At 48.6% G+C, this 144179-nt stretch overlaps 1 protein-coding gene and 1 long non-coding RNA gene across 2 annotated transcripts; one reads left to right on the forward strand and one right to left on the reverse strand.

Moving 5' to 3' along the window:
- Positions 1-10137: 10137 nt before the first annotated feature.
- Positions 10138-98177, reverse strand: NOS1 (nitric oxide synthase 1). Its single transcript, XM_038373629.2, has 29 exons — positions 97760-98177; positions 71384-72627; positions 61263-61392; positions 52032-52169; positions 50946-51091; positions 50141-50303; positions 48814-48905; positions 47109-47250; positions 46213-46352; positions 45489-45663; positions 43938-44039; positions 42620-42814; positions 41296-41381; positions 36789-36933; positions 36200-36304; positions 35476-35534; positions 30604-30720; positions 28157-28331; positions 26709-26847; positions 25442-25520; positions 24191-24384; positions 23342-23511; positions 22209-22419; positions 21088-21175; positions 20489-20610; positions 19544-19692; positions 18607-18801; positions 16942-17060; positions 10138-16159 (listed from the first exon to the last, which is right to left on the reverse strand). Exons 2-29 carry the CDS (start codon positions 72112-72114, stop codon positions 16144-16146), a joined length of 4323 nt encoding a protein of 1440 aa, XP_038229557.1. The 5' UTR covers positions 72115-72627; positions 97760-98177; the 3' UTR covers positions 10138-16143.
- LOC122456758 lies at positions 12992-38278 on the forward strand. The gene is made up of 3 exons (XR_006275795.1): positions 12992-13107; positions 27201-27210; positions 38236-38278. It is a non-coding gene; the product is annotated as an uncharacterized LOC122456758 (long non-coding RNA).
- Positions 98178-144179: the final 46002 nt, after the last annotated feature.

Consider the following 144179-nt stretch of genomic DNA (forward strand, 5'->3'; position numbering starts at 1 on the left):
TCTCGATTTGAATTTGAGTTCCCGACGTGAGCCCGGGTTCTGGATCTGAATTTGAGTTCCCAACGTGAGTCCAGGTTCTGGATCTGAATTTGAGTTCCCAACATGAGCCCGGGTTCTCGATCTGAATTTGAGTTCCCGACGTGAGCCCAGGTTCTCGATCTGAATTCCAGGTCTTGATCTGAGCCCGGGTTCTCGATCTGAGCTGAGTTTCCTCTTTCAATATGTTCTGCTAGCAGAAAGGTTGCCAGACCTCCAGTTTTCGATTGGAACGCCAGGTCAAAAAGTGACCCTGGCGGCTCCCATCAGAACTGCCAACCGGGCCGTTAAAAGTCCGGTCAGCGGCACAACGGGGGCCTGGGGCTAAGGCAGGCTCCCTGCCTGCTCTAGCTCCACATGGTTCCCAGAAGTGGCCGCCAGGTTCTTGTGGCCCCATGGCGCATGGACAGCCAGGGAGGCTCTGCGGCACTGCCCCTGCCCTGAGTGCAGGTTCCGCAGTTCCCATTGGCCAGGAACCACGACCGATGGGAACTGTGGGGGTGGCGTCTCTGGGCACAGGAGCAGTGCATGGAGCCTCTCTGGCTGCCCATGCGCCTAGGGGCTGAAGGGACCTGGCGGCTGCATCCTGGGAGCTGCAGTAAGCGCCTCTGGGAGCCCGCACTCCCCCAACCCCCTGCCCCAGCCCGGAGTCCCTTCTCGCACCCAAACTCCCTCCCTGATCCTGCACGCTGCTCCTCCCCAACACCCTGCCCCAGCCCTGAGCCCCCTCCTGTATCCCAAATCCCTCATCCCCATACCCAGCTGGTGGTGTGGGTCTTGTTTAAGGATCCTAGACACCATTTAACCCTTCCTCTTTTCAAGGTATAACAAAAGAGCTAATTTAGACTCAATTTAGCTGCAGAGCTGAGATCACTGATACCTTGGTCTAAATATTAGACCTACTTTGGGACAGTGTCTCTCTTGCAAGAGACTGCCCCGTGTGTGCACCAGCAGGAGGCTCCCCCACTAACAGCTGAAATCACTAGAGCTGTGTTGTGGGGGGCCCGGAAGACATCTGGGCGGCTGGTGGAGAGGCATGGCCAGTAGCGAGGCTGGCAGAGAGGCATGGCGAGTGGCCAGAAGGGTACCTGATGGAGAAGTGTGGCGGGCGGCCAGCAGGGAGGCTGGCAGAGGGGGCCAGAGCAGAGCCCCACAGAGAGGCAAGGCTATGGGCTGTTGGGGCGACGAGCGAGTGCTCGAGCAGCGGAGCGCGTAAGGGGCCTCCTTACCCGCCCCCTTCCACACAGGGTGGGAAGTGAACTCTGCAGATGAACCTCTAAACTCTGGGGCTGCGCTGGCCAAGGACAGCAACTGTGAGTGGGGTGCAGAGAAGGGACAGGCACGTTAAAGGGACTTTTGGGTTGCTGGACTTAAGACCCTGAGGGGAAAAGGACACTGCCCAACTTACTTGGGAGTGGGTCTTTTGCTTCTGGCTTGTGTTTATGAACTCTAGTTGTGGTGTTTTCCCAAATTAATGCTGAATTACTTCCCTCCTTTTATTAAAAGTTTTTGCTACACTCAGACTGTGCTAGCGAGAGGGGCTCTTAGAGGCGCCCAGGGGGTGGTGTGTAATTGTCCCAGGACACTGAGTGGGGGCTCAAGCTGGTTTTGTGTTGTACTGATGAAGAGGAACCCCTAGATACTGAACCCGGCCCTTGTTGCTGCTGGCTCCATCTGGCAGAAGGGTTACACATCAAAGGGCGGTCACCGTCAAACCCCTTTCTTTGTCCTCGTTTGACTCCTTCCCAGCCCAGTAATACCTGAGCCCTGGAATCCCAGTAAACCACCCTGGGAGGGGAATATTTGGAATGGCTGAATCTAGTTACTTTGGCCAGGCAACTCACACAAGTTACTAGAGCGTAGGTCCTGGTTCTCATGGGAGACTTCAATCACCCAGATATCTGCTGGGAGAGCAATACAGCGGTACACAGACAATCCAAGATGTTTTTGGAAAGTGTAGGGGACAATTTCTTGGTGCAAGTGCTGGAGGAACCAACTAGGAGCAGAGCTCTTCTTGACCTGCTGCTCATAACTGAGAAGAATTAGTAGGGAAAGCAGAAGTGGATGGGAACCTGAGAGGCAGTGACCATGAGATGGTCGAGTTCAGGATCCTGACACAGGGAAGAAAGGAGAGCAGCAGAATATGGACCTGGACTTCAGAAAAGCAGACTTTGACTCCATCAGGGAACTGATGGGCAGGATCCCCTGGGAGATTAACATGAGGGGGAAAGGAGTACAGGAGAGCTGGCTGTATTTTAAAGAATCCTTATTGGGGTTACAGGGACAAACCATCCTGATGTGTAGAAAGAATAGCAAATATGGCAAGCGACCAGCTTGGCTAAACAGTGAAATCCTTGCTGATCTTAAACACAAAAAAGAAGCTGACAAGACATGGAAGATTGGACAAATGACCAGGGAAGACTATAAAAATATTGCTCGGGCATGCAGGAGTGAAATCAGGAGGGCCAAATCACACCTGGAGTTGCAGCTAGCAAGAGATGTTAAGAGAAACAAGAAGGGTTACTTCAGGTATGTTAGCAACAAGAAGAAAGTCAAGGAAAGTGTGGGCCCCTGACTGAATGAGGGAGGCAACCTAGTGACAGGTTTCAAAGTAGCAGCCGTGTTACGCTGTATTCGCAAAAAGAAAAGGAGTACTCGTGGCACCTTAGAGACTAACAAATTTATTTGAGCATAAGCTTTCATGAGCTACAGCTCACGAAATGCATCCGATGAAGTGAGCTGTAGCTCATGAAAGCTTATGCTCAAATAAATTTGTTAGTCTCTAAGGTGCCACAAGTACTCCTTTTCTTTTTGCAAACCTAGTGACAGAGGATGTGGAAAAAGCTAATGTACTCGATGCTTTTTTGCCTCTGTCTTCACAAACAAGGTCAGCTCCCAGACTACTTCACTGGGCAGCACAGCATGGGGAGGAGGTGACCAGCCCTCTGTGGAGAAAGAAGTGGTTCGGGACTATTTAGAAAAGCTGAACGAGCACAAGTCCATGGGGCCGGATGCGCTGCATCCGAGAGTGCTAAAGGAGTTGGCGGATGTGATTGCAGAGCCATTGGCCATTATCTTTGAAAACTCATGGCGATCAGGGGAAGTCCCGGACGACTGGAAAAAGGCTACTGTAGTGCCCATGTTTAAAAAAGGGAAGAAGGAGGATCCTGGGAACTACAGGCCAGTCAGCCTCACCTCAGTCCCTGGAAAAATCACAGAGCAGGTCCTCAAGGAATCAATTCTGAAGCACTTAGAGGAGAGGAAAGTGATCAGGAACAGTCAGCATGGATTCACCAAGGGCAAGTCATGCTTGACTAATCTAATTGTCTTCTAAGAGGAGATAACTGGCTCTGTGGATGAGGGGAAAGCAGTGGACATGTTGTTCCTTGACTTTAGCAAAGTTTTTGACACGGTCTCCCACAGTATTCTTGCCAGCAAGTTAAAGAAATATGGGCTGGATGAATGGATTATAAGGTGGATAGAAAGTTGGCTAGATTGTCGGGCTCAACGGGTAGTGATCAATGGTTCCATGTCTAGTTGGCAACCAGTATCAAGTGGAGTGCCCCAAGGGTCGGTCCTCGGGCCAGTTTTGTTCAATATCTTCATAAATGATCTGAAGGATGGTGTGGATTGCACCGTCAGCAAGTTTGCAGATGACACTAAACTGGGAGGAGAGGTAGATACGCTGGAGGGTAGGGATAGGATCCAGAGGGCCCTAGACAAATTAGAGGATTGGGTCAAAAGAAAGCTGATGAGGTTCAACAAGGACAAGTGTAGAGTCCTGCACTTAGGACGGAAGAATCCCATGCACTGCTACAGACTAGGGACCGAATGGCTCGGCAGCAGTTCTGCAGAAAAGGACCTGGGGGTTACAGTGGACGAGAAGCTGGATATGAGTCAACAGTGTGCCGTTGTTGCCAAGAAGGCCAATGGCATTTTGGGATGTATAAGTAGGGGCATTGCCAGCAGATCGAGGGATGTGATCGTCCCCCTCTATTCGACATTGGTGAGGCCTCATCTGCAGTACTGCGTCCAGTTTTGGGCCCCACACTACAAGAAGGATGTGGAAAAATTGGAAAGAGTCCAGCGGAGGGCAACAAAAATGATTAGGGGACTGGAACACATGACTTATGAGGAGAGGCTGAGGGAACTGGGATTGTTTAGTCTGCGGAAGAGAAGAATGAGGGGGGATTTGATAGCTGCTTTCAACTTCCTGAAAGGGGGGTTCCAAAGAGGATGGATCTAGACTGTTCTCAGTGGTAGCAGATGACAGAACAAGGAGTAATGGTCTCAAGTTGCAGTGGGGGAGGTTTAGGTTGGATATTAGGAAAAACTTTTTCACTAGGAGGGTGGTGAAACACTGGAATGCGTTACCTAGGGAGGTGGTGGAATCTCCTTCCTTAGAAGTTTTTAAGGTCAGGCTTGACAAAGCCCTAGCTGGGATGATTTAGTTGGGGACTGGTCCTGCTTTGAGCAGGGGGTTGGACTAGATGACCTCCTGAGGTCCCTTCCAACCCTGATATTCTATGATTCTATGGCCCAGGGATCTCTCAGTGCCTCTGCCCTACAGCCCTGGCACCTGATTCCCATTAACATGCAACTGCTAAAAAGCTTTGTTTTTTTCTTGGGCTGTATGATCTCCAACTCGACACTGAATACAGCCTGTGAATCCACTGCCTGGGCCCTGTCTCAGGCCTGTTTTTCTGGGTTGGCCAATTGTACGAAAAAGTGGCCCAGCTTTTGGAAGACCCAGCATTTCTCTTACTGCTGTTCTACCTTTCTCAGGGTGAGCTGGAGCTGCTTCAGGTTGTGGCTTCACAGGCTGATCCCTGAACCTGTAACCGGACCTGCCCTTATGATCCTGTTGTCTCCCCACCTCCATTCCTTCTTTCCAGGGTTTTATGGACAAATCCCACTCTGCCAAATGAGCAGCCGCTTGGAGGAATGCACCTTTCAAGAGGAGCCCTCAAGAGCTGCTCTAGGAACTGTCCATTCCCCACTTCCTCCCCATGGTGTCATACACTACTGTATCCCTAGCTTTCCATGGCCCCCTTTCTGCACCTAACTCACTCATCCGCCATGAGCTTCCGTGGACATTTGGTACCTTCATAACAGCCCGTCTCTCAGCTGCCTAGGCATTTTGCCCCAGTCCTGGCTCTGTCAGGAGGAAGCCTCTAGCATTTCTCCCTGAAAGGAGCCGGGAGAGATGAAGGGCCCACAATTCCACCCCCCCCTTCGGATTGGCCACAGTTTCTCAAGTTCCCAGGACCCACTGTCTGCCCCTCCTTGCTAAGGGTGTTGAGGGGGGCCATTTGACAGCGAGGCTGCAGCTGCACCCATCCCCTCATTGCTGCCCCACCTTGAGTTTTTAACTTGTTCTTTATCACCATTCTGCTCTTGCTCGGTTTCCCCTCTCAGGAGTTGATGCTGCTGCGCTCACTGCTCCTTCTCTGACGGGGCTACTTTCCTCTCCTGGGTGCCATTCTTCAGCCTTCTTCTCAGCTCTGTAGCCTGACCAGTCTCTGCCTCAGATGATAATGCGCCAACTCTAAGGGGCTAGCAGCTGATAGTGGCAGGATTCCTGGGTTCTCTTCCCAGCTTTACCAGTGATGCACTGGGCTAAATTCCCCACCCTCTGAGTCCCACTTTGTAAATAATGAGAGAGAAAACACAACTCACTTCAGTGTCTTCCAAACAGATTTTATCTGACCAATTCAGAGCCAATGATCTTCTCCTTTTCTCAGTCCTCAAGAAACTAAAGTGTTGTGACTCCAACTGGAACAGGAGGTGCCAAGGTACCACAAGTGCCTGAGGTCTCAGGGATGGCAGAGAATTGATTAAGTAGGATCAGCCCAGATGATCCTAACAGACGATCCCTGGTCCCTGCTTCAGAGGAATGTGAAAGAACCCCCAGGGTCTCTGCCAATCTGCCTTTGGGCAAAATTCTTTCCCAACCCCCAAACCTGGTGATCAGTGTGACCCTCAACATGGGCCAAACCTCTAGGAATAGAGCATTCGCTGTACTGTCTCAGAGCACTGGTCCTTTTCATCCAGTGCTCTGTGTGGCCCAGACCTGATGGTTCAGAGGAAGGTGAAAAAACACCTATAATGCAGCTGATCAGTTGTGCATCTGGGAGGCAAAATTTCTTCCTGTCCTCTGCAGTTGGCCGGCTGAAGCCCTGAAGCATAAGGCTGTTTATACAAATTATCTTAGTATTCAGGGCTGCAATTGAGCTCATTACCATTGGAGCAAGACAATGCTCCTCCTAGCTCCTGATCTGAGAGAACAGACTCAGTGACCTGCCCCGCTGGGGTCCCATGGGCTTTGTGGATGGGCTCCTGTCCCTCTCGCTATTGCTGTCATTCACACTCACGCTGTCTCTCTCTCTCTCTCTCTCTCTCATGTGTAGGTTGGAGATTCTCATGCACTGTGAGGTCTGTGAATTTTCACCATTATATCACAAATGTTACACTGCTCCAGGACTTTGTTAGCGTGCCCCCCACCCCGACACTTCAGCCAGCCTCCAGTGGCGGGTGTGAGAGGGAAAGCAATGGAAAGGGAGAGCCACCCCCTTGTGACACCCAGTGATGGTCATTGCCAGTTTGACAACACTTTTCAACTGCTCTTAGCCAATGAGGCTGCTGCGTTTCAACAGCTTTCTCCTCCTAAGAGGAGCTATTTGGGACTAGTCACCTACCCAGCTCCCATCAGAACCGAGCCCTTCTCCTTCTCATTTACCCCAAGGCCAAAATTTTCAAAATAGATTGCTTAAAGTTGAACAACTAAGTCCATATGTAGGCACCTGAACGAGTGGCTTGGTTCCAAGAGTTGCTGACGTCTCATTGACTTCAGTGGGAGTTGTGTGTGCTCATCCACTCTGGAATCAGGCCAAAGTTACTTAAGTGCTTAAATATGAATGAGTGTCATAACAGGGCAGTTTGTCAAGCCACAGCGCAAAGGGCCGGGTAGGCACACATAGGTCACTTTTTTACTTCTTACAGTTTGGCCCCTTGATCTTTTCCTCGTTTCAGTCTTTTTAACGTTAGTGCCCTTAGTTACTCCCCACCTTGTATTTCTTTCCTGATGCCCCATTTCAATCAAGAGAGACATGCTTTTTCCCAGACCAAAATCCTGGATCTCAAGCCCCTGGAATTTAGCAGAGGTTTTGAATCCAAACCTGGATCTGAATTTACTCACCAGCTCCCATCAGTATAATGAGCTGAAAGAAAGTCACAAGGCCAAACATCCCTTGCCCTTTGGGTATTTCAAATCCAAATCAGAAATTTGCTGGATAGCCCCCATCTCTGGTATCGACTCATCGTGCATGCGATAGATCAAGGAGCTTAGGAAGTCTCTCTCTTGCTCTCTCTTTCACCCACACACACCTAGGATTTCTGAAGAATGGATTCCACTGTCCACTATCCCCTTCTTAGCGCCTTCAGAAGACTCACTGCACATACCCACTAGGAGGTGATGTGCTTTGCTGCTAGGCCCCGTCCCCTGTGCTATTGGCATCTCTGGGTCCATTAGCAATGGACCTGAGACCAAACCTTGTATCCCAACACCCCAATCTTTGGGGAAAGGGTAGAAATCCAGCCTGGGATCAGAGTTCTGTGCCCCAGGCCCATCTCCAATAGTGACCGGTCCCAATGACTGGGAAAACCCTGGTGGAGCTGGGGAAGCAGTGTCTCTTGTGGGGTAACAGTGCTGACTGGCCTTCGGGTTATTGGCCAGACTGTCCAAGCCCCTGCCTGGGACTGAAGGGCAGGGTCTGGTCCAGACAGAACATCCTGGAGAGATTTGGTTATGGGAATTGTGACACCCCATTAATGAGCCCCGCCCTCTCTGAATTGTTGACCATTGAGATCTCTGCATCAGAGCCCACAACCAGTGCCAATCCCCCTTGGGGCTAGTTCTGCCCTTTTTATCCTAGTTCTTCAGGTTTCTTTGAAGCTTCCTCATGATTAGAAGGCAGCCCTTTGTGGTGTGAGACTCTCACTAGCAAACACACTGCCCTGGGGATATGGGCACTGGATCTGGATTGTGCTGGCCTGAAAGGCTCCATGGGTAACTTAATTGTTTTGGAGATCAAGTCCTGAGTTGCAGAATTGGATCTGGATTCTGATCTTGAACTGAATGTCCCCGAAGTACAGGCATGTCAGGAACCGGGCTTTGTCGTGTGTGTGTGTTTAAAAGCAGTTGTATCTAAGTAAAGGCAATATATATCAGCAGATAGTACAGTAGGCATGGGCAACATTACACCTACACAGTGATTCTATCCATCTCACCTGCCCCCAGCCACCATTCTTCATGCCAGACAAGCATTCCAGTTCTCTTTGGCATTCACTGCACGACGATAGTTGCAGCTCCAACAATGGATGGTGTCGAATAGACACAGTAGGCATCTAACCCTGTTCAGCTTAGATGTTTTTTTCAGTGTAAGTACCCCCCAGAGGTCTCACACTGCAAACAGGGTTATGATGTAATGCTCAGAAACCAAGCAGCCCTGCAAGAAAGCGAGCATCTGTCACAGAGAAATACAAGAGATCTCACAGTGTTCTTTTTTAAAGCACCAGCATTTTCTACTATTGTTAGTCAATGGAGGGACAATGGGATGTGGTGAGGTAGACAGAGCATTTTCAGTGTCAAGAGAAAAAGAAAAAACAACTAACAAGACAGTCCACTAGATTTAGTCCACTTTTTTATTTTGACTGTAATGCAAACAGGCATAGGTATTTTATTCCATAAAATCAAAAGATTGGAACTATACAGAGAGGTGCATGCTTTAGAACAGTGTGGATACCTCGCAAATAGAGCAGGAGTCAGTCCATGAGAGAGGTGTTGGAGTACATTGTATGAATGGCAGAGATTTTAGCAGCATTGAGAGCTCAGAGGTAGGGGAAACCTTGTTTCTGACTGCTTAAAGCACTGGTATGATCAAATACAACACCTGCCCACCCTCACTCCCACTCCCACCCCCCACCCTCCTTCCTCAGAAAGAAACCTACATTTGAACCACATTTAATGCTACAAAATGTACCAATCTGTCCACCCACCTCAGGAAACACAAAGTGAGAGTCAAGCTGATGCTCCAGTCTTAACTCATGGCGTCGTTTAAAAAATAAACGGAAGGCACAATGATACGAGGGGACGGCGGAAGGGTCACTAAGTTGAGAGAATTTGGAAAAGATGGAGTTCCAGCTAACACGGGAAAACCCAGAACAGTTAGAGGATTCAGGAAACCTCTAGAATGTAGAGGTTTCGCCAAACCTTTGTCACATTTCAGAAATGTCTCCATTTCACTTTTGCGCCTTTGCTCTTTATGAGACAAGTCATTTAAAAACCTGAGATTTTCAAATCTGCCTAAGGGAATTGGATACCCAGTTCCTTTTAAAATTAATTGGAACAGAGCACCCAAAATCCTTTGGGAGCTAGGAGAATTTCAGCCTGTGTTTCTAAGTAGATGGGAGCCAGTGCCATACAACCAGTCCTGTTTGAAAGACACTCTTGCCCTGCTTCTGGGGAACCACATACAGCCCAGAACTCAGACTTTGCCAGAAGCAAGGAGAACTCAATCTTCACCATTCTTTAGTTTTTTTCAAAATATAAGAAACCAGGATTTCTGAGGGGCTACCCAAACGGGCCAAAGCTATTTCTTCAGGTCAGGAGTTGACCCAAACTTGGCATTTGTCTATTTTACAGCACTGTAATCAGAATTGATGTTTGCCCTGCATTTTTTGGCTCTCAAACCATCACTTCAAGGCTTCACATCAGCAAACCTCATTTAAGGAAGGGTCTGAAATGCATTCCTATGTCCGAGGCATTAGAATGAGTTTTGTTAATACACAATTCTATACCCCACACAGACATGAATGGCTACTTTGGAGTCATGCAGGCTTGTTAGTTAAAGGTGGATTTAGATACAGTTTTTTAAAAGTTGTATTTTTCCTGAAGCTGGTAGATGTTTTTTCAAATTTTGATTTTTTTCAAGGATTTTTTTGGACAAAAGATTGAATTTTAACTAACCCTCTCCCCCCAACTCTTGAAGACATTTTTACAATCTCCCTCTCCTGCCCTGCTATATGTTTTTTGACTGGATAAAGTGCTGGTCAAAACTCAGTCTAATTTTAAAATGTCAATGAAAAATTTCAACAAAAATGTCCCCATTTTTTGGTTTTGCATTGTTCAACCAGCTGCAGTTGTTTTTGAAATGAAGTGACTGGATTCTGCTATGAACTCAGCACTCTTTAGCAGAGTCGAACACAGCCTTGGATGGGTGCAATCAGCTCACCCTGGAATCGATGACACATGCAAAATGTCTGGAACCTCATTAGTAAAGCTAAAGCTGCTTGTTGGTTGGCACTTGTGGAAACACAAACTTTTACATTTTTTGAACACACAACTTAAAAAAACCCTAATTCTTTCAAACACAGGGTAAACTCCAGAGCAGATGGGGCAGGGGTTGCTGCATTTATTGTCTGTTTTGCTACATTTTCAAGTAGAACTAGTTGAAAATTTTCTGTCAGAGCTGTTTTTTTGGTTGGAGAATTGATTTTTGACTAAACTTTGTGTGGGGGGAGAGGAAGGGGGAGGCTCAAACTGCCCACTTTCCATGGAAATTTTAGATTTTTCGTCAAAAAAACAATGCCTCAAACCCCAAAGATTTCAGTTTTCAGTATTTGAATTTCCGCCCACCCACTTCCTGGATCCCAACAGGACCCAACAAAATCCACATTTTCCATGAAAACCCAGTCCCACCCCCACATATAGACCATTTTCCAACTAACTCTATTCAGTGGTGATTCAGAGCAAGCTGCTGTAAAGAACTAGCCTGTGGGATCCCTTAAACCAGCGGGGGAGCCATACACAGCTGGTTTTACTGCCTCTGAGTCATGCCCACATAATCTGGCCCACACTTTGGGACACGAATGAGAAAGAAAGGTACTTTCCTGTGTGATTAGCATCTCGCTGTGAGCAGCTCTCACCAGCAGAGAGTCTATAAACGACTGTGTTTGAAATTAGCTTTGCAGCTTCTCGTCATTGGCCCTTATAGGCAACAGTACCCGCACGGGGCATTTTAGAGTCCAGGCCGTGTCCTGTTGTAATACTGTCTCAGCAGGGAGAAGAGAAGCATGTGCTGTGATGTGTAAATAGGTCACATGCCATCATCATAGCTTTAGCAAAACTCAGAAACCCCTGACCCCACTAGAGCCCATTTCAGTCCTGGAACGAAACGCTTTCAATCCACGATCTCATTAGCTTTTTCCATCACCCCGGAAGTTTTAGTAAATAAAGGTAGTTATATGAGAGAAGCCAGAGCTGAAATCCCACAGCCTGGGATAGATTTGGAACAAGATTACAAGGGAATAATGCATTGCGGGTGAGTGCGGCTTGGTGCATGCAAAGCTATAATTACTGTCCAGTTCTGGGCCCTACACTACAGAAGGATGTGGAAAATTGGAGAGTCCAGCAGAGGGCAACAAAAATGATTAGGGGGCTGGAGCACATGACTTATGAGGAGAGGCTGAGAGAACTTGGATTGTTTAGTCTGCGGAAGAGAAGAATGAGGGGGGATTTGATAGCTGCTTTCAACTCCCTGAAAGGGGGTTCCAAAGAGGATGGATCTAGACCGTTCTCAGTGGTGGCAGATGACAGAACAAGGAGTAATGGTCTCAAGTTGCAGTTGGGGAGGTTTAGGTTGGATATTAAGAAACACTATGTCACTAGGAGGGTGGTGAAGCACTAGAATGGGTTACCTAGGGACGGGGTGGAATCTCCTTCCTTAGAGATTTATAAGGTCAGGCTTGACAAAGCCCTGGCTGGGATGATTTAGTTGGGGATTGGTCCTGCTTTGAGCAGGAGGTTGGACTAGATGACCTCCTGAGGTCCTGTCAGACCCTGATATTCTATGACTGTAACTGCTATTGCCCTCAGGCCCAATGCTGCAGCATGATGATTGCCCCGTCTCCCACTGAAGCCAATGGAAGTTGGGGGTCCTTAGTACCTCACGAGATTCTGCCATCTCAATGCAGGTGATAAACAGTGCTGATTGGGGATGGGCTTTCATAAGCACTCAGCGTGGCCTTAACTGTGCTCGCATTGATGCCCGTGCTGAAACTCCCCGCAGAAACAAAATGAGGGCCATGCTGAGCACCACCCATCTCTATCTGTTCTGAGAAGGACCATGATCCTCTAGGGAACTATGTGAGTAATTAAGAAATTATAATAACAATTCCAAACCCAGCAACAGATCTCACTCTAGCAATAGCCACACCTGTGTAGCCTGACGGTAGTAGCACCATTAGTGTAGACCATAAAGTTTTCCCTTTCAGAATATCAGCAGCCCCTGAAGAAGATCCTCCACTGGGGTAAATCAGAGCAACTTCATTGGTGCTAGAGAGATTTGCAGCAGCTTAGCATCTGGCCTGATGTATTTGGCTTAGCTCACGGACGCCACAGCAAGGACACCACCTCTGCAACTAAATAGGCACCTGGGGAAATTCCAGCCTTTAGCGAGGGGAGAGGCTGAATCTGGATGCCATGCCTCCTCCATTGCTGTGCTTTTTAGTGCGGCTCATGGGTATTTTGGACAGGAGGAAGAGGAGACACAACCTATCCTGCCAAAGCCAGCCTCTTAGTCAGATACAGACAGGGAGCATCCGTACCTGCAAAGCTAATTCCAGAGCGGGGCTGTCACAGGAGCACAGGACTGAATGGGAAAATGAACAGCAGCAATGAACATGAAGTACACAGGCGGAAAGAGGAAGGGGTAAAGTACATTTCTTTGGGCATTCCTTTGCTTCCAGGTGGCATTGATATTTCCAGGAAAGATGGGCCTGGAGCAAAGTTTGGATCCAAATTCAAACTCTCCCCACAGTTTGTGTGGGGTGGTTAAAGGGAGAAGCAGGGTTTTGCTCTGGCACCTTACAGGAAGGTCAGCCGTAGAGTTCTGAGCTGGATCCGGATCCAAACTTCCCCAGTGTTGGGATGGTGTGTGTATGGGGAAGGGTGGAGTAAGGGATCTCTCATCTCTTCCCCCGCCCCCAGGGACTGGATCCCTACACAGATTTGTGAGACACAATCTCTAGCAAAGGCATCCTTCTGCCCTTGATGCGCTCCTCATTCTCTCCTCCCATCAGCTTCCAGGGTACCAGGACATGCAGCTGGAAGGGTCGCTGCCTGCCTGAGCTCTCGGCCCCACTAAAGAGCTCCCTGCAACTGGCTAGAGCTCTAGCCCCGGTTACACAACAGCGACCAGACTTTGTAATCAGCACATGGAACTGATGGCTCCAGATGTGGTTTATGCCTGCATACCACCTGGTTAGTAATCGCGGCAGCTAACCGCACCTGCCCCCTCCCAGGGACCTAAGCTGGTGCACCTTGGGGGTTTGCAGTATAGACAGGAGCCTCTATTTTCCCTAGTCGGGCTGGTCTCTTTCACCCCCTCACTCTGTGCAGTGGGACAGCCCAGAATCCATTTCTCCATGAGCAGCGCTGTGTACATGGCCCCTGGGCCCGGTAGTCCTTGCAGATGCACTGCGGGATAGCTGTTCAGAACGCACTGCGGGGCAAACACTGTGAGACAGCAGGGCGGGTGCAAACATACAGTCCTTGCTGCAAACTGAACCATGTCACTTGTAACCACGCTACAGTGGTGATTTTGTAACCGAACAGGGGCTTAGCCAGGGATCTTTATTCATCCTCATAGGGCAACACATTGGGCCACCCTCACAGAACAGCGTGCATGCAAATTACCACAAGGTGGCAGCATTTGTGCATGTCCCTATTTAAGGTCCTGCAGGCTCGCTGAGCAATACACTCCGAAGAGATGGATTGGGGCAGCAAAAAGCCTGGAGCTGAGCTTTCCCGAAGCTCTGGGACCTCTGGGCCCAGGGTTTTGGGTCAGATCCATCTGTGGTAGTCAGGGCGGGTAAAGACCAGGGACGTTGCTGTGGCAGTAGGCAGCACACGCGAGCGCCTACCAACCTTGGAGGTTCTAGGCAGCAAAACCAAAGCAACCCTGTGGTCACCGTATAGCGTGAGACCAGTGAACGTGAGCTGAAGGCAAGCAACCCAGCTGCCAAGTCGCACTTAGGCCGAGGGAGACTTCAGACCTGGCTGGACTCACTTTGTTAGAAGCTTGGCTCTGGGGGAGTCAGTGGCAGATCCTGGTCTCTGAAAACAACCCCTCGGTGACAGCGGTTGTGGGGACCTTCTCCCTTTGCCATGCCCAAGTCCTGACCCCTTGGTGGTAACTCCCTATGCTGGCGGCAGGAGGGGGTCCAGTGCCTACCCGAAGGCACCAGTTTGCTATTGCTGCCTGCAGTCTAGCCCCAGTAGATGGCTATGTACAGCGCAGGTGGGGGAAGGGACTGACGGCTCCCAACACCCCCAAAGAACCTGGCAACTAGAGAAAGCCCCTCCGCCTAAGAGAGAGAGCGAGCGTACGAGCGAGCAAGAGCAAGCGCATGCCAGCATGGAGGGGGGGGGCGCAAAGTTTCTACCTGGAAAAGGGGAGTGACCTCGGGGCTGCCAGGATGGTAGCCATCCCTGTTAGAGTCTCTCGCAGGGCTGGATTTGTGCAGTGGATCTGAGCGGTCAGCACCTCAGAGCCTGGTGTTAGACAGCACCGGTGCCTCTTTCTTGGGCTTGCTCCCCCTCTCTCCTGAGAGCTCCCGGCCCAGAGGCCTTGTGCAGTTTGAATGGTGGCACCGAGTGTGCAGCAGGCAGAGTGGGCATGGAGAGGATTTGGGTTTTTTTGCAGCATGGAGGCACCTGTTGCAGCCAGCCTGGCACCACGAGAGCGTTGCAGCTCCTTGGGGGGCCGCCCCTGAGAAAGGACATCTCACAAGATTGCGCTAGGACAGACTTGCCATGCTTTGAGTATTCAAGGTAATTGTTACTCATTGAAGGGGGCGTTACATGGGGTCAGAAATGGCCGTAGCAGACCCCATAGAGTGGCTACTTACTGGCTTACTATCAACCTTTTTATAAGCAGGTGCTGCTTGGACCTGGGCAGAGATGGCTTCAGAGCTACTCCGCCTCCCAGCCTTGTCACCTTACATATTCTGGCCTTGCTGGAGACGACTCGTGCCCACTGCCAGCGCCCTGTTAATCCAGGGAAGTGACAGGACGCAACCCCCCCCCGCTTCACAAATCTTTCCTCCAGGGATCTCAGCTAACCTGTAGCCCTCTCATGCCGGCTGGCCACATTTACCCTTAACTCCCATCGGAGGCTGGAAAGGTTTGGATGCAGAGTGGGCAGTACACCCTGTGCTTCCCCGTGACCAGAGAGCATCCACGGGCTGCCCTGTTGCAGAAACACCTGTCTGCACATGCTGTGCTTGCACATTGCCAGTGAAGACTTTTGCAGCAGCAGGATCAGCACAGGGCACACAGGCACGAGAGGACTAGGCAAGGGGGGGCGGGGCGTGGGACTGACAATACAAACAGCACAGAGCTCACTTAGGTGAATTGTTACCCATGAACACAGATGAACTCCACCCCTCAAAAAAAACAAAGCTCTGGGGCCTCCATCACCAGCAAGAAAGGGGGTGATACTTCCTTTCCATCCACATGGGCCAGGCCGGGAGAGGCCAAAGCAAAGCGAGGAAGATGCAGCGATTCAGCCAAGTTCCACGTTGAGGTGGGGAAAGGGGTCTCTCCAGTCCTCACTGCCTGATCCGGAACAGCCAGCTCCCCCCCCTCCAGCCCCATCCCCCCAGACACCAACGAATGCAGATGATCACGAAGGTGGTGATTTCATGCAGCCGCGAAACACCCTCGTTGGACCGAGAGAAGAAGAAACGTAGTTTCGTAAGAGCCACTGTGGATTATAAAGCCATCGCACTTCAGCGGGGGACTCCGAGGAGGGAAATAAGGAGTGAAAAGAAACCGCCACAGGACGACAGAGAGAGAAAGGAAAGGGAAACCATCATCATCGGGACACAACGACAGGACGAGAGACAGAGCACTTTCCGTGGGCAGGCCCTGCAGAAAAGGAGCCGCCGTGTCCGTGTAAATACAAAACCCAGCACCCTCCAGCTGGAGGGGGGCGGCTGCCGCTGCAACTGGTTTGGCATCCCGTCTGGGGCAAGGGGTTCTGGTTATGAGCAGAAAACCCTGCAAGGGAAAGAGGAGAATGGACTAGCTACCAATACTCCCTTCCACGCTTAGCCCAGCAGTCCCCCTTACTGGCATGGGACAGTTAGCCTTTAAACGCCATCAGCACATCTGGCCACCAGCCAGCTGAGATTCAGCATGGAGCCAGTAAAGCCACCTTGGATCCCAGTGGGTATTCTGCCATTTGGTTTCAGTGTGAACGGGATTGGGTCTTCAGTTAGCTCCCCTGGCTGGGGAACTGGCCGTCTGGCTCCCTGGGTAGCCGGCAAGCTTGCCCCCCTACCAGGTGCGCAGCCCAGGCATTGGAGAGCTGAGGCTCCCAGGGAGCCTGACAGCTGGCTGGTCTGGTTTCGATTGACAAAATTGACACATTCCCACAGAACAAGTCAATTCCGTCCAATTGGCACATTCCCACTGAACTTTATTCCATCGGGAAATTTTCAACCAGCTCCAGCTGTGCCTGCCCACTCACGCTCTCTAGCTTGTCTGTTGTGCCAGGGGCTTGTGGAATGGCCAAGGCTGTGTGCGCGGATACAATGGGTCAGATTCACCTGGGTAGTTCCTTCTGGAATGGATTTAGCCCACTGAGTTGATCGTTCTCTCAAAGAAACCGTACTGCAGCTTTGTCTGATTCTACTTTTCAGATCAGAGGCCTGTTCCTGTCTCTGCTATTACTGGCTTCATACATGCAAATAAATAAAAGGATCCTTCCAAGTTTTATTCCACAACCCACGCGCGTCTAAGAAACAATAGCGCAGGTTAAAATAAGCACATCAACTCACTCATCCGTGTCCTTTTTGCTTTCCTCAATGAACGCAATTGACTCAGATCTAAGGCGGTTAGTCACTTCATACGTACGCAAGGTGACTCCAAAAATATCCTCGTGGTATCGGTTGTCATCCTGAAACCAAGGACAGCAGAGGCATGGCACCGGGAGAAGAGTGTAGTCACAATTTCTTATGGTATTTCTGTAGCACCTAGAGATGCTAGCTGAGGTGGGACCCCATTGTGGTAGGTGCTGTGCAAACACAGTTTGGGACAGTCCCTGCCCCGAAGACCTTACATGCTAAATAGGCAAGAAAGGATAAGCCTACAAGGGGAAACTGAGGCACAGAGTGGGGAAAGTGGCTTCTCCAAGATCACCCAGTAGATCGGGGCAGAGCCATGATAGAATCCAGGTCTCCTGGCACTCTGTCCAGCGTCCACTACACTGCGCTGCCTCTCTAAATGGCTACTTGTCCACATGCCTTAAGATAGAGAAAGAGAGAGAAAGTCCAGGGGAACTGGAGCTTGCACTACAGCCTAACAGGAACATTGGCATAGTGAACAGACTGCAATGCATGTGTACCAGTGCCATGCACTGAATGGAATCAGAACCGCCTAACTGTATATCATAGGCCCTATATTGCTAACAACTAGAAAAAGCTTTCCTGTTAGCTCAAGTGGGATAGGCCTGTACTTATGCAGCAGTAGGATCTGCAAGGCCATATTGTACAATACGTGACAACCATGAAGGTGCTAGGTGGCCATAGATTTGTTATATTTGCTTATTACAGCGAGGATGCTATAACCAATTTTTAGATAGGTAAATAACATGCATGGTGGGTAAAGGAAAAGGAGTACGTGTGGCACCTTAGAGACTAACAAATTTATTTGAGCATAAGCTTTCATGAGCTACAGTTCACTTCACGAAAGCTTATGCTCAAATAAATTTGTTAGTCTCTAAGGTGCCTCAAGTCCTCCTTTTCTTTTTGTGAATACAGACTAGCACAGCTGCTACTCTGAAACCTGTCATTAAGGTGGGTAAAGGCTATTAGCTGGCTGAATATTGCCTACTGTTCCAGATACATCTCCTGGGTAGAGCCAGCATTGCAAACGGACCCAGAACTGCAGCTTGTACTGGCATTTCACTGGCACTGGAGCTGCACCAGTGCTAGGCCAGCAGTGGGTGAAGTGCTAGTGTGGACAAGGCTAACGGGGTTAATCTGCGGAAGCAGAGCTCCCCAAGAAGCTGTCCCCCTATGGACAAGAATTCTTGCAGGAACCAGGTCTTTGCGCAGACTTGCTCCCTCAGACACACTCCCTGTGCTGGACCTAGGCTGGCCGGTAACAGCAAGAACCATTCTGCCAATTTACAGATTTGAGGCAAGTCCCAGGCCCCTGTGGCTGCTGCAGGGGCCTGGTCCTCTAGTAGCTCACCCATCACCCAGCTCCTTTGGCAAGTGAGGGACCTGGGAGGGTCGGTAGGACAGGACTGAGCTACCTGGGCAGAGAGCCTGGGCCCACGAGGTCGGGTCAGGAGGCTGGAAGGGATGGTGCCTACTGACCACTCCCAGAGCTCGTGGCCACAATTATCCCTTCATCTGTGACCGTTCAAGAGGAAGCCCCGACACCCTTGGCCCAAGCTTTCGTGGAGCCCTGCGGCAGGCTGGGGAGGGGCTACTCACCCTCAGCTTGCTAATGAAAGCACCGGCCTGCTCCACGGACAGCTGCCCCTGCTGCTTCACGATGCGCTGAATGGCCTTGAAGACATCCCCGGCCATGGTGACATCCCCGCACACGTAGATGTGGCCTCCCTGCTCCTTCAGCGCTTTGTACACCGACTGAGCCAGCTGCTCCTGCAGCACGTCCTGCACGTATTTCTGGGGGAGACAGGAATGGACGTTGCACAGCGCCCACAGCTCCCAAAGGGCCCAGCCCAGCTTTACATGTCACTTCACCCCTCCACCCATCGGCGCAGGGCAGCCACCTCTGGGGTGGAACACGGCAGCCATTTAACAACGCATGGCAATGCTGCACAGCTGTTTGGGAAGGGAACTGGAGACAATCAGGGCCTGCATGTTGGAAGGTGCTAAGCGCCAGAAACTCCAGCTGAAGTCAGTGGAACTCCCCAGCTGTACAGCACCCCTGAGAAGCAGGCTCCTGGTGTGACTGTACCTGCAGGAGGAAGCAGAGACACAGCGGGACTCAGCCAAGGCCCTGTACTCGGTCAGTACTCGGCTAGGGGAAGGCGCCAGAGGACTGTTAATGTCCACAAGTGGCTTTCGGTCTCGTGGACATTAACAAGATGGAGAGGGCTGGTTAGCGAGTTTGAGGGCTATCATGCTGACATTGTCTTTGCTGCTTCCTTTAAGCAGGGAACACCCTGGGGATTCTTAAATGGGAGCTTCATTGGCCCACATAGCTGTGAAAAGCTCGAGCCAAGATCACGTCTTCAAAACTAGTGCAGGCAAATCCCTCCAGGTGCGTGCATGAGAGGTCTGACATTTCTCCTAAGTGGCTGGGAGAATCCACAGCCCTCGGGATGCCGGAGCTCCGCTCACCATCTGCGTTAGACTGGTCACGGCAACTCAGGGCTGGATGTAGGTGGCATAGCAGGGTTACCTTTGGTTTGTCTGGTTCCCGGGAGTAGGCTGTGTAGAGCTCTTTGAAGATGCCTTTGTTTTTGGCTAGGAGGGTCTCCTCTTTGTAAATGTGGTCGATTTTGGACTGTCGGCACCCAAAGACCAAAATCATCGGACAGGGCTTCAGTGCTGGAGCAGAGACAGGTGGAATGGCCGTGAGTCAGGAAACCATCCCCTGCACCCCGGGTCCCAAGCCTGGGTTCGCGCACACCCTCCTGCGCGGAGTGGACACATGCTGTGCTTGGATTCCCTCTTCGCCGACTGCCAGCCATTCTGTGCACTCTGAGGGAGGCTATTTTGGATACGTAGCTCTGTTCCCTGGGACAGTGGATGGCAGAGGGGGAAGGGTAGAGGAGATACTTGGAGAGATTGTGTAACCCCTCAGAGCCGTGCGCATGGATCCAGGGTCCCAAGTAACTAGCGCTGGGTGAAATAGGTCAGGGTTTTTTGGTGGGAAATTAAGAAAATATATATATCTTTTTTTTGTTTTTGCAATAAAAAATGTTTAACTCATTTTTTAATTTTTCATTGAAAAACCAGGAAAAATGGAATGAAGTGTAATCTAAAGAATTCATGAAATTTTTCATTTAAAAAAAAAAAAAGGCCATTGGAAAAATGTCAATCTAGCTCTATGATAGGTCATGTCACGGTCAGCAAAACACAGCCACGGCTACACATACGCACACACCACAGCAGCCATCTGCCACTCAGCTGGACGCCTCTAGCACCGAACACACAAGTGCCCACCCCTGGAGCTAACAGAGCAAGTCTATTAGCTGCAAGTAATAGGCTCTGGTCCTCAGTAGGACCAGCCGCTGGAGGGCGACATGATCACATGCCCTCAGCAGGGGTATTACCCTTGGCTTTGCTGTGGAGGCACTCGCTCGCCCCCTTACTTACCAGAGGCTCAAGCCCTCAGACCCACCTTTGTGCTCGATCTCAAAGAGCCGCTGCTGCCAAAAGCTCCGGAACGGGGCGATTCCCGTACCTGGGCCAATCAGGATGCAGGGAACCTGGGGATCTTGTGGCATGTGGAACCCAGGAGCTCTGGACAGACAAGTTATAAAGTTAGTGATGCCCCTAATGGGACAAAGCCCAGGCTGGGTCATTGAAATCCTTGCGGGGGTAGAAACGTAGCTCAGACATGCAAGCGCAGACGTTTGAGTGCGGAAGGTGGTGGCAAAAAGTGGCGTTCGAAGCAGAGCGCATGGTAACAGTCCCCACCGCACTCTCTTCTGTGACCCCGGCTGTTCAGGGGCGTCGGGTACCATACCCCGCCCCATGGTCTGTACGGTGCTGTTGCAGACTGCTCTACGGAACAGGGCCTCAGCCCCTCCCCCGTTCAGGGTGAGGGGGCAGTTCATTTGTAGAAATCCCCGTTAGTGCTGTGAATGCACATGGCAGGCTACAGACAGGGATTCAGGGGCTCTCTGCTGTGAATAGCCGACAGATCAGTCAGTCTTGGAATGGTCTAAATCCTCCCTGGCTCTCAGGGACTCCACATGCAGTGAACATGCCACTCACCCTCTTACAAAACAGGGCACAACTTCATCAGCCTGTATCCGGTTGAACCAAGAAGAACAGACCCCATGGTGTATCGGTCCTTCCCCATCTAGGAGAGGAAAGGAGGAGAGGGTTTGTACCTGTCCCAGTACTGCTGAATGGATTGCTGCAGAATGCCCTGACCATTTACCTCTCTGCACCCAGCAAAATGCTCTGCCCAAACCTCCCCCAGTCCTCACTGCAACGTCAGCCAACCTGTGACTCAGGGTCAGAATGGCCAGGCACTGGGTGGTCCCTGGGACCAATTCGGCTTTTCAGGGCGAGCTGGACCACTGCAGCACTCAGCATGGGCTGGCTTCTCCCAGGCAAACATCAGGGAGGTGCTGTTGGCTGGAGCATGGCAGTTTGTGACTTTGATGTGGCCCTAAGATATTCCCTCTGCTGAGGGCCAAATGGGACCTTTCAGAGCTGTCTCCAGCTGGGTGAGTGCTTGCAAAGAAACCTTGGCCACAGGCTCCTGCTGGAGGTTTATAAACCAGGTACCCCCTCCCCAGCTAGGGTTCCTCCCATATGCCTTGAGAAGATGGCAATAGGCTTCTGTGCCACACTGATATTCTCCTGCCAACGCAAGCAGGCTGGGGTGCTGCGTGGAAGATGAACGTTCAGCATTTCTATAAGCTGCCCAGAGGTGGGAAGCAGGAGAGACACATGCCTGCGTGCGGGGCCTGGCTGATCCACCGTGGGGCCGATCTGGAGTCTCTTCTCCCCACCACCCACTGCTGTGAGGCAGCCAAGACGAGCGCATGCAGCCTTTGTGCTGCGTAGTACAGAGCGGCCTGGAAGAGCTGGAAAGCCGCCGGTTTCTGCTGCTGCCTCTGGCTGCCACAGCCCCCAAGCCCTACCCCGAAAGAGCCCCGCATGAACAGGCAGCAAGGTTTTAACGAGGGATTCCCCCATCCCCAAAACACTCACACGTGCCCCCATGCGTTAATGGCCATCACTCACAATGCAAGTAGAGATGAGGGCCCCATCTCAACACTGTCCGGGGCCTGCATGTCCACCTAGCTCAGCGCTATGGGACGGCTCTAGCCGGGCGCCACCATGCAAACCATGAGCCCCTTGCAGTGTTGCTGGCACGGTACCTCTAGTCCGGTAGGAGAGCACGGCCACGGTGAGGTGCACCTCGTCCGGGGACATGTCAGGGGAGGAGCTGATGGAGTAATAGCGAGGCTGCAGCACGGGCAGCTGGGTGAGCAGCAGGGTGGAGGGCATCTGCACGGACGGGAACTCCTCCAGCACCTCCACCACGGTGGGGTTCTTGGACCATTTCCACTCCTCGTATTCCTGCAAGCCCTGAAGCACGGGAGGGAAAGGATGGGTGAGCTCCTGTTCTAAGCCAGACACATTGCACCACGCGGGCCCCACGGCAGGATGGAGCAGACGAAAGAGAGCTCTGGCTGGGGATGCCAGGACGTGTGGCTGTGACTGCCTCTCACAGGGCTCTAGGACACCCAGGGCTTTAGCTCTGATTGCCACCCATCCTAGGGTCTGCTCCTCAGGGCTCAAACATTCCTGATGGAGCCTTCTGTGGATTCCAAGCTTCTCCCATTATAAGTTGCACGTGCTGCACAATCACAAGGGATCCCAGGTTGAGAGACTCTCCTACACAGACACAGCAGAAGTGGTGCCAGACACCCATTCTGATTTCAGAGGAAGGAGGGTCTAGAGATCAGGACAGCGAGTCAGGAGCCGTACACTCAATCCCCAGCTCTGCCACAGACTCCCTGTGTGATCTTGGGCATGTCACTTAATTTGAGAGCTCTCCTTCATAAGACAAGGAGCTGCGAGGTTAAATTCACTGAGCATAAAGCACGCTGAGGGGGCTACAGCAGTGCAAAGACACTAACCCATTAAACTGTGTCAGTAGCCCTGGGTAAGGAGCCAGTGGGGGGGGGACCATGTTGATCAGGGTGAAAGGATGCATCTTGGGGACATGTAATTTCCACAGGTTGCATTTCGGTATGAACTGCTTCTGGATCTGAGAAGGCAAGTCACTGACAGCAGTTTACATAGAAAAAGCTGCTTTTCTCAGCCAGATTCATCCTAAGACATTCAGGAGGCAGATAGAGAGGTGGAGTGTTCACCAGGAGGGAGCCCTCTCTCTCTCTCGGGGAGGGGGCTTTCTCTGGTTATCACTGTCTAAAGTTAAGCAGAAGCATGGGCAGTAAACTTCCCTACATTAGGAAGAGGCTGCCAACCAGACGTATGGATTTACCTTGCTAAGGGCCTGCAGACGTTTCTTTTCCTTGTCGCTTGTGGCCAGTAAGGCAAACTGCTGCAGCAGCAGTGGGGTGGGAGGCGTGGTGATGTCCAGGTAGCACTTAAATGCCTGGAAGATGGTGCAAGGTGGGATGCGGTTCTCATCCGTCCAGTTACTGATCACACCTGACAGGAGAGAAGCCAGTACAATGCTGTGATCAGCTGAGCCTGCCAGCCCACCTTGGGCAAGCCAATGAAGGCTCAGACTCCAATGGGAGACAATGAATGAGGAAGGGCTAGAAAGAAGAGTCTGGCATGATCTTCTGGGGCTCGCTGTGACCTTACCTTGTACAATTGGCCACACTAACGATACAAGACTGGGAGAACCAGATGCTGTATCACTTTGGGGAGAGAGCATTTGCCATCTGCTTAGCGAAGGGCAATGGGAGCATCAGGCCCATAGGATGTCCAGTATGAAAGAGCTCAGTGCGCCCAGCCAAACACCACCCTTTAACTCTACTTTCCATGGACCAGTTGTTCAGGTCTTGCATCCTGAAGAGGTTTCAGCTGGCCAGAGGGAACAGAAAACCCTCCCCTACAGCCCTGCTCTTCCATGACATGACTGCTCTGAGCATCCCACAGCCCCAGAGTGCAGCTCAGCTGTGGATCTGGGCACCCTCTCTCATGACGGGGAAGCTAAAACCAGCGCGACAAACCCTACAGTCCTTATGGGAATACACCAGGGAATGTGGTTCAATCCCCCAACCCCGCTAGGATCCACATGGCACCCAGAGACTCTGCAAGGGCAGGGGGAAAATGGGGTCCAGCCAGCCCCAGTCAGGGTATCTGTGTTGGCCCTGGTTACCTAAAGCTGTGCTCCTCTCCTCCAAGAGCTCCACCTTCACCAGCTGGTTGGCTGGGGGTGCATCCTCGAGTCTTTCCATCAGGGCACTGACCAAGTCCTCGTGGTTGCCTGGAAACACTCCCAGGTGGTCTCCAGGCTGGTAGCGCAGCTCCTGCTGCCCGTTGGTGTGAAGTCGCAGGAAAATTGTTGACCGACTGTGGGGGGAAGGGGGCGGGGCGTGAAAAACAAAAACAAACCCAGCACTGTGATGAGCCCCCTGGACAGCTGTAAACCTGGAGCTAATGGGGCCCAGCTCTGGGAGCTGTTTCGTTAGGTGTGATTTTCTAAGGAGCAGGAAGGAGGGCACGGGAGCAGCCCAGAGTCTGCCCAGATGATCGTACGTTTGAACTAATGAAAAAAGGAAACAAGAACAGGATCTTAGGAAAGAATCTGCCCTCCATTCAGACTAGCCACCCGCCCCATTCTCCTGTGGTGGCGTTCTCCACTGCTAGCCATTCTTCTGCACCCAGCTTGGAAAGCTGAACCCGCTGGCCCAATATTGTCCTTTGTGGAACTTCCGCATCACCTGGCATGCCACGAATGCAGCACCTTGGGTGCAGGCACTGCCCCTTTCTCGGCACGAGCACGGTTGGCGTCAGCAAGAATGTCTCAAGGAAACCAGTTAGCCCCCGACCGGCTGCAGCGCTAGCAGCAGAAGCCCATGTACTGTTTTGGTGCATCAGGTCAAAAGTGGGGGCCAGAGGCGTCAATGAGGAGAAACTCCACTGAAGTGCCTGTGGCCCTACTGTTGTAAAGCACGTGGAAGTGAGGCCAAGTCTCCACTATACACTGACTTCGGTAAACTATGTCCCTTGGGGATGTGGTGCACAGGCAGTCGTACCAAACTAACCGCTGGTGTGGACAGCGCTAAGTCGATGGCTTCTCTCACCCATATAGCAAAGGTGAAGCATAGTCAGGTGCATTACTGCTGGAGATACTTTGGGGTGGTCTGCACAGACAGGAGCATGCCCGAGATATCCGTAGAGGAGTCACTGCATTAGATGCTAGGGAACATTCACCACCAAGTTAGAACTAAGGTTTGTAACGCAGGGCACACTTTAGGCCTGGCCTGGTTGATTGATAGCGGAGATGCTTGGAATTAAGAAGTTGGAGAGTGCGGAGGGTGCGCGTGTGTGTGTGATGTGCATGCACAAGGGCAGACTGTGTGTGCGTCATGTGTGTATGGGTGAGATGTATGGCTGTCAATCCTACCTGGATTTTGGGCTCTGCAGATTCTGGCGCATGAGAAGCCGGGCGGCATAGACTCGCTTTTTGTGAATACTGTACAGACCTGCGGATGAGAAGAGTCAATCAGATGAAAGCGGCAGAGACTGGCGAGCGCAGGCTGCCTGCATCCCTGCCCCCAGGGTCTGGCTGGGCACCACCACGTTCAGCACTTCAGAACCTGGTCTGGCATGCATCAGCTGAGTGATACCAGGGCTGCCCTGGCTTGGGGCCTCCTGCTCCACCCCACGGGAGACCCACAGTGAGTGCCTTTGCTGGTAAGCCTCAGGGAGCCTTCGGGGCCATGTGAAAGGAGCACACGATTGCACCAGCTCCCTGCTCTCAGCAGGTGGGTAACCAGTGGGATAAAAAAAACAGAAAACCACCCCACCAGCCGCAGGCACATATAGACACCCTTCATTCCTCTCACCACCCATACCATCTGGTTGGCAAGTGGGTGTCTGAATTCAGGAGGAGCTGAGGCAGCGCTCCGTATACCAGCTGCAGGAGCCACGCTATCGTGCTGTGTTTTAGGGGGTTGGCCCCACCCTGGGTGGGAGAGTTTTAAAGAGGTGGCTTAGCGCACTGCAGGATTTCCACTTCTTCCACTTGCTTTCAGCAGTGAGTGTGTCTGCTCTGCGAGAGGAGGCAGCAGCAGGCAGTCCGGATTCAGCGCCACCCTAGCATACCACGGCCCTGGCACAGGTCCTCCGCCAGCTCAGGAGACTGGCAGCTGCCTGTCTCCAGTCCCTTCCTCCAGCCGAGCGTGGGCTTCTGACCCCGACTGCAGCTGGAGCAGGTGGTGAAGAGGGAAAACCAGACAGAACTTCAATGGAATTCTCCTCCCAGGCCACAATGCGCCATTCGGGGGGGGACAGGAGGGGCTTGAAGTTGAATGAGGGGGTGGGGACAAGGGGGACTTTTCTATCCAGCGATAAGGTTGGACGTCAGGTGAAGGATATGGGAAGAAAGGAGAGCAGGAGAAAGGAACCGGAGGGAGGGAGGTGATAAGGCAGGAGGGAGAGAATGGAGGGAGCATGGAAAGAGCAGAGGCAGGACACATCTGAGAGACGGTGAGATATGGAGAAGAGAGAGTCGAATACCCAGAGAGAGGCATGAGAGGGTCTCAGCAGAGCTCTGTCCAAGGCGACCTGCAGCCTTCCCCCAGGCAAGCCCACCACTGGCCCCCGAGGATTGTCATCTGCCCCAGCGTCTGCCTCTTGCTCAAAGCCCCCCGGTGACCAAGTGGCCGTACCTTGTGTAAGCTCGGGGGCCTCAGCCATGTAGGTCAGGCGGAACTTGCTCCTCTTCCAGCTCCGGTCGTTGCTGATGAGGGAGTTGTTGGCCTTCTCAATGTTCACGTCGTCTCCCACACAGAACACATCGCACGCTGCCTGCAGCACACACCTGGCTGTCAGGGGACCCCCCAGCTTAGCCAGGCCTTCAGCCCAGCCTGGCTCCTACGAGGTGCCACCGCCTGCTCTCAGCCAACATCCCTTCCATAAGCATGTGGGTGGGAGGGGGAGTGGGACGGCGCTGACTAGGGTGAAGTGCAATGCAGGGAGGCTGTGCGAGCTGCCCCCGACACATCTCGGGGGTATGTTCTGCCAGTGGAGGATGGGCACATCTGTTAGCGTCAGTGTCACCACCCCACCCCGCCACTCACACACACGGGAATATTTCCTAGAACTCGCCCTCCTCAGTTGCACATGGGCTTAAACCAGAAGCCCAGTTCTGATCGCCCCAGAGTTTGGGGTGTTCGGAATCTGAAATGGCCCCTTCTTTTCATAATGGGCCAGACTGGAGCCTTGGTTCCCACCACCTCCAGAGTTTGAAGATGTCCAGATTCCACACCCAGGTTCTTTCACCAGCTTTTGTGATTTGACCACGAGTCTCATGGTATCTGAGATTTCTCTTTAATACCCCAGCTCCTGGAGTCAGGTCATTACAAGAGACGATCAACTTTCCTTAAAAATTAAAGGAATAAATGTCTAGTCCTCATGGCATGGAGGAAAGCTTAAAGTCATGACCACTAGTGGCTCAGGACCAGAAGGCCGGAAAATGGAACTCAGCGCTGACTATTGTTAACTTGGTCTCCAATTTGTTTTTGCCTGACTTGATTTTTGAACATGTGGGGCTGGCAATGCTGGATTCACACCCCCATTTGGCCAAGGGCTCCCCTCCTTATACATTGGCTGAACCAAAACCCCGGGGTCCAAACACCCAGCATACTGGGCGGCTCACAGTCCAGACCCAAAGCTAGAGCCCACCTCCCAGAATGCACTTAGATACCTCCTCCAAACCCTCAAAGACAACCCAGCCCGGCGAGAAGGCTCCGCATTATCCTCAGCTCTGCTCTAGGTCTCTAGCATAGCTCCTAACTGCCCCCTGTGCCACCTGAACCAGCTTGGTCCCCTCGCCCTGTCCAGCCCCCCGGGAATTGCAGTGCACAGGCAGGAGGCCTGAGGAGCCCAGTCTCTGAATCTTTGCTTCACTGCAGGACCCTCACAAGAGCAGGGGTGGCTAAAGATGTGAACTCCAAACTGCTTGCATTGTGCCAGGGTGCTGGGGACCTCGGGGGCGAGCTCAGGCCCAACTAACTGAAAGCAAATTTGACCAATGGCAGCTTCCCAGGCTCTTTCTCCCCACCCCCTTCGGAATCCGCCCCCGCTCCCCTTCCCAAAGACCAAGGAAGCAGACTACCTTGAAGACCTTTTTGGCCCACGTCCTGAAAGACTCTTCCTGGCCACAGAGCTCATCCCCCTCCCCCATGCGGAGGATGCGCTCCCCTCCCAGCTCCTCCAGCAGGGTGTCGACGGCACGGGCAAAGGCACAGAAGTGGGGGTAGGCACGTGATCCTAGGCCGAACACCGAGAACCTGCAAGCAGGTGGAAAGCTGCAGCTACCCGAGGATGACAGCAGACAAGAGGCAGAGCGGGCAGCGTCTCCCTGCAGAGGCAGGGCTCGCACCCACATGGCATTGCCCAGCCTGGGGGCCCAGCAGCGCCAGCAGAAAGAGAGGGGCACGGAAACCCCTCTGCAGCCCTCGGGGCCCCCCAAAACCAAGGCATCAGGCCTCAGCCTTCCTCTGTCTGCAACCAAGGGAGGAAACCTTACAGAGGCAACCATGCCTCACCAGTTCTGGGAGGAAACAGCCACGGGGGCATCAACCACCACAGGCATCGCCACCCCATGCCAGGGCAGCAGGGCCACAGCTGGCTTTGCCTGGCAGGGACTGGTGGGGTCTGGCTAGCAAAGTGCCAGGCAGAAGAGGCTGGAGCCAGGGCTGACACCCCTATGGGATGTAGATGAGCCAAGCACAGAGAGTCGCAGCTTGTTAATCTAGCGGGTCTGGGGTGATGCCTTGTGACTAGTCTCCTAGGGACCCAGGAGGTCAGGATGCACTGACCAAGTTAGTGAGGAGAAGGGGGTGAATATAACAGAGACATCGAGTCAGGCTAGCTCAGGGAGCTGGGGGTTATTTACCCGTTGCACAGCTGCTTAGAGGAGATCTTTGCTACAGGGTGTTGTGGCGCTGGCAGACCAGGTGCCAGCTCATACCCAGGTCCCCGTACCTCCACTGAACACTGACAAACACAGAGCTGGAGCCGGCCTGGCTTACCTGTGTGGTAGTGTTGCTAAAGCAGGTGTCAGAATGTGTTTAGATGGTATGGAATGTGTGTGAGTTGCTGCCTGCATTAGTCTCACTTGTAACAGCTGTAGCCCCTGCTCTAAGGTAATATTTGAGCGATCTGCAGGGTGAGCCTCTGTAACTCTGCAAATCCCCAGACAGGAGAGAGACATGAACTAGTGTGAAGTGCTGATCTCCAACAGAAGGCGTGACGTCCTGGCCAGCAAGACAGGCCCATCAACGCCAGACTACTGCAGAACACTGAAGAGGACGAAATACTCTGCTGATTGTTCTCCTCCCCTGTTTTATGAAGAGGAGTCATGACAGTGAATTCCTCCCATCAGCTGGGTTTGCAGCTCAAAGCGCAAGGGGGAAAGGGAATAAAAAGCCCCAACAAGGAGGAACTGTCTCTTTATGCTGCTTGGGCTCTGGGGGGCAAGGATTACTAGGCGTAACTAAAAGATCCCCAGTGGATCAGCCTTAGAGGACATATAGAGCTTGCTTCTTATAGAAGCTTCTATTACTTTTTGAAAGTTAAGCTTGTAACGTGTGTGTGTGTTTACCTGCTTTAACCTTGTACATAACTCTCGTTTCCTTTTCCTATATAATAAATCTTTAGATCGTTTATTATAGGGTTGGCTTCATGCATTGTCTTTGGTGTGAGATCTAAGGTGCAATTGACCTGGGGTAAGTGACTGGTCCTTTGGGACTGGGCGTAACCTGAATAGCGCTGCGATGGTTGGTGAAAGAGCCTATCTGTCACAGAGGCAGGCTTAGCTGGGTGGCAAGACCGAGGATTCAGAGTACCTGCGATTCCATGGCTAGGCTGTTCTAGAGCTTGAGGAGTTCACACTTGATGGTTGGCTGGTGAAATCCAAGTACAGAACTCACAACTAGTTTGGGGCTTGGGCTCTGGTTCACAACAGACTGCCCAGAGGTTTGTGCTCACCACTTCTGAGGTACTGCAGGACAGCTTGACAGATGTCATGGGGTTGCTGGCCCCTGTAATGGGACCCCGGTCCAGGCTACCCCAACCAGCTAATTTAAGGGGAAGGAACCCATCTAGGTAGTTAACTGAACAACGAGCCCCTGAGCCAGATAAAAGCCATCTGGGCTCAATTCCAGGGAGGGGCTCCCAGAGTGAGGAGCTCCCAGAGCCCACAGCTCTGAAGAGGAGAACGGCAGCCTCAGTGGCTCTGTGACCCCTGAGCCCAAGGGAGAGTCTTTATTTCAAGTTTATTTGGGGATTTAATAAAGCAGAACCCAGCAGGGGAACTGCATGTTACACCCTCTGGACTCTCTGGAATTCTTAAGGGGCCCCGAGAGAAGGGAAACTAAGGCAGGGAGTGCCTCCAGTGCCACATTAGGCCAAAAGAGAGCGCTACAGGGCAGGCATGCCCTACAACATGGGTACTGGGTCCTTTGCAACAGCTGCAGTGTCCCTTCTTTCTCCTTGCCTGCTGGAGACAGGCTGAGCCCTCAAGAAGCTAGCAGCTCCCTCCCTCTCCATCCTGCTCACCTGACATTAGCCAGAGGCCCTGTGCTCTCAAAGTTGTCCCTGGCTTCGGGCTCGTCACTTGAAGACTTCCGTGCGTCCGAGTACGAGGAGACGCTGTTAAAACGGACCTTGTAGCTCCTGCAAACAGCAAGGACAACAAGCGTTATGGCAACCGCGGCATCTTTACACCTACTACTGGGCCACCGTGCCAGCAGTAGGATGGGCAGGCGAGTGCTGGGAACTGGGGCACAGCTTGGGCAGCTCTCACCAGTCAGGGCCTGAGTTCAGGACTCTGCTGTTTGCCTGCCCCAGGGGAGGCTGTTAGTGATGCCAACAGCAGAGCAGGGAGCTGCCCTCCCTTCCCTGCAGTGGGTGCAATCCACCCTCAGTGTACGTTACATGCCTCCCGATGCACAGAGGAAGTGAGTCTGTTACAAGCCCCAGCTGGGCAGCCTGGCTCAAGCTGCAGAGAGACACACATTCTGGAGGTCCCTAGTTCATGGCATCTGCTGCAGTGGGGGAAGCAGAAACATTGACCTTAGCACATAAACAAGTGCTCTTTAGCTCCTGATCTGAAGATCACTGTCCCTGGGTTCTGGTGGCTTCCCCCAAAGGGACAGTGGTCAAGCTGGGAGTGTCCTGTACTGAGAAACTCCAGCCACTCTTACCAGAGAGGTCCATACTAACAGCAAGAGCGTTCCCAGAGCTCATTGTGGGACATGGAGGACTGAGACTGTGTGTCATATAGCCAGGCTCCAGGACTTTCAGGCCCTTAAAGATAGTAGCCAACAGCTCAAATTGTTCTTGGCAGTGACTGCAGCAGCCAGTGCCGAGCTCAGACACTTGAGTTGTATATTGTTGCCCACCTCACAGCTCAACTACAACCTCCTGCCAGGACACCCCGTAATATGGTATATCGCAAGCGTCCAGCGTGGAGGCGACACACATGAACAACACAGTGGAATCCTTTTCACGGAGACACCTCTGGGGGTGGCCTATTGTCCTGTTTCATCAGCTGTCCAGTTTAGGGGAAGAGGCCATTAAAAACCATAATGGGTTTTCAGATTGCGAGTCCTGTAGGGATCTGTCACATCACATGTCCGCATAGCAGGTAGGCCACTTTGGGGCTGCAACACCACCACAATCAGTGTGCAAATAACTAACATTACTGTTCTGCACAAGTGTGTTATCCACTGCACTTGAACACCATTTCTCAACTTCTGAAGGAGAAGACCAGAGCCAAGACTTTCCTTCCTCTTTAACATCTGATTAAAACACACTTACCACTGGCCAGATACTACTTCTGTCCTGACTAAGTAGCAGACACTACCATTCACAATTCTCATTATGTTAATTCAAGAGACTTCATAGGGAATGGATGTCTCAATTAAGTGGAATATGCTGTACTTCACCCCTGAAATAATAACCACCACCAATAAACGTTTAACACTTTGCCATTCTGCAGCAACCTGGATCTCAAAGCTCTTTACAAATGTTTAACTAACTCTGGCAGATGTCAAGTGACTTGCCCAAGTCTCATCTTGCTTCAGTAGCAGAGCCAGTAACAGATGCCAGAAAACTGACTTTCAGTCCTCTGCTCTAACCCCAAACCATACTTCCTTAAAGGAAGGACACAACCTTAGCTTGACCACAGCACTCATGTGCCTTAGAGGTGTTTTTGCACAACACTGCAATAAACTGAGGCCAGGTCCCTCTAACATCCCCAGGCTTTTCAGCCCACCTAAAGCGATTTTATGGGGAGTTTCTCTATATTCGGGGTCTCCCTTGAAGACCCAGCATTTGGACCTATGTGAGAATCTCAGCATTTTAAAGAAAGTTACTAGCCCGTGTAGTTGCAGAGAAGAGCTAAAAATGTGATCCTTCAAGGCTTAAAGGCAAATAAAAAGAAAACAACAGTTGTCATTTTTGAATAGTCTCAAATGTTTAGGGTTGGCAATAGAGATATAGAGCTGCCTGGAAGAGAAAGCTGAGAAACATTGCCACCTAGTGGTAATTTGATTTAACTACTACTGTATGGTCAAAAAGAAAGGAATACTTGTGGCACCTTAGAGACTAACAAATTTATTAGAGCATAAGCTTTCGTGAGCTACAGCTCACTTCATCGGATGCATTCATGAGCTGTAGCTCACAAAAGCTTATGCTCTAATAAATTTGTTAGTCTCTAAGGTGCCACAAGTACTCCTTTTCTTTTTGCGAATACAGACTAATACGGCTGCTACTCTGAAACCTGTATGGTCAAAGCATAGCTACACATCTTGATTATCACTATGAAAGGTTTTTTTTTTTTCCTCTCCTGCTGGTAATAGCTCACCTTACCTGATCACTCTTGTTACAGTGTGCAGGGTAACACCCATTGTTTCATGTTCTCTGTGTAGATAAAATCATCCTACTGTATTTTCCACTGCATGCATCTGATGAAGTGGGCTGTAGCCCACGAAAGCTTATGCTCAAATAAATGTGTTAGTCTCTAAGGTGCCACAAGTACTCTTTTTCTTTTTGCGGATACAGACTAACACGGCTGCTACTCTGGAAGCTACACATTTGTGGTTCCTGGATCACCAGTAGTTCATGGGGCACTTGCTGTTGGTCCACAGACACTTGGCTGGTTGTAGGGTGCTGGCTCCTCTTCGTTTGCAGCAGCTAGTTTTCATTAAAAGAAGCTAAAATACATGCCATAGTTTCTTGTCCTTTTCCATGTAAACCATTATTGGGGTTGCCTCAGGGATAATATTCCTTTAATCGATAGCAGGGGAGAGGGCCGAGAGACAGCAAATGGGAGGGGAGAGGGCCAGGAGACTCTGTGAAGATGCGATCTAGGCTATGAAAAGCGGTCCATGCAAAGGCCAGCAGTGAGCCGAGTTTGGGCTCCATTTCTGCGTTAGTGGTGTTTATCTGTATGGCATGGTTGCAGGGTGAGCTGGCCCTTTAAAAGGTTGGCCCACCTTCCCTGGCAAAGAGAATGAGAGTGCAGGGGTCACATGTGACTAAGAACCAGGCCTGCTGTGAGATACAAGGGTGGCCGGTGACTAGTCAGGAGAAAGACTCCAAGGACAGCAGACCTGGGAGATCAAGCAGGAAGAGGCCCTGTGCAGGGATGATAGGGCAGTTTGGGTTATTGCTTGGAGTCCTATGGCTGGGGACCTGTAACAGAGGGTTGCCCCCCAAGCTGCCAACCTGCAAGTGGCTGCAGCCATTGGCAGTTAACAAGGGGAAGAAGGGACTGGTAGGAGCCCAAGAGGGCTGGAGCTGAGCCCAGTAAAGGGCTAAAGACTCGTGAAAAGGACAGAGGGGCCCTTAGAGGTCCAGCTTTGCCCCAGCAAGAGAGAACTCTGGCTAAGCCCGAGGACTGAGTGACCTCAGGGCTGCAGTGCCTTGAAGGCTCCTTCATAAGAGCACTGCAGCAGCCTATGGAGGCTGAGGATGAATGCGCCGAGGGAGGAAACTGAGGCAGCAGACAAGCCTGACACCAGACCAGGTAACTCCCTGCTTTAGGTGCTGTTAAAGAAAGACAACTGCCAAATCTGGATCCAGATTCTGAACACCTGGAGAAGCTGGATCCCAGGTTTGGCTCAGGCCCATCTTTAGTTCACAGTCTCTGCGTTCAGTCTTGCAGCAACAGGAGTCTGCCCTGTGGCAGTGAGGACCCAAGATCTGAGCACCTCACGGTTCCTAAAGTCTCTCTCCTCCACACCGAGGCGGAGAGTGGGTACGGCTACACAGCAGAAAAACCTCGCAGCAGCGAGTCTCAGAGCCCGGCTCAGCCCACTTGTATTGTGGGGCTCAAACTAGTGGTGCAGATGTTGGGGCTCTGCATGGAGCCTGGCTCTGGGACCCTTTCGCCTCCATGGGTTTCAGAGCCCAGGCTCCATGCAGAGCCAAACATCTACACTGCTATTTTGGGCCTTGCTGCATGAGCCCAACTCATCTGAAGTAGGCTCTAGGACTTGCTGCCGTGTCCTGTTCCGTTTGCCATGGAGACGTACCCTAAGTGACTTGCTCAAGGCCACACAGGATGTCTGTGGAAGAGCAACGGATTGAATATGCGTCTTTTGAGCCCCAGGCCAGCACCCTCCCCAATGGACCATCCTTCCTCTTGCTCCAGTGCGCTTGGTTCTCCCTACAAGTGCTCTCCTGCCAGGCCAGAGCCATGCGATTCTGCAGGTGTGACCGGCTTCACCCCCGTGGCAAACAAACCAAAAGGAATGGTATCCGTCAACGAAAGTGTAACACCCCTCTCCCGGCCCCATCTCTTACCAAGCCAGGAACTTCTGCTGGGCTGGACCCAGTGTCTTGTTGGAGGGAAGAAAGGGGATAACATGCATGGGGATTTCATGCCAGGGAAGGTATATAGACTCATTCCCCTCGAGCCAGGCCTGCACTGCAACTCTCCAAACACTGGAATTCTGGATCAGCTTTACATACAAGCAACTGCCCAGGGTCCTGTTCTTCTGGGAGGGCCACCGGGCAGCTCTTGACCTGGTTCTCCCCCTCATCTAGCAAAGCACAGGACATACCAGACCCAGCTCCACACCCTCTCAGAAGGCTGCATTCCCCTCCTTCAGCAGAGCCCACCTGACCTGATCTCTTGCTTGGGTTCCTACAGACCCAGAGGCCAGTTTTGGATGGCAGTGGAGTGGAGTGAAATTGCCAAGGTTTGTTTCACCTGTGACCTCAGCCTGGTCCAGAGGGGAAAGGCCAATGCTAGGACCGGCTGCCTGAGTGCACGCGAGTCCGTCCCCAGGCCATAAACGTGCAGCCTCCGTTGGGATAGAGGCCAGCTAACCCAAGGGATGGATGTGGTGCCTGGTTCCCAGGGACGGGCCAGCTCTGCTGTGGTGGGAGTGGGGCCGGGCTCTTGTCTGAGTCTCTTACTTCCTCTCTTCCAGGTGAGAGTTGGGATTCCTCATTTCCATCATCGCACAGCCGAATTTCTAGAGAGAGAAAGAAACACAGTGGGGCCGTCACTTCCACAGACTGTCGTACAGGACACTAAATGTAAGTGTGGGTCTGGGTGGCTGCGCTATCCTGCTTCAGAGGCCCCCACCTGCTTTCACCAGTGGGACCCGGCCATGGGTCATCTGCCCTGTGCACTGGGACTGAACTCATCTATTGCTCTGTAGATGGGGCCAGGACCAGAGCCTTGAGGGTTCATACAGCACCAAGCACATCCGCAGGTTAATAATAATTTGCCCTTGTATGGTGCAGTACATCAAAGGGTCTCTACGCATTGAGGGCCTGATTCAACCCACTGAATCTGACTTTGATGGAATCTAGGGCCTGATCCAACCCCTTTCACTGACTTTGATGGGATCTAGAGCGGGCTTTTAATTAAACAAACCTCACAGCGTCCCTGAGGGCAAGACAGATGTTCTCCCATTCTACAGATGGGAAAACTAAGGCAAACTTTAGGACTCACAGCAAGTGGGGGGCAGGTTTGGGAAAGAACCCAGGTCCCGTGATGCCCAGCTATGTACTTTGACCACTGTACTATGTTTCCTGCTCTCTGTAATGAATGGGCCTACAAGTGGGTGCCACTCCCCCTGCCCCACGATTACTGCCACATGCGGTACTGGGATAGTTCTTAATTCTTTCCTACCTCCCCATTCTCTGGTGGGTCTCCGTTGCCAAAGGTGCTAGTGACCACCAGGACGAGGGTTTCGTGTTCCAGGTGGACGATGTCATACTCATCCATGGACATCACCTGAGACAGACAGAGATGCTGGTAATGGCCCCTTGTACAGGGAGACTCACTGCCATTCAGTTGGCTGGGCTTTACAGCTAGGGCCAAAGTCTCTGTGCAGTTCTACTATCGGTCCAAGGATCTGGCAGAGAACTTGGCGCTGAGATCCAATCTATAAAGCTAAGGGAGGAGGCCCAGAGACTTAAGGGAGAGACGAAATTCTGCTCTTCTTGGGGACTTCCATGGGGCTAAATGGGTAACAGAGGGCAAAACTGGGCCCACAAGGCCTCTCCAAATGTGTTCAAATTAAAGGCATCTTCGTTGGCATCCGGGCCTTGGTCCCTTAACCAGTCCCAAGGCCCAATCCTGCAAGGTGCTGTAGGCCTGCAATTCCTAGGGAAGTCCCTGAGAGTTGAGGGAGCCCAGCAACTCGTTGCATTGGGCCTGGTGTATGTAAGCCACATAGTCCCATCCACTGTTCTATGGCAGAGATCTGGTATACTACCTTGGCATCGAAAGCATGCTTGAAGATTTCACATAAGGTTTTTGCATAGACCTGGGACTTTCCCGTTTCCGTGGCATAGAGGATGGTCGCTTTGACCCTCTTGGCCATTGCCTGCCCCATCAGCTTGGCAGAGAACTTCACGGCTCTGGGAAGCAAGTAGAAGCCTTGATAAGATACTTGGACATGAGAAGCCCAGTCCGCAATTCCCCCCCATCTCCCTCTGTCTCTCTTTCTCTCCTGGATTTCAAGCATGGCTGTGTGATCACGGGGGAGTTATTAGTTCACAACCATGGGGTGAGAGTTCTAGAGTCTGGGGAAAAGTAAGAGGAATTGTTTTAAACAGCCACTGCGCCCCACTCAGCCATGATTTACAGCCATGAGAGGCAGCTGGAAACCCCTACCTGGGTGGAGAGCACTGTTCCCTCTAAGCTGTGCGCGTGTGCAAACGCACAGATCCTAAACCCCATGCACACAGCAAAACACCGCGTGCACAAAAATTTGCATAGAAGCACAACAATTTGCACAGAAGAAATTTTTTGCGTACACGGCCTGTCAAAACTTAGAGGGAACATGTGTGGAGAGGCAGCCTTCGATGCTCTGCACAGCTGTAAGTAACTGCACAGAGCTCAAGGCAGTGGGAACCAGTCCCCTGCTGCCTATGGAAACACACCAGCATACTGCTGGCTTTAAGGGAAGCCTGCCAGCTTGCGCTCTCATGTTGTCGGATCTCAGACCTCCAGAAAATGTTTTGTCTCTTGCACTCATACACGCCCAGACAGCATCTGGGAAATGGCTTGTTTCTTTGTTTCCAATAACAGGGAAGTCAACAAGGCTTTTGAGTTTGTTAGAATGAGAAAAAACACACACTTCCTTCCCTGTGCACAGGGCCCAGGACTTACACCTGGCCCGGGCTGCTCTGGGAAAAGTGTTGATTATTAACTAAACTGAACCTGCACCTCTCCCCAATTAGCTAGGGCGTTTGTTCACTTAAAACCCTGCATTTTGATCACCATCATGTCCCAGTGGGTACAGCACCTACGGGCATAACTTGACTTGTGGGAACAGTCCCATGGGGATCACCCCCAGGAGCCAACTTACTTCCCTTTAAATGGTTGCAGGACAGGGGCTCTAACCACCTGCCTGTCGTCTCTTGCAGCAGGAATCTATTTCCTTGAGCAGCTGCACCCATTAGTTTGTCTATATAAAAACTCTTTTTGCCCCAGAATTTTCCACCATTGCTACCATTGATTCATCTCCACCAGCTCGAGCACTAGTGTGGACAGGGGACCACTCGTGTTTCAGGCCCTGTGTCCTCTAACCCAGCTCAGAGCAGCTCTCTGGGTAGGTCGACGCTGCAGCTGGAGGTGTCATTTCCAGCCGGAGTAGACATACTGCGCTAGCTCTGATTGAGCTAGCGTGCTAAAAATAGCAGTATAGCTTCTCGGAGGAGGGATAGCTCAGTGGTTTGAGCATTGGTCTGCTAAACCCAGCGTTGTGAGTTCAATCCTTGAGGGGGCCATTTAGGGATCGGGGGGGGGGGAATTGGGGATTGGTCCTGCTTTGAGCAGGGGGTTGGACTAGATGACCTCCTGAGGTCCCTTCCAACCCTGATCTTCCACGATTCTATGCAGTGGCGCAAGTAGCAGGAGGGGCTGGTCATCTGGAGTACCATCCTGTCTGAGACAGCACACGCGTATTTGAGGTGACTCGTCCTGCTTGCTACTCTCCATTCTTAGCATGCTAGCTTGATCAACGCTAGCACATGTATGTCTTCCCGAGCTTCCAGCTCCCACACAGACACACCCAACGTGACACCGCACCTACCGCATCAGTGGCCATCAGCACTCTGTCCACACTAGTGCTTCTGTCTCTGCCAGTGCTGGTTCGGCACCACTGGTGGTAGCAACCGTGGAAAATATGGGGCAAAAAATGTGTAGCAGAGACAGATTTCTTATTGTACTGTAAGGCCATGAATACAACGCTGTACACGCTTGTTTGTTATGGCAGAGTTACTCATAAGAGCTGGGTTGCAGGGACTGGAGTTCTGCTTTCAAAAATATTCAACATTTTCTCTTTTTTCTAAAGTCACACCAAGTTTGTAAATGGATCCATCAAAATGGCAGGCTAGAGCCTGGGCCCCGATCCAGCCAGTGTCTCTCTCAGCACACCAGGCAGAATCAGCCACGGCATCTCGTTACGGAGACGCCACGGAAATCGCAGCAGCTTGATTTAGTTTGTTGACAGTTGAGAGGTGGGTTGAAAAAGTCACGGTTGCCCAAATTGGAACACAACGGAAAGTCTGATAAGTGGCAGCCCTGCTCCAGCAGCCCAGTGAGATTCTAGTGCCCTCATCAGAACAGACGTGCATTGACGGGGGTGCCAGTTGCAGCTACGTTGGATGCTCCAGGGAGAGGTCCGTCAATGAGAATCCATTAGGGAAGCCCAGCCCTTCCCCTCCCGCCCCCCCAAACGTGGTTACAGGTGAAGGGTGTCCACGAGCAAAATCTGCCCTGGTTTCAGACAGAGGGGAGATTTTTTGGAATGTGGGGGTAAAGGAAAAGCCTGAACTGGATTTCTTTGCCCCCCCACCCCCAACATGGTCTCAAGTACTTGCCTTTGGGCGGTTTCTATCCTGCTTTCAGTCTGATTCATTATGGTTGTTACCTGCTACTATAACATGGCTCCTGAATTCGCCCTTCCATGTCAATTTCACCCACTCATTTCAGATGCCACTGGCCTCCCCCCAGCCCTGGCACTGATCAGATCTTAGCAAAAGTACAGATGGGTCCAGGAGGAAGCTGAGAGATGAACTGTCTGGCTCCTTTTCAACCAGTTCTGGACAGCATCTAAATCATCTTGTAATGAAACCCCACCTGGTCAGGAATGTTTTGCTCGCTCAACCGTTCCCATCTTGTGCGCGGGAGCAAGCAAAAAGCAGATTAGCTCAGAGCCAGGCGGAATTAATGATAAATTCCCCCCCCCCCAAAAAAATTAAAACCACCTACACACCAAGAACAATGGAGGGGATATTATTTAAAAATCCTACCTGCCAAGTTCACATTTTATAAAGCTGTTTATCAATTACGTACTCACACACAGAGCAGCTATAATTCACAGCCATTGTGTCCTCTTCTAACTTAATAGCTCACTTAATCTTTTCGAACCCTCTACCTCCCCCAGACTCCCGCTGAAACCCATGTGCCAGGCACTGGCCCCAAGAATGTATTCATGGTGCGGTGGCTTCATGGACGCAACCATGGAAACTAACTTAATGGAAGGGCTGGGGGACATTGGATGAGAATAGAATCACAACAACAGGGGCACAGACTTAGCAGTGTCTAGATGATTGTGTAGCATCATTGACCATGGCCAGGTTGCCTGTGACATAACACACATGTTACTGGCTAATATCACCTAGTTCCTACACAGTGCTTTTCCATCAGTAGATCTCAAAGCACTTCACAAAAGGAGGTCAGTATTCTCCTCCCCATTTTATAGATGTGGAAACTGAGGCACAGAGGCATGCCGTGGCTTGCCCAAGGTGACCCAGCAGGCCAGTAGTAGATCCAGAAATAGAACACAAGTCTCCTGAGTCCTAATCCACTGCTTTCTCCACTAGGCCACTCTGCCTTCCCTGTTGGGACATCTCCCACAACCCCACCCCCATGGTGGGGAGGCTTCCAGACCAGGAATAAAATACCAAGATTGTCCAAAGTTGCTCAGCTCAGTTGGGCAGATCCCTGCTCAGCATTCCAGGGTATCCAGGTCTAGGGGGCTTGTTCTGCCCATGGAAGGGATGGGGACTAGCTGTGAAATATGAACCCAGGTTTTGATTTCAAAATGTCAAGGGCTGTTCAGAGCCAGGATCCTAGTTTGAGCCCATCTCTTAGGTCCATATGTATAAAGGCTCTGCATGCCATTCTCCTTTCACACTTACGAAGGGTTTGGTCCCCACGAACTGCAGTGGAGTGATTGGCTGAAGTATCCCAAATAGCAAAGAAGAGGATTCTGTGGGCACGAGTTTCCTCTCACTTATACCAGCGCTAACTAAGTGTATCAGCAACAGAGTTACATCACTAGCATAGGGGGAGGAGAATCAGGCCTTATAACCCCTGAGAGAGGAAGGAAGAGGAGCCATTTGAAGTCTCTCTCCAAGTGCTGGAGAGACATTGCTGGAGAATGAACTGATTTGTGGGAAGAGACCCGATGAAGATTTTTAGCTATTTTATACCTTCACCCTCCCATTTACTGCTCCAGTGGCAGACCCCAAATGCTGCCCACTTCTCCAGGCACCTCTCTCCTGTGCCACACAAGATGACATTGCAAAAGGAGAGGCCTACAAAAGACCATGGGGGAATCCTGGTGGGCGAGGAGCTGCCCATGCAGCAGTAATTCAAGTAGCACACGGCAGCCCCACCACACAGAACCTGAACAGTAAATGATCTGTGTGCCACATCTCAGTGCTCTGGCTCCTAGTGTGTGGGGATAGCTACTCCTAGGTACTTACTTGGCCAGTTTTTTAAAACCGATGGCTCTCTTTTTGGTTGGAGTCCCATTGACCCCTTTCCAGATGTGCGTGTTCCAAGGATCAGGCTAGGAGGAAAAAGAGGGCCATCAGCTGAGGGACAGAGCTGTGTTATTCAACAAGTGCCAGGTCTGTGGGGCCCAGCAATGGAATTACATTCGCTTGTAAAGACAGCTTGTTTAGAAACATTCACAACACCCGATTGCTAGGGGACCAGCTGGCCTCAGACCCTCTTCATAGGTCTTTCTTTTGGGGGCTGGTCTGTAGCCCCATCATACCCTCCACAACCCAGCTATTTAAGCTTGGAGATGACCCTCTCTAGAGATGCCCATGTCTTTGAGGTCTGGCTGGATGCACCAGGGTTTCAACACGCTGTCGCAAGGCTGAGAGGGTGTTGCTGGCTTGTAACAGCATGGTCGAGGACCAGGCCCTTTGGGCCTCCCAGAAGTGAGGCTGTCCCAGGGAGCACGGTCAGCAGGGAGATGCAGAAATACAGCCCTCCGCTTTTTCAAAGGGCCTCAATAAGGGGCAGAGGCTAGGAAAAAGGATCAATGGCTGTGCAATTCCTGTGGATTCAGTGCCATTTCCACAGTCAGGGCAGGGACTACTCTGGGTTCATGGAAGATGGAGAACACAGATGAACAAAGGGCTCCCTTTCCTGGTTATTGCTTATGGGATCTAGGCTAATGGCCATACTGAACGAAAGCCGCAGGAGCACAGACATTCGGTGAACGAAGGTATGTCTGCTCAGGGTCCCTTGTCCCATTCTTTGAAGGGCTAAGTGCTCTGTTGCTAACATTATGGCCTAGTGCTCACGCTCTGTACACCCAGGCAGGAGACCAGAGTCAGATTTTCCATCCCCAAGCTGGCAGGAACAGCTTGCTCAAATTTGCTAGATGGCGGAGGAAGGGAAGGAGTGACTGGCAGGGGCCGACAGCAGCCCCCCGCGGCTGATTGAGGAGCAGAGCCAATGAGCTCCAGAAGGTGCTCTGCTGGGATGAAGGACTCATGATGGGACCATGATTATTCTTTGGGCTCTGGAAGAGATGCAAAGAGTCACCATCCCTGGGGGAAGGCAACTCATGCAGGGGGTCTGCAAACCTGACTCTGATTATACCTTGATGCCTTGTAACAATCAGGCTTGTTAACAAACACCACCGCCTTGCAGAGGGACAACTGTTGGAATGCAGAGCCAGTCCACAGCTGGGGTGGAGACGTAGATCCTGCTGCCCCTGCCTATCATGGCACCCTTGTGTGCGAGGGGCAGGGTGTGCAGCACCGGCAGAAGCCCAGCTATGGATAGTACCTGGTACTCGAAGGAGGGCGTGAGCCGATAGTTGAGCATTTCCTGATGGAAGACTGGGGTGATGCTGCTGGACATCGGTGGGACGATCCACACCCAGTCGGCTGGGCACCCCCCGCGACAACGATACTCATTCTCCATGTGCTTGATGAAGGACTCTGTGGCTGAGTGATGGTCCACAATGGTCACCTTGTCGCTCTGTTGGAGGGAGGGAGGAGAGAGCCAGTAGTAACTGCAGGCTAATGCTCCTTGGGCAGTGAGGACAGGAGTCGGAAGGCAGCATGAGGACCCCGGGCTGGGAGCTGAGTCTGCCTTGAGGGCTAGAAAGGAGCGTCCCACCAAGAACTGCAGGGGACATTAGGACAACAATCGGCTTCTGTCTAGGAGAAGTCAAAGGCTGAAAGCTCAGTTCCTTCTTCCAATGGAAGATGTCCAGCAGTGGCAATGGGGCATGAGGAACCATCCGGAAGGGCCCCGTGGTGGGGTCTGATTGAGGAGACAGCTTTCACAATGGAACATTTGATTATGCTGAGCTGGTTGACAGGTAGGAGGGACCCTGAATCCCCTAAGCTCTGCTGTAGGCTGGTCAAAGGCTATTGTTACCCTTGGAGTCCAGCTCTGGGACCAGCCACTGCTCCCTTCCTCTAGGACTGTTCTCCCCGCTCACTCATATAAAACTCCCAGGAAAACAGCTGTTAGAAGATGCAGCTGGCTACGAGAGATACTACTCGTGTGTATCCCCTGCCCTCCCAGAGCAGACACACTAAATCGGAGAGATATTCTTCTTGTTCACCTGGTGCCAAGCAGTATTCTGCCCCAATCACTAGTTTTGGCTTGGATGAGCTAAAATCTCAAATCCCTTTAAATCAAAATGTGGATACCCAGGGTCAGATCCTTGACCCTTTTTGTGCCACTCATGCCATGTAAAGGAGCTGGAAATTCCCCCAGGGATAAGCTTGCACAGGGCTGATGTAGACAACCCTACACCACACATCGGTGCCGGGCCCAGTGGCCGGAGTGTGCTAAATTCCACTGGGGCAACCCTGGCACCTGGAACAACCCCAAATTAGGGAGGTCCCAAAGGTGGCATAGCCCGTCCTGGGCAGCACTGCCCAGACTTTAGTCACCCTCGCCTCCGTGTCAGGACAGTGCCGCATGAAAGCGTGTTACACCACTAGTTGCTGTGGCCCTGGGGCAGACCTCCCCATGGTCCCTTCCCAAGCCAGTTCCCGACGGGGCCGGTCTCATCCCCAACCCCAAAGCCTTGGGGATGCCTGTGCTGAAGCTCCAGCAGCAGCAGCAAGTCCTGCCCCTCGAGTACCTGGAAGCTGTACAGAACAGCGATGTTAATCTCCACCAGTGCCTGGTCTTTCCACAGCGAGGAGGTTTTCCTCATGTCCAGGTTCATCTTTTTGGCTACTTCCTGCAAAGATGCGCAGTAATCAGTGAGCGTGGGCTCAGTCCAAGGTCTGAAACGGTCTGTGCCCTAGGGAGCGAGCTAAGGGAGGGCAAGTCCCCATCTCTGCATCTGATGGAGAACTTCCATGACTGGAGGCAAGGCTGCTGGGTATGGATCAGGGCAAATGACCTGCCTGTCTCACGGACCCTCATCCCAGTGGCCCGGTTCCCTCCTGAACAGTCAGGGCTTGGCTGTGCCCAGCCTCGCACAGGGGCTGTGGGCAATCCCAGCAGGGAGGGCAGGTGTGATGCTGGCAGGCCAGGGGCCAGCTCATGCCCAGGTCCCCAGGCCTCACTGGAGTACTGACAAATACAGAGCTGGAGTCTGGCTGGTTCGCCTGGGTGGTAGGGTTGTTAAACCAGGCGTTAGTTCGAACCCTGTGCCTAGTGTTTAAGACGTTACGGAATGCGTGAGAGTTGCTGCCTGCATGAATCTCACGTGTAACAGCTGTAGCCCCTGGTATAAGGCAGCAGCTGAGCCTTTTGTACTGCAAGCGTCTGTGGCTGTTAACACTGCCAGACAGAGGAGACACGTTAACGCGTGTCAAGCGCTGATCTCCAACAGAAGGCGATACGTCCTGCCCCACAAGCAAGGTCCATTGACACCAGATGAACTACCGTGGAACACTGGACAAAAGGCTTCATTGATTGCTCTTACTCCACCATGAAGAGGAGTGATGCCAGTGAATTCCCTCCATCCGCTGAGTTTGCTGCTCAATGAGCAAAGGGGGAAAAGGAAAAAAGGCCCCCAACAAGAAGGGACTGTCTCTTTATGCTGCTGGGACTGAGGGGCAAGGATAACGAAGCATAACTGAAAGATCCCCAGTGCTTAGCCTGGGCTATAGAAGTCACAGTTTGGGGTTTGTGCCCTGCTTCCCCACGCCCTGAGCCACTGAAGGCCATCTTGACAGCAGGCACGGCTCCCTGCCGGTGCCCACTATGGGGCAGGGCACCTGAAAGAGGATGGGGAGAGGAGTGAGCGGTGTGTGGCACCCCCAGGTCTCCAAGGGAAGCCGCAGAGCTGGCTGGGTGTCAGGGGAGGAGCACAGTATACCTCTGTGGGGGCGCAGCAGCAGAGTTCCCCCCGGGGACACCTCAACATGGGGTGGGAAAGCCTCAATCTGGGTGTGTTTAGTACCAACGTTTCTTCGCCACCCCAAGTAACATACCAGGGACTTGCTGGGCCCAGGGATCCCCGGGGCACATTGCCCTGATGTGGCAGCATGGCTGGAATTCACCTTTATCTTCAGAGCTTATTTAAGGCAGCCCTTTAGTTTCCTTTACTGTCCCCCACAAAGCAGGGACGCACCCAGTGTGGTGCTCTGCTCCCAGTAGCTCTGTACACCCCAAAGCACCCCTGCCAGCCCCACACCCGCCCCAAGGCGAGGCAGACAATAGCCGAGGGCAGGGTTACCTCCAGCATGTTGTAGCGAGAGTTATCACAGTAATCGCGGACTCCGATCTCAGTGCCCATGTACCAGCCGCTGAAGGGGCAGGCAGTAAACTCCAGGCCTCCGATCTCTAGCAGCATGTTGGACACCGCTGGCAAACCATACCACTTCAGCCCCAGGTCCTTAAACCAGGCAAACCTGCCGAGCACACAGTGGGGTCAGCCGGGTTGCTGGATCCTCACGGGGAGGGGAACAAAGGGAGCATTTGCCCCCAACGGTCATTCCACAGAAGCCTGAAGGCAGCTTTGTCTTACTACAACGAGTCAGTTCTCAGCAATCATCAGAACCACTCCTGGGAACGAGCACAGCAGGGGAGTTGTGGGGCGGGGCGGGGAGAACAGGTGAATGGCAGGAGGCTCAGGGCAGAGGGACCGGAGAAACTGAAGTGATGCGAGAGCAGCCTGCCATCCATCCATGAGAAAGGGACCAGGGTCGCTGGTTTTCAAGCATGTGTAAGTTTTCCATGCCGAGGGGAAGGAGGCTCTAAGGGTTGCACTAACTGGCAGAAATGGGTACAACTGGTGGGTCTCTAGGTCTGAATGTGCCCCCCCCTTCGATTTAGCCCCCCCCCGGACAAGGCCACAGGAAAGGCTGTGTCGTACACTGTGAGAAGGCGTAGGTGGTTCCAACAGAGCAGAACTCTGCAGAACCTCCCCTGCAGCGGTACCCGGATGTGCTCTAGCTTACTTGGGATGCCGGATGGGTACTTCCAGCACCAGCTCTGGGGGGATCTCAAAGAGCTCGGGATCATTGCCGTTGGCCTGGAGGAGAAGTGGCAGGACATCAAATCGCCCCTTAGGAGCCTTCCACCCTTGCTGGATGCAGATCTGCAGCCAAACAGAGTTCACGTTAATATTCTCGCCAACCTGGCTGCCCAGCAGTGTGACGGTCTCTCAGGCACTGTGGGCTGGATGTGGGGGTTGCAAAGCAGTAGGCTGTTAAGTACAACAGTAGTCTCTTGTACTTTTTTTTTTAAATAAGGGATGTCTCCACTCAGTCTGAGCCATGTGTGAGCTAATAGTTCAGGCTGAGTGCCTGGAGAGCATTCTGCAGTCAAGAAGTAGGTGATAAGCACTTTCTCATTATGGTGCACAGAGTCTGGCTATGGGAAGAAATCCACAGCAACTTAGGACTTCACACTTGTCACTGTGTGGTGTGCCATGAGCCACCTGGGACCTGCAGGTGACAGCGAGTTTAGAACCTGGACCTCCTGTTCCAAACCACTGTCTGAGCTATAGTGTTGTTAGTCTGTAGCAGTACAGAGACTATGAAACACAAGTAAGAAGTTCTGATTCCACCCTGCAGAGGACAGTGGTGCATGAACACACAAGTACAAATACAAGTTCACACGGCAAGACTAAGGTCCCTCTAGTGGTACCACAGAGCATCTCATGACCTGTCTTGGGAAAAGCAAAGCAAATCAGAGTGGGTTTCCTAGACTGACTGAAACTGTGTAGTAGAATATGCAGCTGTCCCCATCCTATCTGAGCACTTCAGAGGTCAGCTGTGGTGCACTCCCCTACTGGACACTGACCTGGGAAGGATGGATTTTTCTTCATTTTTTTTTCTTTTGCGCTGCTTACCTCTGTGAGCTCCACGTTGGCTGGGTCCCCCAGAACGGTACCGTCTGGCTGCTTGTAGCCAGCATAGCGGATGAGCTGGGCATTCCAGACTCGGAAGTCATGCTTGCCATCCATCCTCTGGGGGAATATGGTGATAGCAGACCTGAAAGGAACGGATGGGAAGGCATTGGCATTAGCGATGTGAAAGGTGGCAGCCGGGAGGGCATGTGCTCGTTGCTGAGATTAAGCGGGGTTGCATGGGATGATGGACAGCCCTTGCCACCATTCCCAGCACCTCAGCCGCTATGCTTTCTGCTGCGTGGTTTGTGCTTGTGAACATGCCTGAGACCAGATTAACCTCTATACTGTCCAGGAAAAGAGAAGAGCCCCCTTTCCAACTGATTTTCCAGCTACTACCATTGTGCCTTATGGATGTGGGTGTGCCCCCTGAGATGAACAGTCCCATCTGCAGACCAAGTACCAAAGTGTGGCAAACAGGTAGTGGGGGCAGAGGGAGAATTCTGTTTCACTGGCAAATTCATCTGCCTCTCAGTGGTTTCCCTTTGCTTCAGTGACCTATGAGCCTATAGCTCAAACAGGCCACCAGAAAATAAGGGGGAGGAGGAGGGGAAGGTCCATCCAGCAGGTGAGGAAAGAGAGAGGAGCAAGAGAAAGCAGGAGAAATACATTGTACGTTTCTCTACAGCCCAGCAACTAGGGACAGAGTGGCCCAGCAGGTAGAGCACAGAACCAGGTGACCTGGGTTCTGTTCCCTTCTCCACCACTGATTTACTCCATAACCTTGGGCAGAGTTACTGAGTCTCTCTCACTGGGAAGTGGGGCTATTGATACTTTCCCACCTTTGTACATCGCAAGCACCAAGTGTCATGATTGCTAGGATACTGATCGCTTGGACACAGGGTCCGATTCATTCTTAAACACACACAGGTTTGATGCAGAATTCAGCATTTGTAGCCCAGGAGGGCCCTGGGGCTACGTTTTACTTCCTGCCCTTAGGTGGAGTGGGTAGAGGGGCAACAGAGGGGTTTAATTTATTGCTTCTCTACAGCTGGAAGAGATACTGGCCCAAGGGCGAGCAAGCAAGATGGACAGGAGGGACACTCCTTCCGTCCCCTCAGCAGCTCCTGCCCCCGGCATCCGGACACTCCAACTCGGAACCTGGGACTCTCCAGCGATTCGGTCGCAGGCACATGGTAGCATTCTGCCGGAGGGACATGAAGGACGAGCCTGCATGCTGCATTTGTAGCAGTTCACAGGAAGGCTCTTCAGTCTGGCTCGAGTTATTGTAGACCCTGGTACGGCAGCTCACAACCGGCCAGAGCAGGGAGACAGTCGGTCCTCACACTTGGGCTTGTGGTTCAGCCCACTTCCACCCCCTCCCCCCAAGCTGAGTGGTGAGTCAATGATCTCAGGGAGTATGCCATTGTGCAAAAGCTACCAAAAAGGTGAAGCGGGGCATATGGAAGGTGTGGTTAGAACTGCAGCAGAAACACGCAGCACAAAGGAGCCTGTGACCCTGAGTCTTCGTCTAATGGCGGGTCAGAGGTTCCCTGGGCACGTGGCCTATGTCAGGGCCAGGTGATTGGGAAAAAGCACTACTCTCCCTCCAAGCCATAAACACAAATGTTAAGTAGATCTAAAAAGTTAACGGCTCCCTCCAATTGAGACCCAGGGCTCCCTCCTTTGACCGGGGCGGGGGACTCACCTGAGGTTCCCTTTGTTGGTGGCGTATTTGATGTGGTTGCAGATGTAATTGAACATCCCATGAGCTGTGGTGCAGTCTCGGGCATCAAACACCTGCAACAGTTGAAAGGGATGGTCTGCAGAACTCGCTCATTCTTAAAGAAGCCTGTGTCTCCTCCAGAGCAGGCCCAGCTCCCTGGAAAGCCCTGGGGCTGACGCGATAGAAGAGATGAGGTTCTAGCTAGCTGTATGTAGTGTCTAGCACATACATGCTCCCTGCCATTAGAGTATCTCAGCACCTCAAACCTCAGCCCTTTCCACTCTGGGGAGCCAAACTCAAATCCTGGGTAAGCCAGGCTTGAAATTTGTTCAGTGCTCTCAGCCTACTGCAGTTCTCAGTGTCATAAAGAGCAACAGACATGGCCAGCAAACCCAAGCCACCATCAGCTCTGGCTCCGGCAGTCTCCTCTTAAGGGAGACCCAGGGCCGAAAGATCAGTGATTGAAGCCAGGATTGAGGGGCAGTGGCATGACAGGGGAAGGGGTGAGTGCCAAGTAAGCTAGGACTGACCTTCCTTGGCAGAGCCTGTGCAGGGACGCTTGCAAGCATCTGCCTGCACTGTGCCTGGCTGTAGCCAGTCCTTCCCTTTTCACAGCCAAGTGCTCCCCCAGATGTTAATTAAAACAAAAGCAGCAGGAAGCTTCACTTTGAGAGAGAGAGGCTGGGCCTCCTAGCTCCAAACCGTGTTGAGGCCCTGTATGAAATTGCTCATCAGCTTTGAAGCGACGGCTTCACGTGTGCCCCTGTTGGCGGCTGGCTTCAGACTGCATCCGCCGCCCAATGTCACTGGAAAAAATGCACTCAAACAACGCCTCCCTCCCAACTCTGAGTCAAAAGTACATCAGGGCTGGGGCTCCATGCAACCCTGGCATAGCTTCTTTGACTTCACCAGAGATTCCCCCCCGTGGCCTCCATCCACAGCAAGGCTACAGTTTTTAAAGTAGCATGTGGCAAGTAGGAGCCCCGGAAGATGATAGTGTTACCTCCAAAGTCTACTTTGCAGTTTCAAATGCAGACACCTCCACCACCATCTATGCAATGCTCCCCCATGAGCACCTTTCCTTACAAAGCCCTCTCCTCCCAGAGCCTCCAAACAAGCTCCTGCACCTACAGATACCCTGGTGAAAGGATGGCATGTTCCTTACATTTACTGCCCAGAGCCACAAGCATGAGTCACTATGTCCTTAGCATGCAGACAAACAGCCGGGTCTCCCTGGATTTACCTTCCATACTCATCAATCCCTCTAAGAGCAATCTGCCAGCTGTAGCCAGAGCAGTCTGCTGCTTACCTGTAGCTTGGACCATTGAATCCTGCCTACGCAGCGGGATGCATTGCGCCAGCCGTGCTTTGCTCCGTAGATCAGCTCTGTGTCCCGCAGCTGGTAAGTGTCTGTGGTTTCAATCTCCTTGGTCACTTCTTCCAGCCTCTCCATGTGGGCCTTGGAGCCAAACCTGTGAACATGAGGAAAGGAGAAGTGACCAACTGCAATTCGAAGGGCAGCGGATAGCGCTGGATGCTGTTTGTACACAAGTATGCAGTCTGGTTCCGGTACAGGTACACACATGCCAGCTGGAGGTAACTTTGGACCAATCATGATAATTGTGGGGGTCAAAAGTTCCCTTCTGAGCCACAGGTCAGATTCTGAGATGCCACATTGTAGGATGGAATTCTGTGGAAGGGAATCTCCCTGGCTGCACCTGTGGATGACAATCTCCAGACAGATCAGTATACCATATGCACACATACACCCAGCTAGACATACACACAGAGCACAGATGCAGACCACTGGAAGCACAAGGTTGTCCAACATAGAGCAGCACCATTATGGACCTATAAATGCACATCTGCAGTCTTGTGCTCTTTGGAGGCTAGCACAGATTTCAAATTGGCCTGGCCATTGGGTCTGCATGCACCAGCTGCGTGCACAGCTAGTGATCAGACTATCGGCTAACTCTGGGCACTGCAATTTGATCACACCACCAAGTGTGAGTTTGCACCCAGCTTTGACGATAAGTCAGAGGTATTTTACTGCACTGCATAGCTCCCGTTAAAAATCTGCCAGCAGCACCACCTGCGAATGCCAGAAGACTTGCCTCTTTATGGAGGAGTAGTATTGATCAATGAAGTCCTTAGCCAAGGGGAGCAGCTGCTCTTTTGTCCTGGTGTCTTCTGGTTTCCGGACATGCTGGGTGGGTGTCATTATTGAGCCCATGCAGATCTGCTTTGTGCACGCACTGGCCTGCAAGGACGGAAGGGCCATATATGAACCATAGATTACTGGATGCACCACTGGTTACGCTGACATGGCCAACAGAATGGGCTGCACTAACGCTGGTGAAATGCCAGCTCTGGATTTGGCACAAGTGGTGATTTTCCAGTGTGGTTGCTTTCGCATGTGCACTTTTTTTTTTTGCGGGGGTGGGGGGGAGAAGGCACTGATCTCAGGCATACGACTAAGGGATGTTCCTCACACTGCCTGACCTGCAACTGTTCCTCGGGCAAGTGAGATTCATAAGAGTCCAACCTAAATCTCTGTTATAGCTCCATGTTCACCCTCTCTCCTGCAAGCTGGTCTCCATACCATCCTTGGAGGAAACAATCATGTATCATCAGCTTTGCATCCTCCTTTCCGCCAGCAGCAGGCAAATACCTTCTTTTCAATGCTTTACATCTAGCCACTGGCAACTGCTGGGAGGTAACAGACACCCACCTCCATACCTTACTTTCCCATCTCCACACTCTATAGTAGACCTTCCCTTATACCATACCCCTACAGTAGAGGGAGGTAAGCACCTTCGCAACATTTCCCTGCGAAATCTACAACCTATCAGCCTAGAAGTCTCCCCCACAAGCCATTTCATTTACTGTTATTGCCAAGAAAAGAGAACACCGGGATTGAAAGAGGGATAATGCAGGTGGCATTTCTAATCATCCCCACCCTCATGTTCCATCAGCATTTGAAGGTTTAAAAGAGCTCAGTTCCTTTCTTTGTTTTATTCTAGTCTAGTCCACGACAGAGCAGCTCATTGAAGGCCCCATGGCAGCCCACAAGATGGGCTCATTTATTCAAAGCAACTGGTAGAATTCATTCAAATTCTACCAGTTAAATCGGGTTTAGAGACATTGATTTGGTCAACTACACTCAGAAAACATTGGCCAAAACAGTCAGTCCCACTCACCATGGCTGTCTTGAGATGTAAAGTGTCATGAAGCACTGAGCCAGTCTCCCAGTTCTTGACTTTGGCAAAACGTGGGCACTTAGAAGGGCTTCCATTCACCAAGTTCTTAGTTGGGGACTGTCTGCCAGATGGCGGTGGCTGGAGGAGAGAAAAAATGATGATGTGTCAGACTATTGCTCACTGATTAGTTACAGGAGAAGTGTAGGATGCAACAGCAGGTGGATCTTGGGTTAATGGACGTCTTCACCTATGGAGGCCTGGATAACATAACTGAGAATTGTGTGGTCTTGACCTACACCCTAGTGAATATTGTACACAATAAAATTACTTCCAAAGTCCGCTTTGCAGTTTCAAATGCAGATACCTCCACCTCCATCTATGCAACCCTACCCCATGAGCACCTTTCCTTCCAAAATCCTCCCAGAGCCTTCAAACAAGCCCCTGCACCTACAGATACCCAGGTGAAAGGATGGCAAAAAATTTACTCTGGATAGCTGCAAAGTTAACTCTGTTCAGAAGAAGCCTAACCTTGAAAGAGCAAAGAGTCATTGAAATTAATTAATAGATCATTTAGTCCATTCCCTGTCAATGTGGGATTTTCTCCCTACATTACCTTCACTAGTGGATTATCTGCCATAGTTTTAAATGCACCAAAGCCAGTGCTGGTGGGTTGACTACTCTAAAGGAAGGTTGTCTTAATATCTGACAATAACTCTACGGGAATGAACAGAAAGCAGGCCTCCCCAGTGTCCCTTTTTGCTGGAGAAATGTAAGGCTAAGGACAAGCCTAGGAAGGAAGTGAAAGGACTTCTGAATTATGTGTACTTGGACCACTCCCTTCTCGCCCCCACTTCCCAAGTCTCCTTGATATTCTATGTAGGTGTGTGCCAAGCCAGGATCTTGGAGGGAACCTCATTGTGCAAGTACTGACACAGCAATGAACACACCTGGCCTGCAGAGATCCTGTAGTGACACCAGGGAAAAAATAGTTTTAGCGAACTTCAGAGGAAGTCTGCTTTGGCAGACAAACTCCATGAAGATGTGAAAAGCTCCATACCAGATTGCTCCTGGAAGGGGAGATATCCCATCTTGGAATTAGATCTTTCAGCAGAGAGCAGTGTCATCACTCGGTATTACTAAGGCCTGGTTGGATGTTCCATGGAGAAAAGATCTGGTCCCAAACTGGGGCATCCTATCCAAATCCACTCAAGTTTGGGGAAAGTTTGGAGCCAGAACAAAGCTTGGTGTCTCAAGCCAATCTCTGTAAAATAGATCTGAACTGCCTAAACTTTGGGGAAATTTGGATCTGGATCCAGACATTGAATCTGAACTTTGTGGTTCAGGTCCATCTCTGAGGTTATGTCTACACTACAAAATTATGTTGACTCAAGTTATACAAGTCAACATACAGCCACTGCAGTAATTAAATTGCTTTTGCATGTCCATATTATGCTCCTTGTGTCACTGGTGTATGTTGTCATCGGGAGCATTTGTATCGATTTAATTGTCAGTGTGGGGCATTGTGGGATGGCTTCTGAAAGCCAGCAGCGGTCAATGTAAGCAACGCAGTGTCTGACGCTGCATCGACCTCACTAGATCAACCCAAGCACTATGCCTCTTGTGGAGGTAGAGTTAAGTTGGCCTAATGGGCGAGTTACAGCGATGGCAATGACATTTTAGCGTAGAGGCTTACAGAGTTAGGTTGACGTAAGCTGCATCACGTCAACCTAATGCTGTAGTGTAGACCAGGACTAATTTATACCAAGATTTAAAAAAAACAAAACTCTTCTACGTTTTTCCATATTCTTTTTATTATCAATGCAGATATTCATGCTCCTTCTCCATGATCCGGTAGAGATGCTGGAATCCTATGCTCGTGACATCAACACATACCATGAAATGGTTGCGATGGCACAAATTTGGCATTATGACCTCACTGAATGGGGGGAACGGCTGTGATGAAGAAAGCCTGTTTTTCAACACGACTAGTTTTGCTGGTGAGCACACACTGGAAGAAAAATGATGGAATCCATATGAACACCACGTCGATTAAATATTTTAATCCGATGTTATTAGAAAGCCCTTTAAAGGGTCTAGTCACTTAAGATTCATCTGCATCTCCGAGATCTAACTTTTCCTCCCTTCCACACTGAAATACAGACAAAGAAACTGCCTTCACTCTTCAGAGGCAGTCACTCACTTGATACATTTGACAGGCCTGATAGCTGTAGAGATAACTGGTGAAGGACCCCCAGCCATCACTTGACCACCACGAGAAAAGGCTTAAGTAATCAGACATTCAAACAGCATCCGCTCTTAAAGCTGCAGTAGGAATTAGAATGAGAGCTTCCACTGTCTACTTGGGCCTCAGACTGCTTTGCATTTCGTTGCACTATGCAGAATTCTGCTTTCTGTCGCACTGATGAAAATCCAAAGCCAATCTCCCTCTTCTCAGTGGAACAGCTCCAGCAACCAAGAACAGCATTTGCCCCTGAATGTCCTGCTAGATCACTTTGCTCCATGTGAAAATGTATCTGCTTTACAGAAAGGCAGAAGTGTTTAATGGAGAACAGCAAAGCTAAAGCTTCTTCCCACGCTTCTTGTTTAGGAATGCTCTGAAACCACATTGCGGCATGTGCAGGAGTAGCCATGTATGACCTGGGTTCCTGAGGCAGGCTAGATACCAGCAGCCACTTGACCATACTGTACTAGTTCGATCCTGGGCGGCGGCGATTTCACAAAAACCTTTGACAAGTTAAGTGTCTTTGACGCTGGAAAATGGGGATTTTGCTACTCACTTCAATGACAACAGGATCAGGTGCAGCATCTTGTACCTTCCTCCATGTGCACGTGTCAGGGGAGAAAGGGAACACCATCTGATACTACCGTACCATATTCTTTAGTTCTCATGGGCTCTGGAGTCTCTCGCTATCCCTGCTCATGCTCTGTTGGGCGGCATGTGGTCGCCCCACTCCTGGAGTCATATGATTAATGATGCTCTCTGCTTTCATTGTTTTAAAGTGTGTCTCTAGCCCTCATGGTTGCAGAATACAATTTGAAAATGTGAACCCTAGTGGCACAAAACCTGTAGGCAAATCAGAAGAGCCCCAACTTTTATCATTTTCAAAATCTTGGATTTTTAAGCCAAGCTCATGGCTTTTGGGGGCCTGACTCATGATTTTTGAATGCTCAGGGATGGCCACGCTGTAATCTTCTTTCCTACACACCTGCCTCCTTCAAACAAATCAACCATTTGTGGGCCATCAACACTACTGTATGCCAGCTGCACAACTGAAATGCACTGAGATGCAAATTTGGCCCTTTATTTCTCTGGGGATGAATTTCCCATGAAATCCATGGGATTCATAACATTTTAATTAAAATTGACACTTGAAACCTCCCAAGGTTTCTCCCCACCCCCACCAGACATAACACATTGCAGCGAACTAGCAAACGCCTTATGTATTACTGTGACATTCATGTTTCCTGACCGTGGAAAGCAGATCTTTAACCAGATCCATGGAGCAAAAGTACCCACATGTTCACAGAGCATTATAAAGGCAGTCGTACAAACGTTCCAATCTTTAACAGTGGCCCAACTAAAAACCTGCTGCCAAGCACTAGTGAACTTTGGATTATTTGAAATTTGGATCCAGCTGTTCAAGCTTGAGCCCACTTCAGATACTCTATTGTGCTTGATGTTTTTCCTTGGGGCATTCTGTGAGGTTAGTGAAGTACTTGAAGGAGTGTGTGAGTGTGTTAGATGTAGTGGGGAAGCATATGTGAAAAGAGAGAGACAGCGATTCATTATGCCACGCTAAACAGGGAAGGATGTATCCTCTAACAGCTTGGGAGAAAGCACCCAAGAGGTGCTCTATCGCTTGGATTGGCAATTGTGTGTGGTGCGACAGGAAAGAAACTGATGACCAGCAGAAAAATGCAAAGTGCTTTTTGCCTCTCCACTCAGCCTCATTGGTTTGCATGCTTGAAACCAAACATTATCTGGAGTTCTGTCAGGGGGGTGATATTAGCACCTTTTATGTTTTAATTAGGTAGCAGTGATATTAGCCACTCAGGTGTGGGACAAATGGAGAGATTAATGTAGCAGTCAGGGGCGCACATGCATTATGCAAAAGACTTTTTACAACAGAGCATGTTCTCATAAGTACTAAGTATGCAGATTAGTGATCCTTCTGTGGTTATTACATATGTATGTGAGAATGCAATCCAGCCCCCTGAGTGTTTGGTTTGTTTGGGTGTGTGGAAAAAACAGGGGAGTTTATCCCTTTGTGCTGGCACAAAGGGGCCAGAATGCAGGTATAGGTACCCCACGGCCAGGGAATACCCATGGCACAAGGGGACCTCTACTGCAGCGGCTGCCTTTCCCCTCTCCACTCTACAGATGGCCCTAGGGCAAAGGGCATTTCAGAGCGGGCCAAGGAGCAGTGGTTCTAGGGCAGAGCCAGGCCTAAGAAGAGAGGGGGTCTGGCTGGACTGGTCTTACTCCTTGGCAAGCAGGGTTTTAGGGACCACTGTGGCTGTGGCACAACTTCAGGTAGCTCAGAAAGCTGGGTCAGGAGCTGAACTTCCCCCAGTAGTTCTGGAATCAGAGATGTGCAAGTTGTATCCTTTCTGTCCTGCACAGACCCTGGGTACCTGTCACCATTAGCATCAGTGAGTGGAGAATTGAGACTTGGAAGCATCTTATACCCACTTTGCACTAACCTAGCAAGGACATAAATGACGGGGCACGATGGAGGTGAATCAGGCCCAATATTTTCGTCTCTCCAAACAGCTGGCTGCAGCTGAATATTGCCTTTATGTACAACCAGGTTAAAAATCAGTTAATTCTTTCAGAGACTCTTTTTATGAATAATGATTTATTTTACACTGTTCTATGACTCTATAGCTGGAAGCTTGAAACCAACATTTTTTTCTTAATCAGACAGATAGACCCCTCCCGCACCTCTTGTTATTGTAGGGTTCCTCACAAGAGTTAGTACTGACTAAAGACAAGTGCACCGAGGACCCAGCCCAGTGAAGTCAGGGGGCATCTTTCCTTTGACTTTAGTGGGCCTTTGACTGGGCTCTTACACCTTTGATCTGGGAATGGCACATGGAAGGAATTGCATGAGTTTGCACAAAGGTCAGAAGTGAGAGTTGAGCCCAAGCAGCTTCAACATTGTGCCATACAGGTATTTTAATGAGCGTTCACTCACCCGGTGAGCTATTCAATCAAATCAAGCTTCGAAAAAAGATTGGTGCAAACATCCCGTCACTTGCGTTGGCCGAACGAGGGCCCAGTGTTGCCAACGCTATCGAGCGTGGTGCTGATTCACAGCCCTTCCCATTGAGTTCAATGGAATTGCTCATGGCAGCAAGCGCTATGCTCGGCCATGTTCGCAGCACTGGGCCCCAAGACACCACTTAGTCCAAGCTCTTGGCTTGGCGCCACATGACACTGACCATCTAAATGAACGCCTGACCCTTGGTAAGCCCCAGAGAAGCTTCAGCATCTGGGAGGAAACAGATATGGCTGTGAGGAAGATTTTGAGCGCAGACTGCAGTCAGGGACATGCATAACAAGCAGGCATGTGGCTGTGTCATGGGGTGATCCTCCATGAGTCTGTCACCTTAGACACAGACCACTCTCACTCCAAGTGACTCCAGGTCAGCATCACCACCGTGTTTATTGTAGCGTTCTAGCAGACTGTAGTACAGATACACAGGTCCCAGTCAGCTCCCCCTCTTTCCAATGGGGAGAGGGGACAGTACTAGCCGCAGCCAGCTTTGCTCTCCTTCAGGTTCTCCATCCCCCTTTCCAGGGCTTCCTTCCTCTCCACTTATCTGCTCCCAGGGGCTGGAGTTGCTTCGCCCTCTAATTAGCCCTCCACTTGTTAATGTATCCTCTTTTAGGTCCCAATTAACATATATTGGTGGGGAGTTGAGTGGCAGGGTGCTGAATCAGCTCCTGTCACAGGCTGTAAGGTACACCTTCAGATGCAACCCCTCTCAGCCCTGAACCCACACAGACCAGCCTCGAATGGCACAGCAGAAGTTCTAAGGCTGGCTGTCGCGGGGGGCAGGGAAGGCAGGGAGAGGAGATGTGGAAGTGGTAAGCGTATGGAGAGACCAAAACTGCTAGTGGAGGAGGATGTACAACGATAGGGATAAGAAGGATAAAAGGGAAGCCTGCACATCTAGTGGAAAAAAATGAGTTTAATAGCAGCTTAAGACTGGGGATTGTAGCAGCACTAACATGGAGAGAAATTAATCTCTGAACACAGAAGGTTATAAAGTGCTGATAGTCACAGACCCATGCAAGGAGCTTAGCAAAGAAACAGAAAGACGGTGCTTACAGGCACAGGGGAAAGGAACAAAGCAGTAACCTGAGCTTGGCTGGGAGAGGAGTCACAGCATCCACCGATGACTAAATGGAAAGAGTCAGGTTTGAACAGGGAGGTCACTCCAGAGACCGAGTGAGGTGTGTCGTGGTTCTTTGACTCACCTCCTTGTGCCTAAATATTACAGCACATATGGCAAGATTAACTACGCTGTTATGAGAACCAGATCATCTGCAATACGGGGCTGCATTTGGGTGAGTTAAGGACAGATTTTCAGACTTACTCTGAACTGTCTGGCTTTCCTCACTCTAAACCAGCCACTGAACCTCGGGGAAGAGCTGTATTTCCTGTGTGCATGCCCCCCTAGATTGTGTGCTGGGGTGTTTCTTGTATTAATAAATATTTAAAAGCCCTTACAGTCTATTTTTAAAAATCTTTATTTTGGGACTCAACAGTGGATCTTGCCCTTAGAAAGATCATAGCAGATGTGATGGAGCCAAAAACCAGCCCATGATCATGCGATTATGGCAGGTGTTACCCATCCTGGATAGGTTTAAACTCCAGGAACAGGTTGAGATGTTTAGAAAGGTCTCCCGGGGCCCCTTACTTCCTGGAGGCACAAGGAAATACCACACTTCTAAATCGTTGTCCCCCACGATGCCTGCTTGCACTGCATCACTTCACTAAGTGTGCCCGAGGGCTCAGTGGAGAGTTAAGCTCTCCACAAAGGTACCAAGTACCCCTGCATCTTAGTCACTTCAGTGGGAGGTAAGGGCACTTGTCACTGGTGGAAGATGCTTGGCACCTTTCAGGGTCAGGTTCTCAATGAGCAGGGAGTGCCCCAAGCGATAGAGACCCTGTGTTGTACAGACAGAGCAGCACAGAACAAGGCTATTTTAGAAAGACTTATCCAGTAGTTTGGGCACAGGTCTAGGAGTCCAGACCTCTGAGTTACGTCCCTAACTCTGCTGCAGAATCCCCATGTGACAGGACCAAGTCGCGTCCCCTCCCAGGGCTGGATAATGGCTCGGTGGAAGGACCGTGCCGATCGCAGCCATTTTAACAACTTTTCCTGTACTGTGAATGTTTTGGAGCAGGGACAATGTCACCCTGCTTGTTAGTACAGCACCTAGCACAGTTTAGTCCTGATCCTGATCAACACAGCAGGGCCCTGATCCGGACTGGCACTACTGGAATGTATATAAAAGATTAATAAGACTTGGGCTGGCGAGTGGTCTAACGCCAGTCCAGAGGGCAGGAGCCAATCAATATAGTTACGAAAGAAAAATAGCCTTATGTGCACACCATCAGAAAATGCCTGCCCTGCCGATGGTTCCTGGCCAGGAAGTCAGGGAGAAGGTCAGGCCCTGGGTTTCAGGAAGTGACTAAGCTGAGCAGAGGCAATACTGGTTTTCCTGGACTTCTTCATTTGAATGTTCATCTGTTTTTCCTTTTGGAAAGCGTTCTTTGCCGCATGGCCTACCAAGAATTACAGCTGGGGGAGCCACAGGAATGGGATGGTCTGAGCACAGGGCTAGGTGCCAGGAACTGCCAAGTTCTAGCCCTGCCTCTGACACTGGTCCCATCTGAGAACTGCATTTGGCCCAATAAGTCCAGAAGCCAAATTCCACACTACAGAATTCATAGAATTAGAACAGCAGGGTTGGAAGGGACCTCAGGAGGTCATGTAGTCCTACCCCCTGCTCAAAACAGGACATGAAAAGAAAGCCGAATGGGATGGCATGTTCTTAACAACAGGCATCTTGACAGCAAAGCCCTTAGTGGTGTGAAGCATGTTTCTTATTGCATTCATATAATTTGATGTAGCACTTCAGATAGTATTCAGGACCAATCCCCAGTTTTTGCCCTGGATCCCTAAATAGCATGGTGGTGTGAGAAGCAATGAATGGTTGCAAAGTGCTAAGAGATGAAAAGCATGTTTTGAGCATTGGCTTGCTAAACTGAGGGTTGCAAGTTCAATCCTTGAGGGGGCCATTTAGGGATCTGGGCCAAAAATTGGGGATTGGTCCTGCTTTGAGCAGGGGGTTGAACAAGATGACCTCCTGAGGTCCCTTCCAACCCGGATATTCTATGAGTCTATGAAATACTATCTGAAGTGCTACATCAAATTATATGAATGAAATGAGAAACATGCTTCACACCATTAAGGGCTTTGCTGTCAAGATGCCTGTTAAGAACATGCCATCCCATTTGGCTTTCTTTTCATGTCCCGCTCTGGACACTGATTGGAACAATGGGGAATCCTCAGCTTTGCTGAGGACTGGACTGGACACAGCTCTTCTGCCACTTATGCTCCACACACCAAGGAGAACGTTCGACAGCCACTCAGACCCAGTGCAAGCTGCAGCCCTACTGTCAGCAATGGGATCCCATCAGCTACATGTCTTCTGGACTGAACGGGCCAGACTTAGCTCGCAGCTGCACAAGTGCGATCCCATTGCAACAAATGGGGTTGCTCTGGAGCAACCGGGCCACACAGTCGAGATTGGGCCTGTGTGGTCACATGCTCAGAGAAGGGCTTGAGCATTGCACCTTGGGGCCTGGAAAATGCTGCTCCTATGGGGACCCGACCCAAAAGAGCGATTCAGGCTTCAGTGACCAGGAGCCAGACCGCGTGTGACTGCGGCTTTACGAGAAAGGAGACTTGCATTGGCCGCTGTCAGCTGAGGTATAAAAGCCACGGCACACCCCAACCTGCTGAGCTCCTTGTCTCCCATGGAAATCAATGGCCTTGAGGGAGCAGGATCAGTCCCTGCATGTGCTCCCTTCCCACATGGAGCAGCCATTACAAGCGGATTGCAGCCTGTCTTATGCTTCTACACTGGCTCCCATCCCCCCAATCACCCCACAAGACACAGGCACCCACCTGCTCCTTTTCCAAGTAGGGGTTGTTCAGGACGATGGGCGTGTCGCTCTTCCCCCACAGGTCATTGAAAACTTGGTCATTTTCCATCCCGGTTGGCGTGGGTTTCTGGGACTTGTCCACTTCCCTGAAACTGAGGGTGGGGAATTAGACATTTAGTTCCCAAAGCCTCATGCAGCTTGTTCCCCGTCAGAGCCCTCAGACCGCTCAGCCTTAGAGCAAAGCCTCCCTGCCTACCACGGAACCGGAGCCGGGGTGCTGCCAGCAGGCAACCATTGCTATCCTCTGCCAATTGCTTAGATACAGGACTGGCTCTGGGCAGCTTCCTGCAGGATTGAAAACTTGCAAGAGTTTGAAGGGGCGGGGTTGAGGAGAGGAATTGAGAACTCCCCACACTGGCAAAGGATCACCCTGTGTCAGCGTGACAACTAACAATGGGAGTTTTGCCATGTAAAAAAGTCCAATTCCTAAAATTGGCAGGAAGCTGAAGTCCTCACTAGGCCAAGGTAGTGAAGTGATAATCATCCAGTTTACACCTTTGCACTCCCGGGAAGGCGTATTCCTAACTCTATCATTCGCTACGCCGAGTGCTACCACTCCCAACCCCAGCCACCGTGAGAACCAACAAAGAGTGGAGAACCTTTAGCCAGACCTCATTTTAAGTTATATATACACACACGATGCTCTCTGCCCCATGCTGTCCAATGGAATAAGAACAAAGAGCATAATCAAAGTGCTCTTAATACACAAATGCATCAAAACAAATTAGGGGCCCTAGTTTATAAACAGGATTGGAAGGAAAGGGGATATAATATAGGGCTGATGGGGGTTATTCTAAAATAGCTTTGTTGGGACGGGGGGAAACTTGTTGCTTAAGTGGAACATTAGTGGGAAGCAACAAACTGACATGGCTCTCAGGGAGGCGAGTTTGATGCTTTGAGAGCCTGATCTTGCAAATTCTTGTGCATGTAAGTAACTTTACACAGTGAATTCCACTGAAGTGAGACTACTCACACTTGTAAAATTACTCATGTTTCCAGGACTGGAGGATTAATGTGCTAAGAGACAAATACTGCAAGAAAAAGAACATTGCAATTGTTAGCCGTGCTGGATCAGACTTAATTTGAGTGACACAAAGAAATACTGGTTTTGTTTTAAAAACAAAAACAAAAACAAAACAAAACACAATGCAGAATTGACTTGTGGAACTTGCCACCACAAGATATCATTGAAGATAATTATTTAGTAGGCTCCAAAAAGGTGTCTAAGTGCTACTGCAATAGGTATACTAAAACAAAGATAATGAGGAATTAGATATTTATATGAGTTATAAGACTATAATCCAGTCAAACCAGCTAAGATAAAAATGTACAAATGACATCAGCTCTCGTGATTTAGGACATAACCCAGATGTTTACAGCCCAGGGTTGGGAAGACATTTCTTCCATAAGAATGCTATTATTTAGTTGCCCACTGTTATGGTTTTATAAACGACTGGACTAAATGGACTATTGTTCTAATCCGCTCTGACAATTCCTTTCTTTCTACGTAGGACTGATCTGTATTCCCCTGACAACATCGAGCACTGAAAAACGATCCCTGTTGCAAATCTGGGGCCTTATCCAAAGCCTACTGCAGTCAGTGAGGGCCTTCCCATTGACTTTAGTGGGCTTGGGATCCAGCCCCTCATCAAGAATGTGGCACTCAAAATGTAATTTGAATAGGTGCCCTGATCACGAAGCCACTTGTAGCTTAAAAAGAAGGGAAACGCCCAGAGCAAATTAACTTTCAGGAGGTTTTCTCCATGCATGTGGCTTTTGGTATACATGAGGTAAAGCAGCTTTCAGTTTATTTCTTTGTCTTCCAACTGCTCCAGAAGTTCCTAGTTCGTTTATGGAATGAAGTTGAGCCCTCCAGCAGCCAAGATGTTACACCACATCCCGGGGATATTTTCTAAACACCAGGTAGCCTTTGGGTAAAAGCCTCCACTTTATATTTCCAACAGAATTCAAGCCCAACATGGGGTTGGATTTTTAATTGAAAATCCCATCTGTCATCTCTTCAAGGACGAAATTGTTCTTTTGCTAACTTGGCTTTTATGCACATGTGAAAGGGTTTTGATCAGATAAAATAACCTCACCCTCCATTAATCTGGTCCATTCAAAGTCAAAGACAAGTGTAAAATAATGCCTATGTGCTACATGCAGAACACCTACATGCATCAAACCCACTGTGAACATTCTGCATTGGGTTGTCCCCACTCCTGCCTGCCAGGCTGGGGCCCTGCTCCTGAGGCACAGTTTACCTATTGTGCCATGCCACAAACCCCTCTGGGGCTGTACATAAGAGCTGGCATCGCAGGAACAGAATACAACAACTCTTCAGAGCAGGGACTGAGCTTTGGTAGTTATATGGCCCCCCCCCATTACTGTAATATCCAAACACTCTCCTGGGTGTTAGTGTATTTACCTTCCCAATACCTCTGTGAGGCAGGGCAAGGCTGTTATCCCATTGTAAAGATGGGAAACTGAGGCACGGAGGGGCTAAGTGACTCATGCAAGGTCACACAAGAAGTCAAGCTGAGCCAGGAATTGAACCCAGATGATCTTTTGAGTCCCAGGCTACTGCCCCTAACCGCTGGACCATACTTCCTTTTATTCTCTGTTTGTTAGCACAATCAAGCCCTATTAGTCTTATTGATGCCTCCAAGGAGGCTATTATTATTATTATTATTACTATTAGTTATTTGTATGCATGTCGCACCAAGACCACAGAGAGGTTTTTGGGCAACGTAGGGCAAAATCTGAAACCGAGGGCTCCCCCGCTCGGGGGAAAGCAGGAGGATAGGGTGGTGTTGGGAACAGGCAGAATGCAGCCAAAACCCTCTGTGAGTGCACCTGTCCCAGCGGGTGAAAGGCATATCTTGGCTCTAGGCGTCCGTGCCCATCTGAGCTGGGTGGGGAGCTCTATGCACGTGAGAAGGAGAGTTCTTCTCGGCTATGCAAGAGAAACAGGTTTCTTTTCTCACCTCACTTTGCCCTGGGGCATTGCCGTCAGTTTTCCTCTGGCTGAATCACCCACCACCATCAATAATATGGGCCACAGGATAGTTGGTAAGTGACTCTCCTTCACTCTCAATCTGGGTTTCCCACATTCTCAGTGGCATTTCTGGCTGCCGGGAATATTTCCGGCTGAGAAGGAGCTGCCACCCTCTGCTCCAGTCACCACCAGCCATGCCAGGTAGCGGCTTATGGTCTGCAATGCTGAAGAACCGACTACCCAGTCCTTTCTCTCCATTACCTAGGGTCAGACCAATGTCAGAGGTCAGCAGTAACGACGTGCTTTTCTACGCAGTCAGGCCAAAGGATCTCAAAGCATTTTTACACACCAGCAGAAAGAGGCGATCCCATGCTGCACATAGCAATGAAACGCAACCGCCCGTGGGGCTGGCAGGGAGCAGCACACAGCAGCATTCTGCAGCTGTCTCGGGGAAGACGTGGAGAATGCCACACCCAACTAGAACTGAACAGGGCACGTAAAGAAGCGGGGTGCAATCCCCCAAGCTTGAACAAGGCCTGCATGCTGGGGCTGCCCTTGAAGACAGAATCAGGGGATCACAAATGATCCATGTGAGAACAGCTTCCTAAACGATAAAGGAGCATTTAAAATATATGAATGTAAAGAACAAAAGCCTCCCTAAAGAGAACATTGTGCGGAACAATAAGTGGATCCCGTGCCCCGAGGAGGAGATGATGCGCATCTGAGGAATTTTGCTAAGATTTTGGATTCACAAATAAGTAACTGCGGTGGCTGCGCTTAGAAGTTTGTGAGCCATGTCTTTGTATTTAATAAGAGTTTGTTAAAGGTACTGAATAGATGCTGAACATGCCCTTCACTACAGTCGGTGTTAGAGGAGTACAGACATCAGCCCAAACCCTAAAGCCTTTACTGACACAAAACTCAGTTTCAGAGTAGCAGCCGTGTTAGTCTGTGTTCGGAAAAAGAAAAGCAGTACTTGTGGCACCTTAGAGACTAACAAATTTATTAGAGCATAAGCTTTCGTGAGCTACAGCTCACTTCATCGGATGCATTTGTTTTTTCCACCAAATGCATCCGATGAAGTGAGCTGTAGCTCACAAAAGCTTATGCTCTAAGGTGCCACAAGTACTGCTTTTCTTTTTGTGAAAACTCAGTTTGTCATCGGTCGGGGTTTGGCCAGGTTCAGAAACTGCATCATAGAATGTTCTCCCCCGCCGGGTTTCCAATGCACAAAGAACAACCAGAAGATCTGATCAGCATGAAATGTCTTATTATAGATTAAGCAAGTCAGCAAACAAGAAAGGACAAAAGTAAGGTCTCCATGAAAGAGCTGAGAGAGAGAGAGAAGAGTCCTTGGAGACTTAAAGGGGCAGAACAAACCAAACAAAAAGAAACACAGTCATATCACTGCAACACCGCATCAGTCAAGAAATTCTCCTCGGGTATCAGTCAAACTTTTTTCCTGTGGGGACATCCAATAAATATATGCTCAGTCCTGCTGGAACACGAGTTGCAGGGTGCAGCGATCTTGTGGCCTGTGATCTTGTGGCTTCCTGTCAGCATCTCCACCTGCCTTAACTTGGGTTAGGGTTACTACACTACATTCTATTTACATTCCTGTGATGGGTATGTTCCATATCATTACTGGTGCCTGGCGACTTACTGGCTGTACATTCTCCTCTCCGCAGCCCAATCATCAGACTGCGAGCAGAGCAAACGCTGGCTGCCATGAACAGGAGCAGCTGGCTACTTTTCTCTTTAAATGTAATGGTTCAACATACCCAAAGTTTCCACCTTTGGTTACCCTCTTCACTCCCCCTAGGGTCCGAAGAGTTCTGTATGCTCAGGTGACGTATTCCTATGTTGTTTCCCAGAGAACTGAGACCTTGCATATTCTCAAGTGTCCCTTATTTTTGGTCAGTGAATCATCATGAGCTGTACCAGCCCCAGGGCTAAAGCCTGGACTCAATTAAGTAAAGAAGAGCTTTGCCATGGACCTCAGTAAGAGCAGCCGTAGGTTCCTGGGAGGTAAATCAAGCCCCTCGCTTAGCCACAACACTACATCAGAGTGCGCTCCAATTTTTCCCTCCCTGGCAATTTAATGATGCTGCTATGAAATATTTTATAGAGAGTTTTATCCTTTGAAAGGACTCTTCAAATAGGATCTAATTAATGGGGAAACAGAGGCACCAAGAGGTCAAGTGATTTATCCAAAGCCACTTGGTGAATCAACAGCAGAGTCTGGAATAGAACGCAGGTGTCCTGATGACTCACCCATATCAATAGAGCACATGACCTCCCAGCTTGCAGGAGACCGCACAGAGTACCTTAAATGCATCAGACAGCACACTGAAGTCATTCCTGTCTTTGACACAGAGCTGCAGCTGGATAGACCCCAGCATGCAATGCTCCCTTCTTGGGCACAGCAGCCTGGCTGCAATGCTGCCTGCTGGCAAAACATCTGCACTGAAGAGGACAACCCACACTGTAGAATGCATCAGGCCATGTGGACCCACACACAGGATTTTAGATACCCTTGCTCCAGTGGGTTTCTCAACTATTAAGCAGGTTGGACATTTGACTAGATGGAATTCAAGGCACAAAACCAAATGTAACCGCTCTGGAAAAAAACACTACAGCATCTTGTAAGACCAGCCCTAAGCAGTCTGCCTTTTTAGGGCTGGTAGGTGAAACGGCAAAAGAACCCTACTCGGTCAGATTATGCGGTTCCATCAAAATACTTTACAAAGTGGGTAATTTATATTGGAATTTAGTTTTAGAGGAAAAGCCATTCTGACAACCTCAAAACATCCCGTTTCAACACTTCCAGAAAGAAGTGTTTCAATTTTTTGTTTTTAATTTTTTTAAAAAAAAAGTGTTTATAATATTATGTATATCATAGTACAAAATGAAAAAGTCAGAATCTGAGTGTTTTGATTGCCCCCAAATGAATTTTTTTCCCCAGAATTTTCCTTCATGAAGAATTTTAAAAATGTTGCATGTCATTCAGGTACAGAATGAAGCCAGATTTCTAAATCCTTTGTAAAACAGCTTCCATCCTCCACACCAGTCTGCCTCTTACTATGCAGTTACTGTTCTTTAGGGCCCTTACTGCCTAAAACTACCATCTTTCTATCTAACTAAGGGTGAATGGATGGAGTCCAATAACGAAGGCATCTTCCAAGGTGTCAAAACTCTGAGGTCCTTGCTCACTTTTTACTCAGGAAAAACATTCACTGATTTCAGAGGGAGACCGTCTTGAGTAAGACCCTCATTACTTGACCCATTATTAAACTCCACATTCCTTTCCTTCCAAAGAATCCCCAAAGCTCTGCAAAAGGGAACTGGCTTTATCCTGAAATGCCACCATCTCTGGACTACAGAGCATCTGTTGCTTAACAACATGTGCAATAAAAAAAGGAGTACTTGTGGCAGTCCTTTTCTTTTTGCGGATACAGACTAACACAACTGCTGCTCTGAAGCCTGTGCACTGTTGCACAATGGTTCAGGAAGAGAACAACACGGCACCTGGTTACAAAGGCGGGGGGGGGGAAATTAGGTAGGCAAAACACAATTACTAACTCTAGCTGAGACTAAGTGCCACCGGACCTTTAGTGACCATGAGTGGTTGGCACCTCAGCTTTAGCTCTTGTCCAAAAGATGGGCTCTTTAACATCACAGTGCCCTTAACGCCACATGGAGGCATATGTTCAGTACTGACCTCGGACAAAAGAGCAAACATCAGCACCTGCAATAATTGGGATTCACCTGGAGATCTCCCACTCTGACTAGGACCAACTGGAGATCTGAAGAGGTCACAGCCCAAGGTGTCACAGCTGCACTTAACCACTGTCTAATTCTTCTAAGGGTTACTTGTTTTATAGGCATTTCAATGGGGTCTGCCACTACGGAATCCATAATTATCCTGCTGTCCAGTCTCCCTGGGTTTTCTGTGCTTGTCCCAGTGTCTCTCTCCATATGATCAGGCCTCTCCAATGCACCAGCTCTGTTTTAGACTGAGCAGATAGCACAGGAAATGAGTTGAGCATCTTCAGCCCAATGTAGTAGTGGGTACGGACTGGGGTGACTGTCCCACATCTCTCTCGAGGGTGAAACCACTCTTTGACCCACAGAGCTACTCTCTGCCAGTTTCCCTGCAGAGTTTCTGCTCTTCTAGGTCTGTCTAAAACCTCTAGCATGACCGCGCCCCAGGATTTCACCCCCAGTGCAGTGAATTATGCCACTGCTCTTTTCGTTCTCACAGGACTTCATGCTCCCTCTCAGCCTTATACTAGCCTCTGAGTGAAGCCTGTGCCAGAGTTTCTCTCCAGAGACCCACTCTAAAGCGACCCAAGGATGCTAGTGTGCTCCTTGAGGTGTAGTTAAACACTAACTTCTTCAGGGCCACTAATTCTTGCTGTTTCTTGGGATAGCTGCTTAGGACAGATTCTGCTGAGGAGCTAAGATTGGAGCTCCCACTGACTTCAATGAGAGTTGAGGGTTCTTAGTACCTTCTTGTAGGTGGGGCTCAGCACCCTTGGGAATAAAGTGGGAGACAGCTTTCTCTGCTCTTTAGCCTCTCTTCAGAAGCAGGAGAGTTGAAGCCATTCACCCTCCCTCACCATGATTCTGCATGAAACCTACTGATTCAGCATTTAAAAGAAAACATGGGCATTTTATCATGGAGTTTATTGGAGCTGGTTGAATTTTTCTGAAAAAAAGTCAGTACTCCAGCCAGTGAACCCAGCCAGAGAGGAGAACAGAGGCATGTGACAGCCAAACTGTAACTCCCAGGAGGCACCGGGGTGGCATTTCCAGGTAGAAATATTTTTTTGGTTTCAGGTTAGTGTTTTGTCAAAAAGTCGACATTTACCACAGACAGCTGATACTGTTCTCAAAAGTTTCAAAGCCACCGTTTTCCTTAAAACATTTTTACAGAAAATTTTCAGCTTCCTTTAGATACTGTTACAAGGACAAGGCTCCTTTCAGCTGTATGGCTTTCAGTACCTTTTGTCTCTTCCCCCTCCACCACCCTGCTCCCAACCCTTGCAAGCTTTCAAACTTAGACTAATTCACCAGCCAACTCCCTGGATTCACCCTGGCTTATTGCCATCCTAGCATGGCAAACCATTCATTGGGTTTATCCTCAAGTGCGGTCTCCTCTACAATCAGCCTTCCCTTCCTCTTCAGCAATATCACCATGAGTCTTTGTGACGTCACAGTACATTCCACAGAAGTTGTTGAGATGTCACTGTAGCGAACAAAGGAGGGACGTAGAGAGAGACTGATGTCTAGCAGGTCAAGTAGGCATATAGGGTCAAGATTCCTGAGATCCACTGCTGCCGATTCTGCCGCTGACTTTCTCTGTGATGCTGGTGACTCCCTTAGGTCAACAGGTTTCCAAAAGCGACGGCTGGTTTTGAATCTTTCTGTTTTTGAGTCCTGAGACACCCATAACTTCGTTTTCAGAGGTGTGGAGTCCTTGCAGATCCCACGAACTACAGCTGGAATTTAGGATGCTCAGGACTTCTGAAAGTCAGGCCTGCTGGCATTTCAAGCCATGGACCCAAACACGGAGATTGCCAAAATCAGTGACCCACTTCTGAAAACATTGGCCTTCACTGATCTGTGCCTCAGTTTCCCCAGCAGTAAATTAACAATCACCACCTCACAAGGGGTCTGGCAGACTCAGAGTATGTCCACACGGCAAAAACCACCCTGTGGCAATGAGTCTCAAAGCCCAGGTCAAATGACTCAGGCTCATGCTACCAGGCTACAAATAGCAATATAGACGTTTGACTCTGGCTTGAGGGGCTTGCACTTTGGGGCTAAAAATAGCTGTGTAGACATACCCGCTCAGGCTGGAGCCTGGGCTCAAACCTTGTAAGACGAGGGGATGTCAGAGCCCAAACTCCAGCCTGAGCACAGGCTCCAGCCTGAGCGGGTATGTCTACACAGCTATTTTTAGCCCCAAAGTGCAAGCCCCTCAAGCCAGAGTCAGTTGACCTGGGCTCTGAGACTCTCTGCTTTGGGGTTGTTTTTGCTATGCAGCTGTACCCGAAATGTTTGTAAAATGCTTTGAGATTCTAGTGGAAAGGGACTAGAAAAGGGCAATGCATCATTGCTAATAAATGGCCAGGAGGAGAGCGCAAATTGGGAAGGAGCCTGCTCCTGCGAGCGCACAAACACCAGAACAATTAACAGCAATTAAAAACACAGGGGGGGAATTACGCAGCTCCTCAATTACATTCTAGTGAAATGTAGTTTTTCAAGCTCTCGGGGGCACTTTAAAGATTCTCGGCTTATAGCATTTCTCCTGCTTGTGTAAAACTAGAGAAGCAGAGCTGCACATCTAGGATCCAAACCTGTTCTCAATGAAATCTGAGGTTGAACTCCCACTGCTTTCTGTAGGAGCAGGATTGGCCTTCTGACAGCTGGGTCAGGGTGCCAGAACAGGCACAGAGCATTTTGAAATACAGTGGCCGTTAGAAGCTTCATTTACAACAAGCTGAGCTTCCCTTCTGGAAGGTTTGGGTTGTAAAAATAAATGATTTAGCTCTTGTATAGCATCTTCTATGAACAAAACTCAAAGCACTGTACTAGGAGGGCCAATATCATTGGCTTATTTTTACAGATGAGGAAACCAAACTGCTTAAGGTCATGCAGCACATCAGTGGCAGAACCATGAATAGAAGCCAGGTGTGCCGAATCTCTCTTCGGTGCCCAATCTGGTATACCACACTGCTAGCTCTGGTGTCCGTGGAATTTTATTTTCCCATCCCTTTGTCCTCTTCCAGTCTCCTTTTCCCCCCCTTTTCATTTTCCCATGCTTCCTGCCCATTTCTGGTTTTCTCCCCCACTCATCTGTCCTCCCCTTACCTCCATTTCCCTCTCTCCCACACACTGTTCTCTCTTTTCCCTTTTTAGCTGTCTCTCTCTTTCCTGCCTCCTCTCTCCTGATCATCATACCTTAGTGGTCAATAGGTATGTGACCTGGAGAAGGCTCTAACCTGACCCCACCAAACCCATTTGACTTGTGTCACCATAATCTATACCAAAGGTAAAAAATGTACATAGGTACCTACCAGTCCACCTGGACTTCTATATCTCTTGTCTCCACCTTGGTTGGCGTGTCTCCATTGAGTTCCTTACTACCGCTTTTCAGGAGTTTCAGGACTGGCTCTATTTCTTTTAGCAGCTCATTGTTTTCGACCCCACCGTTCAGGCAAGGATTGGCACCGGCATTGTCCCTTCCCTTCCCGTCCTCGCCTTTAGTGCTGGTAATCACACCATTGACGTGCACAAGGGACTCTGCTTCCTTCCTGTTCTCCCTGGCCCATGCTGAACTAGCCGAGCCCATGGTATGGTCTGCACCCTGCTGCACATCTCTGCTGTTGATACTTGGATTGGACAAGTCGACCACTTTGGCAGTTAGGCACAAAGGTCTGGTTACTCTAACAGTCTTTGGCATCCCATCACCGGCAAAAGTGGTCTCCAGGTGAGTGGTGAAGCCCTCAGGACCTCTCAGGATCAGAACCACATAGGTTTCCGAAGCGATGCTCCTCAGGATCTCCAGGGCACTCTCATAGCTCATGTCCACCAGGGGCCGGCCATTGACTGCCAGGATAATGTCCCCAGCCTGGATGAGGCCGCTTTGCTCAGCTGCCCCTCCCCGAATCAGGTCAGAGATGATTACCGGGGGCTTGTTGACTCGTTCCTTCACCAGGAACCCGAGACCCCCAACCTTACGCTTGAAGAGTCTCACCGAAATGACATTTGGCTGTATCTGCTGCACACTGAACATGTTCTCTTCCATGGTAGCCCTTGGTCTTCTAGCCTGCAGCCCAAGACCTCTAGACCCACTGAGCACAGACTAGCCCACCGCTGAGCAGAGAGATTAGCAGCTGAGAAGAGAGCACAGTTTACCTCTGCTTGCAAGGAGGAACTTGTTGGCTCTGGAATGACTTGCCTTATTGCAAAATCTGCAGAGCATCAGTCGTTGCACATTAGTTCCAGCTCTGTCTTCAGCAGCATAATTTCATTCATTCATTCCTCCCTCCTCTCTCTCTTTTGTACGGTAATGATGCCAGCAGCCCGGATAACCTTCACTGGGACAGCAAGAGTGTGTCACCAACAGGAGGCTGGGCTGGCAGAAGCAGGCGCAGAACTAGGCATCTCTCTGCTGAAGAGAGACACAGGGACAAGACATTTGAGAGGAAACATGACAGCCTCGGACCATCCCTTGATCTTGTGCTTGGGAACTGGCTCACTTCACAGACATCTCCACAGTCTAGTTTTTAGGCTCTGAATGGATCTTGAGCTTCTGTATCTGTAAAGGGGGGATTTAGAGAGAAAGACATGAGCATTGACAGAGCTAAGTAGAGGCCCCATAGAGAGATCTGAATGCCTTAGACATCCTGATACAAAACATTCAGCCAGCTATTCTCTCCAGAGGTGTGTTTCAAGGCCTGGCTGTACCCTGAAATCATCCCAAGCTATATTTCCTTTGTCCCTCTGCAAACTCTCCCACTGTCTAGTTCTTTCGGCTTAACTAGAGCTGATGTGGAATAAAGTCCTGGTTAGGAAAATTGGGGCCAAATCTTGGATTGGTGTAAATCAGCATAATTCCACTGAACTCTATGGAGCTACTTTGATTTACACCAGCAAAGGCTCTGGCCACTGTTCTTCAAAGTATCTTCACAAGCCAAAGTCTGTCTGGCAGACATGACTGAGGCCAGGTCTACGTGTAAAATGCTGCAGCTTCTCCCGTTGGTGTAGTTAATCCACCCCTGTGAAAGGCAGTGGCTATGTCGGCAGGAGAAGCCCTGTGCTGTCTACACTGGGGTTTAGGTTGGTATAACTGCGGCGCTCAGGGATGTGGATTTATCCTGTAGTTATACCAATCTGAGTGCTTAGTGTAGACCTGGTCCCAGGAGCAACCTAATCAAAAAACAAAACAAAACAAAAATGTGAGGGAAACCTCAGCATTAAGGTAAAGGTAATATTAACAAAACATCAATTTCTTATTTGGGTTTTTATAAACTTGTTTGCACCTTATTAAATATATCGTGATAACATCACAGCAAAAATGTTTAAAAAATAATTTACGCAGAAAGCTAACCAAACCATTTCAACAGGTTTCTGCCTTTGTCTCCCAAACACAACCAAGTTTAATACCCTCAAAATATTTGCATAAACTTGTCTTTAAAAATCGTTTTGATTTCATTTTTATTCTCTTAAGTTATATTAGAGGAAAGTAGTAGTTACCGTTTGTGCCTCTAAACAGTTAACAAAAGTGAAATCGGTATCACAAGCAAATTAACTCTAAAAAACTTGGGTAAAAATTATAATATTAACTCTGTTGCTAAAACAAAAAGCTCAGCAGGGGAAAGCAATAAAAAATGTAAGCATTAATTTAAGCAGTGAAACATATTTAGTACATAAAATATCAGTAATGCACCTTAAGTAAAAAATGAATGTCTATACAACAATTGCAAAAGTATAGCTTGTTTTATAAAAAGCTTAGTCCCTATTGCATTGTAAACATACCAAGTTAAGAAGTGTATTAAATTTGGGTTACTAAAAACAAGAAAAATGTAACAAAAAACTTTTTGATGTTAACTAACTTAAGTTGCTTAGGGTTGCATCCCACAGACCAACCCCCCCCCCCCCAAAAATATCCCACCCCAAAGACATCAGAAGATATTAATACACAGTAAAGAAACCCCCAAGCATCAAGAAAAGAAAAATAAAATGCTTTATAAATAAATAACTGGTCAACTACACCTCAGACTACCACATATGAAGAAACCACTAGCTGAACCAGGTTAAACTCATTTAATTTAGATGTGGCTACTGTGTAAAAGCAACTGTATTATTGTTGTGTGGTTGTATTATTGCTGTACAACATTTACAATGTGCATAACATGTTTAGCCAACACACAAGTAAAAAAACAACCAAATAAATGGCAGCAAACAATATAAAGGCAAAAAAACCCCAAACCCAAATAGGTAAAAAAAAAAAAGTGTAACTTAACTTCAAATTGGGTAAACAAATTCCCTGGTAATACAAAAAGAAAAGGAGTACTTGTGGCACCTTAGAGACTAAAATTTATTTGAGCATAAGCTTTCGTGAGCTACAGCTCACTTCATCGGATGCATCCGATGAAGTGAGCTGTAGCTCACGAAAGCTTATGCTCAAATAAATTTGTTAGTCTCTAAGGTGCCACAAGTCCTCCTTTTCTTTTTGCAGATACAGACTAACACGGCTGCTACTCTGAAACCTGGTAATACAGTCACCCTTTGGGGTCAGTGACCATCCTAAGTAAGGCACATATTATTCAAAAAATAGTCTTGTTCGGTGTCTGGGTACCAATACTAAATCCTGGAACAGCAATATTTAACAAATTGGTTACTGTCCATTCAGTAGGTTATCTGAAAAACAGCACCAATTTACGTCAACTACTGGTGCATCACAAAGCAATGCGACCAATGGAACAGAGAAGCTAGCCGTTCTTGTTTCCTGCCCAGTAAAGCTTACCAAATGGTAACAACCAGCAGGAAGGGTAACCTATAACATGAAGGGACAGTACTGTGTAGCAACCAATTACCAAAATATATATTGTAAAGGCCACATTTGTAATGCCAATATTCCACATTTCTTTTACTTCTCATATTCATAGCACTGTAAAACACACTGTTATAATACCTATCCCAGTATTTCAAAACACTCAGCCTACTACCAATAATAATAATAGAGGTGGTAACTGTAAATGCCCTAATAGGCGTGTGTAGTTATCTGTGGTACCCCAAGGGCCAAAACACAATACCATAGCAATTATAAAACTACATTTCGCAATCAAAGTCTTGGGCGTAACACTTCCAGGCCCACCATAAAAAACTACACATAATTGGAAAATAAAATCTGTTCATCAGTTGTACAAAAAAAAAAAAAATGTACAAACTGAGGAACAGCTGGGGCATGAATGTATAAATGGTAAAGTAAGGTGACCATATAACAGTGTTTAGCCCACTGGGCCATCTTCAGTCCATGCATTATGCTTTTCCAGGACAATGGGTAAACGTCCGCCCCATAAAAAGACAAAAAGTGGGGGAATGTAGTAGGAAGAGAGCATGAGACATAAGCTCTGGTATCAAAGGCCTGATATGAGGCCTAGACTAAAGTAGTGGTCAAAGCTTTGCTAATATAAAGCAAAGTCAGGCTGTGAACTAAAGGCAGGCCCTGCTCACAGAATCTGGCAAGAACAGGGCTAATATTGCAAAAAAACACATTCGTAAAAAGCGCTGGTAGGGTTGTCAGCTTTCGTTGGACAAATTCCTGGAGGTTTCATCACATGACATTAGCTTTAATTAAAGATTAATCTTGAATTCCTGGAGACTCCAGGACAATCCTGGAGGCTTGGCAACCCTAGGTGCGAGGCACAAAGCACTCGCGCAGATTCATTCCAGAAGGGTGGTAGCAGAACACCTCCATACCAGCACATTCCCCACAGAGAACAGGAACACGCTTAGAGGGGGGTCACTAAGTACTCCAGAGGGGCAATACGTAACTTGTTTGTATTAACGTATAAAATCAAGTCTCAACAGGCGTGTCTTTGTCTGGCCGAGGGAACAGTGGAAAGTCCCACCATTGTCACAAGCAATGCACGTGTTAGTGCACCTGTAACCATTGTGCCAGAGCATTAGCACCATGCTTGGTCGGCAATTAACCTAAAGAAGTTCCTTCGCTAAAAACTAAGTCTGTAGATTTATTGGGCTGTTCAATAGGAGCCTGGTGTACAGGCTGTCTGACCAAAGTCAGTACAGCACGCAGAGAGAACACACACATGCAGCCAAATCTAAATCGCAACACCTCCTTCCAGCTGAACACTGACCCTATTGGCCGAGGGTCAAGGAGAAAGATAAAAAAACTCAGATAACAGTCCCGAAAACTTGTTGGGAGAGAGTTAAGGCAGTGGTTCTCAACCAGTGGTTCATGTACCCCAGAGTATGCAGGTGTCTTCCAGGGGGTACATCAATTCATCTAGATATTTGCCTAATTTTACAGCAGGCTACAGAAAAAGCATGAGCGAAGTCAATACAAACTAAAATTTCATACAATGACTTGTTTATACTGCTCTATATACTATACTCTGAAATGTAACTGATTTGTTTTATAATTATATGATAAAAATTAGAAAGTCAGCAATTTTTCAGTAATAGTGTGCTTTGACACTCATTTTTATGTCTGATTTTGTAAGCAAGTAGTTCTTAAGTGGGGTAAAACTTGGGGAGTATGCAAGATAAATCAGATGCCTGAAAGGGGTACAGTAGTCTGGAAAGGTTGAGAGCCACTGAATTAAGGGACAGGTTCCCACATTAACAAACTCACCTTGAGTAGCACCTTACTCCTTGGCTAGTCCCACTATAGACAATGGGACTACCTGTGGAACAAGGTGTTACTTAGCTGAAGCAAGGGTATCATCATCTGGTCCCAATTCATCTCCTCCTTCACTGTACTACAAATCAAAAGTGTTCCTGCATTAGATGCCAACTCAAGGAGGAGACAGTCCAAGAATCCCCGCCCCATCCCCTGAAATTCAATTCTCAGGGAATGATTCCAAAACAAAAACTACTTTACTTCATGGAAAATCACCCAGGGTGGAGATCCAGTGAGTTTATCAATCTCAGCTCCCGACAAACCTAAAGCTGGTGGGTAACATTTTCATAAACACCTAGGTGACTTAGACTCCTACGTTCCCTTGTTTTTCCAGGTGGTGTCTGCACCGTAACTGGTAGCCCTACAAGCGGTAGCTCTGCTCAAGCTAGCCCACTAAAACTAGCAGTATGGCCAGTGGCTCGGGCACGGGTTAGCCAAACAAACACAAGCCCACCTGAGATCCTAGGTACGTACCCGGGCAGCTGGCTAGAGCTGCTGCCCACACCATGGCCACGCTGCTGTTTCTACCGTGCTAGCTCAAGCAGAGCCAGCTTGTGTTAGTCTGCTCACGCTGGGAACTACAGCACCCATCTGCAGCGTAGACGTACCCTCAGCGATACTTGGGCCTTGTCTATACCAAAGGTCGGCAACCTTCGGCGTGCAGCCCATCAGGGTAATCAGCTGGCAGGCCATGAGACATTTTGTTGACATTGACCAACACAGGCATGGTCCCCTGCAGCTCCCAGTGGCCACAGTTCGCCATTTTCGGCCCGTGGGAACTGCAGGAAGCAGCGGTCAGCACGTCCCTGCGGCCCACGCCACTTCCCACAGCTCCCATTGGCCAGGAACAGTAAACCACGGCCACTGGGAGCTGCGGGGGGCCGTGCTTGCAGACAGTCAACGTAAACAAAATGTCTCGTGGCCTGCCAGTGGATTACCCTAATGGGCCGCATGACAAAGGTTGTTGACCCCTGGTCTACACAGTGTGGCAATGCACACTGGAGGAGTGTGAATTCGAAAGCGCACCAACGTGCTGCACGCTAACTGGCCCATCTGGGCCCTGCTGGCATGCACTAAAAGTTCCCTATTGCGTATTAACATGGTACCGTTGAAGCAACACTAGGGTCTGCATGGACCCTTTATTGTGCAAGATGTTAGGGAGCTGCAGAATTCACACCTCTCTAGTGTGCATTGCTGCATCATGTTGACTAGCCCTTAGCTCCTAACAGCTTAAGCTAGATTTAAAACTAGGACTTAGGCTCCTAAGTCACCTAAATGCTTTTGAAAATTTTCCCCTCCACTCCCAAGTCCCGACACAGTTTCTTTTAGTTGCGACTGGAATCTGAATATTAAAGAGCTCCTTCAAGGCAGGATCAGTTGCTTCACGTGTGGCCTGCTGTTTGTGCTTCACTGGCTCCATTTGCATGCCAAAGCAAATGGTCTCAGCTCCCCCAAACCATTCACATTCTGGATTTTTACTCCCGAAAGCCAGTTCTCACTCAGCTTCTCTAGTGCACAAAGAAAAGAACAGGCAGCTTGCCAAACAGCAGCCTGTTGGTTGGACTCAAGTAACTCTCATGCATTCTAGAGAAAAACAATCAGTTATAGTTGGAATAAGCTTCACTCAGTACCCTCCTTCCCGATGGCCAGGGGGACCCTGCAGCAACGCGAGCAGGACCTCAGGGGCCATGTCGTGGCCTAGGGAAACCTACCAGCATGGGAGCAGCATCCCAGCAAGGCAGGAGGGAGTAGAGTCCCAGCCAGGCCCCAAGGCGAAGAAGAGGAGTTCCCAGGAGCAGAGTCCTGGCTTCCATGTGTAGCAGGCCCTCAGCATTAGCTCATTCTCTTCTACCCTGATACAAAGTGAGCTCCTGGAAGGCAGAGTGATTTGAAATTCAGCCCAAACAAATGAAAGGGCAAAAGAATAACCCACTCGAGTATGGAGGGTCCACTTGCTGGAGCCCATGCTATGTGGAGAGATTTAACCCTCCTGGCTCTGCGGTGTAGCTCTGTCCCACACTGCAGCAATGTGTGCAAAGGGTTAACGTTGCTTGCACTCCACTGCCAGCATGAAGGACAGGGTTGGAGCTGTTTCTCTGATGGAGTCACCCCGATTCTGGAGACAGCAACACACTCCCTTCCAAGGGCAGCTTCCTCAGGGGCTCAGCAAAATATTGGCACAGAAACATTATTTTGCATTTAAAATGGGTCAGATTGCACCAAACGGCAGGTGTATGTGTAAGTTAGTTCCCAGGGGAGAAGACCCCGCACAATCTTCCCCCTCCCCCCCGATTTCCAACACCACATTGCTCTTTACTCTTGGGCTGGGCTTTTCAAAGATGTCAAAGAGAGTTAAGCACCCAAAGCCCATGGACATCCAATCGGAGTAGGGGACCTAACTCTCTAGGCTACTTTGAAACTTGTAGCCCCCGCAGTCCCAGGATACATTGCAGGGACAACGTACAAACGGTACCAGCAAAGCACCTGTAGTGGACATCTGCTTGCCCAGTGGTGCTGCCTCCCCCCTTGGTTTCGGAGGGGAAAGAAATCTAGAGGTTCCTCACTCCTTTCTGCAGCACCCCTACCCCAGGCCACTGCGTTTACACCATGATGGAGCAGGCACACACCTCAGGCCCAGAACAATAGATCCCAGCCAAAGGGGGGGAATATTTTGGAGGGAGGCCCTGGGCAACTCTACCCTTCAGTGTGAAGCAGGCTTGGCTCCTGGCATTCCATCTCCATGCAAAGAACTGCAGAACCACATGGGAGACTAACCAGCGCAGCTCTAGGACACAGGTGGGATATTCTGCCGAGCAGCTGGAGTGGGGAATCGTCCTGGGCACAATCATTTTCATTTCACTGGGGGCCCTCACTGCCATTCCTTTGAGTATGAAAGGAGAAAAAAAACACTTGCACTGCACAGACACTCTGGGGTGAGCTCCAGGCTGCCTCACCCCCTCTGGGACCCCAGGGGAGTGCCCTGAGTCAGGGCAAGGCTTGGCCCATCCGAGGGCAGATCTTCACCCACTCCAGCCGGAGGCCAGCTCCGGAGCCAGGCAGCCTGAAGGCGTAGTGTGAGCACAGCCCTGGCCTGGGACCAAAGGAGTCCACAAGTGCAATGAGTGGCGGTCTCATAACACGTCTTTGATAAACGCCACATCTGTGGTCGGGACAAGGCACCAAACGCAGCGTAACCCACCCATTGTGGGGTGTGGTCATTCTCCAAGTCACTAGGGGGACGTCCACACTGCCATTAAACCCCGGCAGCTGGCCCAGGCCCGTTGGCGCGGGCTGATGGGGCTCAGGCTGCGGGGCCATAAAATTGTGGTGTAGACACTTGGGCTCCAGCGGGAGCTGCCCTCTGGGACCCTCCCCCTCGTGGGGTACTTGAGACAGATGGTACCTTTCGGTGTCTTCAGCTGGCACATGCCCTGTACTTCAGGACCAGGTGATGTGGACCTGGCCCTCACAGCTTAGGGGTCAACTGCTGCAGTTGGGGCACAGGGTTTTATCCTCCAATATCCCCCTGGTTCTCTCTGCAGCATTCCCAACCCGCATGTTGGGGAGATGGGATACTAGACAGACTAACGCCACCTCCCTGTGCCCATTACACACAACGAGTCCAGAAGATACCATCGTAGCTGCAACGCTGCACCATGCCCATTACACACAACGAGTACAGAAGATACCATCGTAGTTGCAAAGGAGCAGCAATACAGCAAGGTTGGTGGCTGGTAGCGTATGGTACCAAGGCCATTCCTCAACTTCTTCCTCCCTGTTGGTCCATCTGTCTCTCCCACATTCCCAGCCCAGAGCCTGATTTCACTTCCACTATTTTAAGTCCTGATTCACCAGTGTAAGAGATCAGAACCAGGGGCATGCCCTCAGCTTCTCAGGGGCAGTACACCCAGCACTAGCTAGCTTCCCTTCCCGTCCTAAGATCCTTTTCCTTCCCGTACTTCACTGAGAACAAGGGCTCAGTTCATGAACGTACATCAGGGAGACCTACCCAGGAAGAGGCAGAAGAGGAATGAGGCAGAGTCCGGAGAGTCTCCCAGCTCCTCCGCTCAACAGCCATTTAAAGCAAAGATGAAGAGAGAAAGTCTTTTGCTTTCGAGCCTCCTACCTGCTGACTGTGCCCGGAGCTCGATAAAAGGCAGGTTGAGAATGGAAGGGAAAGGGGGGGGGGTCCCATAGCGATCCAAGGTCATTAGTCTCTGCCTCTCCCTCGCAGCCTTTTGGATCCAGAGCATCTCATCACCCCTCATTCTGCCACAGAAGGGAGGCCAGCTGCCATTGCCAGCAACAGGAGGACAGCCATTGCCTAGAGAGAGTTGCTGCCAATGGGACTAGTGGTGCTGAAACAAGGGGGGCTGCCACACCCCCTGGCTTGAAGTGGTTTCCATCATATACAGGGTTTACAGTGTGGTTCAATAGCTCTCAGCACCCCCACTGTATGCATTGTTCCCTGCAGTGGGGGCTTGTTTGAGAGGGTCCACCTCATTGCGAGTGGGAGAGAGGGGAGACCCCGCTCCCTGGGTAGCCAAACATGGGCACTTCCCTTGCTCCACCTGCCCCCAGCCGGGGTGAATCGAGATGGGGGAGGGGATTGTGCCTGCATTACAATAGGGACATGAAAGCTGAGCAAGATCAGCAGTGGCAGTAGTGGGGGAATTTCCCACAGACCCTTTCTCAAGCTCAGACCTTCTTTAAGTCCCCTGCTTGATGGGCCCTTCTGCGCTGGTGATGCTGCCCTTAACCGGCTGCTTCTGCACAAAGCAGCCAGCTCTGCTCTGGAGTTGCCTCTCTGATGGGTCTGCCCAGTGGCTGTGCTTGAGGTTAGCTCAGCCTGGGCTCTCTTGTGGGGCCACCCACAGTCCTTATCCCCTGCCCCCGAGCTCACAGGAGAGGATAGGAGTATGAGACAGGCTAGCTTAGTAATATAGGGTGTATAGTAATATATATATATTGAGTAAACAAGACTCTACAATCAGTGTGCATACCACATGAACAATGTCATTGTCGAGGTGAATAACTAAGTTATTAGTGCTAGTTTACACAGCAACAGCACTTAGCTTGTCAGCTCCTTGGGGGTAGGGGTTGTCTTTTTGTTCTGCGCTCACACAGTGCCTAGAACAATGGGGTCCTGGTCTGAAACTGGAGTCCCCAGGCATGACTGGGATACAAACAACGATACAGTACTTGGAGAGCAATTCCCAGACATTCACTGATTTAATCCTTGCACACGAGGCAGGCTGTACGTTTATTATCCCCATTTGGCAGGTGGAAGCAGCAGACACTGAAGAGGCCAGATCCTGATCTCGCACTGATGTAAATCAGCAATAACTCCAACTGAAGTTACTGGGAGCCATAGGGACTCAACAGCTCTGAATACCAGGCCCAAGGAGTTTTACATCGGGCTTCCACAATCTGTGGTAGCAAAAGTGACTTGGCCAAGGTAAGGACACAGGAACCCCCAACTCCCAAGGTCTCTGGCCAAGCCACTATATTTCACTGTGGAGGTCTGAAGATCCACCTGCACAGATCTTTTGAGACCATGCAAGATCCCCACACTTGTCTAGGTACCTAAATGCAGTGGCCATTGCCACAGTTCATGGTAATCTGTACTACTCTGTGGTCCCCTGAAGGCACCCATTTTTAGATGACCAGCTTCCAGCAGTCACCTCTGCGGCACAGATGCTCGTCTCTCTCCCTCCTGACCAGCATTTTTCCAGGCTGCGCAGTTCTCTGCCTACATTGGGATATCCCCAGCAAGCCAGACTGTCTAACCAGGCCAGCATCTGCATTTTGCTTATGCTTCAAAGGCTATGAACAATGTACCTGCCCACAGTGAGGAGTTATCGTACAGCTCTTTCTAAGCAAGTACATTTATTCTTAAGATGAAAGCATTAGAGATAACATTAAAAACACTAAAAGAATGAATGAATTGGCAGATTGGAAGAGACCCTGGAGGTTTTTTGCCTCTCTCTATAGCATGGGGCACAGGTCACTTGCTGGAGGATTCTCTGCTCCTTGAAGTCTTTAAACCATGATTTGAGGACTTCAATAGCTCAGACATAGATGAGAGGTTTTTCGCAGGGGTGGGTGGGTGAGATTCTGTGGCCTGCGTTGTGCAGGAGGTCAGACTAGATGATCATAATGGTCCCTTCTGACTTTAATATCTATGAATCTATAAGAACCTACACACATACCAAAAAGCTTACCAAAGGCCACCCCTTTCCCCAAACACCAGCAAGCAATCTGGTAGGAATCACTTCTTCAAACCCCACCATGACAGAATATACCCCTGTTTGCACCCTACATACTATTGTAATAATGTTTGTACAAGGTGTGCCTTGCGAGGTATCATTTAAAAACTCAATTTGCTGATCAATAATATTATGGCAAAATGCAGCTAGCAGCGTTACAGGTGAAGTTATACACATAAGCCGAAAACATGACTAAAACTGGTTTCCAGGGACAGATGGGGAGTGGCCAAACCAGTTCCTCAGAGACAAAGGGCATGCTGACATCTCAGCCACATTCCCAGAAGTGCTGCATTCCCACAGAGCAATGGCAACAGCTGGATGCGAAGCACTTCTGGAAATGAAGCTCCTGCATTCAGGTGCCTACCCTGAGCCACTGGGTACTGAGTTCTAGCAAAACTCAGACTCATAGTCCTTAAAGCCTCCAATTTGATTTGTTTGACCAGGGAATCATGCTTTGGGCACAGAGGTGCCGATATTGCTGTATGTTCCCTTCCCCACCCATCACTGAAAGCGGTTTAAGAAACATATTTTGAGACCACGCATACAAACACACAAATCTTCCAATCCTGCAAAAAAAGTATAGAGCCTCTCACTTCTCCCAAACTACTAATTTTCAGTTGTTTCCTACAGAATTATAAAGTGTAGCGAGAAATCAAACAGATCTTCCCCTCATCTGCTAGAAATTCATGTGCAAAGCTTAGACAGGCCCTGGGTTTTGTTGTCTTAGCATCCTGCAGCTCTGACAGGTTCTCAAACAGTCAGAAAGAATTACCCATATGTCAGACTTCTCCTTGCATTTCCCCTTATGCAACTTTCCTGATCTCTATACAAACACCTGAGGCTGGATTCTGATCTCATGCATGCTGGTTTTACACAGCTGCAACCCAGTTGACTTCAGTGGAGTGTCTCCTGGCTGTAAACAAATATCCGAATCAGCCCCTTCTGTCACTCTGAGTCTTCTCCAGCCTTGTCAGTGTCCCTCCTAAAGGCCCAGCAGGTGTCATTACAGGGAAGCTAAAGAGCGTAGATTGTGCCACCTACATAGTGCTTGGGGAATGAGGGGCCAAGCTCTCAATCTAGAAATCTGCTTGTCAACACATGCCCATTGTTTCATGTTCTGTGTGTGTGTGTGTGTGTGTGTGTGTGTGTGTGTGTGTGTGTGTGTGTGTGTGTGTGTGTATCTCCTCTGTTTTTTCCACCAAATGCATCCGATGAAGTGAGCTGTAGCTCACGAAAGCTTATGCTCTAATAAATTTGTTAGTCTTTAAGGTGCCACAAGTACTCCTTTTCTTTTTGCGAATACAGACTAACACGGCTGCTACTCTGAAACCTGCCATTATAAATGTTTTCCTAGACACACAAGAGCCCATTAGAGGCCATCACATGCCAATCAGCAGAGACATGTTTTCAGGGAGAAGTCAGAGGTAGCAATAAGAAACACCAATTCCAGGCAAATGCTTCAAGAGGGAAACCTAAGGAAAAGCTCCAGACAGCACAGATTGTTTCATGCATTAGCTCCACTTGCGCACAGAGCTCACAATGTCTTTCAGATTCTACAAGCTGTGGAACTCAGGTAATTTCCTCCTTCATAAATCATTTGAATCGAATCCTTTGTTTGTAACAAACAATACTCATGCCTAGCTCTTATACAGAGCTTTTCACACATAGATCTTAGAGTACTTTACAAAGGAGGCCAACATCCTAAGAGAAATTAGTTTGTGGAAGGTGCCAAATTGTCAGGCCCGAAGATTCACCCACGGAGCCGGGACAGCATGGACTCAGCTCCGCTCCTAATCAGCGTTGTCCCAGTAACATTCCCCAGACCTTCCTAGAGGGGCCCCACTGCTGAAGATTAGAAGATAGTTCAGTTTCTGAGTAGCAGCTGTGTTAGTCTGTATTCGCAAAAAGAAAAGGAGTACTTGTGGCACCTTAGAGGCCAACATTTATTAGAGCATAAGCTTTCGTGAGCTACAGCTCACTTCATCGGATACATTTGGTGGAAAAAACAGAGGGGAGATTGATATACACACACACACACACACACACACACACAGAACATGAAACAATGGGTTTATCATACACACTGTAAGGAGAGTGATCACTTAAGATAAGCCATCACACTCCTTTTTTTTGCGAATACAGACTAACACAGCTGCTACTCTGAAACCTCTCCTTACAGTGTGTATGATAAACCCATTGTTTCATGTTCTCTGTGTGTGTGTGTGTGTGTGTGTGTGTGTGTGTGTGTGTGTGTGTGTATATATCAATCTCCCCTCTGTTTTTTCCACCAAATGCATCCGATGAAGTGAGCTGTAGCTCACAAAAGCTTATGCTCTAATAAATTTGTTAGTCTCTAAGGTGCCACAAGTTCAGTTTCTGTGACCCTGTCAGTCCTTGGCAGCCCTGCACCTTGCAGTTTCAGCAGAAAGGCCTAATGGGCCCAGCTACAACGATATCTTGTATGATTCAAACACTTTCCCACCAGGAGCTGCGGGCCCCAATTAAATTTCAGAGTGACTCCTGAATGTGCATCAGATGGCAATGGCTTTCAGTGACGGAAAAGAGGAAGGACAGGAAGTTGCACAGGCCAATGAAGCAGAATTTAGGCCAATGTTATTTTGCACACCCCGCTTTGCATATTTGCCCCTAAACCCAAGATTTTTTTAAAATTTAACATTCAAATGTTTTCCTTACACTCTCCCCAAATTTAAGGAAGGTCTGTTGGGGCAAAGCCCTTCCAGAAAGAGGAGGAGTTGGATGGAAATAAGGATCCCTTCCACCTTCCCAGGCAAAGATGAGAGGACAAGTGTTTTTCTGTGCTGATCGGATCAGATATTGTCTGTGTGCGACCTTGGACTTAGGTGACCACTCTGTGCCTTAGTTTCCCCGTCTACAATGGGGATACATTGACCTATCTAAATGGAGTCACAGTAAGGTTTCTAATGTTTGCAAAGTGCTTGGAGGTTAAAACAGTGCCATCTGTGTGCAAAGAGTTGTTTATAAACTTTTAAATGGAGGCATGCGGGACTGGGACAGGAAGGGGGTTCCAGGCAGAGGGAACAGCAGGGAAAATGAAACATCAGTATTCTATCTGAAGTGCATTTTCTCACTAAACCTAGCTTCCTGCACAAGCAGGTCCTATGATCTTTCACAACTGCTGCAGTTCTCCTTTTATGAATTGAGAGGACAAATTTTGGACCAAAGCTGAAGCGTTCCACTAATGGAAAGCAAAGGAGAGGTGCAGTACAGTCCTAATGGGATGGCAAAACTGTGCTAGCCCACGTTAGTTATCTTTTGGAGAATTATTGGTACAAGCAAAAATACATCATCTGTGATCAATGAATCTAAAGGCATTGATTCAGATAACCAGTTAACATAGCATTATATTTACTAGGGATCAAATCCTGCTTACTCCCATTGATGTTACTCATGTGAAAACGGTGAGCAGGATTTGCCTTTTAATGCAGTACACATATGCTGCATTGATGGATGATGCTCTTCTTATTTCAATATGAAAGAGAACCAGTTTAAATAGTACAGTAGCCTAGGATTTGGGAGACCCAGGCTTTATTCCTGGCTTTGCCACAGGCTGCCTATGTGATCTTGGGTAAATCAATCACTTAGTCTCACTGGGCCTCATTTCCACATCTGTAAAATGGCAATAATAGCACTGCCCTGCATCCCAAGGGTGATGTGATGATAAAAACATTGGAGAGAGTGAGCTGCTCCAATATTACAGTAATGGGGGGCCACAGAAATACCTAAGAGTACATCCATTTAATGGCAACACACACTCACAACACACACACTGCAACCCCCTCAAAGAATTGCTGCTATTGAGAGCAATGGCTGTGCTATGCTGTAGGATGCAGAATTGGCAACATACACACATTGTTGTGGTCTAGTGAGACCCAAAATCATTATGCTGACACTCCAGGGCTTTCCATGCAGGCAGGTTATGCAGTCAATGGTCAGAACAAGGAGGGATTGTGAACCGGCACTCTTGCATTCTCTTACTGGCTGGCCTTCATTAACATGGACAAAATCAGTTCACCTCTCTGCTTTGGTTTCCTTCCCCGTGTGTAAAATGGGGGTAACAGTATCAACCCACTCCACAAAGGTGTTGCAAGGTTTAATGGTTTGCTACATGCTTTTAGAACCTTTGCTGGAAGGGATTAACTCTGGGCTGGATTCTGATCCACTCAATCCTACCGAGTTGTAAATTACCCCCTGTGCAGTCCCTTTGATGTCAATGGGACTATTCAGAGACCAAAAACCTAGCCAGCATGATTGACAGTGGCAGAATTGGGCCCTGGATAAGAGCTAATGGTTGCTGAGGCATAAAAATCAAAAACAGCTTGGCGGTCCTTGGTTTAAGAAACCCCAAATCCCACAAAAACTGATAAGAAAAGCTTTTAGAATCGCCAGATACAATTTCAAGTAATAAAATCCAGCACATATGTTAATTGGCTGCTTTTATTTAAAAGCAAGACAGAAGGCAAATAAATCTTATGTGCCAATATACATTGTCCTAATTACCCCAGCCATCAGTTCCAGGCTACCAGACGTATACACACATTACACACCTGCCCCTCAGGAATGACACTCACTTTACCCAGGCCTTCAGAAAATCCATCTAGTCCTCTCCCTCGTATATCTTGGCTATGATAATGGCTTACATTTTTATGTGCCAGCTTTAAATGCACACTATTGTTTGTTTAAAATCAGTTTTCATGGGATTTATATGGTTAGACAAAGAGCCCCGGAGCTGATAGATTATGCCCGTTTAATTTTTACAACTCATGGAGCTTCAGTGACTCTGATGAAGAGCAATGGGACCCAACATATGCACAGCTACTGTAAACCTGCGTTTGTGAACCTGAAAATGGAGCACCGAGATGATTCACTGACAGTCATCTGTACTCTTGCCAACTGCTTTGCACTGAACGCCATTCCATCTCAAACAAATGCAGTGGTATATACACACCGTACCCAGACCTTTTTGCTTTCATGACTGTATTTTGTGACAATCCCAAAGATCCATCTACCCCAGCCTTGTAAAAATCCACTTTGAACAGGGTAATCTTTGACAGGCAAGTAAAACATTATGCATTTTGTTATAGTTAATAGAGTAAAGCGGAGGAAAGTAAATTGTGTGTCTGGGCTGGTACATTTTTCTGGCTGTTTTGTAAGGCTGGCTTGCACCTACAGGTAAATGAAATTATTTTATTTGCCATTGCCAGCGCTCTGTGCTTACTGATACCTGGCTATTACTTTTGTGCCAGTGACCATCCCAGTATTTGGTGGGACCACTAGAATTTACCTAGCCAGTCCAAGCAGGCTGTAGCAGTGTATTTTAACTCTCTCTGCTGCACCTCCACCACACCCAATATGCTAATATCCCACTGAAATCACTGGACTGTTAGGGCCAAATCCTTCAGTTCTTACTTTATCAAAGCTCCCACCAATTTCAGTGGAAGTTGTGCCTAAGGAAGGGTGCTAGGATTTAATCCTAGGGGACAACTCTTGCCTATTCCTCTATGGGTTTGGGGGCCTCTCTGATAATGTAACTGGTGTGGTTCTGCTGCACAGTGTCGAGGACAATGAGGCCGCACTGTGTATCCTATGCTTAGATCGGCAGGAGCTGCCCGGGCAGCCATATGCAGGGGAAGGCATGTAATGTCTACCACTATGTACAACATTTGGTCCTTTGCCCCAATGGAGGGAGATGTGGGGAGAGCTAGGGCCATGGAGCCCCTGGCAATCGCTGGGTGCAGTAAGTGGGATGGGAAGGATCCTTCTCCTGTTCATCCCACTGGAGAAGTCAAGTGCCCAGTCCAGATGCTTAGCCGGATATATTTAGCAGTACAGCCAGTGTGTATTCATTATGGATGTATACAAAATGGCACCAGCAGGAAAGCAGTTAATAAAACTGTTGCCCACTTTCGGATATAAATAAATCTGTGTTCGTTTCCTAAGAGAATACGTTAGTCTCTAATCAGGGCTTTGTTTTCATTAAATTAAAACAGTTCATGTTTCCTCATCCCAGGATAGTTGAACTGAATCCAAGTGATACAGTATTTCTTCAGTGTGAACAAATGTACATTTGTTCAGTTACTAGGACATTGTTTCATATTTATCTGAATCATCATCGCTTAGTGCATTCCATGACAAGGTAATGCCAAGTCCAGGAAACCAACAGGTCTTTTAATACCAGCCAAATTGTATTTCATCTGTACAGCATTCCTACACATTCCCAGTGAAATCGGTGGCAGTGCCCATCACATTAGGATCCAACTTCAGTTGGAGCAAGATTGGATCCTATATATAAAAGTGCCATTGGAATTTGTCTGAAATATAGTGAAATAACCTGCAGCTGTCTAAGCAGATTGAGAGAAATAAATTTTAATGTTGCCAAGACAACAATGTTGAGGATAGAAACAGCTTTTTTAGAGTTTCAGGGCTAAACATATTTCAATAACATGATTGCCACCTCCATTTCGTGGCTTTTGGCAGGGAGGGGGTTTGCATCTGAAATGTGATATTGAAACTATTTGGATAAAATAGCCAATTCTACCCCATGCACAAGTAAAATTAAAGTTCTTATTAGGTATGGGCCCATCTGTAGAACATAAATTTCATTGATATCAATTTCCCGAGGGGAATGGAATTTTATCGGAGGCTCTAATTTGACAAATAGAATCTATGCTGACATGACAACAGTTTGTCCACAACTCTTAAAAAAGTACAAGAGATGGATGGGAAATAAATGAGAAAATGTAACTTGATATATGGCTTTGAAATCCAATCAAGGCACAAGAAAGAAAACATGTTTCCATTTTAATAGATGTTTAAAGTTGCAGCAGGTTGGCTCAAACTTTAATCGCTCTAATGCAGCCAGCCAGCCAGAAGCAATAAAGTCAATGGCAGAAATCTCAACTTAAGATGTTCCAGGGATAAAGCTTTGGACTAGTTTCACAGAAGCCAGACACTCTTACATTCGTTCTACCGCTGACTCTAGAAATCTTCTTAGCTCACTGTTAAATGTTCCTAATATAACAAGCCTGAGAGAGAAGCAGCCTAATTAAGACAGAAAAATGATAATAAACTTCATTGTCACAGACTTTTTAGAAAGAATGACTCATATCACTATTTAAAATCCTCATGAAAACGTCAAACTTCTCCTGGCAGGAGTTACAGTTTCTTGGTTTGAAGTGCAGTCATTTATCAAGACAAAGTAGCATTCAAGATTTGCTGCCAGTTCCTTATGGAAGCATTCCATTTGGAGATAATTCCTCCAAATGCTCATGTTCTCCTGTGCCCACCAACATCGCTACTTCCATCTCTAGGGACACTGGCAGAAAAGCAGGGGGCCAGCTTCACCATTGCTTTTCACCTTGAGACATCATTTACACCAGTGGAGAGTGGGTGTGCAGTGCTGCCATTTGGATCCAGTAGCTCCCACTTTTCACTGGTGCAAGTGATGGTTTAAGGCATAGAGCAGCAATGATTTAGGCCCAGAATCTCAGTTTCTTTTATCTTAGGGGTTTAAACGCCCTCCATCCCTGTAGTACCTGAACATCTTCCATGCAAAAATCAATAACAAAATCCCTAGTGAACTACATGGAGTGTCTGGCAATTCCCTTTACAGGGTCAAAGTTCTGCCAGAGGAAGGGTTTTTGTTTGTTGGGTTTTGGGGGTGGGGTGTTTGGGAGGCAGTTTGGGGATTTGTTCCCTTTTTTTGGTTAGCAGAGGTTTAAAAGTAAAAGAGGTTGGCAGTAGTTTGAGATAGACCTTGATGAGTTTATGAACAAGACCATATGACAGTGTTGCCTGCAAAAGCTGGAGACTGGATTCTATAACCCAGGAGGTCTCTCTAGGACTATGAGGTGGACTGTATGGCCTAGGAGGTCCCTTCCAGTCTTCTGTTCCTGAGTGTCAGTCTTCTGGTGGAAAGGCATTTTGGAAAACAAACGTTTCTTCACAGCTAGGTTGGGGCACCTCGCTCATGCAGAGTAGCACCTTATCTAGCGAGTAGGCCCAATGGTTTCAACCAGACTACTCTGCAGTGGCCTGATCCCACACCCACTGTGGTGCGTGGAACCATTTGTACTGAGTGCTGGATGCAGAGCGCAGAATCAAGCCCCAAGAAAGTTACAACTCAACCTGAGCGAGAGAGGCAGGATTGGGCCCTCAAAGTGCATCTGTTCTGGATGCTTACTCCTGGCCCAGATGGCATAATCCTGCACTTGTGTCATCACCTCTGGCTGATGTGGCAATAAGTAGGATGCTGCAAACTGAAGGCTATTGTACACTGAGGGAGGGGGCAAATAAAGAGCAGGAGCAGATGAACTCTTCAATCTGGGCCAGTTTGTGCCCTGTGGATCTACTCAGGGAGATGTTTTTACACTACCATTGAGAGAAGCAGAGGGACTGAAGAGCCCAGAATTCCAATCTCACCTTTTCTCCATAAACCTGGCCAGATCCACATGTTCAAGTATCCAGTAATTTTTGGATGCCTCAAATTTTTGGGGAAGTCCAATTGGAGAGACGATCCAATTTTAAAAGGCTCGGTGCATTCACAGACTCCCATCACAAATCAATAAGAGCTGCACGGGCTTAGCACCTCTGAAAATGTGGTCCTAGTTGTCTATGCAATGGGGATAATACATGGAGTTGTGAAGGCCAATTAATTGTTTATAGAGTGCTTTGAGATCCTTAGATAAAAAGGGAAATAAAAAGGCAAAGTATTAGCCTAAATATATATAGATTTCTATTTATGCAATAGTCAGATACAAACAGTTTATCAAAGCAGTACTTGGTTATCTCTCATAACAGGGGCATCCAAATCTACATCCATGCTATAGCTAGTCACACACACAAGCTGAACATTTATACATTGTTATATTGGTACTCAGCACTGCCTGCTTCACAGTGTACGATGACACTCAACCAGATGATCTTAACATAAAAGAGTACATTGGTTCAGGTACTGTACACATTGTGCTGTGAAATTCATTTGGAACAAGCAGATGTGAGCAAACGCACACTCCCTTAGTTTCAGCAAAGGCATTGGCTTATGGATCTCTCTATTTTTAGGCCAGAACATGTTTATTTATGGACATACATGAGTGACCAGATAATCCACATCAGTTTGTTTTGATGCTACAGTTATTGTGTCCATGCATAAGCAAAATACCACTGTCCCGGTTTCAGTACACATCTGGCTCCCAGCATGGATTTATTGTGGAGGTATTGAACAGTATTCTCCTTACTCAGGAAAGGTAAATGTCAATGTATGCAAGCAGAGCGCACATGACTTATCAGTTACTATACATAGTTTTCAGTCACTGATTTAAACATTTAGGCAGATTTCCTGAGCCTTTATACAGATCCACTACTGACCTGAAATGCAAATACAGACTACATTAGCAAAATAGGAACAGCAGCTTAGAGGACCAGATTGGAGCAAGGGATAGCTCAGTGGTTTAAGCGTTGGCCTGCTAAACTGAGGGTTGTGAGGTCAATCCTTGATGGGGCCATTTAGGGATCTGGGCCAAAAATTGGGGATTGATCCTGCTTTTAGCAGGGGGTTGGACTAAATAACCTGGTCCCTTCCAGCTCTGATAATCTATGATCCTCAGCTAGGTTACCACTAGGATGTTCTAGCTAAACCTAGTCTGTAAATTCTTTGGGACAGGGACCCTGCCCTGGGGAGGGGTGGTGAATTTCTAAGGCACAGATGGCATTCACTGACAGTCAGATGGATTTTGGCAGTTCAGTGCCTTTGTGCTTTTCCAAGTCCCCACTTTATCTCCCCCACATCTGTACAGCTCCGTTCACCACAAGTAGCTGATTCTGCTCCCCTTTAAATCAATGAGCATCTATCTTTCCATTAACTTCAATGGGAGGTGGATCAGACCTTCGGGGATTTAGTGCATAATTATCAAGGGGCCTGACAGGATTTTAGGGGGAAAATCCTAACTTGAAAGCATAGGAAGGAAATGAATGCACCTAGCTATAGAATCAAAAGCATCCAGTTAAGCAAAGATTTTGCTATGGTGTAAATCCGTTTAGCTCCACTGACTTGAATGGAAGCGATAGTGATTTACACCAACATAGATCTGACCCCTGGGATATTCCATTCATTACAGCGCATCTGCCAGTGTTATTTGTTAACAAAATCTGAGATCCCAGCATCCCCCCATGCCTTGGCTCCAGGCAGCTGATGTTTAGGCCCTCCACACAACCCTGCCCTGCCAGCGCTGCACATCTCATTTAATTCTTGTGGGAAGAAGTTACTTTTTTTAAAGATAAAAATTGCTTTCCAATTCGGGAGGGAGAGCTCAAGAGTTTGAGCATTGGCCTGCTAAACCCAGGGTTGTGAGTTCAATCCCTTAGGGGGCCATTTAGGGATCCTGGGCAAAATTTGGGGATTGGTCCTGCTTTGAGTAGGGGGTTGGATTAGATGATTTTCTGTGGTCCCTTCCAACCCTGATATTCTATGATTCCTGGAGCCAAATAAGCAAAGAAATGAAACCCCCGGTTTCCCTAACGAAGCACATTCTCTACCTCTCCTTTTCTAGCCTTTAACTTGAAGCAGAATAGAGCGGGCATCAGGCTGGACGAGAAATTACCAAGGATTTTGCTCCGTCTCATCTTTAGGGGTGGACACCCCAGACTGGAGGGACACTTTCAAAATCCGAATCGACATCCGGATGTGAGGTTTGCCTCCCGTAAGGGGCAGCACCCAAACCCCGGGTTTTTGGTCCCGCTCTTCAGTTATGGGACGTTCCAAGTCTGACTCCGAATTCCTTTCTAGGCTGGAGGACAGTTCCGGGGGGGGGGGGGGGTGGACCAGCTTGGGCATGGAAGGAGTTATCTGTGGGAGGGAAATGGCATTGTAGTGGACTGGGAAATCCCCACCCGCTTTGGCCCAAAGGGCAGCGGCTGACACCAGTGGGACCGGACTGAAGTCGGGCTCAGAGAACGGGAGTATCCTAAAGACGTTGACTCCGCGCTACTGGAGCGCACCTGCGGTTGGAAGGAGGAGGAAGATAAAACGCGCCGCTTCCATGACAGCCTCCGGGGTTAGCTCTTAGAGCAAGCAGCCAGGAGAGGTGGGAACAGGGGAGAGCGGCTGTAAGTGCCAAGGCCTAGACCTGTAAACAGAGGAGCTGAGAACACGGTTTCGGGTTACAACGTGTAAACGCCTTCGCGTTTCCGAGCGAGCGCCGGAGGGCTCCGAGGAAACTCGGCAAGCGCAAAGGGCTCGAGTAGCGAGATTCCCTTGAACGCCAAGTCCGGAGCTGGCGGGCAAAGCCTGGGTGTACTTTGGTGGGCGCCCGCCCGCCCAGAGCCGCGGTCGTTACACATGCTTGGCTCTGAACTCAACTGGAAACGACTCTTCCGCCGCCTTCTCACCCTGCAGTGCCTGGGCCGGGGAAGCCGGCAATCAGGTGCCCCTGGGAGTCCGAGAGGATTGTGCCCCCTGCATGAGTCCGCTGCCCAGCAAGGCCTGAGCCCGGCGTCAGCACCCTGGACAGATCCCGGGGCCGCCCACTCGGAGCCAGGGAAACCCAGCCCGGCCAGCCGGCCCTAGGCCGGGCTCCGAACCGAGTTTACTCCGGGATACGCGTGACTCGTTACCGCAGGGGATCGGTGCGAGCCGAGAACAGGCAGGTCTCCACGGAGCAAGCAGCGGGTTTGCAGGACGCTCCCTTGGCCCCGGCGTGCTTTGCAAGCCAAAGCGGTGACCCGCACAGTTCCCTTTTCCCTAGCCGGCCGGTGCAGCGCCCTTAAAAACCTGCCGCGGGGAGAAGAGCTCTCTCCTTTTGCAACGGGAGAAGGAAAAAAAAGTCACCGCTGATGGGCAGCTCGCCCCCAATGCAGCCCCGGGGCTGCTGGCCAGCCAGGGGATGCGGGAGGAAAGTCAGGCGCAGAGGGCAAGATGCTCGCAGGGCAGGTTTGCTAGCGGGGTGATCAATGGGGAGCCCACCAGTGGCTGCTCTGGCAGAATCGTAGCAGCCCGTGACTTGCACACAGGGCCCGGGGAGGATTCTTTAGCGGCTTAAAACATGAGCGAGAGGGTGCGGGAAGGGTGGACGGCGGAGGGGGGTGGGAAGGAGCGTTAGTTATTCGGTGGTAACGCCGGTGCTGCAAGTCCACCCACAGCCCAGCACGAGAAAGCGGCTTTATTTGCTCAGCCCCCCCCCCCCCCCACACACACACACACTCGTTTGCGCTGCAGAGCGCTTCTCCTTTCCGCGTTGGAGCGGTTAGGCGTGGAAAGGACGGAGCGGGGAATGCAATACAACGCGGAGGGGGGGACTCCAAGGCTGGTTGCAGTGGCCGAGCTTGGTGCATTTGTAAGGCCTGAAAAGCTTTAAAAACACCCCGAACTTCTGAAGACTCGTTTAAGTAAAACGCGAGCAGGAGCAACCGGCGGGCAGCAGCTCCCCCTTGGATGGAGTCTGGGGCGGACGCGCCCGGGGTAGCTGGGTGGGTTCGGCTCACTCCGGGCGTTGTCCCCCGACTCCTGTGGTTGCCAGCTGCTCTTTCTAGCCCCCACGGTCTCCCTCGGCCTTAGGGCGTTTCGGAGAGAGGGTGGCAGCTGGAAAGGAGGCGGGGAGGGGACCCGTTCGCCCCCAGAAGGCAGGAGCAGAGTTAGCCATTCCTCTCCGAGCAGTGCAGCTTCGGGAACTGAACGGGGCGCTTTGAAACAACCAAGTAGCCGCGCACCTCTGCGGAGCGAGCGGGCGGGCAGCCCCGAGTCCGGCTGTCCCAGGGGAAAGGCCGCAGGCGGCTGTTTCTTTTTCTCTTTCAGCCAGGGACAGTCCATCCCGGAGCCTGCTTTTTGCGGCTGGTTCTCGGCGTGGCGAGCCCAGGGCCCTGCTACACCTGGACAGCGTTACAGCCGCTCGGCCCCCAGGTGACCCCCCACACACACACACACACAGGGGTGTTAAATCACCGCGAGCAAAACTCGCAGCCCCCGGCCCCGTCTCTGGCTGGGCTGCCGCGCAATGTCGTTGGCTTCTCCCCCGTGGGGCAGACAGATCTGCCCCCGGCCGGGCAGGGGGCCGGGGCAGCTGAAAGGCAATGCACAGGTTAATACCCCCACCTTCCGCTAGCCTGGCTAATCTTCAAAGCCACGTGGAAATAGAACAGGAGCGGCCCAAGGTCCCAAGCCCAGCGAAGCTGGCGCCAGCCGCCATTTCGAGGTCAGCCCCGCTCTCTCCCGGGAGCGGAGCGTCCCTGCCCCGGGCACGGAGCCCGGGATCCGGCGAGCTCTCTCCGTACGCGGCCTCTCTCCGCTGAGCGGCCCCGTCCCTCTTTGCCCAGGCGGAGAGTTTCCCCGGCCCCGCTGGCACGGTGCGGGGAAGAGAACGCGGCCCCGGTGAGACTCGGGAGAAAGAGCAGGAGCCCCCTGAAGCCAAACCAATAGCGGGGTGTCTGTGGCTGGCGCGGATCTAACCTGGCACTGACCAGACCTGCCTGCCTGCCTGCCAGGGGGTTACCAGCCCCCAGCAAGGCCGCTTTACAATCACCCCGACCGGGGGAGACTTGCTGCCCTAAGAGCTGCGGGGGGTTCTCCGCAGAGCCTTTGTTCTCTAGACCTGCCAGGGAAATACACCTGCGCCTGGAGAGACCAGGGCGGAGGGCGTCTGCCCCCAGCTTTCCCTTGGAGAATTCCCCCCGACCAAAGCGGAGGGGCTTTTCCGCTGGTCTGTCCCGGCTCCCGGGAAGGGGCGGGCAGCAAAGCCAAAGTTACAGAGGGAAGCCCCGCTGAGAAACGCGGCCCCGCTGGGTTTCCAGATCGCTCCCTCTTCCTCTGCGCGGCCAGCTCGCCGCCTAACCCCTTCTCCCAGTTTCCACAAGTGCACCAAGGCTTGAGAAACATGAATCCGTCCCCCGCCTCTCCCGCTCCGAAATGCCCTCGCCCTCCGCAGAGTGAGCAGGAAGAGAAGCTAGGAAATTCGGGGGCGACCGGCAAACGCGAGAGCCGGCTGGCTTGTAACAAGGCTTCCCCGCATTTATTCGACTGGGGGTGGGGGGGGGGGAATCCCCATTCCCTGCAAGCTGTTGTCTCCTGGAGCGCCAGTTTGCACCCAGCACCGAACGCGGACATGGCATCGGCGTCATGTGGACACAGCAAAGTGCTGCGACGTGGAAGTGTCACAGTCGCGCCTCTTCTGCAACATGGGATAGAGAAGTGTGCTCGCACCCAGAAACATCACACCCCAGGATACACCTATATAGATTCCTAAAGTGCGGAGCATGGTTACCTCTACCTGCCCCCAGGCGAGCCTACACTATCGCTGTCGAGCAGTCGTCGTTGCAGCTTTGTGTATTAGAGGCTCTCACACACACAGAGAGACACACACGCACACGCGCGCCCGCTTCTGAACAAACCGAAAAGTCGGTGCAAAGTTTGCTAGAGAAACGCCAGCCCAACCCCACGGATCTGCCTTCGCCTCCGCAGCCAGACCGGCTTCCTCCCGCCGCGGGTTTGCTACGAGCAGGGTCGCTTTCCCTTAGACGGGGGAAACCTTCGCTCCTGGGGAAAACGTGCCCGGAGGCAGAGGTACCCTAGCGCGCCCAGGTCATGCCGGGGCTTACCTTCGGGAGCCCAAGCGGAGCCTCCCTGGCTCCGGCTCCTGGGTTAAAGCACAAAAGCGGTGGCATGGCGGCCAGCCCGCTGCTCTGGCTGCCTGCTCGCCGAGAGGAGCTGCTCGGGTCGATGGACTTACCTTCTTCCAGCAGAGGAGCCGCCTTTGGCCGGCCAAGGTGGATTTCCCCCTTCCCCCACAAATTGGGGTGGCTGCGCCGCTCTCCCGCGCCGGGGGAGGAATAAGTAGCTTCCCCCAGTCCCCCCTCCTCTCTCTCTCTCTCTCTCTCTCTCCTCCCCTGCAAGCACCGAGTGTCTCTTCGCGGGGAGAGGGAAAGGCAGCATAAATATGTAGGGAAGGAGCCCCAGCGATGAGATCAACGCGGCTGGCGAGGAGGGATTTATTCCTTGATGTGCCTCCGTTATCCGATCATCGCTGAACCGAATTGACTCGGACGCCCAGCCAGGGCTTTTCCGGGGTGTGGAGCGAGAGGCTGCAGCCCTCCTTAGAGAGGCCAGGCTCTGTGTGCGCAGCACCCTACGCCTCTTATAGAACCGCCTGGCCGGGTGGGGTGGGGTGGGGTGAGGGGGGGTCACTCTAGTAGGGAGCCAAATAATAACCACCCAGCTGAAACTCCTTTTCCAATTAGAGAGCTATTAAGAACTCCCCCCTCCCCCCGCTTGTTGGCAGGTCCTTTGCAGCCTGCTTTCTCCAGTGTACACCTCTTCCAAAGCAAAGGGGGCTCCGGCCAAGGAGACTCCAGCTCGCACTTGCTTGTGGAAAGGGGGCGGTGGGTGAACCCAGCTGCCCCTCCAATCACCCGGTTAGGGAAAGGCTCCCGTTCGGTCACTTTGTGGGACTTTGCAGCTGGATTTGTGCCAGGCAGCCAGCTCCGGCCCTAGTCACAGCGCTGCCTGGAGCGTGGGTTGCCTTGCTGCACGCTCCATGCCCCCCGAGAAAGCCACCGAGGGAGGATGGAGCCCAGAGCTGGATCCAGAGTATGCAAAGGGGGAGGAATCAGTTAGGAAGCGGTCTCCTCTCGCTCACACGGGTGCTGAAACAGAGCCGTTTGCCTGGCCCTGCGTATGCATCCCGCAGGGGCTCTTCCTCCACCCCCCGGCAGCCACCTCTTTCCAAAGGGCAGGGTGGGGGACTGGATAGCGAGGGGATGTTTCAGGTGGCCTACAAGACACCCAGTGGTTCTGGAGTTGTGCCCCCGCCCTCACGTGTATCATGGGGAGGAAAGGAGCCCAGTCTGAAAAGCAAGGCAAAAACTCTCTGCCACTAAACTGCCTGCACTCAGGGTCGAGAGAGCCGGGGGGGAGAAAGGCTTGGATTGGAGTGAGCGGGATGGGACAGCGGTTTCCCCCTCAACGGAATATATGTCTGTTCTTAATAGCCAAGACACAGAGCTCTAGCAAGGAGGGACCTGGGGCTGTCTGCCTATCTTTAGGTCTCTTCCCTTTGTGGAGCATTAACTGCTCCTGATAAAGCCCCGTGTAGACACACGTTTGACATCATCCTTCGGTCTTTGCAACTGCTCCCGATTTCTATGGCAACACCATCCCACAAAATACATCAAAAATCTGTTCTTCAAGAGTTCACTGTTCACCTGCTTAAAACAAGAAGCCTGGCTCCAAGGGCCTGCTCTCGTGATTTGCATGTGCCAATGCCTCCCGTGGGAAACCTGGACACTGGGTTGCCTGGGTGTAAAAAGGGCAGCCAAGACGGCCAGGGAAGGAGTTGGTAGACTGAGTGCCTGGTGGCAGAGTTGCTTACCTTAAGGCAACTAGACAATAAGGCTAAACAGCAGCAGCCCCAGGTAATTCAATTAGAAAACTTTCCACAGTTGATTTAAAAAAAAAAATAAAAGCAACCACTACACACAAGTGAGCCTGTGAGATGTCAGAGCATTTAGCTGATGAAGAAGGGGGGAGGGGAGAAGAAACGCTAATTAAATGCACCCAGCATGGGAAAGCTGAAAAGTCTAGCTAGCTGTGTCAGTCAGCTCAAAAGAAAAAGTCCAGTTCCACCTCTCTCTTTTTCTAGCGTGCCTCTCACATCAAGATGTAATACATCATCCCAGGCTAATAAAAACATCATTATCTCCATTTGGATGCAGGAAGGACTAATTTAATAGTAAGCTATCCAAAGGCATCTGCTCAAATACACTCAGCAGAGAAACCTGCCTGGAGCACACAAGTTAGGGAGTGGGGGGTGGGTGGGAGCTTGACAGATCAACATGAATATTTAAACAGCCAATTGGTCCAGCTCATCCCCTATGATTGCAGCTGAGTGACACCCAGAGGTCGCCCAACTTCAGCCCAGGACTCATATACACCTGCCCAGTGAAAGTGATTCTTCAGGATGGTGTTTTCAAGCCAGGCCTCTGTGGTGCACAGCTGTGTTATGTAGAGAGGGGCAGTGCAACCGGCGGTGGGGGAAGATGTACAGGAACATGGCTGGCCCCTTTGAGGGGCTTCGACACTCCTCACTGGCCCACGTTTTAACAGGAGATAAGCTCTGCTCTCACGCCTACCCCTAACCCTAGTGAAGCTCTGCCTTCCTCCTCAGGATCCTGTTCCCACTCCATTCAGTAGCACCATTTCTGACAGGATCAAGCCCCAGGTGCATGTCTGTGGATTCATTGAGCAACTACTTCCAATGCCCTGCCACTCAAATTCTGTTCTCAGTTACACCAGTGTAAACTGTACACCAGTTACACTAGAGTGTCCATGCCAAAGTTAATGGGCCAGATCCTGAACTGGTGCAAATCAACACAGCCCTGACAACTTCAACTGCATTGAAGTCAGTGGAGCTATGTTGATTCATGCCAGCTGAGGATCTGTCTCTGTGTGTAAATCCAGGATAGCCAAGAGCAGAATTTGGCCCTGTGTATTCAAAAAGCATTCCAGGGCCCTAGTCTCTGTGCACCCTGCAAATCTTCACATGCTATGGAAGAGTCTGTCAGTCCTCCCTTCCCAGGCAGGCTGTGAGCCAGTCTGGAGAAAGATGCTTGGGGGCTAATACAAAGTTAAATGATGAATGGCGTAGAAGGCAAACTGGAATCAAAAGGAAGACTCATGTGAACAGAGAAGGTGAAGGAGCCTCCTTGTCCCATCAGTGTTCAGCGAGTCCATTCCAATCCGGCCCAGGGCTTGATGATGGGACAGCAGATGTTTGAATCCCTCTGGAAGATACTGTTCTTCCAGTAACAGGTGCCCTCAAGCTGAATTTCTCCATAGTGGGCACTTGCTCTCTGTGCCCTCTTCCTCCAGTGGAAAGGGAGGTGGTTACCCACATGCTAACGCTGATCCTCGAACTTGCATCCTTCTCTGACATGGGGAAATTGGAGTGGCTGCCGGACACAGGACAGCCCCAAGAAAAGCTGAGAAAGCAATGCCCACCTCAGCACAGATATGGGCTGGAGGGGACTCAGGAGCCACCATCCCAGAGAATAGAGGGTTGAGAGGCTGTCCCTGCCCGAGATGGCATCACCCCATTTCCAGATACCACTGAACCATGCCCGCCTGTGATGTCTTGTCCTCAGGACATCGAACCATACTTGGGAAGTGCAAATTATCTGCTTTTAGGATGCACCAAAGTGGCAGGTTTAAAATAAAAAAAATAAACTCGAGAGAAAATAACTCTTCCTCTCCCCTCTGCCCAAGTTGCCTCCATGTCTTCAAGCCCCCCACCCCCCATTGCAAACAAAAAAGGCCGAACTTTGTTCTAGGCTATCTGTATGCTCGGTGTGATTATAGGAGCCAAGTATAAACATTCCCAGCTCATACACTCACTAAGAAGTTTTCTTCTCCTGTTGTGCTGTCCTCAATTTTCCTCTCCCTCTACAACGCATCCTCCCCCCATCCCTCTCAGGACAAACTGGTTATCGAGGGCTAAGTGTGTGTGTGTGTTTGGGGGGGAATTTATATTAGAGCATCTTATGAAGGCAGTGGCAGCACATCCCCAGGGTAGCTCAGTTTTAGGGGCAGCCCCAGACAAGCTCCGTTGCAAAGGGATCCAACTGTGAATCCGTCTGTCCTGAACAGGCTGCTCTCAATGCTTAGCTCTTTAAGATCCTTAGAAAAAATGTGGCCCCAGCATGGATCATGGCTGCAGTAACCTAGGCAGTAATCCAGTGTAGAGTGGTGGCTCTGGACTCACTCGGATGCTTGTTATGTGTAATTCTAAGTGTCCTAGAGGGATTACTGCACTGGGAATAAAGAAACAGCTAAAAGTATTTATACCAAAGCCTAAACAGCCTACGCAGTCGCATACATACAGCAGCTGATAGTAGGTGGTCTGGCACAGAGATTGCAATGATTTGGGACAAATCCCAAGATTGTTTTCTCTCTTTGCTCCAGTCTTCAGAGGGTGCCTATACTAATGCTCGCCTAGAGGTGGCAGTGAACCTTCACTGTTGCACCCATATCCAACCGTACACCACTATGGGAGGACTGGAAAGTCCCCTAAAGGTTATTGGGTTTGTGTTTTCTGTTCAGCTACTCGTATGCTATGTTATTAAGTGCGTGCGTGCCTCCACACAGATGGCATAAAACAGGCTCAGACTTTTAGCCTTTACAGCCAAAAGGGCCGATCACGATCATCTAGTTTGATCTCCTGCATGTCGCAGGCCACAGTACCTCACCCACCCATTCCTGTAATAGACCCAGAACCTCTGGCTGACCTCACAGCGAAGAATCCTGAACACTGATCTCTTTTCTGCTTACCCTCAACCACCCCGTCCCTCTCCCTCCACACACATGCCTTTGTAAATTAAGATAATTTTTCAGACTTCAATATGCATGCAAAAGTAACTGGTTATTAGTAACTGATCTGATCATCATATGATTTTGTATTAGCTGGTCATCACAAGTTTAACTTGCCCTTTAAGAATTACTCATCCTATCAAGCTAACACAACTTGGGGCATAAAGTAATATAAAGCCATCCAAAGGAGGAATTATTTTTGAATTTCCTCCTCTCCTTCTCCCCTACATTCTGTCAGCTTTAAAGGAAAAGTCTCCTTAGCACCTGTCCTTTAGCTAGCAGACAAGTCACAGATTTGTGACAGCATAGCACCTAGCCCCACACCACACACTGGATGGCAGTTTTTCACTTAACTTGGCCCCCTTCCAGAAAAGCATGCAAGCACATGTTTAAACTTTAAGCACATGCCTAAGTGCTAGCTGAATTGGGGCCTTTATTTCTAAGTGTGCTAACTTACACATATATTTGTTATTCCTTTATAACACTTTTGAAGAGCAGTACAAATGTGGATACAAATGCTGACCACAAAAACTGCTAATAAAAAGGCAATTAAATAGCAGGAGATAGCGCAAGTGGTAGGTTCCTTGACTGAACCTAGCTTAAGTCTCAGAAAGACATCAAAGAGATAAAATTGTGTGATCTGGTCCACATAAGAAACTCCAGAGGGACGAATTACTCCTTAGCTGGTATATCAACGCCATAGACAAAGCCTCTATCTTCCCCTCATTTTCCCCTCTTTCACTTCAAACGCCCATCTTTTAAAAGTCACACTCATGATTAAAATATCCTAGAGAATCTCTTTTTATTAGGGCCGTCAATTAATCGCAGTTAATTCACACAATTAACTCAAAAAAATTAATGGCGATTAATCACACTATTAAACAAGAGAATACCAATTGAAATTTATTAAATATTTTTGAATGTTTTTCAAATATATTGATTTTGATTACAATACAGAACACAAAGTGTACAGTGCTCACTTTATATTATTTTTATTACAGATATTTGCACTGTAAAAAACAAAACAAATAGTAATTTTCAATTCACCTCACACAAGTACTATAGTGCAATCTCTTTATCATGAAAGTGCAACTTACAAATGTAGATTTTTTTTTTTGGTTACATAATTGCACTCAAAAACAAAACAGTGTAAAACTTTAGGCCTACAAGTCCACTCAGTCCTACTTCTTGTTCAGCCAACACTAAGACAAACAAGTTTGTTTACATTTACAGGAGATGGTGCTGCCAGTCACCTGAAAGTGAGAATAGGCATTCGTATGGCACTTCTGTAGCTGATGTTGCTAGGTATTTATGTGCCAGATATGCTAAACATTTGGATGCCCCTTCCTGCTTCAGCCGCCATTCCAGAGGATACGCTTCCATGCTGATGATGCTCATTAAAAAATAATGCATTAATTAAATTTGTGACTGAACTCCTTGGGGGAGAACTGTATGTCTCCTGCTCTGTTTTACCCACATTCTGCCATATATTTCATGTTATAGCAGCCTTGGATGATGACCCAACACATGTTCTTAAAATGTTTTAAGAACACTTTCACAGCAGATTTGACAAAATGCAAAGAAGATACCAACGTGAGATTTCTAAAAATAGCTAAGCACTGGACCCAAGGTTTAAGAATCAGAAGTGCCTTCCAAAATCTGAGAGGGACAAGGTATGGAACATGCTTTCAGAAGTCTTAAAAGAGCAACACTCCAATGCAAAAACTACAGAACCCGAACTACCAAAAAAGAAAATCAACTTTCTGCTGGTGGCATCTGACTCAGATGATGAAAATGAACATGCGTTGGTCCACTCTGCTTTGGATCATTATCGAGCAGAACCCATGATCAGCATGGACCCATGTCCTCTGGAATGGTGGTTGAAGCATGAAGGGACATCTGAATCTTTAGCACATCTGGCACATAAATATCTTGCGACGCCGGCTACAACAGTGCCATGGAATCTCCTGTTCTCACTTTCAGGTGACATTGTAAACGAGAATCAGGCAGCGTTATCGCCTGCAAATTGTAACCAAGTTTTTTGTCTGAGCAATTAGCTGAAATAGGACTGAGTGAACTTGTAGGCTCTAAAGTTTTACACTGTTTTATTTTTTAATGCAGTTATTTTTTGTACAAAATTCTACATTTATAAGTTCAACTTTCATGATAAAGAGATTGCACTATAGTACTTGTTTGAGGTGAATTGAAAAACACTATTTCTTTTGTTTTTTACAAATATTTTTAGTGCAAATATTTGTAATCAAAAATAAATATAAAGTGAGCACTGTACACTTTGTATTCTGTGTTGTAATTGAAATCAATATATCTGAAAATGTAGAAAACATCAGAAATATTTAAATAAATGGTATTCCATTATTGTTTAATCGCACAATTACTTTTTTTTAAATCACTTGACAACCCTACTTTTTATTAATATACTTTTAATGGAAGTTCCCCAAACATTCATACTTTAAGGAAAATATTTAAAATTCAGGGAACATGCAAGAGTTTGAGGGTGTCTTGTTAGTTCATACTCATATTTAAAGGGTAGAAACCTTGTTTGTGCCTCATATTCTTGAAGTGATACGAGCTTCTCCCAAGTTGTTCATTTGCCACAGCTCTGTTTTTTTAAATAGGAGCATTTCTCAGTACCCCCTAGCTTTGTTTAATATTTTTTAGCAACTGAAAGAGAGCTCTATGTTTTGGCCCAGAGCCTCAGCTGGTGCAAACTCCTGAGGTTCCTTCCAACCCTGATATTCTATGAAATTGATCCAGCTAGGATGGTTTACAGCAGCTGAAAAGCTGTTCCTTTACATTTATCCTAAATAAGGGGTGACTTGAGGTCCCATTGACTAACCAATAGCAAAAAAAAGACTATTGAAAAGTTATTCATAATTGAAAAAAAGTTACCTGATAAATTTCTTGACCACTTCAAAAGACACACAAAATCTGAGCATTATTAACAAGAAACCCTATATAATATAAGACTATATTTAAATATAGTCCTTTAACATTTAAAAGCACAACCAAAAAAGCAAAGAAAAAAACAAACAAAGCAAAAACATCCTTAAACTAGAAATTATCATATTCCTGCAGTGCCTGGATGCCCCAGTCAAGTTCAGGACCCCACTGTGCCAGTCACAGTTCATACACAGAGTAGGAATCCCTGGCCTCAAAGATTATAGAGTCTACATAGACAAAGCATGTGAGAAAGGAAGGATTATAATGTGTATGTACTTAAAGTAAATAAATAAAAAAAAATCCAGTACCATCAACTATTCATGAAACTAAAACAAAATAAAACAAAAAGAAAAATGTTTAGTTTTAACTTCAAAAAGAGTTCTGAAAAGATCCCACCCCAAAAAACCAAAGAGCGATCAAAATCTTGCTAATCAACAGTAACCTAAATTTGTTAGTCTCTGAAGGTGCCACAAGTACTCCTTTTCTTTTTGCTAAATGCATATGCATTCGCAGAGCTGCATATTTAGGAGTTCAAGAAGTCACCCAACCACTTTCATTGAGGCAATGAATCAATGGGAATATCTGAACTCAGCAAGGGTAGTACCTTATCATTTTGATAAAAAGCCATGGGGAGCTGGTGGTGGATGCTAAACTGAAACACACAGTCTGCATCACTCACACACTTCTGAATCAGCATCATCTCACTGCAAACAAACCTTAGCAATGATCACACACACAATAAATCAGTCACAGCCCAGCAGCTCCAAAAAAAACAAAAACAAAACCCTTTCTAGGTCCGGTGTTGCCTCTGCAATCTACAAAAGAATGACTCCACTCAGCCTTAGCATTGATTGGCAAGAAGTTCACAAAAGCTTTGCCAGGAATTAGATTTATTTCTGGAATGATTTTAATGGGATACTGAAATGCTGTTGTAATTTAAAGGTATTAACAGCTCCTCCCTTTTAAACCAGGATGAAGTTAAACCACATTTCCTGGAGAGGAGATGGAAGCTGACTTTGGCAAAACAGCGACATTGTGAGGTTTCATTCACATTTAAGATGATTAGTTTTCATTAATTTGCCTGTCACCAAATTGTTCTTTAAGGACAGTGGTTTATAAAAGACCTTGCCATTTCAAGGCTCTGTGCTGCAAACATTTACACAAATGGCTTAACATAAAGTACGTGAATAGGTAATTTCTCAAATGGCTTTTTATGCAATGTACAAATCCTCCCTCCAGTTACTGAATTTCACAGAACTTAGCTGAATTCACCTACCTCTGTCCATTTACAAAAACTCTTAGATCCCATTCCTGCAAGGAACTCCACATGAGCAGAACCATGCACACACAGCTGCACTGAATTCAGAGCTCCAGGCCTTAGTTATCTGCAATACGCTGAGCAGAATCCACCTATTAATGTTGGAAGTAATCAACTTCAGATTTCACTTCCCTAAAGAAAAGTGCCCCTACTCAACATGGACCCACCTTTAAGGGGTCTAATCTTTGCCCTGGTCTACACTAGGAGTTGAGGTTGAATTTAGCAACGTTAAATCGATTTAACCCTGCACCCGTCCACATGATGCTCTTTTTTTCGACTTAAAGGGCTCTTAAAATCAATTTCCTTACTCCACCCCTGACAAGGAGATTAGCGCTGAAATCGGCCTTGCTGGGTCGAATTTGGGGTATTGTGGATGCAATTAGATGGTATTGGCCTCCAGGAGCTATCCCAGAGTGCTCCATTGTGACCGCTCTGGACAGCACTCTCAACTCAGATGCACTGGCCAGGTAGATAGGAAAAGGCCCGTGAACTTTTGAATTTCAATTTCCTGTTTGGCCAGTGTGGCAAACTGCAGGTGAGTGCAGAGCTCATCAGCAGAGGTGACCGTAATGGAGTCCCAGAATCGCAAAAGAGCTCCAGCATGGACTAAACGGGAGGTACAGGATCTGATAGCTGTATGGGGAGAGGAATCCGTGCTATCAGAACTACGTTCCAGTTTTCGAAATGCCAAAACATTTGTGAAAATCTCCCAGGGCATGAAGGACAGAGGCCATAACAGGGACCCGAAGCAGCGCCACGTGAAACTTAAGGAGCTGAGGCAAGCCTACCAGAAAACCAGAGAGGCCAACGGCCGCTCCGGGTCAGAGCCCCAAACATGCCGCTTCTATGATGAGCTGCATGCCATTTTAGGGGGTTCAGCCACCACTACCCCAGCTGTGCTGTTTGACTCCTTCAGTGGAGATGGAGGCAACATGGAATCAGGCTTTAGGGACGAGGAAGATGATGAAGTTGTAGATAGCTCACAGCAAGCAAGCAAAGAAACCGGTTTTCCTGGCAGCCAGGAACTGTTTCTCACCCTGGACCCAGAGCCAGTACCCCCTGAACCCACCCAAGGCTGCCTCCCGGACCTGCCAGGTGGAGAAGGGACCTCTGGTGAGTGTACCTTTTAAAAAAAACTATACATGGTTTAAAAGCAAGCATGTTTAATGATTAATTTGCCCTGGCATTTGCGGCTCTCCTGGATGTACTCCCAAAGCCTTTGCAAAAGGTTTCTGGGGAGGGCAGCCTTATTCCGTCCACCATGGCAGGACACTTTATCACGCCAGGCCAGTAGCACGTACTCGGGAATCATTGTAGAACAAAGCATTGCAGTGTATGTTTGCTGGCATTCAAACAACATCCGTTCTTTATCTTTCTGTGTTATCCTCAGGAGAGTGATATCATTCATAGTCACCTGGTTGAAATAGGGTGCTTTTCTTAAGGGGACATTCAGAGGTGCCCGTTCCTGCTGGGCTGTTTGCCTGTGGCTGAACAGAAATGTTCCCCGCTGTTAGCCACGGGGCGGGGGGAAGGGTGAGGGGCTAGCCACGTGGTGGGGGGAGGCAAAATGCGACCTTGGAATGAAAGCACCTGTGCTATGTATGTAATGTTAACAGCAAGGTGAAAGAGCGTACCCATTGTTCTATAAAATGTGTCTTTTTAAATACCACTGTCCCTTTTTTTTTCTCCACCAGCTGCATGTGTTTCAAGGATCACAGGATCTTCTCCTTCCCAGAGGCTAGCGAAGATTAGAAAGCAAAAAAAACGCACTCGCGATGAAATGTTCTCTGAGCTCATGCTGTCCTCCCACACTGGCAGAGCACAGACGAATGCATGGAGGCAGACAATGTCAGAGTGCAGGAAAGCACAAAATGACTGGGAGGAGAGGTGGCGGGCCGAAGAGAGTAAGTGGCGGGCTGAAGAGATGGCTGAAGCTGAAAGGTGGTGGCAGCCTGATGAGAGGAGGCAGGATTCAATGCTGAGGCTGCTGGAGGATCAAACTAATATGCTCCAACGTATGGTTGAGCTGCAGGAAAGGCAGCAGGAGCACAGACCGCCGCTACAGCCCCTGTGTAACCAACCGCCCTCCTCCCCAACTTCCATAGCCTCCTCACCCAGACGCCCAAGAACGCGGTAGGGGGGCCTCAGGCCACCCAGCCACTCCACCCCAGAGTATTGCCCAAGCAACAGAAGGCTGGCATTCAATAAGTTTTAAAGTTTTAAAATTTTAAAGTGCTGTGTGGCCTTGTCCTTCCCTCCTCCACCACCCCTTCCGGTGCTTCTCTCCTCCACCACCCCTCCCGGGCTACCTTGGCAGTTATCCCCCTCTTTGTGTGATGAATTAATAAAGAATGCATGAATGTGAAGCAACAATCACTTTATTGCCTCTGTAAGCGGTGATCGAAGGGAGGAGAGGAGGGTGGTTAGCTTACAGGGAAGTAGAGTGAACCAAGGGACGGGGGGTTTCATCAGGGAGAAACAAACAGAACTTTCACAACGTAGCCCGGCCAGTCATGAAACTGGTTTTCAAAGCTTCTCTGATGTGCACTGCGGCCTCCTGTGCTCTTCTAACCGCCCTGGTGTCTGGCTGCGCGTAACCAGCAGCCAGGCGATTTGCCTCAACCTCCCATCCCACCATAAACGTCTCCCCCTTACTCTCACAGATATTGTGGAGCGCACAGCAAGTAGTAATGGTTAGAAGCTCTCTGCAAAAGAGAAGTAACAACCACCACCAAAAGGGTAATTAAATTAACCCATTGTTTTATTACTTTTCTTTTTTTTAATAAGCTTGAGTACTTCGGTTTGTCTTTCATCTTCCAAGGCAGGGGGAGAACCTCCTGTGACTAAATTAGGGGCAGTCAGATCCCTGAACTGGTATGAAAATTCCCCTGGCTGTTCCTTGTTTTCCTAAAATGACACATTTGAGTAATTTTGGAATAAAGCTAGTTGGTCCTCCACAATAAATTCATGCCTAACACATCTCTCACCCCCAGACAGGATTAGTGGTAGTATTACCATAGCACCAAAGAGGCCCAGTCTTGCCTTAGGGCCACATTGTGAGAGATGCTGTATGAACAGAACAAAAAAGATGGCCCCTGAACTGAAGAGCCTACAGCCTAAGTGTAAGACAAGAAACAACAGGTGGACCTTTAATTTAAAAAACAAACCAAAAAAAAAAAAACCCACCTCCAAACCTTCCAGAGCTGCCATTTAGGTTCCTCCTGCTCTGAATGAGCTCTTTGTATGAAAATGCACACATCCAAATAATGCTGATCACCCTCCCTGGACTGGAAGACTGGCATTCCCACAGAATGAACACTTCCTTTCCTGCTCACTCTCAGGGCAACTCTACACTTTAAACGTTGCACCGGTGCAGCCAAGATGCTACTGAGCCAATGGGAGAGCTTCTCCGGTCAGTGTAGTTAATCCACCTCTGTGAGAGGTGGTTGCTATGTCAGCGTAGCACTGTCTACACCAGGGTTAGGTCAGTGTAACTGCATCCCTCAGGGGTGTGGATTTTCTACACCCCTGGAAAATCAACACCCCCAAGCCAGAGTTATACCGCTGTACGTTTATAGTGTAGGCCTGGCCTCACTGATGGGCTAGCACACTGACAGGCTAGCCCACTGACTGATCTCCAGCATGTGTAAGGGCTTTGCACAACAAGTTGCTTCAGAGGCTAAAACATTCTTTTCCTGACTTCATCTTACACTACAAGGATTCCTGCAGAGTACAATTTTGGTGCACAGCTACATTTCTGGTCTACACGAAACAATAAACCCTAACCAGATTCAGGATTCCTTGTGTCAACACAGACAGGATGCTAACGTGACAATAGAAACGTAGAAGGCAAGAGAGCTAGTGACCAAAGTGGGTTAGTGGCCTGCTCCAAATCCCTTCTGAACTCAGTGAGCCCCTTTCTCAATGGCTATTGGTTTGGGACCTTGGGAGGCATGGATTCAAATCCTGCCTTAGCTCACAAAGGACAAAGTGTTGGTGATCTAAGCCTAGTACACGTTACAAAATCACCACCTAATCAGTGACGCGCTGCCAATAATCTCATAAAAATGTCCCCTTAACCTTAGCCTGCAAAACATCTTACTGTCCCCAGGGTAGGTGCCCTTGGAGAGAGGAGGTGAGAAGGATTTGTTTAAACAGTAACAGTTTGCCGTAACCATAATCATAGCCGGGGGGAGGCAGCAAAGAAATCAAGGTCTATTGAGGGCACCTGGTGGAAATATATACATTTTGTTCCTCTATATTGGTTATACAGAGAGCAGAGAGCATGGCCCAATGCTCTCTGCTTGTATTGTTTGACATGGAGGAGGGCAGAGAGCTGCCTGGGGCTCGTTTAAAGATTACAATAGCAGGGAGTACCACAATTCAGAGCATAGGTATGTGTGAGCGGAGTGGTCTGGGAGCCCAGGCCAGAAATAGCACCCTGCAGTGCAGGGCTGAGGGACCTGGCAGAGAGAGGCGGTGGTGGGGTGCTGGCGGTTGGGTGTCCAGATTAGAATAGTGGGGACTGCTGCAGACGAGGAGTGAGTTACACCAACAGAGCTCTCAGAAAGCTACCCCAGCACCTGCTTTGCACGGTGCTTGGCTGCCCCGGGCAGTTTAGCCCCTCACTTTCAATTCTCACACACAGAATCTTTCCCAGGAGGGAAAATGCCACTGAAGGGGAAAAAACAAAGAAAATTCTCTTTTGTTCCCTATTCCCCTTCCCAAGTTTCCCAGGCATTTTGTGAGCAGAGAGAAGGACAAAACTCAGCTGCCTCACTGGAAGACTGCACAACTCAGCACTCGCTCTTTGATTCAAACCAGAGAGAGTTTTGAAAGACCAGGCTGAGATCGGGATTGGAGCCTGGACTGTCCCAACTTTTGGGCGGGGGAGGACGACTAGTTTTGGTCTGACTTGCAGATGTATGGGCTTTAGTTCCATCCCAATACAAAAATGGGGGGGGGGGTGCAGGGCAGCACAGGGACCATCTCTATCTTTAAACCAAACATGACATCCTGAAAGAGAAGGTGTCTTTAGCAAGTCAGCAACTGGGCCAGATCCCCCGGTGACTGCTACACAGGGAAAAGCCACTAGTGCAATGGAGGCCACTGCTGATTTCACCTGCATCCCTTAATATTGAAGAGCAGGGACTGACGAGAGGAAAGGCTGGCTCAGAGGGCTGGTAATAGGATATTCTAGCCTTTAGGTGTGACCAGGAATTGCTGCAATACCACAGCAGAGGGGACTGGCTTGGTGTCCAAGCATTGGCGGTGAATTCCTAAAATGCCAGACACTTGGATCCTGGCAAGATCCATCTGGTAGAGTTCCATGGAGCTTAGACCATGCGCGTCTCTCACATGGCACCTTAAAATAGGAGCCCTGCATTCTCCCAGGGCAGGGGTTTCCCCCAGCCTCCTCGCAGGCACGGTTTACCCTCCTCCCACTGTCATGCTGCCTTCCGCTGCCCCAGAGCGGGAGCACGATTCCTGAATTGGTCACCTCCTTTGGGATGCAAGGAAGAGCCTGGCATCCTATGAAACATGAGGTCATGGTCTCAGTCCAGTTTCTAGTAAGCAGCACTTCACATCATAAAAACCAGCAGGACAATCAGCCCTGCCTGCCTCCTTAGCTGGCAGTCTTAGCAGAGAAGTCAAAGACTGAGAGTGGGGTGGGGGAAAATGTAGGCTAAATTGCCCTCTCACCCCTAGAAGGCATAGGTGCTGGAACAAGGGATGCTGCCGCCCCCCACCCGCCGGCTTGAAGTGGTTTCCATCATATGCAGGGTTTACAGTTTCGTTCAATGGCTCTCAGAGTCCCCACTGTACAAATTGTTCCAGCCCCCCTGCTAGAAGCGGTCCCTCCAGGTCAGAACAGAAGCCCACTGGAGGTTGGCTAGGTATGTGCATTACCACAGTCCATGCTGTACCTTATTTCTTGAATAAACAGAGAACTTCTATTTCCAGGGATGCCAGTCTGGGGCATTTAATCCGCTCTGTGTTGTTGTTTTTTCTTAAAGGGAGAGAGCGTGCGTAGGAAATGGAGCCCTGTGCGCTTTGCCATGCAGCTGCCGGGAGCAGCAGCGCAGCTGGGTCTGACTAACAGAGGTGCTGTTCTATTAAGGCACCTTTCCTCCCCTGCTATATTCCATTGCTTCCTGATGAGATTAGTATTGAGTGGTGCCAGCTGACGGGGAGGAAAGTCTCTTGGATAATACCAGTAGAGCTGACACTCAACAGACACTAAGAAAAGGAGGACTTGTGGCACCTTAGAGACTAACAAATTTATTTGAGCATAAGCTTTCGTGAGCTACAGCTCACTTCATCGGATGCATTGGGATTCTTTTTTTAAATAGAGATCAGCAGAACAATTTCCTCCCCTTTGTTTGATCTGTTTGTAGCTCCAGCAGAAATGCACTTTCTGAAGGGAGCATGGGCAGGTCAGGCTTAAATACATCCTAAAAGGGGAGCACCAAGTTCAAAACTGGTCAGAGGATCCTCACCGAAAGGCATGCCCTGCATCATCTAGTGAAGTCCTTACCTTATACTACCATAATAAAGAATACCTAACTCTTCTCGGGTGCTTGTCATGAGTCGCTCTCAACACACACACCAAAAGAGGTCAAAAGAAAAGGAGTACTTGTGGCACCTTAGAGACTAACAAATTTATTAGAGCATAAGCTTTCGTGAGCTACAGCTCACTTCATCGGATGCATCCGATGAAGTGAGCTGTAGCTCACGAAAGCTTATGCTCTAATAAATTTGTTAGTCTCTAAGGTGCCACAAGTACTCCTTTTCTTTTTGCGAATACAGACTAACACGGCTGCTACTCTGAAACCTGTCAAAAGAGGTCACTATCACTACTCCCATTTTACAGATGGAGAAACTGAGGCACAGAGCCAGGCCATGACTTCCCGAGGTCATCCAGCAGCAAAACTTGGGACTAGAACCCAGGGCTCTTCAGCTTGAGTCCTGTGCTCGATCCACTTGGCCACCAAAAACAGAGGTACTTCAAAGGAAACAGTTTTCTTTTGCTGTTAAATTCAGACTATTTGTAGGGTTTACAATCTAGTTTTATACCGTGCATGTGCCCACCATATGATGTTAGTGAGGAGATGAGATGAGATGATATACATGGAGGAAGCGGAGGGGAAGGGTTGGCTGGCAGGGGTGCCATGTGTGTGAAAATCTGCAGCTGGGTCCAGATCCTTAGTCTGCATGTCCCAGACCCACGATATTCCAAGAGAATTATGTTCTACCCAGGGTACACCTGTGCACGAGAGGCTAGAGCAGTGGTATACATGATACAGGCCTGGCAGAGGGCAGCCTGCTAACATGCCAAGTCAGTGCTTGCTTAGAGGGAGGCACATCTTGATTGGGCCTTAGTTCTACTGATTTTTGACATTGAGGATGACGCATATTTCATAAGATTTCTCTCATGGCAAAGGAATAATCATCCAGCTTTTTATTTTAAATCTTTAGACGTAGAGACATGCGGATTAGATAAAATATTCTGCAACTGGTTTATTGAGTGGCCTCGGTCAAGTCATTTCATCTCTCCGTGACGGAGTCCTCCCCCTTGTGAAATGGGGATATCACACAAGGGCTTTGTGAGGCTTAACTCGTAAGTGTTCCAGAGCCGGTTCTAACCCTTCCATGGCCTCCTACCCAAGGGAAGGCTACAGGATGTAGTCCCAGTGGAAGAGGTGGAGCCTTAAAAAGGGATAAACATTTTAAAAAGGAAAAAAAAAAAAGGATTGAAAAAAAGTGTTGTTTTGTTTTGCTTACCTGCCAAGACCAGAACACAGTGTCTCCACTGCAATAGTTAAATTAAATCATTAATCTCTACAGCAGCCCAGGGAGTGCTGTAAAATGCTCTCAAGGGTGTCAGTAGCTGCCAGAGAAACACATTGCCCAGGACTCTGCAGGTCAAAAGCTTTTCTGTTCACCTTGAAGGTATGAAATTAAGAGTAAAAAACACACTCATTCAAGGAAAAACAGAGGGGGAGGGGAGAATAAAACAGAGAAAAAGAGAAAAAGAAAAACAGCCCTAACCCAATACTTAAATTTGCAATGGACAAGTCCCACTCTGATCCCCAGTCTTTGAAATGCACATGCCCATCCAGACTGTTAACATCTCAGGAAGCTGGGTTTTGCAGTGGCCAGCAGAACAGTCACTTGTCTAGAAGGATAGTTGTTTTAGCAAGCAGTCAAACAAAATTGTATTGGAAACTTCAGGAATATTTTAAAGGAGGCTCTGAAGAGGGGAGGGGATTGCCTGGTGGAGGTGGTCATTAGAGCAGGTTTGACTTGAATGTGGTATATTAAATCATGGGAAGAAACCAGCTTCTAAACTCAAGAGTTTCTAGAGGGAGAAGGAGCCACAGCATAGTATTGCACCAGCTTGAATGATTTCTCCCTCAAAACCATTAACATCAATTACTGCTTTACCACTTGGACGCTGGTACACAATGTCCAAGGACAGGGTGTTGGGGCTCGCCTCTCTCACACACACATTACAGAGCCTGGACTCTGTCTGCCATGGACATTTAACCTTGCTTCCATGGGCAATTCGAAGTGATACAGAGCCAGGATTGACATGCACTGCCAGAGCAGTGTGGTGACACAGGGATGGACCAGCAGAGGGGAGACTGGTGCGGGGCCTGCAGATCAGAACAGAGGGTCACTTGAAGAGCTGGAGTAGCTGCAGGTCTGGACAGATGTACATATGCCGCTTTTGCAAGTTCCCTGTGCCTCACTTATCTTAGCCTATTGTTCATCTAAAAATCACACGAGTGTCCAGAAGAGACAGACATTGCATTGGAGCTGGGTTTTCCTAGGGTGAAGCATTAAATATATAGCCCCAATCCTGAATTCAATTAAAGAACATAAGAACAGCCCTACTGGATCAGACCAAAGGTCCATCTAGCCCAGTATCCTGTCTTTCAACAGTGGCCAGTGCCAGGTGCCCCAGAGGGAATGAACAGAACAGGGCATCATCAAGTGATCCATTCCCTGTCGCTCATTCCCAGTTTCTGGCAAATTGCCCTGATGTATCTGGAGTAATTCAACTGACATTAATGGAATTAGCCTGGTAGAACTGAGAGATCAGAATCAGTTCCATATGTTTATTATTATTAATTTAGATCATGGTAGCACCCAAAATGTGCTAGGCACTTTTCAGATTTCAAGCAAGACTGTCCCTGCCATCAATCCATACCTCTGAGATTCATATCCTTTCACAGAGAAGGCACCATCTGCTCCAGACCTAGGCTACATAACCTGGAAGTCAACCTACTGAAAGGGTGAGAGGAAGGAACGCCGATGGTCTATGGACCACCTTCTACAGGAGTTAGAGAACCTGTTTTAATCAGAAGCATGTTCCTTTAATGGCTCCACCGCCTCCTTCTCATCAGTGGTGTAATTACATGTTTAAAAGGTATTTCCTGCTTTGGGGTTGGGTTCCTGTCTTCTACTGAGTCAGAGGCACTGGAATCACAGCAGAAGCAGGGTTTGCCATCCATCTCAGAGAGGAAAAGTTCATTGAGCAGAGCAGGGGACAGATGGTCCTGGTGTAGCAGTAGAAAGTGTCTAAGTTAATGATAGTTCCCATAGTGGGTTTCCACTTCACTGGAGACTGATCATCTTTCCCAGAGCAAATAAATACCCCGTATCTTTACCCCTTAGCAACTCCAACACAGCAATGTCTTGATTACACCTTCTGGCTTTCCAATAGCATGTGGCTTCACATGCACTGCCCAGTTACCACCTACCCCTTCCATGCAAGGGTAGGGGGTTGTTTTGAATTGAGAGGCAAGTTCTTGGCCCTGCCTCAGCAGCAGCAGGTTGCTAATGTGTCACAGTGGGAGCACAGGGCTCAGTGGGGTTTCCATGCCCATGCGACCCTTCACAAGGTCAGTCAGAAGACAAAGAATCAGATCTTTGGTTCACATGACACCAAGAGTGAGTTGTGAACAGCCTGGGCCAAATTCATTTCTGGTGTAACCCTACGGAAGTCAAGGGAGTTACGTCAAGGATGAGCATGACTCACCACATTCGACTATTGCAGTGGATGGGAAAATAGACAGTGATCCATAAAAATTTCCCACCTTTCCTAAGTAGACAGAATACACTTTATCCTCACTTATACCCCATGAAACCCCACTGATCGCTCTGGGGAAAGGGACAGCCCTGATTTTAGTGCCATTCATAGCATCAGAAGAAAATGCGATTCAGATATCTCCTGGCCCTATATAAACGTTGCAATTAGAGAGGTCAGTAGGAGAAATTCCACTCTTAGGGGAGAGGAGAACTAGGCCTCCAATTTCCTACTCCATACAGAGAATCTCAGCCCACTGCTTGGCAAAGGGCCCTGGGTCACCCCTGCCCTATCCATACTCCTCTGGCTCCCTGAAGTCACCTCACACACACACACCCCATTTGGGAGATGATCACAGTCTCAGATGTGTTTCCTTGTCCACAGCGTCCCAGCGAGATCCTGGAGATGAATGAGAAGTTAGTGATTAGAAAGCTTACCAGTGCATGTAATGAAAGCGTATGAGTGAGCTGCAATGGGCACAGACATCCAAGAGCTCTTCAAATCTTTGATGTGATCAAGATTGACAGCTTGAGAGACAGGGTTTTTTTTGTGTATGTTAATTCCCAGTGGCCAAGAACATTTAGTCTGGCCGGGAAAAGGAAATCACATTACAGAATTATGGTTCATTTACCAGGTCCCACTGGATGTCTGGCAATAACCACTGGCTTCCTAACACTATTAGCCAGTATCTGAACCTTATGATTTCACTGCAGTCATCTCAACTTCCCACACCAGACTCAAGATCCAAAAACGAGCCAACCGCAGAATTCTGAAGTGCAGATGTGTGGGACGAAAGTAGATACAGGAGGGTCTAAAGCAATGACTCCCTGAGTATGCATTCCCGGATGGGTACTGTAGCCTTCAGAGACTGGTATTCATGGCTTTCTCCCTGTCCTAGAGCACAAATCCTACCCAAGCCCCCCGCCACCTCCACCCCAGACTCCCTTTGCTACACCAGAAGCAAAACTGGCCCCGATAACCCTCTCTGTTTTAGGCCAACTGCCTAGTTCCCATTTGGTTGTGTATGTTTGAACCAACAATGGATCTTGGGTTGTCAGAAATGCAAGCAAGACCATAGGTTGGAGCAGTCCAAGCTCCATTACAGGTTAGAATGAACACAACTGAATAAGAGAAAGCACACAGGTACTTTGTAGTACAACGGAGGTCTGTCATAGATGTCCATAAAAGGTCAGGAACCACCGGGCCTTTCACTTGAGAGTATCTGGGTTCCTCATCAGACGACCCTAGAGCCAAAGAAGTTTGGATGATCTCAGTTGAGTCCCCAGAGAACCATGCTTCCTACATCAAGACTGCACAATTCATTATGATCGAGATGCTACTGATCAAGGGAGTCCCGAGTCTATAAAATCAAGAGTGGGAGCAGATCAAGAGGAGGAGGACAGAGCTGTTGGGACAGAGTAGGGTGTTCGCTTACTTATGTCATGCTTGATTTTAGCCAGTGTTGGAGTCACCAACTCTTTCCCTTCCCAGTCCCATCCCAAACAATACAAATAAAGAGTCAATGCAACAAGAATACACAAGATAGAATAGAACAGATGAAATTGACTCTGCAGTGTCACAGGGACTGACTAACTGCCTCTCTGTGCTGAAGCGTCACCAGAAACTACCTGCAAATGTCTCATTAATGCAACAGTTCTTAAAGAAAATGGTCGAGCCAGACAGAGCTGGCAGGACCAATACTCCAAAGCCAGGTTTTATAACATCTAGGAATTTACCCTCTGCCTGGTGTGACAGCCATACCCGAGGTGGAAAGAAAGCAGGGGAAGGGTTACAAGATAAGTCTGTAAAAAGAACTAATTAAGATAATACAAAGCAACTCAGCAGCGTCTCTTTGGAGGTTTTGTCTGCTGGCTGAAAGATAACATGGCTTCAAACGGTAGCCCAGGATTTACCCAGCCTAGCATCTCTGGCTTGGGCAGCATGGCAGATAGACAGACCCAGCAGGCGTCCTAGCTCCAAGGGTCTTTTGCATAGCAGGGCGCGAGGCAGTCACAGAGCAAGTCACAGGTCAGCAACACAGCGGGGGTGCATGCAGGTGTGCTTAAAAGGCAGGCTGACTTCCACAGCAATGGGTCTGTGGAGGAAGGGCAGTCGTGGTCCAGTGGGCTGAACACAGCATGGGGAGTCAGGAGACTTGGGACCAGATTCTGCTCCGGGTTACAATGATGAACTCTGAATTCCACTACAAACAATGAAGTGATTCTGGATTTGCATGGATATAAAAGGACAAAGGAATCTGGATGAGATTTTCAGCTTTGCAACCCACTTGCTGTGCTACTTCAGGAGGAGGACACTTCCCTCTCTTTGTAAAGCACTTTGATAGCCTCAGATGAAAAGCACTGTGGAGGAGTAGAGTGTTACTACTCTTACAAGAAAGGCTCGTTTTCACTCATCATGCCACTATCTTTATTGGTCACGTACTGTTCTTGGTCTTCAGGCAGATCTCCCACAGAGATCAATGGGAGCACTACAGGGCCTTTACAAGCCCAGCGATGTTCCCAGAACTTGGGAGCAGTTGTTTCAGAGCAGCTCACTTCTCCACGGCTGCAGAGCTGACCGTCTAGGAAGCACCATAACTTAGGACTCTGCCCCTGTGGGGTGAGAGATCAATAGTCATGATGGATGAAAAGCCAGTGAATGGAAGCCATGGTGGCTATCAGCACCAGGGATGACACTCCCAGAAGCTAGTGAGAGAGCCCTGTGATGGTGCCCCCCATAAGGCTTTATGGAAATATGTTTATGAATATTTGACATAACTGGAATATGTTTTATGCTACATATGCCCTGTAACATATCTATGTAAAGGTTATGATCTACTGAATCTTTTAATCCTATCTGTATGCATGCATCAGTTTTGTATTTGAAGTTATGAATATTGGCTGTGTACTAGCTTGATTTTTTTAAGTAGCCTTTGTAAAGCATTTGCTCAGCTTCTTGAGAAAGGAATGTGCAAATTAAGTACCCAATCAAGAAGCATTTAACAAACAATGGATGTTGGAAGGCTCCAATCCACATAAGAAGTCTCCCTGGAGACATTCAAGATACTATGTGGGCAACGGCTGCCACCTGTAAGTTCTGAGTCATGCATGGAGATGTGACTTGCCCATGTGACTCCAAAACTCCATCTTGTAGCTGGACTTTGCAGAGGAGAGAGGAGGGGGTCACCACCCACAAGAGAGTCCATTTAAGCCCGTGGGAGACCCCTCCATTTGGTCTTTCAGCTTGCTCGAGAGATAGCTTCTCCACCCCCAAGGATACCTGAAAGAAACTGGAACTAAGGACAGTAATTACAGGGGGTGTGAGTGATTGCCAGACCCAGACTAGAAGGAGACTAGTCTGTAAAAGGAAGCTTACTGGGTGAGGATTTTATCTGTATTCAGTTTTATTGGTGTACTAGACTTAGACTTGCGTGTTTTATTTTATTTTGCTTGGTAATTCACTTTGTTCCATCTGTTACTACTTGGAACTACTTAAATCCTACTTTATGTATTTAATAAAATCACTTTTTACTTATTAATTAACCCAGAGTATGTATTAATACCTGGGGGGGTTAAACAGCTGTGCATCTCTCTCCATCAGTGTTAGAGGGTGAAAAATTTATGAGTTTACCCTGTATAAGCTTTAAACAGGGTAAAATGGATTTATTTAAGGTTTAGACCCCATTGGGAGTTGGGCGTCTGAGTGTTAAAGGCAGGAACACTTCTTAAGTTGCTTTCAGTTAAGTCTTCAGCTTTGGGGCATTCGGTTCAGACCCTGGGTCTGTGTTGGAGCAGACTGGCATTTCTGGCTCAGTAAGACAGGGTGTTGGAATCCCAAGCTGGCAGGAAAAGCAGGGACAGAAGTAGTCTTGGCACATCAGTTGGCAGACCCCAGTGGGTTTCTGTGATCCAACCTGTCACAAGCCCCATTAATGCTTCAGTGAGATGTAGTGTGGCTGAATGGATACAGGACATGGGACTAGGCCACAGAGAGCTCAGGGTTCTAGGCCTACCTCTGGTACTCTCCTGCCATGAGATCTCAGACAAATTAGCCTCAGTTTCCTCACCAATAAGATGGGGGATGATGCTGATGGGTGCCTCACAGTCATAGAGTTTAAGGCCAGATGGGACCACCAGATCACCCAGTATGACCTCCTGTGTGTCGCAGCCCAGCAGCGCCCACTCACTAAATCCAACAATTTAAGGTAGACTACGGTATTACAGCCCACAGGACACTAAACTATCTTGAGCCACAGGTGGAAAACAGGAGAGACCGAGGACCAGGCAATGGTAAGGAAATGATGGAGTAAGTGACCCGCATCCATATGCTGCAGAGGAAGGCAACTCTCCACTCCTTGCCTCCCCACCCCGATCACTGCCAATCTGATGGCAGGGGGGAGGAGGGGATTTTCTTCCCAACCCCACCTATGGTGATCAGTTGGACCCTGAGCATATGAGCGAGAACCAGCCAGCCAAACACCAGAGAGAGAGAGAGAGAGAGAGAGAGAGAGAATGCTTGCTGCCTCCTCAGAGCCCTGGCCGATCCCATCTCCAGATCAGTCATCACCAACCCTGATGCTCCAGAAGGAGACAACCCCCTCCCGCAAACCCCTAATACACTGGGGGGGTGGGGATCCCTTTCTGACCCCGGCTTAGGGTTTCAGCCTGCCACCTGCATGAGATTTTAGGAACATCAGACAACCAGAAAGGACTCTCAGGGCTGCTGAGCTTCCCCCCCTCACAAACAATCCCATCATATACTCATAAATTTGACCTCATTTATAAAAGTACTTTAATATGAATGAATGTAAAACAAGGTGCTAGGAATTAGTATTCAATGGGACAGCAATGCACGAGGGGCAGCAAGGAGGGTGACTCAGCGATAAGGTAACCTCACCACCCGCTCTCCTAGGGGTGCACAGCTAGCATGAAGGGGCTGGGGGTGGGGAGTCGGAGCTTGGCTGGCGTTAGGTCAATGCACTTTCACTTCTGTGCACCTGGGTTCAAATTTCAGATTTAAGACTGAGGTGGAAAGATGTCCACAAAGCAACGGTGCACTGAACTGTTGGCAACATTGGCCGGGTTCTTTCCCTGAGCTGTTACTGATCATTTAGAATCCTATAAAGGTGTATTCGACTGTTTCCCTCCATTCATCAACACTGAATTTCATCTGTCACCATACTACCCTTCTCGCCAAGGGTGATTAGGGCTCTCTAAGTTCCTCATGGTTTTCTCTGGCCTTGCCTCAACTGTATCATCTGCAGATTTTGCCACCTCTCTGCTCAGCCCCCTTTCCAAATCATTAATATACGACACAGGACTTAGTCTAGGCCCTCGAGGCCTTTGTTGTTGTAACCTTTAGCTGTAGTGAAAATTGACCATTTAATCCAACTCTTTGTTTCCTGTTTTAGCCGGCTTTTGGTCCAGGACAATACTTTGCCTCTCAGACCATAACTAGTTGGCTTCTTTAACAGCCTCCAATGTGGTGCCTGGTCAAAGTCTAAATAAGTGATGACAACCAGTACTACGTCACTGCTACAAAGAATCCTAATAGATTAAGTGAGATACAATTTTCCTTTGCAGTAACCATGCATGTCATGAGTTTCCAGCTTTATAAGTGCTCTTCTATTTTTAATTCTCCTTTCAACCAATTTACAGATGTGAGACTCTGTGGTCTGTAATTCCCACAATCACCCCTAAAGCCATTCAAGGATCTCTTTAGAGCAAAGGGGGCAGCTGGATGAGACCTCCCTAGGGACGATTTTCTTACTCATACATCCAACTCAAGAGACCCTGGAAAGTTTTTCTGAGCCTGTCTCATCTCACTGTTTGACATACTGCCGCTGTCCATTTCACTTCCCAAGGAAATCTGATTTGTTCCAAAGTTTATAGTTTCAGTGACCTAATCCCATTGAGTCCATTCCTGTTTCCCTTTAATTTACTGCCACAGCTTGTATTAATTGATGTATTGCAGAGGTCTTGAGCTGGGCTAATTGTTTAAAAACAGTGAAATGTGAGGTCCTTTAGTAGATTACAGAGGTATTCGGATGGGGAGAAGCAGGCCTCTATAAAACAGTGATAAATAGCTTGACTGCCAAACAGGTTGATATACCCTGGGGTTGTTCAAGAACATGGTTCAAGACTGTGTCCTAACATACCATCACGCTAAATGCAACCATGAAACATCCTCTCTTGAAGGCCCCTCTTGGGTAAAACAAGTGGCAATTTCTGAGGCTAGAATAAATTGCCCAGTGTCAATTTGTTGTTTTCCTTCTCATCTGGAGCCTTTCACACTGATATTGCTATTCCCCACTGAAGCATCTCAGAGGGCTTTACAAAGCAGATGCATCAAGCCCCATTGAAATGCAGCCACTTCTGACAGCAGCCATACAAGCTTTGCAGCCTGTTCAAACTTTGGCCTCTCTGCTGACACCACCCGGCAGCCCTGATTCAGGCCTAGCGTGATGGTGGCATAGTGCAGTGGATGCCTGGGAACTGGACAAACCGCACTGTCAAAACTAGCTCACCTGAAAAACATGGAGGCACTTCTCCAGTATCGTAGTGGGTGGGCAGGGGTGGAGGGGAGAGAGAACAGGCATTAGGTCAGTTAGCTCGATGGAAGCCCCTGCACAAATTCCTCTCTGTGCTGCTCCAGGTGGGTCTTTGGGGGGGGGGGGGAAAGAGCAATCAGTTGTCTCTGTGGGTTCTGTGTTTACCAACGTGTGACACCTCTGATGAAAATTAGCAGGCATGTTCCAATCTAGCAAAATCCACAATCACTCAAGGGGCCTGGCTTTGCTGGGAGAGGGAAGGAGAAAGATGAAACAAGCTTATCAGGCAAAGCAAAAAAGATTTTCCTTCAAGGACTGGAAAAAAAAAGAAAGTTCTCCGGTGCTGGTTACTTTTGTTTACAAATGAGAGTTATGAATTGAGTGTGAGGGGGTAGTGGGGTGGCTGAATAGAAGGCATCTACGTCAGTATCTGTGCACCTCGCACTCTTCTGGATTTATCCAGCTACTTCATTGGGGTGTTGTGACAAGTGCTACTATCCCATTTACAGATGGGGAGCTGAGGCGCAGAGACTAAGTAACATGACCAAGGTCACACAGGAAGGTTGTGGCATGTCGAGGAATTGAACCCTGGTCTCCCATAACCTAACCTAGCACCATAACCATGGAACTGTCCTTATGGCAGGACGCCCTCACTGACTCACAACAAAGGGTCAATACTCCTCAGGCATGCCCCCTCCACTTGGAGGTCTCAGAAGAGGGTAGAGTACAGATCTACATCACCAGTAGATTTCCCCACACCAGGCAACCCTTAGCTGCCCAGTTAGACCAGCTTTAAAAGTTTGCGCAAAGGAAGGTTAAGAGGGGTGAGGACCTGGGCCAGCAGCTCTGAAGAAACTCTGAAAGAATGCTCAAAGTTTCCTTCTGCCTTCTCTACTCAATCCGCTGTCTTTCAGGGAAAGATCCCCGACGGGGACACACTGGGAGTAGAAACCGCTGCATTTCAGCTAGAGGAAACCAAAGCGAGTCAAGCACTAGCCACGCCATATGAGGAGGCAGCTGTATGGAAGGAAGCATGCCGGGAGTGGAGTTCTGGTACAAACTCAAAGCAGGGACCATGGTGCTTGAGTTGATGATGTGAGCCATGAGGCCATGTGAACATAATGTGGAGTTGGAGACATGGGAGAGGAAAGCTAGTAACCACCATGACCCAAACAATTGCAAAGACCAGAGGAGAGATGGAAAAAAGCAGGGAATGCCAGAGACCATCAAAAATAATAATAATAAAATAATAATATTGTGAGCATTGCTGTCTGTGACTGCACAGAGATCAGATGAGATACACAGGTTTGGACTGAGAGGCCCTGGGGAACCAGCCAAAACAGTTAATTTTATGTTTTTTATCTGTGCGCGTGCGCACGCACATGCACACGCACATGCACACACACTCTCTCTCTCTCGGTTTGCCATCTGAGCAATTCCATCAGGAGACTTTACAAGTCAAAATAGTTTAACGTGTAAATCAACACTCCTACGCTGCTTTCTGATGACATTAAACCCCAGCCATTGCAATAGATCGCAGTAAAAACTAAAATACTTCTCTCTCATATGATACATTTAATCTGTAAAGCTCAAAGAGCTTCACGGAGGAGGGGAAGTGTCGCCATCCCTACTTTTACAGAGGCACACAGACCTGCTCAAGGTCACACAAAGTCTAGCAGATGTGGGGAAATAAACCTATGCCTCCAGACTTCCTGGTCTGTGTTCTATCCATTAGACCACACCGCCTCCCTTGTTAAGACTCCTGAAGAAGATCCTGCTTCAAACGGGTTTCAGACTAACAACCACTGTTTAAAAAACAAACAAACACACACACAAAACAGTGCAGTTTATTTTGAACAGACACTGATTGAGGATTTGATTTATTTGGGAACAACACGGGAGTTTTCTGATTAATTCATTTGGAAAAGTGATTAGTGTTAATAGTTTAAATTGCAATCCTCTTTTTGGAAAGAAGGCAGGCAGTTCAATTAAAAGAAGACATCATCAGAAGCATGGCTGCAAATTGGCAAATTCCCTTAGATTAGTTTAAGATAATTCCTGTCTAATAAATGCATTAAGCCTGCGGAAAACAAAGAGGGGTAATAACTCTCCATTTGTTTAATGGAATAAGAACACTTGATAAACAGTTGCTGCTTTTTAGAAACATGCATCTTATTTAGAGATCCACAAACCTGTTGAGAAATTTAAATCATCCATGACAACCAGGACAGGAACTGTTATATTTCTGCTAACAGGAAAAAAAAAAAAAGATGTTGTTTCCTAAATTAAACAGCCACTCAGGCCTGTTAAACCGTGAGATCTGATCTTCTCTGAAGAGTTATTTTAAAAAAAGCTAACATGGGGGGAATTATTCCCAGCTCAGAATCGTTGGTGACGATTATTCCCAGCTCAGAATACAAATTCATTGCGGGTAGGTTAGCTATCCTTGCTGAGTGGCCTAATTCGAGTAAGGACAGCAATTATGCTGTCAAATTACCTGGCCTTAGACTTGACAACTGATTTTGGCACCCCAGGTGACTTACCACAACAAGGAGCAAATTCTGGCGCAACACATTTCACGTTGGGACACAATTCTTATGAAGGACCCTATTTCATGCATAGGTCTGCATGTCACAGGAAGTGTTCTGCCCTGCCTATCTCTTGGCAGACTCCCTGTCCAGCCTTTGGTACTCCCATAGGTCTTCAATTGGCACTCAGGAGGTGTAGGGAATGTGTTTCATTTTGGATAGTTCCCAATTTCCCTTCCCCTTGGGGTATAAAAGATGTGGCACTATCAGTGAGGGGCTGAGTGTGCAGGGGAGGATGGAGGGAGAGCAGAAAATGCATCAGATGCAGCCTGATTGAAGGGTATGGAAAAGGGGTAGCAGGTTCTCAGAGACCTTGCCCTGGCTGGCCATGCCAGTGCTCTTGAGGGGGAAAGGACAGCAAAACTGATTTAAGAAGAAAGATTAAAATCACTGGGCCCATGGCTTGGTTAAGCCACAGCTGAGGGGCAGAGCAGATGCTACAACTACACTGTACACCACTGGCGATGGTGAGTTGCGTACACATACATGCTGCAGTGAAAAGCAGGCTGCATCCGCACTGCGGTGGTTAGCTAGGCAGGCAAGGCAGCGGTGACAGGCTCCTGCCAGAGCCTCTTGCCCGAGTCTTCCCCCGGGGCGAGCAAAGGGCTCCAGCAGGGGGGAGACAGTGGGACACTGCACTGATGGCAGGCAGGGGCAAGTAGATCATGTAGGGTCTGTACTCCTATACATACCCACGCCCTCCAGGTGAGTCTTCTCTCTAGTGGCTGAAGACGCGCCTCACCATGCCTTTACACCCATGCCGGGGGGCTATGGGGGTACGTATTCCACATGCTGCTGAAAGACACGCTCAGCGTATCCACCAGTATAGGCCCACCATTTCTTTGTCTGTGTGATTAACCTCCGATGTCTGCAGGCGCTTTAACAAAGACGGAGGAACCCTGCTGCTTCTGATACTGCACCGTCTAACAGTCAGGAGGCTGCAGAAAGCCATGGACAAAACTTAAAACCGTGCTGGGCTTCCACAGCTAAACCTCAGCCATAAATAGTACCCTAGCTTATTTACCTGCTAACATAGCTCCGCAGCCTAGGCCCACAATTTCACTGCAGAGCTGTGGGCTCCTTGGTGTTATGCAGATGGGCGGTAAGTGCAAGGATGGGCCAATGTCAGAAGAACGTTTAGGAATTGTGAACATTTCCCAGGTTATTTTTTTTAAAAGTTAAAAATGAAATAATGGAAAAAACCCCAAACCCAACAACCACATTTTCAGGAAGAGGATTTCCTTTTCAAGATTTGCTTTGAGAAAAGAGGCCATTTTTCAATCAAACATTTTTCTATTGAAAATTTTAAACCAGCTGTACTGGAATACAGAATACTAACAGGACATGAGGTCCAGTCCTCAGACGATTGAAGTCAGTAGAATTTACTCACACCAGCTGGGGATTTGGCCCGTGGTTTTTAAGCTCTGCAACTGACAATAAAGTGAACAATAGCTAATGCTTCTAAAGCCTGCCATGAAGAACGATTGCAGAATTCCTGCGCAAGGCAGATTCTATAGCATGGGGGCAAAAAGTATTTATAAAAACTCCCCAGATAGAATCACCCCTCTTAGCATGGGCTAGTCTGTATGATCCATGTCCCGTGTGCTGCCATAACATCAGTGACAAGGAACATGTATCATGGGAAGCAGCACAAAGGTGAAAGATCGAGTTTAAACAGGAATTGAAAACCGACCAAAGAGAAAGAACGGCCGGCTCCTCCATGGAGAGTGGTTACTAAGGGAGGGTTACTAAGAATAACAACAGCTGTCCAATCAAGTGCCATAAGTCATGAAGATTTGAGTTAGTGCCTGGCTGATGCCATCTGCTTTCAATTCCTGGCACATTGGACCCAGGCAGGAGACAAAAAGCATTTGACTGCACAGAAATGAAGAGAAAGGAGAGCCCTCCTCCATGCCAGAGACTTTCCAGTATATCCCTGTCACATCCAGAATGTCCAGCACTGGGCTAGCATCTTCATGAGACCTCTGTGGCTTGAGCCTCTCTTTTCTCCTTTTCCTGCTGCAGCAGCTCAGATTGTTTATTACCGAGCGGTTATTGCTCCATGCAGCACCATGGAGAGCAGAAGGGACATTTCAACCAAACTGCTAAGTGAAAAGACAGCAAGGGAGAGAGAAAAACAGATGAAGGAAGAAGTAGGGTGAGTTGGCAGGTGCTCTGAGCAACCAGGAAATCACTAGGACTGAGAGAGGGAAAAGAATATGCCTTTGACCAGTGCACGTACCAAGCTTGCTGTATTTGCAGGGACACACATACAGACTCCAGAAGCCTGCTCAGAAATGTCGGCCTTCTGTTTTTATAATGACTTTGTGGACTTGCCTCCTGCCTCTTAAATCAACCTTGTCTCCAGCTCTCAGCACCAGCCTCCTCTCTGTTCCTTCGTGTGGATGGACCACTGCTGGCGACAGAGCCTTCTCCTCCGCACTTCTGGAATGGCTACCCTGGACCTCTCTAGCCCCGTGGTTCTGAAACTGTGGGTCAGGATCCCAAAATGGGTCACAACCCCATTTTAATGGGGTCACCAGGGCTGGCATTTCACTTGCTGGAGCCCAGGGCCAGAGCCCAAGCCTCACTGCCTGGGCTGAAGAAGAAGCCTGAGAGCTTCAGACCTAGGTGGCAGGGCTCAGGTTACAGGAACCACACCTGGGGCTGAATCCCTTGGGCTTTGGCTTTGCCCCTCCCACCCTGGGGTTGTGTAGTAATTTTTGTTGTCAGAAGGGGGTTGCAGTGCAATGAAGTTTGAGAACCCCGACCCTTTCCAAATCTGACATGTAAACACATTCCTCCCCAACCCTAGTGCTGCTCCGCTTTCCTTAACATTTTAGCTGTGTTGCTAAGAAACTCTGAAGAGTTCTGGGTCAAAGTCTGCGTGAGAGAGACTGGTTCTGAAATAACACCTTGGTGTATTGTCCAGTAGGAGTTTATGTCCCAATTTCAACTTTTGGTAGAAACGTCATAGGCTAACCCTTCCTCCTCTCCCTCTCTCCTCATTCCCTTTCCCATCGCAGTGACTAGTGAATTAAAAGCCCAGGAGAATGGCTGTTCTCAGCCATAATTATCCTCTCTCTCGAGTCTTGCACCAAGAAGTGACCAGACAGACCCCAAACACTGGTCTGCCTTTACTGCAGACCCAGAGAGAAAAGAGCGGGGGGAGCCAAGCAGGGGGCATGATCAGGTCTGTTCTCTCAACCCTGCTGCATACCCACTTCCCACCACAGAATAGTGGGATCATATGGACTCCTCACAGAGCCAAGCCTGGAAGATTTCAGTCTTCTCAATTCAACAGAAATTCACACTAGAAAAGTCTTCCGTTCATGTTGATATTTTCCTGATTCTCCTTTTAAAAAGCAAACAAAAATGAAAAATATTCTGTTTGGTTTGAGATTTTTGTGGGGAAGGAGGGGTAAAAACAAAAACTCCCCTTCCCCGCTAATCTACACAAAAATTAAATGGGAACTATTTTTACCTTCAGAGTTTTGTGGGGGGTTTTCCTCTTCTTTCCTGACCAGCTGTACTAGAAATATCTAACCCCCTTCCAAACTCAACCCAACCGGCTTGGAATCTCGGCTCAGGTAGCAGCAAAGGGAGGTGCAAAGTGATGGGTTGGTGCCATCTTGCTCACCTGTGCTTGTGGGATGCCATGATTTCAGGCATCCTCCAGTCTACTCAGAGCAAGGAAAGCTTCATTCACTTGGCAGCTGCTAAGTATTCATAGATTCATAGCTATTAAGGTCAGAAGGGACCATTCTGATCATCTAGTCCGACCTCCTACACATCGCAGGCCACAGAAGCTCACCCACCCACTCCTACGAAAAACCTCACCTATGTCTGAGCTATTGAAGGCCTCAAATCGTGATTTAACCACTTCAAGGAGCAGAGAAGCCTCCCTCAAGTGACCCGTGCCCCATGCTACAGAGGAAGGCGAAAAACTTCCAGGGCCTCTCCAATCTGCCCTGGAGGAAAATTGCTTCCCGATCCCAAATATGGCAATCAGCTAAACCCTGAGCATATGGGCAAGATTCACCAGCCAGATACTACAGAAAATTCTTTCCTGGGTAACTCAGATCCCATCCATCTAATATCCAATCTCAGGGGATTAGTCCTATTTACCCTGAATATTTAAAGATCAATTACTTACCAAAATCACATTATCCCGTCATACCATCTCCTCTATAAACTTATCGAGTAGAATCTTAAAACCAGATAGATCTTTTGCCCCCACCATTCGCTTTGAAGTGACAAAGATACTGGTCCTGCCACTCAGAGGCTCACAGAAGGGGTCTGTTTTTCTAAGCCACAAAAAAAATTGTATATTATACACACACACACACACACACACACACACACACACACACACACACACACACACACAAAAGATTCCCAATATATGACAAACAAGCAAGCCAAAAAAAAATACTGCTCAATCTGGGGACTCAAGGAGGTTCCTGGGGTGGTTGCCAAAGGACCAAGAAGTGACTGAATTTACAGAGTGTGGAATAATGGCCTATTGCACCACAGGTCTGCATATGCTTCAGCTCTGATGGCTCATCTGATTGTGTGTGAATGCGTGTGTGTCAGATTTGGGCCCCCATATTCCCTGCCCACCTTTTCCTCCCCTTTCATTGCCTCTGAATGAACTCAAAATATGTTGAAAGACATTTTAGAGAGAGACTATTAAAAAAAAATCCTCAGGTGAGATCCTCAACTGGTGTAAATGGGGGCAGTACCTCTGAAGTCAATGGAGGTATGCTGATTTACACCAATCAGTGATCTGGTCCCATTCATTAAAAGTAAAACAAAAAAAATCACATTTCCTGATCTGGGTTTCTAATACCACCTCAGGTTACTAAAAGGGAAAGAAGTTTTAAAACCTTTATTGTTCATGATTTTATTATGCGCTTGCTTTCTGCATTTCACTTAGCTTGGACAAGGAAAATAGATTTGTTGGGATCACACCTATTTTCTAGTGAGCTGCAACTCCTAGGTCTTATGGGCTAGTCTAATACTTCACGATTTGGGTTGCAAAAGTTTTAAATCCCAAACCAAAAATATTAACTTTTCCTTTCCACTAAAGAGTGGAAATCTAATGAAAACATTTCTATTATAATTAAATTTTGCAAAAATCTCATTTATAAATCCAAAATTCTGGGCTTAAACCTGAGAAAGCCCAGATGTATTTATTGATCAAATAAATAATAATGATAATGAGTTATACAATATATGCCATCAAAAAGAAAAAATATAGGGTCCAATCCTGCAGACACCCAGGCACACTGGTAACGTAGTAGTCTTATTTCTCAGGTGAGTAAAGGTAATCATGTGCAGAAGTGTTTGCAGCCTTAGCCCTTAATGAGGCATAGCAAAAATGCATCATGGTGGTATGCATGATTCCACACAGAGTACGCACCATGTGAATTTAGTACTAGCAGGGTTTTTTATGCTGTTTTTTTTTTTTTAAAATGACACCCACTGCCAAGTGCTTGCCAGTTTCAAAGCATTTTACAAACACTAATTCATTCATAATACCTGAACACGGTTAACTCACATTGTATTCTCCAGGGCAACATTTTTTTTTTTAGAACAACCTGTCAGACACGAAGAATTAACAATCTCAAAAGAATAAAAAGATTGATGCGAAAGGGATTAGAATACTGAAGTCTCTCACGGTACAATTTGGGGTTCCCTGCACTTAAATACCTGAGGGCATCATATTCATATAAGCTGGCTGGCTAGCAGACAACAGACATGAGCAAGTCAAATCCTGCCAGCACTTTCCTCTTATCTCCTCTTTTCTCCCCTTTGCTCCCTAGAGAAGCATAACAAAAGGTGGAAGGAAGATGGTGAATTGAGGAAAAGCAAAGACTTCTTCATCAACTCAAAGGACTGGAAGGGATCTCAAGAAGTCATCTAGTCCAGGCTCCTACACTCATGGCAGGACTAAGAATTATCTAGACCATCCCTGACAGATGTTTGTCTAACCTGCTTTTAAAAATCTCCAAAGATGGAGATTCCACAACCTCCCTAGGCAATTTATTCCAGTGCTTAACCACCCTGACAGTTAGGAAGTTTTTCCTAATGTCCAACCTAAACTTGCCCTTGCTGCAATTTAAGCCCATTGCTTCTTGTCCTATCCTCAAAGGTAAAGAACAATAATTTTTCTCCCTCCTCCTTGTAACAACCTTTTATGTACTTGAAAACTGTTATGTCCCCTCTCGGTCTTCTCTTTTCCAGGCGAAACAAACCCAATTTGTTCAATCTTCCTTCCTAGGTCACGTTTTCTAGACCTTCAATCATTTTTGTTGCTCTTCATGCTCTGACACTGATCTTAAGTCAGAGAGAAGGACAGGTCCAAACATACAATTCACATACTAATATTTTCATCTTCCAAATATTAATTAAAATTAAGGCAATAATGACCAAACATTAAGGTAATTACAAAGACTCCAATATGTGGTATTTCAACTGACACATTCAAATTTTGGAATATAAAAACATAAGTTAGCTGAGCAATCAGTGTGTGTTTGGATTTAGAAGAGACATCAGTTTGCAGATTTAGAAGAGACATCAGTTTAGACAATTTCTGGAGCACTGAGCATGGGAGGCTGGTAAGAGAATACATGGAGAATGCATTGGTTGGTTCAGAGATCCAGTCAATGGACTTGAACAATTCTGGATGCCAGGCAATTTGTTTTAAGGTTCGATAGCTACTTATTTCAGAGTAGCAGCCGTGTTAGTCTGTATTCGCAAAAAGAAAAGGAGTACTTGTGGCACCTTAGAGACTAACAAATTTATTTGAGCATAAGGTTTCGTGAGCTACAGCTCACTTCATCGGATGAAGTGAGCTGTAGCTCACAAAAGCTTATGCTCAAATAAATATATGATAGCTACTTACTCACTCTTCAGCAGTTATTTCAAGAGTATCCCATGGGCACTGGGATACATAGAGGGCCAAGAGCTGAGCAGAAAGACAAATTAAGCACCCAGCATGCTTGTTTTACTGGAACTACAATTCATATCCGTAGGTAGAGCCATCTTGTCTAACAGGGGCAGGATTGCAGTGCGTGCCTTTCTTCTTTGCATGGTAATGTTTTCTATTGAGTTATTCTGGGTTCTTCTACTTAAAGTTTGATAGGCAAGAGGCCAACAAGCCATTGGCACTATGCTGCTCGCTATCTGTTCCCATGAGTGTTGTAGTTTCTAACACGTGTCAAGAGACTGGCTCTTTTAGTGGCTCTGGAGGCAGTGTGGTGCGAATGGTTCTCTGGGACAGACTATTAATCAGTTTGCACGGTTTCCAGTTGCTTTTGTCCACCCTCACGGATGCTCAGCTCCCTCTGGGCATACATTCTGCTTCCACTGAGCTGAGACTGTCAATAGGTCCATATAAACCAGATAGAGCTGACACTGAACCAACCGAGTTCTGAAAGCTCGGTTCCTTAGGTGATAAAAAAAAGTAGCAGCTAACAAGCACCTCATTAAACCATAAATTTTATTAGAGGCCTAGATTTTAAGGGTATATAGGTATTGCTGCACTCAGCATGGCAAAGCCTAACTGATTTAGGAGCCTGAGTCAATAGGAGTGATGACATAAGCAGCACTGCTATTCACTAAGCAAGTACAGTGATTTGAACAGGCATTGTTTTGGCAGTACTATTTATCAGCATGACAAAACTCAGATCCCGGAGAGATTTGCTGGGTTTGGGGTTTCATTTTGCATCCTCAAGCCTGGGCCATTCTGGCAAACCCAGGCTAAGTTCCAAGCAGGCCTCCACCCAGATCCTATTTCCAACTGAAGTCACACACAGCTGGGGGGAGGGGGGGGTTGGATAGTTTCCATATGGTGTCAAGTCAACCCCAAATTGCTTCATTTCAACTGATCTTGGCTTTGAGACTGGAAGGAGGGGTTCGAACATGAAACCGCAAAACTCAACCCCACACAAGCAAAAGCAGAGGTTCTGGCCAGAAGAGACCATTAACCAATGGCAAAGCTCCAAGCTTACAAAAAGCACCACTCTCTGATATCTTAAATCAGAACACAGGGGTTAGGTTTCTCATAGCAATAAGGAAAGTGGCCCATTCTCACTCTGCTAAGGGCCATCTGGAATACTTAGCAAATAGGCAGTCTTCATATCTCTCCAAGCCCTTCAAGAGTCAACAACAAAACTGCAGAGGACAGTGACGATCCAAGTATTATGATCTACTATAGCACTTTACAGACATTAAGCCTCATAACCACCTTGTATGGTATTACTTTAAAAAAACCCACACACATACAGGGAAACTGAGGTACAGGGAGGTTAAGTGACTTGTCCAAGGGCACAGGAATTCCATGGCAGAGCCAGGAATACAGCCCAGGACTCGGTCCCATGCTTAAACTACAAGAACATCCTCCTTCTCAATAATGACACCAGGCCTGGATGAAAGCTCAGTGAAGCCAGTGGGACTCGCTCATAGACTTTAAGACTAGAAGGGACCATCAAGATAATCTATTCTGACCTCGTGCACCTTGCAAGACACCGAACCTCACCCACCCACTCCTGTAATAGACCCCTCACCTCTGACTGAGTTAGTGAAGTCCTCAAGTCATGGTTTAAAGATTTCAAGTTCCAGAGAATCCATTATTTACACTAGTTTAAACCGGCAAGTGACCCACACACCATGCTGCAGAGGAAGGTGAAACCCTCTCAGGGTCTCAGCCAATCTGATCCAGAGGAAAATTTCTTCCTAACCCTAAATATACTGATCAGTTAGACCCCAAGCACGTGGGCAAGACCCACCAACCAGACACCAGGGAAACAATTCTCTGTGGTAACTCAGAGCCCTCCCCATCTGGGTTTTGGATCAGGCTTAAAGTTCTTAACATCCAATTGTTTGTTGGCCTCAGTGAAATGAGTTTGATGGGTCTCGGTACAACTCCAAGTGGCACATATCCAAACTACAAACGCCTTTGCCACATTTGGTACTAATTGGCCCTCACCAGCACTTTCAGCAGAAAAAACAAGGGGTGAATGGTCATTAGAGACTGCCTGAGCCCCAGGAACGCCCCTTCTAGGTCTAGGCTGAGCCACATTAGCCCCACAAAGTGGCTTGCACACCCCTAAGTCTACGCTGTAGCGCCCTCATGATAAGTGCCTCCTGGACAGCAAACCGTGAGATCACCCATGGCTTTGAAACAAACTGCCGTTGTGTGCTACGGCGTGAGAGCATGGGCACAATAATACACACTACTGAACGGCTCTGGGGCATCCGATTACCGCAGTGCAGCATGGGATGGCATGACATCATTCACAGTACACCTCGGATAACATAGGCACCCCCCCACACACCCCACATGCAATAAGAACAGACATGCCTTCCCTTGCGTCACCCTGGCTTACTTGTTTCCAGGCGTTCTCTGGCTCCTGGTTCCGACAAAGCGCCTGCTGGCCATTTCGAGAGATCAGGGGCCCCTCATGCGACTGGGAAAAGCAGAGTAATGGGGACGGGCTGAGTGTGTCCCAGCCCTCACGGTGCTTCTCGCACACCGGGGTGACAGAAAGTTCAGCTGCAAGTACAGCCCCCACCCAGCGAATATCCCCAGTGCTAAGGGCAGTGGAGAGCAGAGAGCTGGTGTGAACGCGGACAGCTGTTGCCCTCTCTGCTGCCACCTGCTTTCCCTTAGGCCTTCCCCATCTGATAAATACAAACCGGTGCTGACTCACATGCACCTAGTCCCAGAGTCCCCCTCCCCCTGGGAACTCAGGAAACCCCAGGACCCAAGTCTCAAAGACGGGCGCACACTGCCTAGCTGAAGCAAATGAAAGAAACTGCTGTTTCCCCACAGGAAACCTGGCCTCACACAGCCCTCCAGTTGGCTTTGACTTTTCGGTTGTTAACCTCAGACTTCACCAGGAAGATTAAACAAACACCCTTGCAGGTAGACACCCCATATGCCTAGAAGTTCCGCTTCTCCTTCTCACAAGGTGTTTAAAACTACAGGAGGGAATTTAATCTGCTATGTTGCAATTTTTTTAAAGACACTTAGGGCTCGATTCTGGACCCCTGTTCCAGCCACTGGCTTCTGGGGGATCCTTAAGTGGTCCAGAGTCAGTGTCATGGCTGTATACGCCCCCCTACACACACACACACACACACACACACACACAAAATGGAAGCCACATCTACACAGGTGGTGGGGCAAGCTAGCTGCCTAAGTACAGTCCCATCTGAAAACCTAGGTACGTACTCAGTATAGCTAGCCCATTCTGCTGCTCATGCCTCCATGGCCAGCAAGATGACAAATCCTGCAGGTATGTCTGCCTGCACTGGGAATCTCCAATGTAGATACCCACAGAGCCAGGAAGATGGGGCATGGCTGCAGCCCCTCCATGCGACAGCTAGTCCCAGCTGCTGGAAAGGGCCTGTGGGACTCCAGGCAGCCCCGAGTAGGCTGAAGCGGCCTAAATGCTGGAGATCAGACCCACTCCCTCCCCAGCTCAAGAATCCAAAGGTCGTAAAGGTGACAAAAAGCCAACTCAGCCCCTCCTTGAGCTGTGCCGAGTCCAGTTCAGAATCTGGGCCTTCACAAAGAGTTCATCTCTATTCCCAAACTCCCCAGGCTGTGTCCCTCCATATGTGCTCTTCCCTGGGTCCCAGACCACATCCCCAGGAGTTCATCACTCTCACACATTTCCCTATCAATGCTCTCCTTTCACCATGTTCTCTATTTCATACCAGCACGGGGTCTGCCCAACTCTGGGGTGGGCGGGTGGGGATGGTCTTCCTTCCAGGAATAGAGAGATGTTGAGCAGATCTCTTCATTGCCAGGAGGTCTTGGAGTGCTAGGGATAGCTAAGAATTCCCCAAATGCAGGACCATGGCCCTTTCCATGTCAGGACTAGCATCTCTGTCTACTCTGATGCCTATGGAGGGCACTTCTGGCTAACACAATGATCTGCTGTGGCAGATCTGCTGCCACAGACTCCAGCCAGGTCAGCAGTGAATGGAAGCACACTTTCCCTACTGTGTTGTCAGTTAAAGCTGGACGCAAATGAAAGAGGCAGAAAAACAAACTCCAAACAATAAGCAGATGGTGCTTGTCCCATGAGGACGCTAGGCTGATGAGCTAACTTTTACCATCTTTACTGCCAAGGAACATGGTTGTATTCCCTGGCCAAATGGCTCATTAGGCTGCATGGACTCCTCTCGCTAGCAAGCCCTCTTCGGAAAGGAATTCAATGCCTTTTCATTTGAGATCTCCCTCTCTCTGGCCAGCTCAGCCCTACATTCAGTGCATAATAAAAAGCAGGAGAGGCTCATGGAGAACAGTTGTGAGATCCAATCCCACATTGGCCCATACAAACAGTATGGGAGAGGTTTCACCTGAGTCCTGGCTTCCAGCACCCCTAACGGTCCCAGCCCTAGCCCCCCTGCAAGGATCTGCTACCCCACCTAAGTCCTTACCCACACTACTGCCATGTAGCTCTAGTTCTAGGTCTCCCAAGAGCAGGTGTTTATAGAAAAATTCTACAGCTCTTCACTGGTATGAAGCCAGCAGCGTTCTAGACTGTTAATGGCACTCTATAGCGAGGACTCTGAAAATATCTTTAAGGTCAGGCTTGTCAAAGCCCTGGCTGGGATGATTTAGTTGGGGATTGGTCCTGCTTTGAGCAGGGGGTTGGACTAGAGGACCTCCTGAGGTCCCTTCCAACCTTGATATTCTATGATTCTATGATATGGGGTCAGATCCTTGCCCCTGTTAAATCTGCTTTGCCCTGCTCTGGTAGCACAAAGCAATCTCTTAACCTCGGTGGCCCCCTGAGGATTCCTCTGGCACAGAGAAATCAGCTGTGGCCTACTGCTAGGCCAGCTAGCTTCCTTCCCCCCATCCCCTACGGTCCACCCACACGTGCAAGGCGTATGGCTGAAGAAGCAGGGGGAATGGGCATGGAACTCTTGAGATCCAGAACAGCCAGGCCCAGGATATCTCTCTATGTTGTCACTTAGGACTGGCCCAGAAACCCGAAGATTGACGAGCCATAGAAGTGGCTTACAGCAACCTTCGAGCACCCCTGCCATCAAGTTGTGACCAGGCCCAAATATCAGTTTCTGCCTGTATCTGGCTCATAGGCTTTAATAGAGTACAGGGCCCTCTCAATATGGTTTTGAGGCACCCCACAGAATTCCACAGTAACTCTAGATTCTCAGTTAGAGGGCTCTACAATTTCTTCATAGAGTGAGTCACATTTTAAATGAGCGATTGTTGCATGTACAGCTCCCCTCCCATTTGCCATCACTCAGCCCCCTCTTCACAAGCACGTGACATTGCTCTGGCAGCATCAGCAACAGATTACATGGAAAAGGTAACGTTAGGGAAGAATTTGATGCTCTCATATGCTTTTATGCCTCTGGATAGCATTTACGGGTTGAGATTCCACCAAAGCTTGCTTGCCAGCATCCTGACCCAATGTTTCGGGCTTGTTACTCAAGTGATGAAGTGACATACAATATCTTGATTTCAGGATCCTGCCCAAGCAGATTCCCCAAGGTCCTGGGGAAATGGAGTGATTCCCCAGCAGCCTCCTTTTCAAGAGATTGCCCTCTTTTCGTAGGCCTTCTCATTAGAGTCACAAATTTTTATGGCCATTATGACTACCTACTCTGACCTCCTGCTTGACAGAGGCCAGAGAAATTTACCAAGTCATTCCAGCACTGTGCCTAATAACTTGTGTGTGAGTATCTTTTAGAAACATACCCAGTCTTACCTGAAGTGAAGACTCTACCACATCTCTAGGGAATGAGTCACTTAGGAATTAAATACAGCTGCCTTTAGGGAATCAGGTTCCAGTAGGACCCCAGATGACCCCTCTGCTGGCTTCTAGCTGCCCCAGAGCACTCTCCTGTCCTACTATCTACTTTTATATGGCTTCCTTTCATTGGGGAAACTAGGAGAAGGTACTTCATGAGTATGAGGGTCCCTAAAGAGTCTGAGTTGCCTGTTGTCCACAGACGGATGATCAGAGTCTGGGTTGAAATCAGGAAAAGCACCTCCTAATATAGAAACTCATGGGAACATTTTAGCTCTGCAAAACCAGTCTGGAAATCACATGGGAATAGGCTCACTCATGAGATGTCTGGCACACCCTTGCTTCCAAGAAAGGCCAGAAATAATATCTGAGGACCATCAGTGTGCTTTTGGAGAGGAGAGGGCTGTATAGAGCATAGCTCCTTGGGGACCTGGATGGCTGGGGACCTTTCTTGTGGTATTTCAGCTCTTTCTGCTCCAGCTAGAACCCAAAAATGGACTCTGCTCTTTGATCTTCAGAAGATCTTACATCTGACATGAGCAAGGATCTCTTGTTATCTGAGCTTGGCCAGCTTTGCCCTCCTTTCCTCCCCAAGCACCTGGGCTTGCCTGGGAAGAGAAGTTCTGAAATACTGTGAGAAAGTTTGAGATTAATGTACTGTGCAATCCTTTCTAACTACCTAGGCCGTTTTTTGTCAAGGTGACTTTCCATTGTCTGGGCCCTTTGTAGCAGAGAAAAATCCAATGTATCACCTCAGTGGGAGTTTGAGGAGCTGAGCCCTGACGCGTCCCAGGACCACAGCATTATGGGGACATTCAGTTAACCTGACAGATGAAGATTCAGAACACATCAAGGGGTTTGCTCTGCTTGGTAGCGGGATATAGCTCCTCATCTGCATTGCCAGGCAGCATCGAGAAAACTACCTTCTTATTATGTGGCACTGACTGGACCTGGCAGAGGATGGAGGTGCTGTGGATACAAATGGCCTCACAGAAAGAACACTGTACCAGGCAGAAGAGACTTCCTAAGTTACTCAAACTCAAAGCTAAGTATGAATCTATGGACTTGCCGCTTCCTTGACACATTTCTACAAGTAACTCTTATGCTTCGTAGTGCGATTTCCTAAATTTCTTCACTATAAACCCCCCGCCCCGAGGGTGTGGGTATTTCGGAATCGTAAATTAATAGAAAAGTGCCGCCAACTGCTGCTCATAGTCTCATGCTGTGTGTGGTGCAGAATTTGCAATTTTAGCCTATAATATGTTTAAAGCTGTACTTAAAGTACTAATGACATATACCAAGGCCTCCCGAGCCATCCCTAGACTGATTTATAGATAGCATAAAAGGGAAACCTGATGGCATTTTCTGAAGGTTAGAGAAAAAGACTTCACTTAAGTTTTGTAATGCTGAGATAACTCGGGCTTTAAGGCCAAAAGAGACCACTTGATCACTGACTCTGACCTCCAATTAACCTATCTCCCTGAACACAGAACAAGGAAAGAAGCAACTCTGTTGACCTTCCAGTTAACAGTTTACCACAGTACACACCCACACCTCTAGTCCAACAACACCTGATTCCCAAGAAAGAGCTTGGCTTCACTATTGGGTGGAGATGTAAACAGCTCACATTACAATCCCCTCTAGGTAATACTGAATTGACACACATGAGCAAATATGCACCCCCTGTGGAAAACCCTTGGCAAGCTGAATTAGTTCTGGCATTCTGAGCCTCGCTGAATATTTGAATGCTTATCTTCTCACCAGTCTCCCTTGTTGGCCTGACCCTTTGCATTCGCATTCAAGAAGTTGGATGAGACCCTCTTGGCCATGATGGAGAAACAAGGAAGGATTACAAACGTAACAGAAAAATATTTCCCCTAACAGTTACATTTTCCAGGTGCTTGACATGCTACTCATAACTCAAGTTCCACAGAGAGAAACATCTTCAGTATTTTAGGACTTCCTGGGAGAATTTACCTTTATGCATCTCTCTTCTGAGACGAGAGTTCCTGTGTTCTTGCCTCATTTCAGGGTGGGTGACAACATCCTGTCTGCTTACAATCTCTCTGTGGTGAGACCCGGCTGTAGCATTCTTCAAGTGCAGAGCCTATATGGCTGGGTAACGTTGGCTGTGCACTGCTACACAGCCATTACCTCCCATGCCAAAGCCAGCTGCATTTAAGAGGGAGGTGAAAAGATTCTCATGTCTTTAGTGCCCATTTCTGCTCTCAGATACAACTCCTATCACTTTAGCAGGAATTGCCCATCTAAAGCGGAATTGGACCGATCGTGAAGTGTTTGGCACCTGTCAGAATGAATGATGATTATATATAAAGAACTAAAATCTACATGCAGTTAGTTATCCTTGATGCAAGCTTTGAAAGTCAGAGAGAAGATTAGTGCTGAATCGTGTAGTTTTTATGTAGGATATTGGCTTGTCAGCCCAGAAGTCCAAAGCTCTCTGCATATCCCCGGAAGAGCAAGTCAGAATGGGCAGCAAATTAATTGCAAATTGCAGACAGCCAAACAGAAATTGAGCACACCTCCTTTTGGAGGGATATCAAACAGCGGCAAATGGCACAAGCAGTACACCCCCTTGCTATGTTTAAAACACTGAAAACCATCACCATGCCCAATTATACACACCCCTAAAATGTTAAAGTAATGTGTTAGCGAGCAGTTAAGCTATCCAGCCAGCAATATCCTACTTCACCATCTTTTTCCCTTCAGTATCTCCCCAGGGCATCCAACTTAACCTTCACTCTACTCATTTGCATTATTATTGGTTTTTTTTATATAGTCAAGAGCATAGGTATATCTTGTAGCCTTGATGTTAGACCCCTACCTCTGTCTGAGCATCAGAATTAAGGAATGTGCTAACGAAAGTCTCCATTCAAACAGAGTGATCAGGGAATCTTAGTTAAAAAGAGGTGGGTGGGGGATTTAAAAAAAAAACAAAAACAGTTAATGAGTCCCACCCTCCTAAGATCACAGAAGGTGTTTACTTGTCCTTCATGTGGTGAAGGAATTTCATTTGGACTTTATCTCCTGAGCTCAATCAAGAGATAACAATCTTTTCTGTCAGGTTTCAGAGTAGCAGCCGTGTTAGTCTGTATTCGCAAAAAGAAAAGGAGTACCTGTGGCACCTTAGAGACTAACAAATTTATTTGAGCATAAGCTTTTGTGAGCCACAGCTCACTTCATCAGATGCATTCTATGCATCTCAAAGTGATTTATACAGATTTTCCTTGCCCACAAAGTGAGAAACAGCAGAGAGAGGTGCCTGCAGCTACCACTGCTTCAGTACATCACCTGCTTTTCCAAAGTCAAACTAGCCCAGGGAATTAGCATGCATCCTAGAGCCACCACATTAATTAAACTATTTGCTCCTTAATAAAAATCAGTGTTAGGGACCTCAGCATTCTCCTGTCCCCGTCTCTCAGTCGGTGACCATAAAGCTAAATCAGCATGCGGATTACCTTCATAGTGGGTATCAAGAGTTTGGGGGTTGAAATTGCTGCATGCTCCCTGAACCAGGTGATTTAGGAAGCATCCTGCTGGGTAGAAGACTTGAGACCAGAGGTGGTCATGTTAGGGCTGTTGCTGCTGCTGAAGGCAGTTGTAAGAACATGTAACACAAGATGCCAACAGCATCTAGCCCAGAGACTGATGGGGCCCTTTCACATATGGGATGTGAGTTACTGTGCTGTGAACAATGAGCAATGCTCCCTGGGACACTTTCACCTTTGTTCTCCAGCCTAATGGCCTTGTGTCCAAGGCACCTGATGGATTGCTCCAGACTTCTTGGCTAGCCTTGGGCAAGTCACCTCGGACCAGAGTCTCCATTGCCCTATATCTGTGGGGTCACTTGGACCAACTTTGCACTGGTCTATCTCATTACCAGTCTGATTTTACACTGAAGGAAGGGACTCCACAAGGTGCAAGGCAATGGAAAATCTGAGCCACAGGGTCACTGTATCTCAGTTCCCCATACCCAAATGGCAATCATAGTGCTTTTCTCCCAACCTTTGTTTGTCTGTTTTGCCTAGTTAGACTGCAGGGTCCTTGGTGCAGGGACTGTCTTTCATTATGGTTTCTGTGGTCCTAAGGATGACCACATTTAAAAACAAAATCACTTGTTGCCCAGTCTACACTAGGTGCAAAGTCTTCTTTAAAACCATAGTAGTTAGCCAAAACGTTCTACAAACACAACCTGTTTTCCTAGCCAGGACATGGGCTAAGCAGAGGGGAGTGCCGTGGTTCTGGATCCCACAAGCAGCATAACCTTCTTCCGCCAGGGGTAGAGGTTAGAAACACTAAGTCTCTGCCAGGCTAGTTCGGAGTCCTGCTGTGCTAGATTTCTGCAGACACACAAACTAAAATCTACACACTCTCAGGAGGAAGCACTACCAGGCTCCTGAATTATTACCAATTACACGGTTGCCTCATTACGAGGCACCAGTTAAACAAAAGCTTGAAGAGCTTTCACTAGGTTCTACCTTTAAATAAACTTAAGATTTATCTTTGCAGCATGTTTTAGACCATCAGAGATCTTACCTCCCCTATGTCTCCTCCTCACACCCTCAAGTTATTCTGCGTGTGAGCCATTGAATTCCATGCATTTGGCTCTTTCAGACACAGAAATTCACGATGACAGCCCCAACTCCCTTTGTAGAGCCCTCTGAACACTACGTGTCAGAGAAACACAGAACATCAAAGAGGCTAATTATCTTTAATACAGTGCACACTAACACACACAAAACAACCTAAAAACAAAACCCTTTTAGGCAGGTGTGTGCGATTCCGATAGTTTTGGTTTTAAATTCTGGGTCCTTCTTTTCCTTGAGCTGCCCAGCCGAGAGCAGATGGGAGGGGATGATTGAATTTGTTAATATCACCCATAATGAAGCAGCTTTATGGAAAGAAACAGGGCATTGGGGAAAGTAGGACATAACAGGTTTAAAGTAGGTAATTTTCATAACTGAATGCAGACATTTTAGGGAGTGTTTGGCATCTTCCCTATTGAAAGACAAGTGAAAAGACCTGACATCATTGCTCTCGCCCCCACGGCACGTCAATGGGCAGCAGCATAATTGCCCTCCTCATCTAACCTGAAAGACAATATGTAAAAAAAAAAAAAAAAGACAAGCTCATGAATAATGGAAGGAGGCCTTGGAGGTGCAGGCTGGAAAGGAACCAAGCAGCATGGTCCAGCAGACAGGCCACTCAGCTGCGAGCCTGGAGACCTGGGCTCTGCTTCAAGTTCTTACTGATCTTCAGTGTCATTTTGGGCAAGTCACCTGACTTTGCTCTGTGCCTCAGTTTCCCCAGCTGTAGAATGGGAAGAACGACACCCTGTTTTTCCAAGTGCTTGGAGATCAATGGATTAAAGACACCGGATAAAAACTAGGTATGGCAGAAACCGTCACAGTGGACTGGCCTATTAATAGGATTCTTTGAAAATCCAATGTGA

Source organism: Dermochelys coriacea, chromosome 15 (assembly GCF_009764565.3).
Source record: "Dermochelys coriacea isolate rDerCor1 chromosome 15, rDerCor1.pri.v4, whole genome shotgun sequence".
NCBI classification, from domain to species: Eukaryota; Metazoa; Chordata; order Testudines; family Dermochelyidae; genus Dermochelys; species Dermochelys coriacea.

Coding starts and splice junctions, on each gene's coding strand:
- NOS1 (XM_038373629.2), bottom strand. CDS start 72,114: ATGGAAGAGAACATGTTCAGTGTGCAGCAGATACAGCCAAATGTCATT. Junction 21,176..22,208: donor GCTCTCCTACCGGACTAGAG/GTACCGTGCCAG, acceptor TTCCTCTCCTAG/ATGGGGAAGGACCGATACAC. Junction 17,061..18,606: donor CTTTCATTAGCAAGCTGAGG/GTGAGTAGCCCC, acceptor CCTTGGTTTCAG/GATGACAACCGATACCACGA.